The sequence below is a fragment of the Plectropomus leopardus genome, chromosome 13 (genome assembly GCF_026936395.1).
Source record: "Plectropomus leopardus strain MGB_pleo_1.0 chromosome 13, ASM2693639v1, whole genome shotgun sequence".
Taxonomy (NCBI): domain Eukaryota; kingdom Metazoa; phylum Chordata; class Actinopteri; order Perciformes; family Serranidae; genus Plectropomus; species Plectropomus leopardus.
The window spans coordinates 10,916,292-11,060,470 of NC_142188.1; the positions used below are offsets into that span (position 1 = coordinate 10,916,292).

A 144,179-nucleotide genomic window follows, 5' to 3' on the forward strand; every position below is an offset into this window, starting at 1 on the left:
TATGTCGAAAAAGTCAGATTTTGACATGTCATGAAAATGGTTTGAAACAACATATTAAAGCTTATATAGATGCCTCATGTTATACAAAGTGGAAATAATGGCTAAGAAAGGCTAAAAAACTTCCGAATTTAGCATGTCCAAAAAATGGACAAAACGCCATAGTATAGTATGTCGAAAAAGTCAGATTTTGACATGTCATGAAAATGGTTTGAAACAACATATTAAAGCTTATATAGATGCCTCATGTTATACAAAGTGGAAATAATGGCTAAGAAAGGCTAAAAACTTCCAATTTAGCATGTCCAAAAATGGACAAAAAGCATATAGTATAGTATGTCGAAAAAAGTCAGATTTTGACATGTCATGAAAATGGTTTAAAACAACATATTAAAGCTTATATAGATGCCTCATGTTATACAAAGTGGAAATAATGGCTAAGAAAGGCTAAAAAACTTCCGAATTTAGCATGTCCAAAAAATGGACAAAAACGCCATAGTATAGTATGTCGAAAAAAAGTCAGATTTTGACATGTCATGAAAATGGTTTGAAACAACATATTAAAGCTTATATAGATGCCTCACGTTATACAAAGTGGAAATAATGGCTAAGAAAGGCTAAAAACTTCCAATTTAGCATGTCCAAAAATGGACAAAAACGCCATAGTATAGTATGTCGAAAAAAGTCAGATTTTGACATGTCATGAAAATGGTTTGAAACAACATATTAAAGCTTATATAGATGCCTCACGTTATACAAAGTGGAAATAATGGCTAAGAAAGGCTAAAAAACTTCCAAATTTAGCATGTCCAAAAAATGGACAAAAACGCCATAGTATAGTATGTCGAAAAAAGTCAGATTTTGACATGTCATGAAAATGGTTTGAAACAACATATTAAAGCTTATATAGATGCCTCATGTTATACAAAGTGGAAATAATGGCTAAGAAAGGCTAAAAACTTCCAATTTAGCATGTCCAAAAATGGACAAAAAGCATATAGTATAGTATGTCGAAAAAGTCAGATTTTGACATGTCATGAAAATGGTTTGAAACAACATATTAAAGCTTATATAGATGCCTCATGTTATACAAAGTGGAAATAATGGCTAAGAAAGGCTAAAAAACTTCCGAATTTAGCATGTCCAAAATGGACAAAACGCCATAGTATAGTATGTCGAAAAAGTCAGATTTTGACATGTCATGAAAATGGTTTGAAACAACATATTAAAGCTTATATAGATGCCTCATGTTATACAAAGTGGAAATAATGGCTAAGAAAGGCTAAAAACTTCCGAATTTAGCATGTCCAAAAAATGGACAAAAACGCCATAGTATAGTATGTCGAAAAAAGTCAGATTTTGACATGTCATGAAAATGGTTTGAAACAACATATTAAAGCTTATATAGATGCCTCACGTTATACAAAGTGGAAATAATGGCTAAGAAAGGCTAAAAAACTTCCGAATTTAGCATGTCCAAAAAATGGACAAAAACGCCATAGTATAGTATGTCGAAAAAAGTCAGATTTTGACATGTCATGAAAATGGTTTGAAACAACATATTAAAGCTTATATAGATGCCTCACGTTATACAAAGTGGAAATAATGGCTAAGAAAGGCTAAAAAACTTCCGAATTTAGCATGTCCAAAAAATGGACAAAAACGCCATAGTATAGTATGTCGAAAAAAGTCAGATTTTGACATGTCATGAAAATGGTTTGAAACAACATATTAAAGCTTATATAGATGCCTCATGTTATACAAAGTGGAAATAATGGCTAAGAAAGGCTAAAAACTTCCAATTTAGCATGTCCAAAAATGGACAAAAAGCATACATAGTATAGTATGTCGAAAAAAGTCAGATTTTGACATGTCATGAAAATGGTTTGAAACAACATATTAAAGCTTATATAGATGCCTCATGTTATACAAAGTGGAAATAATGGCTAAGAAAGGCTAAAAACTTCCGAATTTAGCATGTCCAAAAAATGGACAAAAACGCCATAGTATAGTATGTCGAAAAAAGTCAGATTTTGACATGTCATGAAAATGGTTTGAAACAACATATTAAAGCTTATATAGATGCCTCATGTTATACAAAGTGGAAATAATGGCTAAGAAAGGCTAAAAAACTTCCGAATTTAGCATGTCCAAAAATGGACAAAAGCATACATAGTATAGTATGTCGAAAAAAGTCAGATTTTGACATGTCATGAAAATGACTTAAAACAACATATTAAAGCTTATATAGATGCCTCATGTTATACAAAGTGGAAATAATGGCTAAGAAAGGCTAAAAAACTTCCGAATTTAGCATGTCCAAAAAATGGACAAAAACGCCATAGTATGTCGAAAAAAGTCAGATTTTGACATGTCATGAAAATGGTTTGAAACAACATATTAAAGCTTATATAGATGCCTCATGTTATACAAAGTGGAAATAATGGCTAAGAAAGGCTAAAAACTTCCGAATTTAGCATGTCCAAAAATGGACAAAACGCCATAGTATAGTATGTCGAAAAAAGTCAGATTTTGACATGTCATGAAAATGGTTTGAAACAACATATTAAAGCTTATATAGATGCCTCATGTTATACAAAGTGGAAATAATGGCTAAGAAAGGCTAAAAACTTCCAATTTAGCATGTCCAAAAATGGAAAAAAACGCCATAGTATAGTATGTCGAAAAAGTCAGATTTTGACATGTCATGAAAATGACTTAAAACAACATATTATAGCTTGTAGAGATGCCTTATGTTATACAAAGTGAAAACAGCGTCCAAAAAGGCCCAAAACTTCATAATTTCACATGTTAAAAAATGGACAAAAAGCCATAGTATAGTATGTCGAAAAAGTCAGATTTTGACATGTCATGAAAATGGTTTGAAACAACATATTAAAGCTTATATAGATGCCTCATGTTATACAAAGTGGAAATAATGGCTAAGAAAGGCTAAAAACTTCCGAATTTAGCATGTCCAAAAATGGACAAAACGCCATAGTATAGTATGTCGAAAAAGTCAGATTTTGACATGTCATGAAAATGGTTTGAAACAACATATTAAAGCTTATATAGATGCCTCATGTTATACAAAGTGGAAATAATGGCTAAGAAAGGCTAAAAAACTTCCGAATTTAGCATGTCCAAAAAATGGACAAAAACGCCATAGTATAGTATGTCGAAAAAAGTCAGATTTTGACATGTCATGAAAATGACTTAAAACAACATATTAAAGCTTATATAGATGCCTCATGTTATACAAAGTGGAAATAATGGCTAAGAAAGGCTAAAAAACTTCCGAATTTAGCATGTCCAAAAAATGGACAAAAAGCCATAGTATAGTATGTCGAAAAAAGTCAGATTTTGACATGTCATGAAAATGGTTTGAAACAACATATTAAAGCTTATATAGATGCCTCATGTTATACAAAGTGGAAATAATGGCTAAGAAAGGCTAAAAACTTCCGAATTTAGCATGTCCAAAAATGGACAAAACGCCATAGTATAGTATGTCGAAAAAAGTCAGATTTTGATATGTCATGAAAATGGTTTGAAACAACATATTAAAGCTTATATAGATGCCTCATGTTATACAAAGTGGAAATAATGGCTAAGAAAGGCTAAAAACTTCCGAATTTAGCATGTCCAAAAATGGAAAAAACGCCATAGTATAGTATGTCGAAAAAAGTCAGATTTTGACATGTCATGAAAATGACTTAAAACAACATATTATAGCTTGTAGAGATGCCTTATGTTATACAAAGTGAAAACAGCGTCCAAAAAAGGCCCAAAACTTCATAATTTCACATGTTAAAAAAATGGACAAAAACGCCATAGTATAGTATGTCGAAAAAAGTCAGATTTTGACATGTCATGAAAATGGTTTGAAACAACATATTAAAGCTTATATAGATGCCTCATGTTATACAAAGTGGAAATAATGGCTAAGAAAGGCTAAAAAACTTCCGAATTTAGCATGTCCAAAATGGACAAAAAGCCATAGTATAGTATGTCGAAAAAAGTCAGATTTTGACATGTCATGAAAATGGTTTGAAACAACATATTAAAGCTTATATAGATGCCTCATGTTATACAAAGTGGAAATAATGGCTAAGAAAGGCTAAAAAACTTCATAATTTAGCATGTCCAAAAATGGACAAAACGCCATAGTATAGTATGTCGAAAAAAGTCAGATTTTGACATGTCATGAAAATGGTTTGAAACAACATATTAAAGCTTATATAGATGCCTCATGTTATACAAAGTGGAAATAATGGCTAAGAAAGGCTAAAAACTTCGAATTTAGCATGTCCAAAAATGGACAAAACGCCATAGTATAGTATGTCGAAAAAAGTCAGATTTTGACATGTCATGAAAATGGTTTGAAACAACATATTAAAGCTTATATAGATGCCTCATGTTATACAAAGTGGAAATAATGGCTAAGAAAGGCTAAAAAACTTCCGAATTTAGCATGTCCAAAAAATGGACAAAAACGCCATAGTATAGTATGTCTATAATAGTCAGATTTTGACATGTCATGAAAATGGTTTGAAACAACATATTAAAGCTTATATAGATGCCTCATGTTATACAAAGTGGAAATAATGGCTAAGAAAGGCTAAAAACTTCCAATTTAGCATGTCCAAAAATGGACAAAAGCATATAGTATAGTATGTCGAAAAAGTCAGATTTTGACATGTCATGAAAATGGTTTGAAACAACATATTAAAGCTTATATAGATGCCTCACGTTATACAAAGTGGAAATAATGGCTAAGAAAGGCTAAAAACTTCCGAATTTAGCATGTCCAAAAATGGACAAAAAACGCCATAGTATAGTATGTCGAAAAAAGTCAGATTTTGACATGTCATGAAAATGGTTTGAAACAACATATTAAAGCTTATATAGATGCCTCATGTTATACAAAGTGGAAATAATGGCTAAGAAAGGCTAAAAACTTCCGAATTTAGCATGTCCAAAAATGGACAAAAAACGCCATAGTATAGTATGTCGAAAAAGTCAGATTTTGACATGTCATGAAAATGGTTTGAAACAACATATTAAAGCTTATATAGATGCCTCATGTTATACAAAGTGGAAATAATGGCTAAGAAAGGCTAAAAAACTTCCGAATTTAGCATGTCCAAAAATGGACAAAAACGCATATAGTATAGTATGTCGAAAAAAGTCAGATTTTGACATGTCATGAAAATGGTTTGAAACAACATATTAAAGCTTATATAGATGCCTCACGTTATACAAAGTGGAAATAATGGCTAAGAAAGGCTAAAAACTTCAATTTAGCATGTCCAAAAATGGACAAAAACGCCATACATAGTATGTCGAAAAAAGTCAGATTTTGACATGTCATGAAAATGGTTTGAAACAACATATTAAAGCTTATATAGATGCCTCACGTTATACAAAGTGGAAATAATGGCTAAGAAAGGCTAAAAACTTCCGAATTTAGCATGTCCAAAAATGGACAAAACGCCATAGTATAGTATGTCGAAAAAAGTCAGATTTTGACATGTCATGAAAATGGTTTGAAACAACATATTAAAGCTTATATAGATGCCTCATGTTATACAAAGTGGAAATAATGGCTAAGAAAGGCTAAAAACTTCCGAATTTAGCATGTCCAAAAATGGACAAAACGCCATAGTATAGTATGTCGAAAAAGTCAGATTTTGACATGTCATGAAAATGGTTTGAAACAACATAGTAAAGCTTATATAGATGCCTCATGTTATACAAAGTGGAAATAATGGCTAAGAAAGGCTAAAAAACTTCCGAATTTAGCATGTCCAAAATGGACAAAACGCCATAGTATAGTATGTCGAAAAAAGTCAGATTTTGACATGTCATGAAAATGGTTTGAAACAACATATTAAAGCTTATATAGATGCCTCACGTTATACAAAGTGGAAATAATGGCTAAGAAAGGCTAAAAACTTCCAATTTAGCATGTCCAAAAATGGACAAAACGCCATAGTATAGTATGTCGAAAAAAGTCAGATTTTGACATGTCATGAAAATGGTTTGAAACAACATATTAAAGCTTATATAGATGCCTCATGTTATACAAAGTGGAAATAATGGCTAAGAAAGGCTAAAAACTTCCGAATTTAGCATGTCCAAAAATGGACAAAACGCCATAGTATAGTATGTCGAAAAAAGTCAGATTTTGACATGTCATGAAAATGGTTTGAAACAACATATTAAAGCTTATATAGATGCCTCATGTTATACAAAGTGGAAATAATGGCTAAGAAAGGCTAAAAACTTCCAATTTAGCATGTCCAAAAATGGACAAAAACGCCATAGTATAGTATGTCGAAAAAAGTCAGATTTTGACATGTTATGAAAATGGTTTGAAACAACATATTATAGCTTGTAGAAATGCCTTATGTTATACAAAGTGAAAACAGCGTCCAAAAAAGGCCCAAAACTTCATAATTTCACGTCTTAAAATGGACAAAAAGCATACATAGTATAGTATGTCGAAAAAAGTCAGATTTTGACATGTCATGAAAATGGTTTGAACAACATATTAAAGCTTATATAGATGCCTCATGTTATACAAAGTGGAAATAATGGCTAAGAAAGGCTAAAAACTTCCGAATTTAGCGTGTCCAAAAATGGACAAAACGCCATAGTATAGTATGTCGAAAAAAGTCAGATTTTGACATGTCATGAAAATGGTTTGAAACAACATATTAAAGCTTATATAGATGCCTCACGTTATACAAAGTGGAAATAATGGCTAAGAAAGGCTAAAAAACTTCCGAATTTAGCATGTCCAAAAAATGGACAAAACGCCATAGTATAGTATGTCGAAAAAAGTCAGATTTTGACATGTCATGAAAATGGTTTGAAACAACATATTAAAGCTTATATAGATGCCTCATGTTATACAAAGTGGAAATAATGGCTAAGAAAGGCTAAAAAACTTCAGAATTTAGCATGTCCAAAAAATGGACAAAAAACGCCATAGTATAGTATGTCGAAAAAGTCAGATTTTGACATGTCATGAAAATGGTTTGAAACAACATATTAAAGCTTATATAGATGCCTCATGTTATACAAAGTGGAAATAATGGCTAAGAAAGGCTAAAAACTTCCGAATTTAGCATGTCCAAAATGGACAAAAAGCATATAGTATAGTATGTCGAAAAAAGTCAGATTTTGACATGTTATGAAAATGGTTTGAAACAACATATTATAGCTTGTAGAAATGCCTTATGTTATACAAAGTGAAAACAGCGTCCAAAAAGGCCCAAAACTTCATAATTTCACATGTCTTAAAAATGGACAAAAACGCCATAGTATAGTATGTCGAAAAAAGTCAGATTTTGACATGTTATGAAAATGGTTTGAAACAACATATTATAGCTTGTAGAAATGCCTTATGTTATACAAAGTGAAAACAGCGTCCAAAAAAGGCCCAAAACTTCAGTAATTTCACATGTCTTAAAATGGACAAAAAGCATACATAGTATAGTATGTCGAAAAAAGTCAGATTTTGACATGTCATGAAAATGGTTTGAAACAACATATTAAAGCTTATATAGATGCCTCATGTTATACAAAGTGGAAATAATGGCTAAGAAAGGCTAAAAACTTCCGAATTTAGCATGTCCAAAAAATGGACAAAAACGCCATAGTATAGTATGTCGAAAAAAGTCAGATTTTGACATGTCATGAAAATAGTTTGAAACAACATATTAAAGCTTATATAGATGCCTCACGTTATACAAAGTGGAATAATGGCTAAGAAAGGCTAAAAAACTTCCGAATTTAGCATGTCCAAAAAATGGACAAAAACGCCATAGTATAGTATGTCGAAAAAAGTCAGATTTTGACATGTCATGAAAATGGTTTGAAACAACATATTAAAGCTTATATAGATGCCTCATGTTATACAAAGTGGAAATAATGGCTAAGAAAGGCTAAAAAAACTTCATAATTTAGCATGTCCAAAAAATGGACAAAAAGCATACATAGTATAGTATGTCGAAAAAGTCAGATTTTGACATGTCATGAAAATGGTTTGAAACAACATATTAAAAGCTTATATAGATGCCTCATGTTATACAAAGTGGAAATAATGGCTAAGAAAGGCTAAAAACTTCCAATTTAGCATGTCCAAAAATGGACAAAAACGCCATAGTATAGTATGTCGAAAAAAGTCAGATTTTGACATGTCATGAAAATGGTTTGAAACAACATATTAAAGCTTATATAGATGCCTCATGTTATACAAAGTGGAAATAATGGCTAAGAAAGGCTAAAAAACTTCCGAATTTAGCATGTCCAAAAAATGGACAAAAACGCCATAGTATAGTATGTCGAAAAAAGTCAGATTTTGACATGTCATGAAAATGGTTTGAAACAACATATTAAAGCTTATATAGATGCCTCATGTTATACAAAGTGGAAATAATGGCTAAGAAAGGCTAAAAAACTTCAGAATTTAGCATGTCCAAAAAATGGACAAAAAGCATCATAGTATAGTATGTCGAAAAAAGTCAGATTTTGACATGTCATGAAAATGGTTTGAAACAACATATTAAAGCTTATATAGATGCCTCACGTTATACAAAGTGGAAATAATGGCTAAGAAAGGCTAAAAAACTTCCGAATTTAGCATGTCCAAAAAATGGACAAAAAGCATATAGTATAGTATGTCGAAAAAAGTCAGATTTTGACATGTCATGAAAATGGTTTGAAACAACATATTAAAGCTTATATAGATGCCTCATGTTATACAAAGTGGAAATAATGGCTAAGAAAGGCTAAAAACTTCCAATTTAGCATGTCCAAAAAATGGACAAAAACGCCATAGTATAGTATGTCGAAAAAAGTCAGATTTTGACATGTCATGAAAATGGTTTGAAACAACATATTAAAGCTTATATAGATGCCTCATGTTATACAAAGTGGAAATAATGGCTAAGAAAGGCTAAAAACTTCCGAATTTAGCATGTCCAAAAATGGACAAAACGCCATAGTATAGTATGTCGAAAAAGTCAGATTTTGACATGTCATGAAAATGGTTTGAAACAACATATTAAAGCTTATATAGATGCCTCACGTTATACAAAGTGGAAATAATGGCTAAGAAAGGCTAAAAAACTTCCGAATTTAGCATGTCCAAAAAATGGACAAAAACGCCATAGTATGTCGAAAAAAGTCAGATTTTGACATGTCATGAAAATGGTTTGAAACAACATATTAAAGCTTATATAGATGCCTCACGTTATACAAAGTGGAAATAATGGCTAAGAAAGGCTAAAAAACTTCCGAATTTAGCATGTCCAAAAATGGACAAAAACGCCATAGTATAGTATGTCGAAAAAGTCAGATTTTGACATGTCATGAAAATGGTTTGAAACAACATATTAAAGCTTATATAGATGCCTCATGTTATACAAAGTGGAAATAATGGCTAAGAAAGGCTAAAAACTTCCAATTTAGCATGTCCAAAAAATGGACAAAAACGCCATAGTATAGTATGTCGAAAAAAGTCAGATTTTGACATGTCATGAAAATGGTTTGAAACAACATATTAAAGCTTATATAGATGCCTCATGTTATACAAAGTGGAAATAATGGCTAAGAAAGGCTAAAAAACTTCCGAATTTAGCATGTCCAAAAAATGGACAAAAACGCCATAGTATAGTATGTCGAAAAAGTCAGATTTTGACATGTCATGAAAATGGTTTGAAACAACATATTAAAGCTTATATAGATGCCTCACGTTATACAAAGTGGAAATAATGGCTAAGAAAGGCTAAAAAACTTCCAAATTTAGCATGTCCAAAAATGGACAAAAAGCATACATAGTATAGTATGTCGAAAAAAGTCAGATTTTGACATGTCATGAAAATGGTTTGAAACAACATATTAAAGCTTATATAGATGCCTCATGTTATACAAAGTGGAAATAATGGCTAAGAAAGGCTAAAAACTTCCAATTTAGCATGTCCAAAAATGGACAAAACGCCATAGTATAGTATGTCGAAAAAGTCAGATTTTGACATGTCATGAAAATGGTTTGAAACAACATATTAAAGCTTATATAGATGCCTCATGTTATACAAAGTGGAAATAATGGCTAAGAAAGGCTAAAAAACTTCCGAATTTAGCATGTCCAAAAAATGGACAAAAACGCCATAGTATAGTATGTCGAAAAAAGTCAGATTTTGACATGTTATGAAAATGGTTTGAAACAACATATTATAGCTTGTAGAAATGCCTTATGTTATACAAAGTGAAAACAGCGTCCAAAAAAGGCCCAAAACTTCATAATTTCACGTCTTAAAATGGACAAAACGCATACATAGTATAGTATGTCGAAAAAGTCAGATTTTGACATGTCATGAAAATGGTTTGAAACAACATATTAAAGCTTATATAGATGCCTCATGTTATACAAAGTGGAAATAATGGCTAAGAAAGGCTAAAAAACTTCCGAATTTAGCGTGTCCAAAAAATGGACAAAAACGCCATAGTATAGTATGTCGAAAAAAGTCAGATTTTGACATGTCATGAAAATGGTTTGAAACAACATATTAAAGCTTATATAGATGCCTCACGTTATACAAAGTGGAAATAATGGCTAAGAAAGGCTAAAAAACTTCCGAATTTAGCATGTCCAAAAATGGACAAAAAGCATACATAGTATAGTATGTCGAAAAAAGTCAGATTTTGACATGTCATGAAAATGGTTTGAAACAACATATTAAAGCTTATATAGATGCCTCATGTTATACAAAGTGGAAATAATGGCTAAGAAAGGCTAAAAAACTTCATAATTTAGCATGTCCAAAAAATGGACAAAAACGCCATAGTATAGTATGTCGAAAAAAGTCAGATTTTGACATGTCATGAAAATGGTTTGAAACAACATATTAAAGCTTATATAGATGCCTCATGTTATACAAAGTGGAAATAATGGCTAAGAAAGGCTAAAAAACTTCCGAATTTAGCATGTCCAAAAAATGGACAAAAACGCCATAGTATAGTATGTCGAAAAAAGTCAGATTTTGACATGTTATGAAAATGGTTTGAAACAACATATTATAGCTTGTAGAAATGCCTTATGTTATACAAAGTGAAAACAGCGTCCAAAAAAGGCCCAAAACTTCATAATTTCACATGTCTTAAAAATGGACAAAAACGCCATAGTATAGTATGTCGAAAAAAGTCAGATTTTGACATGTTATGAAAATGGTTTGAAACAACATATTATAGCTTGTAGAAATGCCTTATGTTATACAAAGTGAAAACAGCGTCCAAAAAAGGCCCAAAACTTCGTAATTTCACATGTCTTAAAATGGACAAAACGCCATAGTATAGTATGTCGAAAAAGTCAGATTTTGACATGTCATGAAAATGGTTTGAAACAACATATTAAAGCTTATATAGATGCCTCATGTTATACAAAGTGGAAATAATGGCTAAGAAAGGCTAAAAAACTTCCGAATTTAGCATGTCCAAAAAATGGACAAAAACGCCATAGTATAGTATGTCGAAAAAAGTCAGATTTTGACATGTCATGAAAATAGTTTGAAACAACATATTAAAGCTTATATAGATGCCTCACGTTATACAAAGTGGAAATAATGGCTAAGAAAGGCTAAAAAACTTCCGAATTTAGCATGTCCAAAAAATGGACAAAAAGCATACATAGTATAGTATGTCGAAAAAAGTCAGATTTTGACATGTCATGAAAATGGTTTGAAACAACATATTAAAGCTTATATAGATGCCTCATGTTATACAAAGTGGAAATAATGGCTAAGAAAGGCTAAAAAAACTTCATAATTTAGCATGTCCAAAAAATGGACAAAAACGCCATAGTATAGTATGTCGAAAAAAGTCAGATTTTGACATGTCATGAAAATGGTTTGAAACAACATATTAAAGCTTATATAGATGCCTCATGTTATACAAAGTGGAAATAATGGCTAAGAAAGGCTAAAAACTTCCGAATTTAGCATGTCCAAAAAATGGACAAAAACGCCATAGTATAGTATGTCGAAAAAAGTCAGATTTTGACATGTTATGAAAATGGTTTGAAACAACATATTATAGCTTGTAGAAATGCCTTATGTTATACAAAGTGAAAACAGCGTCCAAAAAAGGCCCAAAACTTCATAATTTCACATGTCTTAAAAATGGACAAAAACGCCATAGTATAGTATGTCGAAAAAAGTCAGATTTTGACATGTTATGAAAATGGTTTGAAACAACATATTATAGCTTGTAGAAATGCCTTATGTTATACAAAGTGAAAACAGCGTCCAAAAAAGGCCCAAAACTTCGTAATTTCACATGTCTTAAAAATGGACAAAAACGCCATAGTATAGTATGTCGAAAAAAGTCAGATTTTGACATGTCATGAAAATGGTTTGAAACAACATATTAAAGCTTATATAGATGCCTCATGTTATACAAAGTGGAAATAATGGCTAAGAAAGGCTAAAAAACTTCCGAATTTAGCATGTCCAAAAAATGGACAAAAACGCCATAGTATAGTATGTAAAGTAAGATTTTGACATGTCATGAAATTAGTTTGAAACAACATATTAAAGCTTATATAGATGCCTCACGTTATACAAAGTGGAAATAATGGCTAAGAAAGGCTAAAAACTTCCGAATTTAGCATGTCCAAAAATGGACAAAAACGCATATAGTATAGTATGTCGAAAAAAGTCAGATTTTGACATGTCATGAAAATGGTTTGAAACAACATATTAAAGCTTATATAGATGCCTCATGTTATACAAAGTGGAAATAATGGCTAAGAAAGGCTAAAAAACTTCCGAATTTAGCATGTCCAAAAAATGGACAAAAACGCCATAGTATAGTATGTCGAAAAAAGTCAGATTTTGACATGTCATGAAAATGGTTTGAAACAACATATTAAAGCTTATATAGATGCCTCATGTTATACAAAGTGGAAATAATGGCTAAGAAAGGCTAAAAAACTTCCGAATTTAGCATGTCCAAAAAATGGACAAAAAGCATACATAGTATAGTATGTCGAAAAAAGTCAGATTTTGACATGTCATGAAAATGGTTTGAAACAACATATTAAAGCTTATATAGATGCCTCACGTTATACAAAGTGGAAATAATGGCTAAGAAAGGCTAAAAAACTTCCGAATTTAGCATGTCCAAAAAATGGACAAAAACGCCATAGTATAGTGTAAAGAATCAGATTATGACATGTCATGAAAATGGTTTGAAACAACATATTAAAGCTTATATAGATGCCTCATGTTATACAAAGTGGAAATAATGGCTAAGAAAGGCTAAAAAACTTCATAATTTAGCATGTCCAAAAATGGACAAAACGCCATAGTATAGTATGTCGAAAAAAGTCAGATTTTGACATGTCATGAAAATGGTTTGAAACAACATATTAAAGCTTATATAGATGCCTCATGTTATACAAAGTGGAAATAATGGCTAAGAAAGGCTAAAAAACTTCCGAATTTAGCATGTCCAAAAAATGGACAAAAACGCCATAGTATAGTATGTCGAAAAAAGTCAGATTTTGACATGTCATGAAAATAGTTTGAAACAACATATTAAAGCTTATATAGATGCCTCACGTTATACAAAGTGGAAATAATGGCTAAGAAAGGCTAAAAAACTTCCGAATTTAGCATGTCCAAAAAATGGACAAAAACGCCATAGTATAGTATGTCGAAAAAAGTCAGATTTTGACATGTCATGAAAATGGTTTGAAACAACATATTAAAGCTTATATAGATGCCTCATGTTATACAAAGTGGAAATAATGGCTAAGAAAGGCTAAAAAACTTCCGAATTTAGCATGTCCAAAAAATGGACAAAAACGCCATAGTATGTCGAAAAAAGTCAGATTTTGACATGTCATGAAAATGGTTTGAAACAACATATTAAAGCTTATATAGATGCCTCATGTTATACAAAGTGGAAATAATGGCTAAGAAAGGCTAAAAAACTTCCGAATTTAGCATGTCCAAAAAATGGACAAAAACGCCATAGTATAGTATGTCGAAAAAAGTCAGATTTTGACATGTCATGAAAATGGTTTGAAACAACATATTAAAGCTTATATAGATGCCTCACGTTATACAAAGTGGAAATAATGGCTAAGAAAGGCTAAAAAACTTCCGAATTTAGCATGTCCAAAAAATGGACAAAAACGCCATAGTATAGTATGTCAAAAAAAGTCAGATTTTGACATGTCATGAAAATGGTTTGAAACAACATATTAAAGCTTATATAGATGCCTCACGTTATACAAAGTGGAAATAATGGACAAGAAAGGCTAAAAAACTTCCAAATTTAGCATGTCCAAAAAATGGACAAAAACGCCATAGTATAGTATGTCGAAAAAAGTCAGATTTTGACATGTCATGAAAATGGTTTGAAACAACATATTAAAGCTTATATAGATGCCTCGCGTTATACAAAGTGGAAATAATGGCTAAGAAAGGCTAAAAAACTTCTGAATTTAGCATGTCCAAAAAATGGACAAAAACGCCATAGTGTAGTATGTCGAAAAAAGTCAGATTTTGACATGTCATGAAAATAGTTTGAAACAACATATTAAAGCTTATATAGATGCCTCACGTTATACAAAGTGGAAATAATGGCTAAGAAAGGCTAAAAAACTTCCGAATTTAGCATGTCCAAAAAATGGACAAAAACGCCATAGTATAGTATGTCGAAAAAAGTCAGATTTTGACATGCTATGAAAATGGCTTAAAACAGCATATTATAGCTTATATAGATGCCTCATGTTATACAAAGTGGAAATAATGGCTAAGAAAGGCTAAAAAACTTCCGAATTTAGCATGTCCAAAAAATGGACAAAACGCCATAGTATAGTATGTCGAAAAAAGTCAGATTTTGACATGTCATGAAAATGGTTTGAAACAACATATTAAAGCTTATATAGATGCCTCATGTTATACAAAGTGGAAATAATGGCTAAGAAAGGCTAAAAAACTTCCGAATTTAGCATGTCCAAAAAATGGACAAAAACGCCATAGTATAGTATGTCGAAAAAAGTCAGATTTTGACATGTCATGAAAATGGTTTGAAACAACATATTAAAGCTTATATAGATGCCTCATGTTATACAAAGTGGAAATAATGGCTAAGAAAGGCTAAAAAACTTCCGAATTTAGCATGTCCAAAAAATGGACAAAAACGCCATAGTATAGTATGTCGAAAAAAGTCAGATTTTGACATGTTATGAAAATGGTTTGAAACAACATATTATAGCTTGTAGAAATGCCTTATGTTATACAAAGTGAAAACAGCGTCCAAAAAAGGCCCAAAACTTCATAATTTCACATGTCTTAAAAATGGACAAAAACGCCATAGTATAGTATGTCGAAAAAAGTCAGATTTTGACATGTCATGAAAATGGTTTGAAACAACATATTAAAGCTTATATAGATGCCTCATGTTATACAAAGTGGAAATAATGGCTAAGAAAGGCTAAAAAACTTCCGAATTTAGCATGTCCAAAAAATGGACAAAAACGCCATAGTATAGTATGTCGAAAAAGTCAGATTTTGACATGTCATGAAAATAGTTTGAATCAACATATTACAGCTTATATAGATGCCTCATGTTATACAAAGTGGAAATAATGGCAAAGAAAGGCTAAAAACTTCCGAATTTAGCATGTCCAAAAAATGGACAAAAACGCCATAGTATAGTATGTCGAAAAAAGTCAGATTTTGACATGTCATGAAAATGGTTTGAAACAACATATTAAAGCTTATATAGATGCCTCACGTTATACAAAGTGGAAATAATGGCTAAGAAAGGCTAAAAACTTCCGAATTTAGCATGTCCAAAAAATGGACAAAAACGCCATAGTATAGTATGTCGAAAAAAGTCAGATTTTGACATGTCATGAAAATGGTTTGAAACAACATATTAAAGCTTATATAGATGCCTCATGTTATACAAAGTGGAAATAATGGCTAAGAAAGGCTAAAAAACTTCCGAATTTAGCATGTCCAAAAAATGGACAAAAGCATACATAGTATAGTATGTCGAAAAAAGTCAGATTTTGACATGTCATGAAAATGGTTTGAAACAACATATTAAAGCTTATATAGATGCCTCATGTTATACAAAGTGGAAATAATGGCTAAGAAAGGCTAAAAAACTTCCGAATTTAGCATGTCCAAAAAATGGACAAAAACGCCATAGTATAGTATGTCGAAAAAAGTCAGATTTTGACATGTCATGAAAATGGTTTGAAACAACATATTAAAGCTTATATAGATGCCTCATGTTATACAAAGTGGAAATAATGGCTAAGAAAGGCTAAAAAACTTCCGAATTTAGCATGTCCAAAAAATGGACAAAAACGCCATAGTATAGTATGTCGAAAAAAGTCAGATTTTGACATGTCATGAAAATGGTTTGAAACAACATATTAAAGCTTATATAGATGCCTCATGTTATACAAAGTGGAAATAATGGCTAAGAAAGGCTAAAAAACTTCCGAATTTAGCATGTCCAAAAAATGGACAAAAACGCCATAGTATAGTATGTCGAAAAAAGTCAGATTTTGACATGTCATGAAAATGACTTAAAACAACATATTATAGCTTGTAGAGATGCCTTATGTTATACAAAGTGGAAACAGCGTCCAAAAAAGGCCCAAAACTTCATAATTTCACATGTCTTAAAAATGGACAAAAACGCCATAGTATAGTATGTCGAAAAAAGTCAGATTTTGACATGTCATGAAAATGGTTTGAAACAACATATTAAAGCTTATATAGATGTCTCATCTCATACAAAGTGGAAATAGTGTCCAAAAAAGTCCAAAAACGTAATAATTTTGCATTTCGAAAAAATGGACAAAAACGCCATAGTATAGTATGTCAAAAAAAAAAATTCAGATTTTGACATGTCACGAAAATGGTTCAAAACAACATATTATAGCTTATATAGATGTCTCGTGTCATACAAAGTGGAAATAATGGCTAAGAAAGGCCAAAAACCTTCCTAATTTAGCATGTCGAAAAAGTGGACAAAAACGCCATAGTATAGTATGTCGAACAAAGTCAAATTTTGACATATCATGAAAATGGCTTGAAACAACATATTAAAGCTTAAAGAGATGCCTCATGTTATACAAAGTGGAAATAGTGTCCAAAAAAGTCCAAAAACGTCCTAATTTAGCATGTCAAAAAAATGGCCAAAAACGCCATAGTATAGTATGTCGAAAAAAGTCAAATTTTGACATGTCATGAAAATGACTTAAAACAACATATTATAGCTTGTACAGATGCCTCACGTTATACAAAGTGGAAACAGCGTCCAAAAAAGGCCCAAAACTTCAGAATTTCACATGTCCAAAAAATGGACAAAAACGCCATACTATAGTATGTCGAAAAAAGTCAGATTTTGACATGTCATGAAAATGGCTTGAAACAACATATTAAAGCTTAAAGAGATGCCTCATGTTATACAAAGTGGAAATAGTGCCCAAAAAAGTCCAAAAACTTAATAATTTTGCATGTCGAAAAAATGGACAAAAACGCCATAGTATAGTATGTCGAAAAAAAGTCAGATTTTGACATGTCATGAAAATGGCTTGAAACAACATATTAAAGCTTATATAGATGCCTCATCTCATACAAAGTGGAAATAATGGCTAAGAAAGGCCAAAAACTTCCTAATTTAGCATGTCAAAAAAATGGCCAATAACACCATCGTATAGTATGTCGAAAAAAGTCAGATTTTGATATGTTGTGAAAATGGGTCAAAACAACGACCAACTATACCTTGTAGAAATGTGTGACATTAAACAAAGTGGACATAATATCCAAATAAGGCCCAAAACTTCATAATTTTGTACGTCATAAAAATGTACAATGTCTTGAAAAATGTAATGAAAATGGCTGAAATCGACCTATTATAGCTTTTAGAGATGCCTCATTTTAAACAAAGTGGAAAACAAGGCAAAAAAAGGCCATAATCTTCATAATTTAGCATGTTAGAAAAAATGGCCAAAAATGATATATCATAGTATAGGAATCTCAAATATTGATATCGAAAAAATGATTGAAAACTGCATTTTAAAGCTTGTAGAGACACCTCATAGTATAGCATGTCAAAAAAAAGAACAAAAATGTCATTATACATGTTTACGAAAGGTAGATCATTATTTTCAGGTGTTTAAACACCAACGAAAAAGTGCTTTTTTTAAAATTATACTTCAGGTTTCGCCAATAAATTCCCCTTACACATAAGACCTTAAGAAAACGGCAAATATTTGTTTTAATTATTCATCAAAGAAACAAACAAAAAAGTAACATTAGTCTCGATTTAGACTTTATTCAAAATGTTGATAAACTTGATACTCTTGATCAATAAGGCGTGAAATAACCAATACTGTAATGATAACAAAAAAAAGATCCGCTGAAACAGATAAACTCAAGATAAAACTGACACATTCAGTGTGACAGAGATGCTCGCTGACTTTAAGGAAGTATTGCATTTCGGAAGTCTCGTTAATTGATCCGAAGGTGATGGGTCTTTCAGCAACAGCAATAAGCCTCATAAGTTTTTTGTTAAGTTTTCGTACCGAGTAGTTTTGTTTCCAAGAACTCCTCACTAGCAGCTAATCATTTAGTGGTTTTGGTCCTGAAGACAGAGAAGCCTTTAGTGCTGGTAGAGTTGAATTTGGTCCCTTAGCCAGAAGCCTTAATGCACCTTTTTGATAACCGGTATCACAAATATTCGTGTTGCAGGTTGTCAAATGTAGTGGAATGTTTAAATGTAGAGTCAACCTCAATAACCTTTTCATTAACCACTGTGTCTGTGGACAACAAACTGCAGCTTCAAACTCAAATACAATATTTTAAGGGGAACGTACAGCACCAGTGCATTATATTATTTACAGATAACCCTTAATTCATTTAAAAAAAAAGGGAAAAAAACAGGTAAATTCAGTGATATCTTGGCTTGTAAACTGCGCCTTTACCAGCTCGGTGATTAGTAAGGCCTTTACAGTGTTGATTTGACAGTCAGTGGTCACAAAATACAGAACATGGGATACTTCACATTCTAAATCATAAGATGCTGCAGTGATATACACATCAGGGATCACAATTATATTTACACCATTTGGGAATTCATATCGGTATATCTGGAATTCATACGTAAGTGAGCCCTTGTTTTGCCCTTCAAACGTGGGGCACAATGAACTTCTCAATAACAGACTTAAATTGGGGGAAGTACAATTAGTCAACAGAGGAGCGGATTTGTTTCAGTCTTTAGACAGAGGGCCCGGGAGTGACCACAGGACTATAATAGTATTCATCCACCATACTATCGTGCTTACAGAGGTCCGAAGAAAAAACAGTAAAACAAATTAAGACAACAAACCGTTTGTTAATCCCGAGAGACCCATTCAACTGGCTGTTACAGTATGATAATAAAACTGTCTTCACTCTCTTTAGCCGAAATCTGTCCAAAATGTCCCAAGACATTCTGGAGCTTGATGAGATGGAAACCTGGCTGAAACCGTCACATAAAACATGTACAAATTAAAAATAAGCAAAACTATAAAACATGACTCAACTAAACAGATCAAACTTAGTGCAATTAGGTATATGAAACTAATAATGGCAATGGGGTAAAATCCACGATGCAGATGAACGATGTCAGGGAGAGAAAAAGAATTTCAGGGCTACAATGCCTTCTTACCAATACATTTTCAAAACTTTTAGATCGTTTTTTCCAAAATATTTGACTGCATTTCAATAACTTTAAGTAGTTTAAAATAGGTAAGCCTATATAGCGACCATGCAGCGCGATAATGAGGCTCTTCCTCCAGTGTGCTATGCCCTCAGCATGGCTTTATGGTGAAAGTGTTGCATGGATTATGGAATGCCTTTGTGTTCACACATACAGTGGACACATGCGGTAATGTTTGGTTGTCTGGATGCTTTGTCACTTAAACGAGACTAACCAGAGAAGCTTCCCCAATGCAGACATCAAACATTTTGGTGCAGAGTCTACACACAGCGTGGCTGGGGTCCGCCTCTCTTTTTAGCCATGTATTATAAATTTGTTGTTTGAAAATCGTACACTTTTGGAGATAAGAAAACTGGTACCGATTGCCAACATCACTCGCTTGTTGGACCTTGCAGCCACCAACTGGCTGTATAGAAGGGCTGCACAATATATATATATTTTTTTGTCATTATCGTGATGTCAACTTGAGTGCTAAACACACTGCAAAAGCCTGGGATATTGCACTCAGGGTTTTTTTGAGTTAGTTAAAAGATAGGATCAGTCAAAAACTAAACTTTTAACTTCTACATTTTTTTTTGATGGTTAAAATGTAACAATTATTCTTTTTTACTGTTGTCTTTTGTGTTCGGTTTAATTTTGGAAATAATTTCCCTTAATTATTATTTAAGTAATTAACTTATTAATTCAACAAGAAATTTGTTGTATTCAGGCAGTATATTAATCGCCATGTACACGTGGCGGGGGGGGTTTGCGTGTCCCTGTGATCCTGGGAGCTGTGTTGTCGGGAACGTTAGCTCCTGGTAGGGTTATCCAAGGCAAAGAGGTCCCAGGGGAGGGGCCAGACTAAAAGCGATTCACAAAGACCCTGATGACACGGCCGGCTCGAGATGAGCGTACCTCGGCCGGTACGGAGGACACCACCCGCAGGATTGGAAATCAGGGCCGGGTGCATTGTGTGCCGGGCAGCAGGCAGGAGCGGGGCCCCGGGTGTGCTGACCCTTGGCTTCGTAGACTCGCTCTGGGGACGTGGAACGTCACCTTTCAGGCAGGGAGGGTGATACTAGTGAGGTTTCAACGGTTGTACAGCACAGCACTAGATTTTATATGAATAATACAAGAAACATTAAGACATGTTCAGGATTTTTCTGCTTTTAACTGTTTTTTTCTTAAATAGCAAAATCAATGTCAATTCATGACTTTTCCAAAACATTCTGTAAATTACACACCACTTCCAGGTCTGGAAAACTGTTTTTTTTAATGTCATAACATTTTTTTAGGAATCTCATGATCATGGGAACTCGTCATTTGTTTATCAAATTGTGCTCACATGATAATACTTTCATTAAAACTTAAGTACCTCAGAAGGCACAGGGTATGGCTGGTTTACAGTATGTATTACAGTACAGTCTGGTTACAGTATTGCCATTTTGTGCACTCAGTGTTCTAAACTAAATTATCCCGTGTGGTCACTCCCGGGCTGTGTTGTAATCCTTGCACGACTTAAATCTAAAATTATGCTGTGTCATTACAGTTCAAGCCAATCAGCTGTCATCGGGGGGATTAGAATATAAATTCATTAATTTGGGGCAGGTTTTCCTGACATGAACATTCATGACTGAAGTGTTCCCCCTCTCTGCTTCAGTGTGCTGAGTACAGGAAATATTAACCCAAAAAAGTTTCTATAAATACTTAGAAAAATCCATATTAGCAACATGTGACCACAATGGCCTTTTAAAAATGTATCCAACTTTTATGTGAAAAGATTTCATGTTTGCTTTGTAGGACTTCCAGTGTTTTTCTACCTGCATCTCTAAAATCTTCAGGGCATTCTGGGAGGAAACATAACTTGCATCCCTGCTGCGATCCAGTATGTAACCTTTCCCCAGAACACGAACGGTACTGCAGCATTGCTGACTTTTAAAACAGTCATAAAACAGCATATACGCAATACAAAACAACCGCCAGCATTAGGCTGATAATGGGATAAAAAGAGATATTTACAAACGAGGCATAACGATTTTTTTGTTCAACATCTTAAGGGTACACGCATGCATGATTCTCAAGTCAAAAAAAAAAACTATAAGCGCGATCGCACAACTTTGAAACTGACATGGAATGTATGTCCTGCTGGTTGCTAAGGTAAGGTCAAGTCTCTTCATATTAAATTACCTATAAAAATATATATATAAATAAAAAGGTGAGGGTATTGTGTTGCAAAAGCTGCAGCAGCGGTCAACGTTGAGCTGCACCGACAGAACGAGAAAGGAAGAAGATAACAAAAAAGACAGAGAGAGATGAGCGAACAAAGGCGGCAGTCGAGCACCGAGGGATCAGAGGAAGAGCTGCTGATCCAGAATGTTCTGCTCAAAATTCAGAACCGTGTGTGTTCTAGAATGAGACAAGGCAGTGTGTAAGCATTAGACTTTTTCCAACGTGTTCTGCCTAGTCCCGCTCGATGGTGCTTAGCTAGTACTCATCACCTCATCGCATCCTTGTGATTGTATGCTAAACTCGCAGTGAGCGATTTTATTACAAGGATTTCCCTCCTGAAGACAAGACTTTTTTTCCATTCCTTGCTTGCAGGTACTGGTCCTGCTTCATAAGGTGCCTCAATTCTTCATATGCACATAAAAGTGCACAGGGCCTGTTAGAAAACTCCTAACAACAGTGATTTTTAAACAGAGAGGGACTCTGCTGACAGACGGGCGAGCTCAGCCAAGAGAATGCACCTATGTCCACTCTGCTTTTTTCTTGCTTTTTTTGCACAGTAAGAAGCCTCATCTACAGGTCAGCAGACTGTACAGTTTTTCTGTCCTTGTTCTTTGTTAGACTGACACCTCAACTTGGAGTGAAGGACCTGGACGAGAACCACTAAATGCAGGGCTCACACTAACTTCAAAAGAAATTTAGATTATTTCCTCCAAAAGTTATGATCAACAGGCCTTTAATATAGAAAACCTACATATAATCTTATTTTTTTTCCAGTGACCTCACATTTCTTTCTTTGTAGGCTGCTTGTTTCCCTTTGAGAGTATGATCATCTGTTCACAAAGTTGACAATGGTGAATAATTAGCCACCTGTTCATTTCTATTCAGTGATGGCGCAAATTAAACATTTGATTCAGATGACAAAGCAAAATCACATTTTCACATTGTGTTGAGTTTAACTTTGGTGGGTTTTACCCTCAAAGTTGCAGCCTCGACCAATGAACTGATTGCTGCTGTGTTTAAGCAGTCGATATTCCATGATATTGGCCATGGAAAATAAAACTGCCCCCGTTGGGAAATGCTGCCCGACTGGCAGTGAATCAAAAGACATGGAACATAAGAAAATGGAAAATGTACCAATAATATCATATCTCTCAATATTAATTAGCTAGCTAGTGTTAGCTAGTTTGCTAGCTAACACTAGCTAGACTTTTTTGCTAGCTAACATTAGCTAGCAATCTAGCTTTCTGTGTACATTACATCCAGCACTACCCCCATTCTTTATTCCCTAAAGTGTGATTGTGCGATAATAAGATTACGTCTTGTTTGGCACTAACACCAAATTACCATGTCCTGATTAGCTACCGTTTGTGATCAATAACAAGACTTAAATAAAGTCTGATTTCTAACAATTGTTTAGCACAAAATACTGCCTCATTTCTATTTCACATGTTGATTGCTCCCTGGGAAACTAATGATAATGATATATTCCTACTGTCCAGTTTGATTAAATCTGTTATTTGGTATTAAATGACATGCTTTTCTTATGATATAACATAAAAAATGGCCTATATTTCAACTGATGTGGGGCAGTAAAGGATCTGGATAAATGATAAGGGGGCAATGGCCTAAAAAAAGTCCAGAACCACTGTCTTATACAGTTCCCTAACCCTCTGTTTTTCTTAATTTCGATTTAAGATGACACAGATTTTTAGCTATTTGTACCAAAAAAGCCAGCTTTTACAGCAAGGCAAATGTACACAATCAAACCTTAAGAGGAAAACTGGCTTCCACTACAGCGTCCACTCACACGGATGTGTCACGGTAATGAGTACGAGCCAATCACAGCGCAGCAGGGCGGAACCAGGTGGAACATGGGGAAAAAAGATAACGCAGTGTGTAAGACGAGGGTGCACGCTCTAAAACCGCTGTGACACGGATGTCTTTGAGAAGTCTCAGACTTGACTACGCTCTAGAACACTGACACTATGTTCTAGAACTAAGACAAAGCTGGGTTCTATGTTATAGAACTTTTAAAAAAATGGAAGAAAAAAAGGCAGCCTGGTTCTAAACCCTCCAGGAGTTTTAGGCCAAAAAATTCTGTCTGTATGTTCTGAAACACTCTAGATTGTATCGGATGAGCTACGACCACAGCAGATCACTTTTCAAGGCTCCTAAGAAAGGAACTCTTTCTCCAGCTCGAAGACGGAGGGCCGTCCCGGGGAGCTCTGAATGCGGCAGAGCGGCACAGTGCAGTCTCGTTTCTGGCCCTCTGTGTCCAAGTCCAGCAGGGAGCAGCCCTCTGAGGACAGCACCACACTTAGGTTTTGTGCCGTCTTCTCTCCAGAGTAATGGCCCAGGGAGTAGCTCTTGTTGCGTCCTCGCAGCAAGGCCCAGGCGTGCGGTTTGGCCCGGAATGACACTGGCCGCGGTCTGGAGAAGGGCTCCCCGCCAGAGGGCTTCTCTGACGCCCCATCCTTCTCTTTCTCCTGCTTCTTCTGTGTGACTGGAGGAGGCAGAGTGGGTGGGCCATTGGCTGGAAACAGACAGTGAAGATACACACACACACATAGGGTTACTGCAAATATTTAATTACACACAACGCAATTCCAAGAAATTTCAAAACAAACTTTCAATGACTCTTAAGCTTCTGTTTTTTTGCTGCATTCGCAATCCTTTCACTAACATCTTTAGCACTAGGCAAATTGGTTTGATTTTTAGCATTTGTTTTTTTACTTTCAATTTTTTGCTCATCTTCAGGTAATTTTTTTTTGCACTTTTTACTTATTTCTTGCTTGTAATTTCGGTTCAAATGAGTTGCTCATTGCCTTCTTACTATTTTGAAAGAAATCAAGCCAATTTTCTCTGGTTTCAAAAGGGTAATAATTTAATGACTTTTTCAAAACTTGAAATGTTTTTCACATATTCCATTACTTTAACAGGCTTGGAAAGCATGATTGTAAAATTCCAGGACTTTTCCAGGTTTTCCATGATCATGGGGACCATGTACACATGCTTACCTCCCTTGCCCCCTGTTTCATGTTACTCACTATTGTGGTTGGTAGTGTATTTCTTTCTGCGTAGACGTGTTCCTGTGTTGTGGTTGCTCTGCTCTGGTGGCTGGCTTTGGGTTTGCACTGGCGTCTGTGTGTTCGCTGCAGTCCTGTTACTCTGGCCTTCTGTAGGAGCTGCTGGGCCGGGTCGTGAAGACTCTGTGTGATGATTGGCAGCCACGAGCTCAGCCTTCCCCGGGCTAGACTGTGACACCTCTGCCTCCGACTGTAAGAGGCACTTGGTGGAGTTGCACTCCATGATGGCAGACATGGAGATGAGATTGACAGGCTGGGTGGCGGTGTGGTTTGACGACGCCTCGTCTTTGCGGGGGCGACCACTTGGTGGTGAGGTGCTGCGACGGAACCGGGTCGCACGCTGAAACAGGCCCTCCTTCTTTTTCTTCTCTTTCTCCTCACGCTGGGGCTCACAATCTTCTCCAGAGTTTTTTAGAGCCTCCCTGATGTCATAACCGAGAACAACTGAAGCCAGCAGCGAGCCGCAGCCGTACAGCACGGAGTCTGTCTTACGGCGAGCTGACGTCCGCTTCAGGCTGTTAGTGGGGGTGAGCTGTGGGGTGGTGGAGGTGGACGAGGTGGATGTGGTGGTGTAAGGGTCATCTGGGGTCTCTGGCGGGCCACCTTGACCCGCTGCCCCGACCCCAGCATCTCCTGACCCACAATGCCCAGCAGGGCTCTGAGGCTGCTGCTCGTCCCTCCACAGAGGTAGATCGATGTACACCTGGTTGGGGAACTTGAGCTGCTTTGGCTTGGAGTTGCTGTCCAGACATTCCTGGGGGAATGCCTCATCTTTACCGGCCCCTGCTGAAAACGTACAAGTGAAGTCAGACAAATGAAACACTCGCCAAACAGGCGAAGGGCACACGTGTCCATGTGCACAGGTTTATTGTAGGGATGGCAATGAGTACTTGAGTACTCAGGTAATCAATATGGAGTATTCCAAGTATTCATTCAACGTATAGAGAAATTACCACCCAACCTCCCTCACGTGAACACAAACTGGTTCCTGTCCGATGTTGAACTGACAGCGTGGAGAGCGGCCCCACAGATATCATGTGTAACACAAAGTTTGCTGGTTTTTTTTTTCATGTTAACTTTGAATTTATTCTTGATTAGGCTGACTGAGGCCTTGTTGTTCAATAAATTAATTTCAAATTGCACTTGTTTTGCACTGTTGGCCAATTCACATTTCTATTTTTATGTTAGACTTTTTCGTGAGTACTCAAATATGTAAATTACCTGGAAAGCCTCTGCCTAGTATACTGCATGCATTGCATCAATCTGTATGTGTTTCATGTGGCACATGTTCAGGCTGTGAAAACAAAAACTTCTCTGGGACAATAAAACTATCACTGTTTAAGAAAACCTAATCGTTGTTTTTTGTAATTATGTAGACAGAGCACCTGCAACATGACAACAAATAAAATGTGTTTGAAAGGAGCAACAAAAAGGACATTAAACCCATACTTCTTGTCGTTCTTTGTATTAACTTAATTTTGTGTCCTTTTTATGTTTTATATTGCTTGTTTTTTTGTTTTTGTTCTATGTTGTCCGTCTGTAGCTTATGTTGCTGCCTGTCTTGGCCAGGACACTCTTGAAAGAGAGATTTTTAATCTGAAGAGGTTTTTCTGGTTAAAAATAAAAATAAAAAACTTTTTAAAAAATCTTACAAGTAAGCAAGCAGTCAAAAAACTAAGATTTCCTGTTCATCAAAAGGACAGTTATTAGTCACTTTAGACAAAATGTCAACGGGAAAATCAGAGTAAAATCCAACAATAATTACTAATATATTAAACAAATACAAAAGTCTTCATGTATATTCAAACTGAAAAATGCACAGCATCACACTGGACTTTCAGCTCACCCTGTTCAGCAAACAGGGCAGCGAGGGGGACAGACTTCTGGGACTTGACCAGACTGGTGGACCAGGGGTTACTGCCGTCTGACAGAGGACGCACTCTGAAAAGAAAGAGATGCCACAGACAGGAAAACATTAAAGAGAAAATATTTTAATGCTTAGTATAAAGTGTATAGTACTTTTGTAGGCACTTTGACCTAATGTTTGAATATTGCTGTAATATTAATAGAAAATGGGTTGAAAATAACATCAGCAATTGAGGATGTGGTTATGTTATTTAAGATCAGGAACCGGAGGTCCCCACCCTGATATTGTGACAGACAAAATACTGGCCTGCTTTTTTTCTATGAATGTGTATGTATTTGTGCGTGTGTATACACTCTACCTCTCGGCAGCAGCAGGCCTTTCTTTGCTCTGGACTGAACTGGGGCCCCAGGTTCTTCCTTTCTTCTTGATTCCCTTTTTAACATCATCGAACTCCTCTGGCCTGAAGAGGGTGCTGCGGCCCCATGTTCGGTTGCTCTCATCTTGAGTAACTGCAACACAGAGACAATATAAGTTAACCACAGACTCAAACAATTGTAAGAACGTTTTGTTAGAAAAACCACAGCCCTGACAGAGAATCAGATGTAGACATGTTAGTTATTAAAAAAGGCATTATGCAATCTGTAAAATCCCAGGAGGCATCTTTCTCTAGAAATGTTCTTTAGTGTCTCTCCAACTGTCAAAGAGCACTTAAAAAGTCTAAATAACCACATACCTCATGAGTGTGTGATATAAGCCTTTAATTGTTTTAATAACTGCATTTGATTTGCGAAGATTTATAGTGCCTGTTTAACTTTTTTAAAACCAAAAAAAAAAATCACCAATGTTTATTTATTTCTGAAAATGTCAAATTAAGAAGCCATAAAGCAAAGACCAAACCCAAAAAGCTGTTTTAAAAAAAAAGGTTCTTATAACCATGGGTTAGTATTTGTGAAGTTATGAGGGAGGATCAACCGAAGATGTTAGGGCGACAGACTGGGGCCAAAACTCCTAAAACTAGGAAAATGTGTTGAACTGCACTATCATGTTTTTTTTAAATCTCAGATTATTTAATTCAAACATATATGGACAGCAGACTGGCCCGAGTCTGTGGCAGAACACCTCATCATTGTCATTAGAGTACCTGTAAAACAATTTCAAGCAGCAGCAAACACCAGAGTCTTGTTACAATCCACACTTCAGGAAAAAACCTTGTCAATCAGCACAAAAGTCCCCTCTGATGGGAAGCTGTAAGGCGTCAAACCCATTCAGCTGTCAGTTAGCCAAACATCGCAAACCCAAGCCAAACCCACGTTAAATGTGGGTAGCCAATAGCTTGCCTTTCCTCCTGAGCCCATATGAGGCCGTGTGCTCGCTGGTCAGATCAACATCCTGTTGGTAAACATACAAACTGTCCCTCCGCATGTTGGACGTCACTGAGGAGGAAAACATACATGTTACCTCTGACTAACAAGAGGGTAATGACACAAGCGTTAGCTCTATGATACTAATAAGCTAAGTTGTTAAATGTGCTGTGAATCAGGATGTTAAATGCATTAAGTCCCATAAGGCAAAGATACTGTGATTGTAATTTTAGAATTTTGCGGTGCTAGGAAAATTAGAATTGTATTTGATTTCAAAACAGAGCACTACAAGGTGATTATAAAACAATTATCAATGCATTTGAATTTTATTTCAATACATGATTTTTCTTGCTACTTTTAAAACATAACACATTTGCAATTATCCATAATTATCCTGCATGTGTGCAAAATATCCTGAAAATGTACAATAATATCATGACTATGTGCAATATGTCCATCATACTTATTCTGCTTTAATACCCCATTTTTAGACTTATTTATTGTGTTTATATTTATATATATAGTCTTTAATGTTTGTGCCTGTCTGTGAAGTTCTGTATACTGTATGTACCACTGGAGACAACAAGTCTGTTTTACAGCTGAGCAATGACAATGAAGGCATTTAATTGAATTGAACAAAATAAACAGATGAATTTACTTCCATTTCCGTAAACACAACATGTTTATGTCCTTTATGTTTCAATATCCACTTGGTTCAGCCTTAAGGATTGTAAAGCTTAGTCCTCCAAAATTGCTGCAGGTAATAATGTCTAAAACTGGGTTTTAAATGTTTCTACAATGAAACATATTTCAAGAGAGAATCACAATGCATCTAAAAACAGATTTATTTCCCCCCCACCCCCTGGGTATATGTAGGGCATGAGCATATATGTACATTATGTGTGCATGTTCACACTTATATTGCATGTATCCATTTGTTTTTTGAGTTTTGAGACTTTTCTTAGATTTGCAGGCTGTGGGAACAAAATCTCTCCTGGTACAATCTGAAATTCTGACTACTTTTTTTGACATTATTTATGTCATTTATTATTTATTTATTTATTTGACATTGACATTTCTCTACATGAAGTCAATCCATAGTGAAAAAAATAATTATAATCAAGTGAATATCCCATGTTTCGGGCATATCTGTATGTGTCTGTATGCAATACATAGTGGTTGTGAAATTAGCCTCTTAAACAATTAACACCATCTATCTGATCTAGTTACTCAAAGCAGGACAAAGCCAGTTGGATCCATATAAAATAGACCATTTTGCAAAATAGAGAATCATCTCTATCAAGGCTAATGACAACAAATACATCTGCACCCGCTGTCTGAATACCAGCAACTACCATAAACGCTCAAGAGGAATGCGTTCCAGTTATTGCAAGGGCATTGGTGCGCGACTAACAACATCATCAAACTGTTCAAACAACTGGCTGACTGCTTATGGCTCTGGAGCTTTTGTTCACACGGCTCTGGTCACTACGACGCTGCTCTCATGTTCCCATGAAAGTCTCAGAGAGCTGATTTTTCCTCAGATTTGTATCTTTAAAATATGCAGATTTGACTTAACCCAGGCCAAGAAATACAACACACAACCACAAGAATACTGAAACAATGCAACACAACCAGACCTCACACTGATGACAACTTTAATCTGAAAAAACTGAACTTACGCTGAATGGCTCGTAGCCGAGGGATGAGTGTGGGACTGCTGGGAGGAGAAGAGCTGGTGCTATGAAGGCTTCGCCTTTTGTCCATAGAAGGTGACGCCTGCACGGTGATCTTATGTTGGAAATCTGCAAAATGCAACATTCACATGAAGACAGGCACAATCTCAGAATAGTTACAGTTAGAGATATCACACACCCACATCTTCAGCCAAATGCAAAACAACGGCACACAAACACAAAACACTTTTGTGCAAACTGATGATGATTTGACTCAACAAATCTTTGAATCTTCTGGTGTACAAATGACAAAACAACATGATTGTTTCATTTTGATGTGTTATTTATGTTTTGTTGATGTGATTTTTCATGTTTTGTCAGATTTTTTTTAATGTTGTATAAATGTCAGGAAATTGTTTGAATTGGTAGCAGTATACACAGTATACAGTATACAGTATACACAGTACAGTGGATATGTATTGTTTATTTTTATTTACACTGTGGTAACATATTGTAGTATGATGCATATATTTTAACATGTTGCTTAAATTTTTTTGTTTTTATTTTCTCTCAGTATATGGTGCTATGTATTGAAGCACTTATTTTCCAAACTTCTTATCTTTCTAATTTTTTAAAAATTTCTCTTTGCTAATATAGACGAGCAACTGTTTAACCCAATTGCCCCCTAGGGATCAATTAATCATTTCTAAATCTAAATATGAATTACTACTCAAAATACAGCCCAAATATTATTCAATGTAAGATGTATAAAGAAAAAATAATGGGACATTATGAACTTTTTGAGTAACAGTAGAGTTCAGAGGACTGTAATTGACTCTTTCTGTTCTTATTGCTAAATTTAATATGATTTGTGAAAATGAATGGTTAATATCGAAAGGCTGGCCATTCGTCCCTGTATTTACAGCAGCTTCTGTGATGAGTAAGAAAGGGGCAGGTATTAGATTATGAGATTCTTTTTTCCGCTCCTGTTTGTTAATGGAATGTGTGTGTTATGAGAAAAAAAGTGTATGATGGGTTTTTGTTATTGTTTTGGAAATTATACACTGACATGAGCAATTAAACCAAATATGAATCAATTAATGAATAAATGAATGAATAAGATAACTGTACAGCATGCCATAAAATATAATAAAAATGTCATAGTATAGTATGCCATTGAAAAACACTAAAAATGTCAGTGAAAAATGTCATAAAAATCATTCACTGCTCACACTAGAAGATCACCGATTTAAATATGACCCAAGTTCAGTGCGTCCTCTCACCTGACGGCAGGCTGATGCGGTTTCCATCCTTCAGTTTGAGGCGGGAACGTTTAAATTTGCCTTTCCTCTTCTTCACGTTGGGTTTGTCTTTGTTGAGTTGGAAAATGAGGATGTTGAGCTCTCTCTCCAGCACGTTGATCTCCCGCTCTGCCAGCTGCTGCTCCCGACGCTTTAGCAGCTCCTCCTGAGACTTCTGCTGGAGGGCGGCCCGCGTCAGCTCCTCTTCTCTGGAACGTAGCTCCTAGAAGAACCAGGTACCAACATTATCTCTCAGCTTTTTGGTTTGTAAACAAAACAGTAACTCAGACTAAAATTCTGATTTTGTATAAGATGTAAATAATACAACAGGCAGCTGTACCCAAGTTAGTCTTACGTAATATTCAATGAATAAAAAGCCTGAACTGTATCTGTATCTGTATCTATCAGCCAGAGACTGGTGCAATTTCTTGCATTTGTTTCACAAATTGCAAGAAATTAGTAGGTTCAGACAATTATCTTTAAAAATCTAGGGAAAAACATCTTGGTAAAAAGGGGAAACTATATTTCTACTTATCATAATTACATATTCAAAATTATTTTGCAGAACTGTTATAACTTTTAAGCATATTTGTTTTTGTTCTACTTTCTTTCTCTTTCTTTTTTTTATAATTTTCAGGTAATTTTCTCTTATGTTACATTAATTTCACATTAATTTTGGGTAATTTCTTCTTTCATTGCTCATTGCCTTTTTCCCATGTTTTTGACTGAAATCAAATTACATTGTTCAGGTTTTAAAAGGTTTCAAGTGGCCGACATGCAGGAAACAAGAGACAAGCCCGAGTAGAAATGAGGAAATGTAGGTGATTGTAAAAAAAACATTGTAAAACACCGACGTATTTCTGAGCTACAATAATGGCTACATAGCGATAATTTGCCATTTTGTTATATTACGTCAAAGGTTATCCATGGAAGATTATTGTCACAATATCATTACACACAAGAAAATTCCATGACTTTTCCAAAACTTTCAATGATTTTGACTAATTGGATGACTTTTCAAGGCCTGAAAATTGTGATTGTGAAATTCTTTTCCAGGTTTTTCATGACTGCAGAAACCCTGAATATAGGCCTATGTAAAATTCCCTTGTAAGCGAAGGGAAAATGCATTGCCGAGAGTCAAACAGGTAGAAACACATCTCATAATTCATATGTAACTCGAGAAAAGCTCTCGCAGACAGACATCTATAAGACGGGTGTGAGTGTGAGCCGTCTTTTAGATAACTCCTTCTATAACACGTTGGTTTCAGGAGATTACTGCCTGCTGTTTCAGGCCATATTACAAAGCTAACCAGTCTTGTCTCCTCCCATGGCTTACTCTTTCTTCAGTCCCTCTATTTTCTCTTTAATTGCTCTCAGCTGAGTAATAATAATCCTTACTGGATGACTTCCATAAAGCAGCTTTACAGTCAAGCCACTTCAGCCACCCACCTAGACACAGATTACTGTGGGACGTTTACAGGAAATCTGCTGATGTAGTGGTTAATTCTACATGAAATCTTCTAAAATTTGCAATGGGAAAATGTTAGATAATGCTTAAAGCCGTGTATTTCTCTTAGTTTATGAAAGCTTTACATACTGAGAAAGCTTTGTAGGGTTTTGTCATGGTGAGATGGTGCAGGTTAAGAGATTAATTTGAATGACTGGAAGTTTCATAACACACAACTACATGTTGAAAGGCGGTTAAGCATTCCCGAAAGACTAGAACCCCGTAGAATACATACATTTATAATTCAGAAAGTTAAATTATTATATATAATGCAAAAGTTCATTATTTTAAAATATAAAAAAAACACCTGTGAAGATTTTAGTATCCCTGTCATTCAGTTCACTCGCTCTGTGTGCTGATCCTGCTGTTTCTACAAACACTAATTAACCCCCCTCTTTAAGCCAGCGATGGGAGACTCATACAGGAAGCAGATTAAGGTCTTAACAAGGGGAAGTACGCTAAAGCACCTCGGCATTAATGACTCGTTTTGTTAAACGTGCGATTAGCTTTTCCACTGAAAGTAACCAATTAAACCTTTTAGCCCGTAAAAAGCTGTCCCAAGCCATTCAGTAGGGTTCGACCAAATCTTAATAGATTATTCAACATGTATCATCACTAAAAAAATATAAAAGCAGAGAATAGTACAAGAAGGACAGAAGGTCTGTTACATATACTGTATGTCTAGTTTCCAATTCTCCACACTGTGTGAGACAAGAGGCGAGAAAGGAGAAAATAAAGCCCTGATATTGTGTGTATGGTGTAGTAATGTCAGGGACGCCACATTTGAACGTTAGTGTTTCAGCACTCAGTACTACCTTCTCTTTGGTCCTGAGCTCATCAAACATCTCCTGGATCTCCACACGCCAGTCGTCCTGCATGCTGTGGAAGGAGTCCTGGGGCATTGTGGCCATCACCGCCTCCTCGATGGCTGACAGCTGCTCCAGGATGCAGGAGAAGGAGGGACGCACGTGGGGGTCCTGGTCCCAGCACTCTGAACACATCACAAAGTTAGATCGAGACATTAATAAACAAATGTATTGTTCCTGTAATCACACATATTCCCAAACAATATTCTTGACAACAGGCCTAGAGGCGAAAAGTCGAAGATCCCTGTGTATAGAAATTCGGTGATTGTTCTATGTTACTAAGGTGTGCCTGAAGACAAAGTCAATTTTATGTTTAATTGTTAATTAAATCCGGGCTCAACACTAACTTTTAACAATAGTAGGAAGGCTGGGACCAGAATCAGGTTTTGATTTCCAAAACTGAAAAAATGCATGACTTCACTACAAGACTTCAACGTGACCTAAACTGTTTCCGATTAACATCAAGGTTACTCTCGGTCACTATTGTCTCCGACACGACTATACCCGACTAGTTTAACAATATGAGCAAGTCAGTGAGAAAAAAAAGCACTTTTGATGGACGAAACTTTGCCATATGCAATTGCTACACAGGATTACGTTAGAACTGTTGAAAAATGTGTCGCAGCTCCCGGCTCAGCTGATGCATTGGAGTGATTTTAAGACCCGTGGTAAGTACGAATCATTCACACATCCAAACATGTAAACATAGGGCCCAGGCTGAAAAATACCGGAATTCCCCTTTAAGGCACTACCATATGTAGCTATATGCCAGGTATACAATGAAAATGTGAGACACAAGAGTATTAATCTCATCTTATCTGTTTGTTCAGGTTCATCTGGTTCCTGTCAGTTGAATCTACTTACAGATTTGTTTGTGATGTTGATGCGTTAGGCAAACTTTTCTCACCACAATCAAATAACTTAGCTTTGAAACTGTCTCTAAAACACACATCTGTATGCACGTAAATCATCAACTCACATACAGCACTGACTGGTTCCAGTTCTGACTGTAACAGCAATTCTAAAATATCATTAATGCAAAAATACTAAAATTTTGTTTATTTTAGGGTGTTCATTTTGCTGTGTTTACCCAGTCTATTTTTTATTTGTTAAAAATGGTTGCAACTGATGGTAACCAAAGGTCAAAGATTAGTTGCCAATTTCTCAAAATTCTCCTTGTTATGTGCAGAACTTTTTTTTTTTTTTAAATTATCAATCATCAGTAACTTCATTTCTGAGTTATTCTCAATGAAACATTATGAACTTTACTTTGGTGATACACTGCAGTTACTGGTGATAATAATAACTTTGGTCTGATACTATGATAAAGAGTTCTGGGGGTAGCAAAAGAAACTACAGTCCCAATTCCTTTCATCATGAAACAACAAAATTAAGTTTGCTACTAAATGTTAAAGAAGTCACAGTGAAAAGAGCTGGTTATTTCACTATCGCCTGTAGCTTTTTATCTATCGACCCACTGCCGCTGCTGCTTTTTGCTCTATTACTGCATGCAATAGTTTAAACTGATTCGCTCTCAACAATTTCAAAATATGACCTTTGTCTTGTTTTGTAGAAATGTTTTTGATTAATGGTCATGGTAAAAGCTAAGCTCAATGAAAAACACACTGCATTTCCTGTGACCCCTTCATGATAAAAGTCGCCTCATGTTTTGCCACTTAAATGTTTTAATGTGAAGCTGCAGCAGTAGGAAAGTTTGCATTAGAAGTAAGTTAATACAGCATTTTTAAGCAAATGTTACCCTCAACACCTGGGTCATAATACTGCAAATATATAAATACTGCAATACTTTCACCAGTAGGCTACCGGCTCAATCACCATTGGATTATTTTATTCACAAAAAGATAATGACTGACGAGGCATTTCTTAAAATGTAAATTTTCAAGATTATTATAACTTTAGGGAAGAGAACCTCTTTTGTGGTTTATTTTATTGTCGAGTTTGCAATGTTATGTCACGTTATGTTCTCATCTGACACTTATTACACCACTGCAGCAGGTTTTTCTTCCTCTGTTAATTTACCTTCCATGAGCTTGGCAAAGGGTTCGGGGCAAGTGGAGGGGATTGGCAGAGTTAACTTATTGACTGCCACACCGTACGCAACAGCCAGGCCATCTATCCCGCGGTATGGCACCTCCCCTGTTAACAGCTCCCACAGCAAGACACCATAGCTGGTGGATGACGCACACACAAAGGCAATAAAAAGAAAGTAAAAGAGAGAGGGAGGAATATTTAACAAGGGAATGAGTAATAATGTCAAAAATGTTGGGGTCCGTGTGTGGTGTGTTATTTGTCATACCTCCAGACGTCACTGCCTTTGGAGAAAAGAGATGACTTGATGACCTCGGGGGCCATCCAAGAGTAGGTGCCTGCAGCTGACATTTTTGTGGTTTTGTGCCACTCCCTGGCCAGGCCGAAATCTGTGATCTTCAAGGTCTTCCTCCCGATGTCGTCATTCTCAATCTTTTCAAGTAATAAAACTGAAATAAAGAGTGATACATTAGAGTGGGATGAAGGCAAAAAAGGAATCTAAATAAATATACTCAAGGGAAAGGGCACAACAAGCACTGAGTGATTGAGAGAAAGTGAAAAGTGGAAAGACAGGATATGGATGAAAGTGACAGGTGTGTAGGGGGTAATAGAAAGAGGAGAAAGAATAGTGACAGAGAAAGGGAGATACAAAGAGTGGGGGACAGAGAGGAAGACTGCTGTGCAGGTGAGGAGATGATAGTCGATATTCAGCAGGGCCAACAGAGGTATGCAGGTCATTTATTACTGTAGTAACAGAAGGTTGACAGCGCCACAAAGCGCCTGTCCTCAGGTCCTAAAACTGTTTAACACATTAAAGACAGCCGGAACCCTCCAAACCCGCCTGTAACACTAAACCTCGCCTGAGAGCCTGCAACAGTGAAGCCACAATCCTCTGACGTGCGCAGTCAGGTCAAGTTTTACTCACCCATTTTATATTAGTGAGTCCTGTTATTGTGACTTATCTCTATATGTTCCTATATAAATGGATAAAGTGCGCCGTGTTTCGCGTGGATGATTTTTACTGTCACTCAGCGTGCTTACACTTTGGACAGGTGACATGATTTGATGGCACATAATTGCAAAATGGAGGAAGAGAGAGAAAACAGCAAAGGGCCAAAAGAAGAGACGGGCCAGAGAAAACAACCGAAAGGGTCAAAAGTTTGGGATGACTTCAAGCTTAAACGAAGCTAAAACTCTGCACAGTGCATCTATTGTAAAATTGAAGTCGCCCAACACAATAGCACAACTAAAATGTATAACTGCTTTAATACAAAGTGAATCTTCAAAATTGGGAAGTTGAAACTAGATGATATTGGTCATTTTTGCTTAATAAAAATTAACAATTTATTTAATTTTAAAATAGTTGCAGATTAAAATACAATCGATTGTTTCAGCTCTAATATGGAAAATACAGAAATGTAACCAAGCATTTAAAGTTAAATAAGCTATGATGTAAAATGCACACAAATAGCATTAAACAAAAAAAAAATAAGCACTTGTAAACACTTGTGTCATTTGTTCTAATATCACTGATAAACACAGGAGTCAGCAAGACATAAAGAGCATTTCAGGTTTTTAATCCTGTGCCACCCACGAACAGGTGACGACTGGGCAGTAATGATATTTTTCTACAGTCCAATGTTTCTCTTTCAGCAGGAATGAACCTTCTCTGTATGCTGATACGCTAACTGCCAAATAGTCTTGTTATCTCTTTGACAACTAGTCGCAGCCTTTTCCATGGAGCGGCGCATCAACAGCCAAAACAGACTCTTTGATCCTTTGGATGCTCTTGGTATTATTTTCAACATTTGTTTTTACCTCTGCCAAAATCTCCTCACATTACAAACTGTCCCATTTCATCATTTACATGTCGTCTTAACACTGCAGGTCAATTTGGACATGTCCTATCAGCTGTGTTGATTCTAAAGAAAGCCAAACCCAGCAAAAAAAAAAAAAAAACTAAAACTTGAGTCAAAATGTCCTTTAAGGCACTTAGGTGTTAAAACAAACACTTGAGTGTAATTCCGACACAAACAATCTGTGGTAATATTCCCATGGGAAAAAAGGGTGTAATGATAAAGACGCATAGTGGACGTGTTGAAAAACACATTAAGGCATTTTGAGTTTCTTCACCTGCTGTATCAAAATGAACACTTGAAAAGTTACTCTGTTTTGTTAACAGCTTATACAAAAGCTCTGATGCGTGTGCAAGAATTAGTTGAATGAAGTAGCTGCACTTTGTGCTGCATTATCACTCACTGACCTTGGACTTCCTCCCTCACAGCAATACCAAACTAAAACCTGCCAAAACTCCCGCACACATGAACCTTTTCCGCATTTCTCAGTAGCACTCGTGCACAAACATGAACTACACTTTTTTACTTCTTTTATAACCACCTGACACCCAGATGGCATGGTTTACCTATAATAATGATACTGTTCTTCAATCCTAGTAAGGAATACAATGTGATTATTACACAACAAATGTGTCAAGACTGAACAGATCTACTGAGAGGTGTAGGAGGGGTTGAAGGAGGATAGCTGTTGACTTCAAGAACAGATAGTGTGGTCAGAAATTGGCTTAGAGACTTTGAGACAGATGGATGAATCTCAACGGACTCCTCAGTGAAAATCTGTGTATTTGAAAAAAAAAATTGAAACAAACATATTTATTTCTTATGTTGCTCTATGCCTGTTGACACACAGAGACAGAGCCGGCAGAAAAATACTTGGTACAACGATAAAAGTCATTTTTCAAGTGAAAACACCAGGATTTCCCACACATTCATTTATTTGTAGCAGCCTGCCACAATTAAAACATCTGCCGTCATGAATAGATTTTCTATATTTGGAGCTGGACCTTTCGTTAGGAGTGATTTCTTAGTATTAATATACCATTGGAGTTATTTAGACCACCACACTGTCAGAGCGCAGAGTGCACTCTGGGCAGAGATGGAGCAGCAGAGAGTCAGGTGCCATGAAAGTGAAACTGTTCCTGTATATCGACGGATGAGTCATCCCATGTGTATGTGCATTTCTTAATCATATTTTTAAATTCTGCTGTCCTCTAGTCTGTGTTCATCAAGTCTGCATGAATGTATGCATCATTTATACATGGCACTTTGGCTAAAACCACCAAGGACATACAGCTTGCGTACTGCAAACACATCTGCACAACAGAAAAGTTACCATTTTATCCCAATGAACAAATACATGAACAGACAATTCCTGCTTATTAACTAGGTCTATCAAAAACAAACTGTTGCTAGGCACTTACTTAGACACACTGAAAACACAATTTCAGAGGGTGAAGTGATTTCAAGCAGTATTTTAACTGTAGTGTGACTCCTATGGGTCTCCACTAATAACGGGGGTTTTGGTGCCATTACTAGCCTCGGGCACAGAGGGGATCCTCTACCCAGGCTGCAACAAAAGGAATTCCATTACAAACAGGTTTCACTAGACCAAAGATATACTCCCACTTCCTGTTGTCAAGTCCTCTCGCAGTGATTCCATAGATTCCTCCCAGCCGACTCTGAAGGCTTATAATGACTTATGATGGGTTAGTTACACAACCCAGAAGAACAGTGGTTTTGGGATAACCCCTGTCTGCGTTGACTGGACTATAGAATATCATGCCAAGCACTCTCTTTGTAGCTCCATGATACTTCAGTGTCAGCCCTCTAGAAATTTCTGATAAAAGACCTAGCTCCTGTCTACATGACTCCATGCTGACGTGATGCTAAAAAGACACCTTTAAACCCCAGCCAGCCATTTTGTTTGGCTACTGAAGTCTATTAGCAGCAAAGCTAACAGCTCAAACACTACAGGCACTTTCAAGAAAGGATGAACTGTGAAATACATGCATGCCAAATAAAATATCTTCTCACTAAATTAAAAAAAGACAAATATAAATAAGCAAGTGAGGCTGCAACTAACAGTTAAACTTATCAATCAATCTGCCAGTTATTTTCTTGATAATTGTGATCTTTAAAAGGTCTGAAAACTTTAAAAAGGAATTGCATGTTGCGTTTTATGCATGAATTACGCTACATGAAATGGTTTTTATTATTATGTTTCAGTGACTCTCACAATCGATGCTGTGATGTATGCATCTAAGCTTATGTTTTTTGAAAGCAGATAGCACAGGAATTGTCAGTTACTATTTGTAAACAGAGTCGCAGATGAAAATGAAAGCCAATCCCAGATTCACTCTCCTTTTTGCATTTGCCTCACTATATTTGTACTTTTTGATGCCGTATTCACATCTCCGGAACACAGCAAAATATAAACATTTAATTACACCCTGTTTAAAGGTGTATTTCATGTAAACATGTTCTTTCTTGAGAAAATTTTGTAAAACTGAGAAATTTGCAACTTAGCAATGAGCTAAATTAGGTCTCACAGTCTCCTCTTCACCGACTAAAGGCTCACCTGCAGCCACCACCCCATCTTTGAAGTCCACCTCCCATGACCTCCTCACCCCATTCCAGTTTTCCCAAAAAGGATAATCTCAGCAGCTTTTCAACAAGAAGCTCCACATCAAGTTATTTTGTCAAAAATAGCCTGCCCACCTGGGAAAAGCTACACACTAAAAAGAACATCTTGTTTTATTGATATTATGTATTCTTTAAAATGTCTCACTGCTCTTAGACAATTTTTACCTTTTACTTCCTTAACATAAACATTTTAAACTCTGCACATGCCAAAATTATATTAAGTATATTAAAAGTGCAATATCTCAAATGAATTTGAAACAATAACAGCAATACACTCCTGTTACAAAGCATGGAATTTCACCAAAAAATGTATTCAAAAAGCAGAATATGCTTTGGTTGACTTCTGTTAGGGACATCCTAAAAGTCAAGCCCCAGGCTAAACCACACCCTATACTGGATCTAGTGCCTGTTTACAGGCTCAGTTTAAAGTTAGCACATGTAAACTTTAAAGCACGTACAGCTGAGCTAATGAACAAAATCAGATTAGTCAGTCTTGAGTATTGTTTTGCTGCTACAGACAATTTCAGGCCTGTTTGGATATGCTAAGTAGGGGTGGGGCAATTGTAACCCAATTATTACTTGTGCATGACTTTAATCCTGTCTAAATATGGACTATGTCACCACATTTTAAGAACTGCACACTCACACACTGTTACATGCCAGTAAAAATAGCTCAAGGTTATTGCATCTGCATGACTGCACTTACATCCTAACATTTGCTGGTATACTGGAGTCATTACTAACTCGTCTATTCTTCAGTTTTCTTCATCAACATAAAGGCACAAACAACACCGCACTTTAGATTAATAAAAGCAGCTGCATGTAAATAACAATTATGTTATCATCACAGTTAAATTATTAGTTTGGTCAGCTCCATTAGTTACAGGCTATTTGTAAAACCTGTTTGGTTTAAATAAACCATATGCTGTAAACTACTGATTACTTTCATACTGATTTACAATCTATTAATCCATTGTGAATTCTAATTACAAATGTCTTGCGATACTTTGCAAAAACTGTCCTTTAAACCTGTCGTGTCTGTAAAGTTTATGACTCAGACGCTATGTTGTTTTCCGTGCTTTTTCTTACTCTCTCTCTCTGAAAAGAAGATGTTTTGAAGCAGACACCAGTGTAGCGCAATTGGAGATGGATATGCCTCCGAGGCAGACCCCACCCTCAGTCCAACCCCCATTTAATTCCCCTTTCCAACAGTGGATCTTCAGGCAGACCCATCTTTCATGGTGGAACAGTGGGAAGATCAGAAGCAGAGCTACAGCCTTCAAAGCAGGTCCCACGCTTCTTACCATTGCTTTCTCCCCCTCAAGGTAAAAAAGAAAGAAGAAAACACTTTTTGGGAAAAACATGACTGTTTCTTCACTTCTTAAGAAACTCAAAGTTCCTCAAGTTTAACTCCCTGCAACTCTGCAGCAGCTGAGACTCCATAAACCATTATTCAAATAAAAAGTTTAGGTTGATTTGCCGGACAGCACACACAGTACCCCCATTCAGTCAGCATCAATGCTCACAATTTCTAAACATGAATGCATTCAACACCTAAAAATCCCAAGACACTGCTGACATTTTTTTTTTTAGCTTTTGCTGTTAAAACAGCAGAATTATTACGATTCAAAAAAGTTCAAAATATCTCATATAAACCTTTAAGTTTCCGTATACAGCATTCAAAGCCTTAATATACTATAGGCAAACAACAATTTGCTTTCTAAATATTCAGTGCTGTAGAAAAATACATATTTGAGGGAAAACATGACTGACTTCTCTCTTTGACAAACTCAAAATAATAATGCATAAGCTGAGACAATAAACTAGTGATAAATGAAATTAAGTCAGATTTAGAAAGTTAAAAAAAAGTAACAGCGCATGTGCAGTAGTACCCCCATTCAACAGAAATTAATTAATTGATTTTCCCTGTAGCAAAGACAAATAACTACATCCTTAGCTATAGTATTTGTTGCGTATGATGCATATGTTGAATACGCACAGCCAAGAAGAGCAACAGTGGGTCTTACTGAGTAAAGAATTTGCAAACAACCACAAAGCCAGTCTCATGTTTTCATCTTGTTGTCTTTCTAGTAACAGTACTGTTGGAAACTGTACTCATTATGACTCAACTTCTAAAAAATGTGGTTGCAACTAACAATTACTTTTCTTGTCATTAAATGATTAGTTGTTTGGTCAAAGCCAAAATCCAAGACCACGTCCTCAAATGTATTATTTTGTCCACAACACAGAAGAGTAAAGAAACCACAATACATTTGCATTCTTAAAAAGTTACTCAAACCTATCAGTTGTCAAATTAGTTGGCAATTAATTTAACTGTTGAAAACTAATCAATGAATAGTTGAAGCTCTTTTTAAAAAATAAAAATTGAAATGGTATACTACTACTAGAGAGATATGGATAATCCCGAGGCTTCTTTTATTTTCTTTGTGGCATAACTGAGCGTTGATGCAACACGGTTGCTGTAAAAATCCTGAGTGCAGCCTCCTAACTTGACGTGGCAGTATTTTCGTAACTGTGCCAACAGACTAAGCATGAGAGTAAGAGGGCTTCCTGTAGTAAGCAGAAACAAGGCTGCTAAACATTCCCCGACTGGTCTGTCTCTCCCAGTTGAAACGAGAGTGCCCCCAGGCATTCTGGTTGATGGGAAAAGGATCAGGGCTAATGGCTGGCTAAATCCATCTATCATGGTCACGTCTCTCCGGGCCACTTGCTCTTTGTCTGTCCTCTTCCTCTCCTAGTTTGTGTCTTTTTAAGCTTGAATTAACCCAAAACTAAGCTAATTAAAACATAAATGTTTAAAGGTGCACTGCTAGTACCTTTTGCTGTATTAGCATCTATCAAAGTGCAAGGGAGCTATGGAGGGGATTGGTTGATTCGGAAGGCAGCTCTTCTCAGCTGTGGGTCCTTTTCCTTTTCACCCTGCCCTGCAACAATAGGTGCAGTCAGGGAGAGGTCATAAAAAACACAGTGAAAGCATCTCCACTCCTCCTCTCTCCCCTCTGCCCATTCTCTCGTCAGAGAAAAGACAGGCAGTAGCTGTCTGTGTGTCACCGGGGTAATTGTGGGAAGCCTGAGAAAAGTTGCCCTGCGACACCTAGTCAAGCTTTGGTAACTTTTCCTCTTCGATTCTACTTGTTGCCAAAGTAGAGCAAGACAACAGAAAAATTACAGGAGAAAAGGGATTCTCTTGAGGGACACTTTTTCTAAGCTACATGAAGCCTGTCAAACTGTTTTCTTTCCTGTCGTGAGCTTGTTAAGATACAGTTATGAAAAAAACATGGTTTAAAAGGTTGCTTTTGCAATGCTGTTTCCACAAAAGTGAGATGGTTCGCAGGGCAAACCATCAAATTTATATGAGAACTAAAGAGAAACTGAGAACTGTGTGGTATTTTCATACCTGACGATGCAGCAGCAGGAGGACAGGCAAAATTTATTGGAAAATGCATGCAAATTAACTTACATTGGTATTGAATTGGTAGTCAATGCCAGTCTATTCTCTTAATTTTCGTTATCAGGACAAAAATGTCTAGAAGGTGCATCTTAAATTCCAATGCATATTTTTGATTGCAATAGAGTGCTGCAGGAATGAGTCCTGAAATGCAAAAAGGAGTTAGCAATTTTGCACTTCCAGTTCCCTTGTCTCTAAGTCGGGCTTTTTGAAATCGTTTTTGGTCAGATGCCTGAAATGAGGTCTGTGGTTAACAGTAGTTATAGAGACTTTCATGTTTTGCTCTGTGACATGAAATATGTCAGTTAATACCATCCTCGTACGTGACCTAAAAAAGGGAGTTGCTAAATGAGACCACAGACTGTCATCACTGCAAACAAAACTTAACATCAGCATAGTCGTGGTGATAATGAGGTCATGCTACCATAGTGTAGCTTGTTTATAAAGCAATGTTAGCTTTTTACTTTGGATATATGCATATATTTGCATATATGTAAAAAAAAAAAAAAATCTTAAAAATAGTGTTCTTTTGTGGAGAATATTTTGCTGAACAAAACGTGTAAGTATTAAACTTGGGCTTGCTTTCTAACAGATCTTATACTCTAAGTACTCTAAAAGAGCAGAGTTATGGCTGTGTTTTAATTCATCAAATGAAAATCCATTCCAGTGGACAATTGAGTAACCAGGATTATCATAAGGATATAATTATGACATAATATTAATCTGGCAGACACTTTGTGAAAAGCCACTTATAGTAAATGCATCACGTGCCACAGCAATATTATTTAGCTGCTTAAAAATAACAGGTGGATTTGTCATGTGCACATGCTCTTGCACTTTGCCCTAATTGCTGAAACCACTTAGTCAAAACAGGGTCCTTTAATGGTGTGATGCGTATCACTCTAAACTCTGAATGCAGCACATGTTCTCTTCATCTTTACTAAATTCAGTGCATTAACACAAAAAAGAAATCCTCTCTATGCTTCTAAGACTTTTGTCAGGTCTTCACAAATCTGCAGAATGACAGGTGAGTGAATAAAGCTAAGGGGAAGAGGGAGGGGAACACAGATACAGCGTGATGAAGTCTAACAATAGCTTAAGATTAATGGGAGAATGCTGTTGCACACGCTCCACACTGAACTCCATCAGTTTCAGTGGCAATTGAGCACACATTCCTGGCATACTATGGCTTGCAAAACTCCAAAGTCAATGTAGGTTATGTGTGCTGGCTCAGGGCCAGGTTTCAGTATGATTTCTTGCTCTTATCTATTGCTTTATAAAAACTTCCACTCCTTGCCTGAGGAGGAAAGTTAAAATCAAAGTTGTGAGATAAAAATTAAATAAGGGTCAATGAAAAGATGTAATGAATAAGACTAGGTTAAATAATAATTTCCACAAAAGCCTGATTGGAAGATTAAAATTACAAATAAATGTATCCTACTAACAAGTATTGTTTGTATTACCAGAGCCTTTTACAACATATGCATCCATTCCAAGATTTTGCTGACATGTTATTGCATTTAGGGGACATTACAATGAAGCTTGCAAATGTGTAATTTATTCCTGTCAGCTTGCCAAATTAGCAAAGTCTTGTAAACATACACTCTGAGCATGCACAGTGACGACTGCCTGCATGGAGCCACTCTCCAGAAATGCAAATGCAGTTGTTTCGGAACAAACTACTGTGCCCATATTTATTTTAATGAAATATTTCATTATTAATACATCAAGAATATATATATATATATATATATATATATATATATATATATATATATATAAATATAAAAGTTGAAGGTAGGCAATAAATAAGGGTCAAAAATGGATGCACTGAAAAAAACTAGAATAAACACCAAATTCCTTGAAAAGCATGTTCAGCAGATAAAAAGTGAAAATGTATCCTCCTTACAAGTAATGTCTGCATTGCCTGAAGTGAATATAACTAATGCATCCACGCCATTGAAATCTGTGTACTTAATTCCTGCCAGTTTGTCAGATTAGCAAAGTGTTGAAAACATAAACTGTGAGCCTGCACAATGACATCGGCCTTCATGGAGCCACTCTCCAGAAATTGCAAATGCAGTTGCTTCAGAACAAACTATAGTGGCCATATTTATTTTAATAAAATAATATGTCATTACACCAATACAACAGCATTTGTTAACACTTGTTTTTCATTGACAATGGAGCTCTATGGCACACAGGCATAGCTGGCTGCAACTACACAGACACTACTTGTACACAAGATCAATTCTATGTTGATTTTGATGTGTTAAGAAAGTTTCTCGATTCAAACTGGAAATGAAAACTGCAGCATTCATAGTTTTACAATTTACAAAAAAAGTAAGCATGAAAAATAACAAGGAGCAAAAGGGAGCAGAAAGGAACAAGGGAAGGTGGGTAAGTAAGGAGAAAAATAACGAAGTAAGAAGGGAAACCCCCTCAGTTTGTGGCAATAAAAGAGTACCGCTGCTCTCTGGGAGATTAAATATGAACTGAACAAAACAAAACGAGGGCTTTGAGACCCTCCGAGTCCTAGCCATTCTTCTGGCCACAGTAGCCTAGCAACCACTGCTTGACCAGTCCATTGTGCAAACGTATGTTAAGCTTTTATCCCTCATTAGCAACATTCCTCCCTGCAGGCTGGGATTTTACAGATTAGGTTGAAAAACACAAAAGAGATTGGACAAATCTTGCTGACTTCCAACATATTACTTTACAGGCTAATCATTGATCAAATAGCTGTATGTTTGTCTGCGTGGAGCATGTGTACACTGCAAGTTGATAAATGACAGGCCAAGTAACTGAGTGAAGGTGGAGAAGTTTAGTTGTGTATATGTACCTGTCTGTGTACTGGTTTAAGAAAAATACTGGAATGAAACAGCGTGACAACATAAACCAGAGATAGAAAAGACACACATCTACACTAACAGACATATTGCTCATTAATTATTTAAAAAGTGACAGATTGCCGATTAACAGTCACTCATTGCAATGTATCCATTTTCTTTTTACCCCCTGTGTAGATAATTCTCACTCCTTTTATCCTTTTAAATCAACCGACGCACACTCAACGCCAAGACAAACAGACAACAGGCCCTCACCAGCAGATGCAACAACTTCTCTAAGCTACATTATTCTAGTTTTTTACTGGGAAAACAACCCAACACACCACAGGGTGCCATTTGTGTGTTTGTGTGTAGGAAAGAGTCTTTTGTGAACTCACTGCCCTGGTTCAAAGCAAACACATACAGCTTCTTTCATTCAGTCTTTATTAAGATAAGGCTGTATATTGACAACAGATGTTCAGACTTCTGACCTCAGGATGAGCAGCTACCTGCAACTAGTAACATTACTGGTAATTTGATGTCTTTCTTGGTCTTGTTTTGTGGTAAACAGTTTTGCAGTGGACTGTGGTGCAGCGGAAATCAAGACTGAATTAAGAAAAATGTATATTTATTCCACTAGCTTGCAATCATCAGGTAAAAAGTTGAATTTTCAGGTTTCACTACAGCTCAGTCTCTTAAAGGCTTAATTTTTAAACCTCCCCCTTTACTTTAAGCTTATGCTGTCTCTGGGTCACAGTGAAGTGGCAGGATAAACACACTGACTTGTGTTTGCAGCACTGTGCCTGTTCGGGGGAGTTTGTCTGTGTATGTTCACCAAACATCCGATTAGCTGAAACAGTCTAAACAGCAGTTAAATCCTTTCTCTCCATCTGCCCTATAATTAGCACAAATCTTCCATCTTAAATAAGGCTACTTTTACAGTTGGGCTCCTCTACACTGTACACCACATGGCATCAGGGACATCATATGCACATAAAACACAATATTTCAAAGTTTGGTTTAACATTGATTGATAAATCAACATCTCTGAACACATTGACAGATTTTTTGTTTGTTTCTTTACACCTCTATGACAGTAAACTGAGTATCTTTGAGTTTTGGGACAAAACAAGACATTTGAGTACCTGATCTTCATCTTTGGGAAAAACCGATAAGCATTTTTCAACTATTTTTGGCATTTTATAGAAACTGACTGATTAGTCAGGAAAATGATTAGTCTGGTGTTAGTATGGTGTTCTTAATCTGGTGGTAAGGAAGTTCTGGTCTGTGTACATTTTACATGTTTTTTCTCTTCGTTCACACACTGACTCCAGCCAAAAACACCAAAAAATGGAGATAAACAGACACCAGAGCTGCTCCCCATATGGCCCCAGGTTGATAAGTCTCTGATCACAAAGGGCAAAATAGTGTTTGGGGTCATGTTACACACATAAACACACCTGAGTTGAAGTGGGTAGCCTGTGTCAGTGGGTATATGACTCAGACTCTTTTTCTCATCGAGACTTGTGCATTCATTATTCAGTCCTGGGAAACCAAAGTTTGCTGGCTTGTTGTCAATTGCCGGCCCATGGAGGAACTAGAACAGTTGTTGGCCTATTACATGGGACCAAGCTCCATTAACATGACCTTACTCAACAAATACGACCCCCAAATACTAATTCTTGTTTATTTTTCCAAATGTGAACACCCTCAGCAATTGTGAAACTATGCAGGCATTCCCTGCTGAATAAGCAGTCATTCTTGTATTACATAAAACACTTAAGTGAGTGGTTTTCCCTATTATTATACCTAGAAGGTTCTCTGTCTGACTTGTTTTTACCCTGTGACCTCTGGTATTAGCTCTGGTTGGTCAAGCACATGGCCTGACAGTGTAGACCGAGTGTGTCTGGTTATGTGTTTGGTAAATCAGTGACTTTATTTGAACAAGATTTCAGCTTGGATTGGAGAGGGGGCTGTGTCTGTGTGTGTGTCTGTGTGTGTGTGTGTTTTAAAGGGTGGGGGTGTGTGTGTGCGTGTGTGGGGGGGGCAACCCAGCTGAGCAAACTCTGACTTTATTTCACATCCTCTCGATGGTACCCCCACACCACCACCACCACTTCATACACCCACAGACCTTTCACACCTCTCTAAATCCATCCTGAGTAAAGGGCAGCACTGCACCAGTGATGTTGTGAAATATAGGTGCATAATGAGTTTCCAGCAACCTTAATTTAGACTGTATGGCAAAACTATGTTTTCCTAATAACATATAAGCAGGAGGTGAACATACCCCAATGCCCTGTCAGGGATACTCAACTTGCTTTGCTTGGGCCACTTTTGCAAACTGACAGGGGACCAGGGACCAGTCACAAAAGCCCCATACATGTTTCCAGGACCTTAGGATGTTACTAGGAATTTAGGACTTTTCTAGGATTTAAGGACATTTTTAGGACATTTCTGGGATTTCAGGATGCCTCTAGAATTTTGGAACATTTCTAGGATTTTAGCACATTTCTCGGATTTTGGGATTTTTCTAGAATTTTAAAGCATTTAGGGCTTAGCTAGAACCTCTGCTGGGGGGTGTGGGGAATCCACCACCAGCATTTTTTGATCAAACTCTATTTTGATGTTGTTTTATAAAGTCTGATGCCTTATGTACACTAAAAAGCACAAAAACACTCCAGGTGTGAATCACTTTTTGTAAATAAGAAAATGGTTGGGGGCCACATGGCTCCCTATCAGGGGGGGGCAAAATTGAGTATCAGTGCTTTAGAGGAAGCTATAGAGCTAGTTAACATGAACACATCTACTTAAGCAGACCTAAACCAATAGCTTAAGGGTGAATAGCTGCATGTGCAACAGGTGGATGGTTCCCACATGAGGATTTTCTGCTAAAGCTATTTCATTCATTTTAATTTCTCTATTTCACTCACACACACACACACACACACACACACACACACACACACACACACACACACACACACACACACACACACACACACACACCACGCACACACATTTCAATCTTTACTTACTGTTGCTGGACTTCAGGTCACGGTGGATAATGGGTACCACGGCCTCCTCGTGTAGGTAGAGCATCCCGCGTGCAATCTGCACGGCCCAGTTGACCAGGATGTGTGGAGGGATGCGCCTTCCGGTCAACGCCCGGTTCAGTGTCCCGCCTCGGGCATACTCCATGACCAGGCACAGGTTGGGCTCCTTCAAACACACTCCCTCCAGTTTAATAATGTTGGGATGCTGCAGCATGGAGAAAAGTTTCGCTTCTTGTTTAACACTGCTGGCGGTGGCTGTTATGTCCTCGTCTGGGTCTTGCCGAGCCGCCTTCACGGCGACCTCCTGATCTCTCCATGTGCCTCGGTAAACTTTGCCAAATCCACCCACGCCGATTATCTCCTCCAGCACCAGCTCACTGAAGGGGATCTGCACGGGCGAGCTCGGGACCTGCTCTCGTGCCCCCACAGCCCCACTCGTGGCAGGGAGACGGTAAATAGCAGGCTGGTAGGTGACATAGTTGGAGGGGAAAATCCCGACTCGGTGGTTGATTTTACCCGTCCACCACCCCTCATCCCCGGAGATCGCTGCGTCTTTGGACAGCACCTCCACCACGTCCCCTCGCCTAAGGCTGAGCTCGTCCTCGCCGCTTGCCTCGTAGTCATACGCGGCTGTCCACAGGGACCGAGTCGGGCACAGCGGGGCGGAGTGAGCCCACGCCCGGACTGTGGGGGTATCTGTCCAGGCATGCTCCGCTGTCCCACCGCCGCCCGGCCGCCCTTCACCGTTTGGGAAAGCGGCCTGCGAGACATCCATTTCTCGGTGGCCGTAGCGGCACCATAGGGTGCAGAGCTTTTGGGACAAAATTAAAACTTTAAAACAAGAAAATGTGACTTTTTGAAAACCGCATGTTGTCACATCTAAGAAACTAGCTGCCGATAACAGAGAGGCTATCCCTGCGGAGTCCAAGGCAGGAAGAAACTGTGTCCAAAGTCCTGTGGGAGAGAGAGCGTCCTGTATCCACGTCGCCACTCCGGTAAAAGAGGGTCAACAACTTGCTAGCTAGCCGAAGTACCCTTAAGCCAATGTCACCACTTTAACGGTTAAACAGCAAAATAAAGTTTGAAACCAACATTTCATATCTTGAATCTCAAATAAACTCTGCAACGAGAGTACAAACTAGTCCAAAACATAGTCCCTGCTTCTGCATAATGCTAATGCGAACAAGCTAAAGTTAGCTGATGGAGCTAAGTTACCAAGTTTTCGCAGGTGTCGCAAAAGGTGCACCTGCACCGTCCACACCGACCGGTTATAGTGAGTCTTCGAGCGGCAAGTTTTCCTCAGAAACTCACCAGTAAATATCATCTAGTCACCATATCCCGAAACACAAACTTCGTTTGCTGGTTTGTGGACTTTTAACAGGAGTTTCCACAGCGTTGGCTAGCGGGGTTAGCTTAGCATAGGTCAGCCCGTTGGAAAAGTTGCTCCTCTCAGCTTCAACATCGGTTATTCCCAAGTTTGTTTCTCCCTCGGGGACGTGACGAAAAGACGACAGGTGAACACTCAGGCAGCACATCAAATCATCGCGTATTTCGACGTAACAATGTTGGGATAAAAACGTGAAAAAATCCGTCAACTTTAATCAAAACAACCCCCCTGGTGCCGTTGTCGCCAGACGGAGTCGGATCCAGCAGTGGCTGTGCGGAGGATCATGGGGACGCTGGTGCTTCTCTGGCTGCTGGCTGTGGTGGCCTCTGATTGGTGGATTGGGTGACATGTGACCGCCGCAGCAGTCGGGGGGAGGAGGGAGGAGCTACTATAGGAATGTGTGAGGAGAGCGCGCCTTCAGGGAAATTATGGGAATAGTGGACCATATAAAGTGACACACACACACACACACACACACACACACACACACACACACACACACACTTCAAAGCCATCCGAACTAGAAAGTAATGTAAAAATATAACTACCTACTATGTCAGCTACTACAAGGCACCTTTTTTGGGCTCAAGTACTCACACCAGGAATTTAACTGCAGTGAAAAGAAATGTATGGAAGTTACACATATATAGATAGATAGATAGATGCATAACATATTTTTTTTTTATTTTACTTTCACAGGCGGACTTCTCATTTATGCTTTCTATTATTCTCTATATGTTTTACATCAAGCAACTGTAACATCATTTCCACCTGGGGATCAATAAAGTACTCTGATTCTGGGGAATCATCCACTCTTGAATGCATATTTCAGATATAATGCACACGTGTTTTATAAATCTTACTCTGAGTTCTACTCATGTACATACTGTGTTGTACATTGTAGCATAATGCACACACACACACACACACATATATTTCTGAACCTATACATTCTAGTTTGTACATTGAAATGTAACAAAAAGCATATTTTGATACATATTTGATATTTTTTAAATATTTTATATATTTGGTGAAATAGAAGCATAATGAACATATATATAATTTACACACTTTACATTCTAAGCATATGCCTATGATAAAAATGTTATATTTTTAAATATTTTGCATATGGTGTGAAATCAAAGAATCATAATGCATTTATTTATTTTTTTCTACTTTCTACAATTCTTTATGGTTTACATCAGAGCGACTTTATTGACTTATAATCAATCGGGGAATTATTAAAGTATATTGATTCTGAAATATCCTTAAGTAGGCTGCTATAGAGCAAAACCTACATATGCATGTAGCTACACATGCCTTAGCCTACGTCTAAGCCTACATCACCTATACATACGTGCACAGAAAGGCAGGCTTGCATATAGTTAACACATTACGTACAATGGCTTCAGTGCATGTCTGGTTTTGCCTGAAAACCGCGCGTCTGCGTGTGTGCGCAAATAAACACTGAAGGTGCGAATCTTATAATGGGAATGGATTGAAAGGGAGGGAGGAGTGGGGAGGGAGGGGAGGCGGTCAGAGCTGCGCATCTGTACAGGCAGCCAGAGAGAGGAGAGGGTGAAGGAGAGAGACGACCAGGACAAGATGAGGACCGCGGCAGCAGCAATGGGCGAATCGACATTGGGACGGGAAAAGGCAGCCGAGAGGACAACACCGAGGACGACCGATGAGGCATGAAAAGAGGAGGCTCAGGAGACGTGCTGTATCGCCCCAACATGGAGGCGTAGCGACAGTAGCATGCATTAGAGGAGATCATTTCATTGTAGCCTAGCAGCAGCAGCAGCATCATCCTTCCGTCCAACCTGAGCGGAGAGGAGGAGACAGGAGGAGAGATGGGCTCCCAGGTTGTGCAGACCCTGCGTCAGGGAGTATGGGCATCTGTGACCGGGGGCTGGTACCACGACCCGGACCAGAACAAATTCAACAACTCGTGCCATCTCTATCTGTGGATATTTCTCCTGATGTTGCCCCTGTCTCTCCATCTGGTGAGTTTGGGTGAGGGAACATGACGTTCAAGGCCGCGGAGGGGGTGTGAGGTCCTCACGGTGCCATAGGTGATTTTATCTTTTTCATGCGCGCTTATATCCGCTCAGGGATGAACGGGCTATGGCTCTGCGAGAATCTAACACCCTTCATTGTGTGGCTGAGGTAAATACTAGGCTAGAGCAAGAAGCACTGTCGCAGTATTTTTCCCTGCATGCAGTGACGGGACGCATGGCTGCTCCTGGTTTTGCAGGAGGCGTGAAACTGTGGTTCACTGGTATTTTCATGTCATGGCCTTTGAATTAGATGCAACACAGGCTGCAGTATTCCCAGTGATAAAATCATGACTGCCGAGCTCCCATGTCGGATTTGTTACAGGCGTTTACTTTGTTGCAATGTGGCGATATAGAAGATGATATGGGCATAGTCACACAGCAGGATGGTGGTATTAATGAAAGAAGAGTTGCTGCCATAGGTCAAACATCTTGACCTCAGCTGTGATGAGGTTTGATGGGAACAGCAGACACATACAGCACTTAAAATATGGCAACTTGATGATCTGATCAGGCACACTATGGTACAATGACAGCTACTCTATTACTGTATGAGACAAGATCACTTAAAAGGGATAGTTCAGATTTTTTTGGAGAGGTGCTGTATGAGCCGTGTTGGGGAGTAACTAGTTATATGTTACTAATTACAGTAATTAACTAATTTTTTTTCCAGAAACATGTGGGGAAACAACTCAATGAGCAAATTAGTAGGAAATGCTCCATAATTTGTAAGAAATTAATAGATTTAGATTTTTTTTTAAATTGGGAAAAATGTCCAGAGAAGTATTATTACAACTGTCATAATTAGATATTTAAAAGCAGTTAATTTCATGTGTTTAATTATCTTACTTATTTACTTATTTACTTATTTGCTTTCCCATTTTGTTTGTTTGTTTTTGCTTATTTTATTTAATATTATTGTTTATTTTTTAAAATTTATTTTCAGGAAATTTCTTGTACTTTTTTCTAATTCCTTGCTAATTTTTGGGTGGCTGTTCCTCCTGAAGCTGCTCAGTGCCTTCCTCCCATGTTTTTGAAAAAAATCAAGCCAATAGTAATTTTACCTCGCTGAACACAGAAGCTACCAGTCCACCACTACCTCAATCAGTTAGTTTATTTGTGTTTTTTTGTGACTTTGGTGAGTCGGGACTAACCACTTGAAATGCCAAAGTCACACAATAACACAAAAAAGTAACTGTAAGGCGGCTGTAGACGAGCAGCTCCTGTTTTCAGCTATGTTAAATCACTGTTTTTCTCAGTGGAGTCTGGCTTTGAAGAAAGCAATACAACGGCTTCAGTTTCCTGTCGGAAATCATTGTCTGACTTTGACTTAAAGCAGTGAAATACTCTCAGTATGGTGTATGCTGATATTGATTGTTTTAGATGGGACTTCTTTTAGGCGGCTGAAATACTTTTTTTATTGCTGAAGCCATCCACAGCAGTAAGTTGCTGAGCTACTCAGTCAATACTCATGCCTGCTTCTCCAAACTGGGGGGCGTGCTGACTGCCACCTACTGTAGGTAATAGTATATTGACTATAAATAATACCACATGCAACCCCACAAAATCCAAACTGTCCCTATACCCCATGTCTCAATTTATCAGTAACATTTTTATAGAACAGAGATCAGTAAGCAGTTTTATCCAGATTCGATAGAATACAAAGCAGATTATGTGATGTGATTGCTCCCCACATCCCTGCATTTCAGTCTCAATGCAATAAACAAGGGCTAATTTGTAGGTACTATGTGCTCAGATGATCTCAAAATAGCCACCTATGATAATAAGTAAAGTAACAGATGTGAGTGACGGCTCAAGAGCATTGCCACCACAGCTTCATCAAAGTGTTGTCGACAGTTTTCCCAGTCTGTTTGGAAACACCCACTGCTTCCCCTGCAAAAACTACAAGTGCTTTCTGGGAGAGATGTTTCAAATTTCAAGTTTACTAGCAGTTTTATCTGAAGGTCGCACACAACACCACCAACAACCCCATCAGATAAATAGCAGAATGTTTAGGAACAATCAAATGTAAGCACTAAACGACACAGGACTACAAATTTGTACCTGCTGACATTAAGAAGTTGCCATACTAACACAGCAAAATCTCTCCAGCCCAGTATGAGTCATGTATCAGCATGATGCAGATGCTTTGTCTTTTAATTTTCCTGTTCTGTACAACCCGGGGATCAATAAACTTCATTAATGCACAAGTTAATCAAATAAGATTGTGTGGTTCACTGAGCCTGTAATGCACCCGGGGAAGTGTGTGGCTGCAAATAAGCTCAGGCTTTTGCAGAATTTTACCTAATTACAATAAAATGAGAGGAGACGGTTGGTTTCTACAGCATTAAATCCAACACTGATCTACAGGACACTCTGGAAATGTTGATTTAAATATGATGAAACTCCTCTCCTCTCTCCACAGGCCCTGCCCCCTACCACCATGGCTTTGAGCATCTACTGCACCTCCATCACCGTTTTCTTCATTCTCATCAAGCTGGCCAACTATCGGCTGCACCTGATGTTTGACGAGGGTGAGGCAGTGGTCCGCAGCAGCCTCTCTGACCTCAGCAAGGCTCCAGAGAAGAAGAGTAATGCCTCGGACTCCTGCCTGCCAGCCAGTATCAGGTGAACCCTCATAGACACTAAATAACCCTGAAATAGTCAGTGGGATCAATCTGAAGTAGCTAAAAAAAATCCTGAAGTGGTCTCACCTTTATGCATGCTTTGGAAGCAATTCATAGCAGAGACACGTTCAACAAACTAGCGTTTTTGCTCTTTGTGCCTCAAGCTGCTCCCCTGCATGTTAGTCATGATGAAATCTGGGCCAGAGGGCTAAAATCCCTAATGATACAACTTAATTATTAACATGAAATCGACATTTAGGCCTGAGACCTCCTTTTGGAATAATGTCACTCATACTAAGTATAACTTACAATTCTTCTACATCCTCTTTTTGCCAGTTTTCGTCTCCATTTATCTCTCTGTTTGAGTTTATTTTTCTCAGCTTTCTTTGAGATGAGATTGATTTCATGATCAAGTGTCTCAGAGTGGGATATAGACTCTTTCCACTTCATTTCAAAGACTCGGTACAGCTTTGGTGAATGAGCGAGCTAATGAGGGGAGGTCAGTGATCTTCAGATCTGCGCAGAGACTAATAAAAGAAAATCCATCACTTCCTGTTCCATGTGCGACTCAATTTCTTTTCATTTCTGAGCCTGTGGAGAGACAAAACAGCAGTTCCAAACCCAAGTATTTTTTACTGCTTCCTCATCCCCATAAATGATTTTAGTATTCAAAACATGCTGGGAATGAAGGTCAGACGATTTCATCTGAAAGTGACGTATTGATGTATGGACTTCCATACACCCGCTCTGTCTCTTCCGCTTCATCATTTAATTGCTCCCCCCCTTTCTCTTGTCTTTGTCTCATAGGAAGAGCAGCACAGTTCCCGACAGTGTTGCCATGACGATGTTGGCTCGGAAACGTACCAGTCCGGTGATCCAGGTGACAGTGAAACAGACTGAAACTGACCCGGGACTGATTGGGGTGGTGAGTGACGATTAAAAGATAGACACCTGAGAACATGAACGCACAGTACAAAAAAAACATTGTGCTCACCTACATCATGTCTGAATGTTCAGTCGTGTGTTTCTTTTCAAACAGGACTGTTCGAAGTCAGACGAGGGGAAGACTGCAGGAGGTGATGCTGATATTTCTCGGGGTTTGACTGAGATACAGATGGGTAACTATTACAGGAAAAATCTGAAATCAGTAAAGAGCCACAGAGTCGCTACAGTCATGAAATTCCTAAAAACCTTATGAAATCAGTAAGATGTTATAAAGCTAAGAAGTGCGCATTAAACTCTTTAACACCTGGCTCGACATCAGCTTACTTGTGCTGCTTTCAGACGCCTTTTATTAGCATTTTAACCTCTGAAACCAGAGAAAATTTGTTTGATTTCTTTCATGGGAAAACTTTGCCAAGAAATGTCTTGCAAAATGAAAAAAAAAAATCAAAAGGTGACAAGGAAATGATCTGAATATTAGCTGAGAGGGATTATTAAAAATAAGGAAAAAAGGCCAGAAAACAACGTTAATAATTCTCTTTATATATATATATATATATATATATATATATATATATATATATATAAAGGGGTGATATCTTTGGTTGCTGTTTTGCCGAGGTCGAGCAGTACAGGATATGACTCCAGATAAGAGGTTATGAATTCAGAAATAAACACAGAAGTGTCAAACCAAGAGAGCTTACGTTTAGACATGTACATGTAAAAAATAGATCTGACTGTGGGAGACACATCTGGATACATTTTGTGTAGTTTTATTTTAGAATAGTGGAGTCTCCAAAAATATGGAAAGAAGTTCTTTTCTGCATTACATGCTACTTATGCTGAATGTCATTTGTTAAGTCAGTGTGACTATAGACATTTCTAGTAGCTTGCAGAAATATTGCCATCATAAAAAAAAATATTGGTACATGAAGTTTTTCTTCTCGGTTTATAGAAAGATCCTAATCAGGTGTCTTTGGTATGCTAAAAATGACACAAACAATACAGTGAAGAGATCATTACACACTTATAGAGGACAGGATGGAGAAAGACAGCTTGCTGCAGTGCAACATTTAACCTCAGACCATCATCCGTTAGTCCGTAGCTATTGTAGCTGTTGAGGCCCTTGTGAATCATTGCTGCTCTGTGTGTATCGTCACATTCAATCTGTCCTGTTCCTCTTCCCTAATGCACTCAATGGCTCCTTAGACAACGGAGATTGACAGCTTCCTTCTCTGTAAATGCATCATTGTTGTGAATATGCTCAGACAAGCACAGAAGTAGCAGTGAGCCAACAAGATCAGCTGACTGCTTCCAGTAAATGTATGACCTAATGCACTGGTGATTGGTCAGAACAAAGTCAGCTTATTGGGGAAAAAAGAGGATTGCAAATTTATAAGAACATGTATCTGTTTTTAATAGGAGTATGACTAGTCACTCTTCTGCATTTCATTTTATTGTAATGGGAAGATATCCGTCACTAATGCTGCAGACAATAGTGATGATTTTGTGTGTCATCACTGCAGCTGAAGAAAAGACAGTTCTGTAATGATTGAAATGATGAGAGTTTCATGATTATTATGCCTCAAATAAAACAATCTGAATTTGCATTTTAATCCAGGACAGGGTGAGAGCGCTGCAGAAGAGAGGCCTGTGGAGGGAAGCCTGCACCCGAGCCCTTCTCCAGATGACCTCTCCAGCCCCAATCCTGACCAGGCCGCCCCCCTGCTGCAGGCCCAGCAGAGGCCCCCATCCCGAGCTGAAAGAGAAGAGATGCGGCCTGGATCAGCGAGTGGGTCAGGGAAAATGGACGCGGAAATAACTGAAACTGTGGCTGCGAAAGAAGGAATCGACGTTCAGAGCTCATTGACGGGGACAGACAGAGAGAAATTGGAACAGGAGAGAAAAACAGAGAAAGACTCAGAGCAGGACAGAATAGAGGACTGTGAGGATAAAGAGACAGCGGACAGGGAAACAGCTGATGAAGGTCTGCCTCCATCCAAGGGAAGTGAGGATGAAAGTGAGGAGGAGAGCGAAGAGCAGAAAGAGCCCTCTGATGCCAACAATAACACACTGGAGACTCCCCAGGATGATTTCATCGACATCCCAGAATCCCCTGCACAGGTAGGCCTCACAGAAGTAAGTTGTGTTTGGGAGGTTTGAGTCTGAAGGGTGTTGTAATAGAAAACAATAAAACAATCGCTTTGTTGTGATTATTTTGTACATCACGGGGTAGAACCTCTTCCCTCTCGTGTCTCAGGCTGAGCCAGTGGAGGAGACATTCTGTTCTGATGAGATTGAAGTAGTCCTGGTAGATAACTCTGGCCCCGGACCAGTGTCAACTCACCTGGACGACAGCGACACGGTTAAGATCATCATCACCATGAGCTGTGACCCTCAGACTGCTGCTCAGCTGGAGGAGAGCGTCAAGCAGAGCCTCCTGGAGAACGCACAGGTAGGAATCATTTTGAACGTTAATGTTGAAAACACCTTTGAACCCCCTCAAATGGACAGTTTGACCCCACATACTTATTTGTACTTTTACATATTTTTCTTCTTGTAGTTCTGTTTATCAGTCTAGTTTGTTTTGGTGTGAGTTGCAGATTGTTGGAGATATTGGCCATAGAGATGTCTGCCTCCTCTTAAATACTATGGGACTAGATGATGCTCAAAGTTCCCAAAAATACATTTGAAAAACTCAACAGCAATGTCTCTTTACAGAAATTATGACTCGGTCACTTAAGATAATCCATAGACATTGTTAGCAGTTTCATGTAGGAACTATTTTCTTTCTACCGAACTACACCCACCAACCACATCACTGCGCAGAAGGAAGCGTGCATCTACTGCTAGCTCACCTTGCACCACTGAGCTAGCTAACATCAGGAAGAAAGAAAATATTTCCTACATGAAACGGCTCACAAAAAGGTTTGTGGATTTTCTCGAGTAATCAGGTTATTATTTCTGGAAAGAGACATTGCTGTCTCTCAAATGTATTTTTTGGTGCTTTGAGCACCACAAACCAAGTGCCATTTAGTTCCATTATTTTAGAGAGAAGGCAGACATCTCTATGGTCCATATCCCCAACACTCAGCAACTCACACAAAAATAATTTAGACTGATAAATAGCACTAAAGGTAAGAGTAAAAATATGCATTTTTGATTTCGGGGTGAACTGTCCCTTTAACATCAAGTTACTTCTATTTATTTTCCCTTTAGGGCTGTTAAATCATCTGTAAAGTGTCGTAGTATCACATATGTCTTCTGTATCGGACTGTTCCAGCTCTTTATTAACACTTTATGAAGTTCATTGGGTCAGTTATTTAAACCCAATACTCAGAGTTTTTATGGGTGAATCGGCTCATCGAATGTAAATGTTGCAGATGTCTTTCCCTTTACTTTTATACATATGTTTTTTCAAACAATTCCAGGATGTATCAGGTATCTTTGGGAACTTTAGGATCTTCACTACACTATAAAATACAATTTTGTGTGTTTGAACATTGTCTGTCAGCACAGCATGAGTTTGTAATGACTGACCCTCCAGCAGGTCATGTAATATACTGACTCTCGCCCAGCCTTTATCAGTAATATCTATGCAGCTTCAGGCTAATGTATCTAAATGACTAGTTCTGAGATAAGCAAAATCGCTGGTCCAAAATGTAAGATCATGTGACAATGGAAATTGATGACACAGATTTTACTATATCTCTGATTTTATTTAAAGATTTCAGAATAAACTTCCTGAAGTAAAACAATATGAAAAGGTTCATGTGTGGGGTGTTACATTGTGAGAATACATATATGTGTGTGACATGTTTTTGTGTGTCTTAAAAGGCTCAGAAGGATGCAGGGGAGTGTCACATCAAGATCCCCGTCATCACCTTCGACTCCCCCGAGGAGGAGAAGCAGGAGATGGAAGAGGGAGAGGAGGGAATCAGCTCAGAAGACGAACTCACCCCAAAACAGCAGCCAACTAGTCAAAGTGAAGAGTTTCACCTGTGTAGAGAAACAACCACCTCTGAGTCCACCACGCTGGAGTGTCCAGATCCAGACCAGGGACATGTTGGTCTGCAGACGACTGACGACAGCACGCCAAGCCCGCAACTGACAAATGATAACAGCTCATCAGGTATCGATGTCCACTCCCACCACGATGACACGGATCCTCTGGACCCCAATGTGGATTCACAAGGTTTCCTGCGTCTGCCGCCGGCTTTGGCCCGCTACGGGCCTGGAGGAAGGACTCACATCCGCGGGCTGAGCATGGACAGTGGGAAAGACGCTGTCCTGCTTTCAGACCGCTCACATAACACAGTATGTTGGCAGTTTAGCTCTGTCTCTAATTCTAGTCTTATCTCCATCCATCTGTCCATTCATACAAACATTTGTCTCCTTATCAGACCACCATGACCAGTTCCAAGTCCGATCTGGAAGCAAAGGAGGGACAGATCCCCAACGAATCCAACTTCTTGGAGTTTGTGTCCTTGTTGGGGTCCCTCAGTACCAGAGGGGGAGGAGCCAGCAGCACACAGGAAGACGAGCGGCCAGAACGCAAAGAGGAGGTGGCAGCCGCAGAGGAAGGTGAAGCTCAGCAAGAGGGTTTGTTCCTTTACTTCCACCTCCTTTATCTGCATGTTTTATAGGGTCACAGTTAATGCAGATGTTTATGCGTACTATAAGCGAATGCCTGAGTGCAGTGTTTTATGAGCTGCAATAAATTCCTGTCGTTGCTCCTACAGTGTGATGAGGTTAAAGTTCCACACTAATACTCTACTGATCCAGATATTTTATTATAATGCATTAATCTGACCAACATGTTCGGTTCAGTTCAAATTTTTAGCCCCCTCCCTTTTTTTTTAGACAAAAAAAAAAAAAAAAATCCATTTGATCTATTTGCAGAGAATCTGAGTTCGTCTTCCAGACAAGATGAGACAATAACAGAGACCACCACGGACAAAAAACCTGAGAGACCCAAACCTCCCACCAGTCTGCCTACCGACACACTACAGGCTATTCCACCCCCGCAAATCCCAATAGTCTCTCCTGACAGGTACACATGCCTACACATGCTTCAATAACAAAAAAAAAATGCACACAGACGATTCCCTCATCCATCCACGACCTCCAGTTTATTGTGTTTCCTGTCTGCAGTCCACAGACAGACAGAGAGAAAGATCCCGACTATGACTCCCTGCCCTCACAAACCTCTCAGTCAGAGAGCTCCATGCTGCAGGTCATCTGCAGACCAGAAGCCACCAACAAAGAAGAGGCCTACACCTTCCACACTGTGCACAGTAAGCAGCCGCTCTCGAAAAACGAAAAGTTAAAATGTTATGTTTTTTGTGCTGGAGATGAGTCACATCCACCAGTTCCCTTATCACTTTGAGTAGTCTATTTGTGCTGGGACTGTCTGATAATATTTTGATCTTTTGTGCAAATGCACAGTGTGTGTGGAAGGCTCAGCCAGCAGCCGATGGCTTCACTTTGCTCAAAAAGCTGCTAGATTAAATGACATTTTTCTGGAATGGCTCCAAGATAATCAGCTGTGCAGCTATCAGACTCTGATGTCTGTCTGTAGTGCAAAAAAATCCCACATAATAGATTTAGCTGCTCATCAACTGGGTATCAGTTATTACTCATTCAAAAAACAGTAGTCTGACAAGTTTTGTGTGTGTGTTTGTCTCACCAGGAGACAGGCCTCGTAAGCTGTATGCGGAGAGAGCTCTCAACCTGCCACTGGGAGCCGAGCTCATCACTGGCAACATGTGGTACTGCTGTCCAAGCTTTTGCTCCCACTCTTTATCATCACTTCCTTTACCTGCATGTTTTTCTACTAATTTTCGTGTCCACAGCTTACATGTGTTTCTCTAAACTTTTTCCATCTAGTCCTAAACTTTCATCATTGCCTTTGGAAAATCAGATTTATTTCACATATTAACATCAGCCTGTTTCATGTTGTGCATTTTTAGTGACCTGCTGTCAACTTCTTCCAACTCGGAGTGTCAGGACGGCCTGGTGGGCGGTCATGCTGACTGCCCTTTCCAGCGACGCATCATCCCTGCACACAGGCTTCGGCCACGGCGGACACACCCTGAGATATTCCAGGTGCTTTCACTTTTTCTTTCTTTTTCTGCATACCAGTGATTTGCTAAAGACAGGATATGTTTACAAAAACGTATCAAATGCATGGGAGAATGGTGTTGGGGTTGTTGTTCTTTAAAGGTGACGTGTGTTTTTTACCACTACTAGTCCATAGAAGTACTGTACGAAACAGTGAAATTGTTTTTTTACAAATCTAAAAAACTCCACAAGATACGTTCAACTTCTTAATAAATCATTAATGAATGAAAGATTTAAACAAAGAAAGATCAGAACAAATGAATCCATTAAAATAGCACCTTAAAAAAAATCTTAAAATTTAAGAAGTATTCATAAACAGCAACTTTAAACCAGGATTCTCGTGGATCCTTAAAATTTCTTCAAGCCACTGAAGTCATTAAGTCAAACCTAAAGCAAATGGAGCAATTGGTCTAAATGTCTTGAATCAATCTTTCAAGTCTTAAAAATGCTAAGACATGGGAAAATATGGTTACATTTATCTTTTTGTTTTTCATTCAATTGTATAATCGTAAAATAATTGGTAACATCTATTTTTTTTGACAATAATTGGCCTTAAATTTAACTCAGAATGGCATTAAAGCTGTCTTAGAACGTCTTAAATCTAAATTACCTTAAGCTCCAGGAACCCTATAAACAATTATCAATTGAAAATTGACAAATATAGAGATATATTATAGAGATATAAATATAGAATATAAAGGAATTTATACATGAACCACAACATTGTCAATATAGTTAAAATAATGGAATTAACACACACAACAAACAGGTTTTAAACAAGGTGATTAAAATGCTGCTTTCTTTTTCGGTTTGCATTTCTACTTGTTAACATCACAGTGTTGATTGGCGACGTCCCCAAACAGAAAGAGAGAGAGAGAGAGAGAGAGAGAGACATAAATAATAATCAACCAACTGGTAAATCGGATTAGTGTTTCCTGTCTGACAAACTGTTGGACAGAAAATATATGAGTCATTGCTGCTGTTTGAAACTGAAGCCAAATAATCAGCCCTGAATTAGTCTTCATCACTGCTGGATGCGGAGCAGCAGGGGGACATACGCTGCCGGGATCATTTGTTGAAGCTGAAACAACACAGACTCTCTGCTGAATCATTAATGCACCACTCTGTGTGTGTTACACATCATGAAAAATCTGATTGTCGGTCTACTTCTAATGATCCTGTGTGTGTTTTAAATGATCCTACATGGGGAATCCTGCAGATAGAAAACATTTGTTTCATTTATTATTCTGGTAGAATTCATGTGAGTATAAATTATTTGTGTGCATGTGTGTGTCAGGAGGAGGACTCTCTGGACGAGTCGTCAGAGACGTCCACTCAAGAGAAACCGACCAGAAAGATTTATTACAAACTCCAGCTGTTTCCTGGGAAGTGGATTAACATTTTATACGACAGACTCACCCTGCTGGCCCTTTTGGACAGGTAATAACAAACAAACCTGTCTGCAAACTAAGTCCCAAGTCTAGAAATCAAACATAGTACATGTTATTCAGCTTGAAAATTTGCACCTTAAAAAAAATTATATTAAATGCAAACATTTTTAAAATATTGGTCTATTTTTTGATGTTTTCTTTCATTTTTGTTTAAAATTTTACATCATGTTTGCGCTGTTTCTCGCACAAGAATACTAGTTTGACCACTTAATCTTACAGCACAAGCCTTACCATCAGTATCACTTAATGTTTTGTCAGTTTTGTTGCCTGTCATCAATTTTGTGTTGGAATGATACTCTTCATGAGCAAAGATAAACTGTAACCTGTGTATGCCTTTGTGTGTGCTGTTTTTGTACAGAAACCAGGAAGTTCTTGAGAATCTAGTTGCAGTCTTCATGGCCTTCCTTGTGTCCTTCCTGGGTTTTGTGCTCCTCAATCACGGCTGCTTCAAAGACTTCTGGGTCTTCCAGTTTTGCCTGGTCATCGCCAGCTGCCAGTATTCCTTACTGAAGGTGACAATCTGTAGAATGATCCTAAACCTTACCTTAACTATCATCCATGTCATTAAACCATATCTGTGTAGTTCACCTGAATCTTTACTGTTGGACCAAACTGTTTGATGCAACACTTTAAGAAAAAACAGGCACAATGATGTGTGAGCTCAATATGTATACCCTGATGACGTAATATAATTAAAGTTAAACTGACCTCAGACATGCCAGTTTCTGTTTGCTCCCACTCACTTCCTCCCTTTTTAATTGTTTTTATGTTTTTAATAATGTTGACTGAATATTTTCTTCTGTATTTTCTTCAGAGTGTTCAACCAGATGCAGCTTCACCAACACATGTGAGTGTAATGTTACTTTGTTTCTGTGAGTCTCTGAGGAAATATTATGAGAGAAAGGACAAAACAAACTTCTAGAAAAATATCCTCTTTGGTTGCATGACTGACACGACTATTTAACTAACTTTCACGCATTCATGCATTATGTCCCTGTTGGTTGGTTTAAACTTGTGACTGCTGTTCCTCTTCACTGATGCAAACAGTTCCCTTTTCTGTATTAATAACTTTGCTGTGTTTTAACTGATAAAGCGATGTGGCTGCAGAGGATATGACCTCATCTGGAGCTCTCTCTTTGTTGTGTTATCTTACTGTGAAAACACCTTAAAGTGCAGGACATACAGGCATTCAATTTAATAATGACCCGGCTTTGTATGAAATGAGTGTTTATAGATGTGATTCAATCAGAGGTTTGTATTATCTTGCAGTATCAAGGAGTTAAGAGCATCCTAATCCTGTGTGTGTTCATGTGTGTGTCTCCAGGGTCACAACCAGCTGGTGGCCTACAGCCGAGCGGCCTACTTCTGCATCTTCTGTGCTCTGATCTGGCTGCTGGAGCAGCTGCTGCGGCGGAAAGACCTGCCCGTCTCCACCCTGTATGGAGTCACCATCGTCTGCCATGACGCCTTGGGCTTCTTAAGGGACCTGCTAGTGGGTACGGATAAATACACCATGACGTACACAAAATTATCTGTTTTATTTCCTGTTCAAAACAATAATTTTTCCTTCGCAGATACTAAGAGGTGTCTGTTGTTTATTGCACGAAACAGGTTTTACCTACTGCTTCCCAATTACCTTCCTGGTGGGCCTTTTCCCACAGATCAACACCTTTACCATCTACCTGCTGGAGCAGATTGATATGCACCTTTTTGGAGGGACAGGTTGGTGACAATGTTGTTGGATTTTAGTAAAAACTTTGTGTTTATGAAGCCAGATCTGAGACTAATGTTAATGTCTGTTTTTACTGTAATTTCTGGATGCACCTGTCAAGTTATGGCTCTGTTATATGCATGTATTTTTAAATCCCCCGAACACAAAAATCTTAAGTGTTTCTCTTTAACATTGAATATTCACGAATAAACATCTGTTAAGCCTTTAGCTATATTTTCTAAGTTTTACATTCAAAAACTCACTTGTCTGCTTCATCAGGGCCATGTGAATTGATCAGATTGTGATTTAAATGTTGCAAAATCCTGAAAAATGCACAGAAATATGTGATATTGCCTTTCTCCAGTGAGGGGAGCTTAAGGAAAAAAGAAATAGCGAAATCTCTCAGGTGAAATGTTCAGACATTTTTTTAAGTACTTGGAACAAAAGTGTGTGTTTACATGAAACCATAATCCCTTGTTAAAAGCTGATTAAATAATAAAATACATTTTCAGGGCATTTAAGTAAAAGTGAATCTTCTCTGTGATTTCAAACCATAAAACAAAAACTACAGTACATGTTAGCTTTTTTTCTCATTGTTTAATAGTAATGCATATATTTTTATTCTTACTCTAATTTATGTGTTTCAGCTGCTACGAGTCTCATCTCTGCAGTCTACAGCATCCTACGCAGTCTGATCGCTCTGTCTCTGCTCTACGGATTCTGCTTCGGAGCTCTCAAGGTACAAATTAACTGGATGTTAAACAAAACAGGGCATAGTTACAGTAAGAGATGTGAACACAGCCTTTTTTATCTTCTCCTCTCCTTGTTTTCCCCCAGAGTTTGTGTTCATAGTCATTCTCTTGGTTATAGGAATAAAAGAAGACGGGGAGTTCAGTTATAAATAGCGTGCAGCCAGGCAGTTTCACTCAATTCAAAGTGAAGAAGCTTTTTTAAGTGTGAAGATCTAAAAGCAGCAGATTCTGGTGTTCGAGGTACATGATGGTATGATTCACATCGCTGTGTGTGTGTGTGTGTGTGTTTGTTCGCGATTACAGGAGCCGTGGGATGAGCAGCACACCCCGGCTCTGTTCTCTAGTTTCTGTGGCCTTTTGGTGGTTTTCTCCTACCATCTCAGCCGGCAGAGCAGCGACCCTTCTGTACTGCTGTGAGTATCTGCTTGTGTGTGTGTGTGTGTGTGTGTGTGTGTGTGTGTGTGTGTGTGTGTGCGTGCGTGCACACACCGGACCTGGATGCATTTAATGCTCATTTATATTTATATTAAAGATCAGAGAGGTGCATCAAAAAAAGAGAGCTGAATCCATAGAGGAAATGAAGGTGGATATTGTTTGTTTTGTTTGTTTTTTAAGTTTCTTTTATTATCATTTTTATCAGTTCTTGAGGGTTTGGTCCATGGCATACACACAGTATATTGTTGCTCTCAGGGTACTGGAACATCTGGCATATTTTTTAGATTATAAAGGCAGACTCCAGTACATTAATCAAGTCAATATAAACAAATAAATGGATAAATCCAGAAGAAAAAGACAAAAAACGCTCAAGTACTTTTATTTCAAGATATTAAAAGCCAAATAAAAATGGTGTTTGATATATGAAAGGTCAAACTTTAAAAAACAGCACTTGTTAATTTAGTTACATGAATTGTGTTAAATGTAAATATTTATGAAAACATAAATTTCACGTCATTGTTGTAAGAAAAGAGTTAACTATGTTAAAATATTAACATTTTTCCTTGTTTTTGCTTTTAGTCTCCTCACGGTTTGTGATAAAAAAAAATATGTTATTAAACAAGTAAGATCCTGCGCCTCATTCGAAAACTTTTATTTTCAGATCTCTGGTCAAGTCAAAGATAATGCCCGCTTTGGTGGAGAGTGAGGAAGAGGAGGAGCAAGACATTGACAGTAAAGACCCACTGCCAGAGAAACTGCAGAACTCCATGGTAACTAAAGATGATTATGTGGAAATAAACTACATTGTAGTTTTGTTAGTTATTTTGTTAGTAGAGGATAATGAGTGGCAGTTCAGGTTGTTATTAGCCTTCGCTGTGAATGCACAAACCCATTTTCCAGACTTAATGTAACTCCTCTGAGCTTTAATTGAGCAGTTTTTATTGTTGAATTGCAGCAGCCCGAAGCCATATTTAGCTCACAGTAATTATCACCAGAAAATCAATACTCATTAACACTGTGAACCTGAGCTGTAAAATTCATACATGCTGTGTGTGAGAGGGCGGACGGTCTTAAACTCGGCGTCACAGGCGAGATAATAAAACAATGTTTGCTGTCGATCATTGTGTGTGATTACAGGGAATTATGCATCAGAGAAAACAAGCCTCCCGCTGCCTTTTACAGTATTAATGGGGATTGTGGAGCTCTTAATTCTCCTCCAGCTGCTGCGTCTTTGATCTTGCAAAAATTGAAGGCTCAAAACGATTCGACAGAAATAATCTCACACCTAAATGAGTCTCATAAAGGAATGCAGTTTTCATTCACTGTGGATTATTAATGATTGCGACTCTTTTTTTTCCTCTCTGTGCTCTGCAGAAGGAGATTCTGCTGTCGGATGTAGTCGTGTGCTCTGTTGCGTACATCCTGACCTTCGCCATCACTGCGAGTACTGTGTTTCTGTCTCTCAAGGTGAGATTTCAGCTTTCTATCTTGCTGCCTTTTACATTTGGTCACATTTTACAGGAAAACTAACTAAACTGTTCTATTTATTCATTGTTATAATGTTTCTTTTATTATTATATCCAGCCTTTCGTGACCATTGTACTGTACGCTCTGGCGGCGACGGTGGGGTTTGTAACCCACTACCTGATCCCACAGCTGAGGAAGCATCACCCATGGTTGTGGATCTCCCATCCGGTTCTAAAGACCAAGGAGTACCACCAGTTTGAACCCAGAGGTCAGCACGCCTGCTGTCATTGTTGTGCATGCTCACTCTTCACAAGAGCTACTGTATCTTAAAACTCAGTTTACACAGATTCAAAGAACTAGTTCTTCACAGTCCCAAAAAATGAACTAGATTATGTCATCCCTTTTTTAAAAATGACATAAAATCTTGTGATCATCATTTATTTGCAGATATTTCCCAAGACTGGTTGGATGCTTTGACTCAATTTCTCATTTTTCAATTTGTTGCTGATAATTTGCATAAAAATGTGCAATTTATTCCATTGGAATCTGGACTGATTATTTCATAAAAGTTCTTATCGAGGCAGGGTTATGATTTTTGGCACAACTATACCTACTTTCAATAGGGCATGGAAAAGGGAAAGAAGTCCAAAGAGACTGAAGTTCCTAGTAAGACTTGTAGTGTATAGACGGGGAGCCTTAGGGACCCTTATACGTGCCACAAGCCAAAATGCAATAAATTTGTTCTGTGTACTACAGTTGTTGCTAGAGTTTTGACCTCTTCATGAAAGTTCTTGAAAGATCTATACGAAGTGGCTACATCAGCTCTGAAGCACAATTAGCACTAGCCAACAAAAAGGAACAACATATAAACAGGGGCGCAGACTTTGATGCAACACTGGTGTTACGCTGCGTGTTGTAAACAATGCTCATGTTCAAGTTCACACGCATTTTTGCACATTCTTGCTTAACACTGCCTGCCTCTTAAAGTTCAGAGCTGTCTGATAATAATGAAGTATGTAAACACCATGGATCAACCTGAAAACAGTCAGAGGAGACACACAAAATCACAAGAACATACAGTTTACCAGATGCATTATTTGTATGATAAATGTTTAGAAAATGCATCAACTCAAGATTGATCATATTGCTGCTGCATCAGCAACAGAAAAAAGGCATCACATTTGTACGGCTAAAAACATGACCTGCTTGCAGAATGAGGCTTGTCTTGTCAAAATGGCCATCCTGTTATGAAGATAATGACATTTTAGTTTGACTTCTCTTACTGATTAGCAATGAACTGAGTCACTCTGTGCTCTAAAAAGCTGTGATTCTGATCTGCTTGTGTTTCAGAGGACGCTGTGCTGATGTGGTTTGAGCGACTCTACGTGGGGCTCCTGTGCTTTGAGAAGTACGTGGTGTACCCGGCCATCATTCTGAGCGCACTCACCAATGACGGCTTCGCCCTGAGTCACCGCAAGAAGCTGGGAATCCAGTGAGTTGGGACACAAACACACAGCATCACATTGTGCACATACTGTAGCCAACTAGTCGACAGACTGTGCGTGGTGCTAAACCACCTGCTGAATCTGTTTCCTAAACTCTTGTGCCACCTCCAGCTGTGACGTTCTCCTGACCACAGTCGCTGGACTGAAACTCCTGCGTTCATCCTTCTGCGACCCCAGCTTCCAGTTCCTCACTCTGCTCTTCACACTGGTCTTTTTCCACTTTGACTGTCCGCACGCATCCGAGAGCTTCCTGCTGGACTTCTTCCTCATGTCTATTGTTTTTCACAAGGTGAGAAAACAGAGTTTTATCATATCTGAGGACTCTGTGTGTGTGTGTGTGTGTGTGTGTGTGTGTGTGTGTGTGTGTGTGTGTGTGTGTGTGCATGGAAATACACTGGGGTGCATCCTGATAGAGAGATTGTCTCAAAGATAGAAACACACACACACACACACACACACACACACAATGATAAATGCATACAGAGACCCACAGAAATAGAAACAGATTCATAAACAGAGAAAGAAGACGACACAACGGCAAACATGGTAACACTCAGATGCAAACACAAACAGGAAGTGAGATGTTACTGGACTGATCTCATGTTTTCCTGTGCCTTGATGTAAAGCTTTCTTCCTGAACTTTGACATTATTTAAAGTCTTTTACTAAAAGGGGAATTCCCTCAGTGTTTCGCACAAAGGTCAGTTTACTCATCATGGACAGTCCGACTCATCCTCTAAAAACAGCTAATAATAAACCTGATGATGTCATAGTGATGATGTCAAGGTCACGTCGGCTCTGGCACAAGACTATTCATTTAAATAAAAAGTCTATATCTCAAACTAGAGGTGCGGAGTTTCAAAAACATTTACCAGTCAGGGAGGGACAAAAAGATGTATCAAGTTGCATTGTGGGATTTTCAGGATCCAGCTGTTTTGGAGTTTGTCTCCTGCTAAGGACTAAAAGTCTCCACTCTGTCTGCTTCAGTTTTGATTTGTTTTGGGGTTTTTTGTTTTTAATTTGTTTTTATTCTGTCTCTGTTGAATAACTCAACTTCTTTGAAGTGCAACACCAAATCACTGTGGAGGACTCTTTTTAGAGGGAATTGTAATTAAAACTGTCGTTGTGAGCAACAGAGACATATTTTCTTTGTACTCTGAATGTTTTGTTGTTGCAGATAGACACAAAATCTTTTTTTCCTCGAAGATCTTGACTCTAAGAAAAATTAAGTATGACATTTTCAGTTAGAGATTTATAATATATGCCGGCATTTAACCACAGAGGGCTTATCAGCCGTTACAGTGTAGAGGAATATAGCAGATATCACTTTATTTCACTGTGTGACAAAAGCTGTTTGAGTTAAATAACAGAATGTTTTGTTGAGGTTTGTTTATATGGGACTGACTGTGTATTTCTGTTTCTGTCCAGATGCGTGAGCTGTTGCTGAAGCTCCATTTCATCCTGGTTTACATCGCTCCCTGGCAGATCGCCTGGGGCAGCGCTTTCCATGCCTTCGCTCAGCCGTTTGCTGTGCCTCGTATCCTTTCGCCAAGACCTGCGTGTGTGTCTTGAGTGCATCGATACCTGCTTTTTTTCCTTTACTGGTGTGTTTGTGTCCAGACTCAGCCATGCTGCTGCTCCAGACGCTCCTCACCACCATCTTCTACACCCCGCTGGCTCCCTTCCTGGGCAGCGCCATCTTCATTTCCTCTTATCCACGGCCCATCAGGTTCTGGGAGCGAAACTACAAGTAAGGCCCTGACGAAGTGAGTTAGCGAGTGTGGAGTGAGTTTCCAGCTTGGAGGTGTCAGACCTCCATTGTTGTCCAAAAGTAGAAACACACACACACACACACACACACACACACACACACTCACACACACTCACATCAGTGTCACTGTTGCACTGTGTAACGTATTCCTTCATCACCATGAACATGGACAATTGAGTTTATTTTGTCTCAATTCCAAATTTCCCTTCCTGCTGCTGTAAATACTCACTAGCGGACCAAATAGTCCTGTAAAAATATTCCTGAACAAGCACACAATTTTATCCTGTTGAGTTGTCACTACCTTTGAATTATAAGGTTCTGTCTACATTTAGAGCAGTTTTGAGATACTGAGCTTTAAAGTCTCGAATTCCAAATAGCAAAAAATATATGAACCTTTTTGTTCTCAAATTAAAATTTCCAAAAAATGCATTTAACATCAGTGACCTGTCTTTAAAGATTTGCAGCTTCAGTAGAAATGTGTTTAGCACATAGCACCTACGGACACGTGGTGGAAATCACAAGAATGGAAAAATGTATATTTCACATAATTTATCAATTTCAGCAATAACGTTTAACATTTTATTTGCTGAAATCAATCTCTTCCTCTTAAGCCGACCTTGGCAAATAAGCAGATACACGCCCTCCTCCTGTCTCGCTTGCACTTACGCAACGTAACCCCTCTGTTCCCTCTTACTTATTGATGTGAGAGACTGTTTATACTTCAGCTCGCTGAAAGCACTCCAAAAATACTCCTGCAGCTTTGTTGTGCCTGTGATTATATTTAGACGCTGTTGTCTGAAACTCATGACATTAAACCCACTGATAGCATCGGCTCTGCTGGAGTCAGATCTTTGTGTTTTAGGCAGGAGTTGTGCAGGTTTGTCAACGTGAGCCTCAGCCAAACACAGAGACAAAAAGACAACAACAAAAAATATAAAAAAACACATGCACAACAACTGAGACAACAGAGAAGTCTTAAAATATTTAGTTTGAGAGCCTGTGGAGGTTTTACGGTGCGAGTGAGAGATACAGTTTAAGATCTTCAAGAGGATCATTTCTTGATAAGTGCTCTCTTTCTGAGAAACTTTAAAATGATTATCAAATCCATGAAGGGATTCAATAAGATATGTTGTCTATATCAGTGGTTTCCCACCTTTTTTTAGGAATGGCATTTTGAAATAAGTATTGATTTGGCATTGTGTTCACATTATCTTACATGATACTTTGTTATTGTAGCAGAAATTATACCTTTTGATTCCTTTTTGGGCTCACAGTCCACATGGTGTCGTGGAAAACTGTTCTGTAAAGCAGTCAGTCACATAATCAATAAACACACAAAACACCAAAAGAGTCAAGGTAAAATTATTGTAATGCAAACACGCATCTTCTCACACAGAAATTCTCACAATATTTCAAAGAGTGTTTTCAACATCACATTTTATAGCATTTCAAATGCAAAAATGAAACAACTTCACTGCAACCCCAAAAAGCCATTAAAAATCACCAACCATAGTCCATCGTTACGGTCATCATATTTTGAACACCTGTTTTAACTTTAAGTTTTGGGACTCTTAGCTGAATCTGAGGCCTTTCACTTTCGAAAGAGGCTAACTCACCCCAAACTTCATGTGGGCAGCAGGAAAAGTCATTCAAAGATGATAAACCTTTATGTTTCATACTAATATGATTTCTCATTATAATGCTAAACCTATTCATTTATTCCTCATCTTACTTTCACAATGGTTTGTACAGTTTTTTGTCTTTTGTCCCTTGCAGCACAAAGCGAATTGACAACTCTAACAGCAGACTGGTGTCCCAAGTGGATAAAGAGACAGGTGAGTTCTTACTGCACATATATCAGTTACAGGCGGCATCTTTTTTGAAAGTTTTATGTCCTCACTAAATCAAGCAATCATATCTGAAAGATTACTTGTGAAGCTCTGGAATAAATTAGGATTTGTTTGACTGGTATGTTAGATACTTTTAATGTGTAAATATTGTGAAGATATGACAGCTATTTTTCCATTTCCACTCAGCACAAAAGGTGCAAACAAACTTCATATGCTCTAATTTCGAATCAGCCAAACTTTATCTGCTTTTTTTTTACGCTGTCTATGTCTTTTATTGACACCCATCCATCCGTCTGACTGCACACTTTCCTGCCTCCCCTCTCTGTCAGGATGTGATGATAGCAACCTAAACTCCATCTTCTACGAGTACCTGACCCGCTCGCTGCAGCACTCACTTTGTGGCGACCTCATGCTGGGCCGATGGGGCAACTACAGCGCCGGGGACTGTTTCATCCTGGCCTCTGACTACCTCAACGCCCTGGTCCATCTCATCGAGATCGGCAACGGGTTGGTCACTTTCCAGCTGAGGGGTCTGGAGTTCAGAGGTACAGTTTGCCCACCTCAATCATCCCTCTTTCTGAATAAACGGCAAACTATCTCACCTCCATGTCTCTCCATGTCAGGTACGTACTGCCAGCAGCGAGAGGTGGAGGCCATCACAGAGGGGGTGGAGGAAGACGATGCGTGCTGCTGCTGCGAGCCGGGTCACTTGCCCCACATGCTGTCGTGCAATGCGGCCTTTAACCTGCGCTGGCTGGCCTGGGAGGTGATGGCCACCAAGTACCTGCTGGAGGGTTACAGCATCAGTGAGAACAACGCCGCCACAATGCTGCAGGTGTACGACCTCCGAAAGCTGCTCATCACCTACTACCTGAAGGTACCTCTGTTTCATTTCTGTGTATCTGTCCATGTTTGTGCATTTTGCAGAAGTAGATGTTCAAAATATGACTGTGGTTTTAGTAAATGGTATGCAAAGTAACATTTTTTTTATAATTATTGGACCTTTTTGGTTGTTATGAAACTTGGTACATAGTTTTGTTGTTGAAATGAACACTGCAAGGTAGTTACTTGCTCAGATTTCTCTTAGAAAAGTTTCAGGTACTGGGGAATAGAGTTCGAGCGATATTGGCAAGCAGCGAGTTATCAGCCCAGATAAACCTGGAATCAGTGTTACTGCTACGAATCTCTTATTTCTTCAGTTTCAGAAAAGGCTGAGATATCTATTTTTATGTATATTTGCTGATATTTTGCTATACTATTTTAATATAAGAGTCACTGATATGGAAAGCTGCAGCTTTAATTAGGCATCAACTTTTGACAAATCTAATCAGCCTCTCTTCAGAGGCAAATTGAAAATTGAATATCCCTCTTGTCCCAACAGGCTCTTAAAGATTTGCCTGCCAAAAGGTTAAACAGTTAATGTGATAAACTAGTATCTTATGCATTAAACATTATTACAAATGGCAGCTTGCCAATAGTAACTCCAGATGTGCTCAGCAGCTACAACACACAGCCTTTTCTCCTCTTTTGCTTTTGTCTTATGGCTTTCCCTCTTTCTTCCTCTCTCCTCTCAGAGCATCATCTACTACCTGGTCCACTCTCCCAAACTGTCCACCTGGCTCAAAGATGTCTCCATCCAGGAGGCGCTGCAGTCGTACACCAAGTGGCACCACATCGAGCGCGACCCTCAGGTCTTTAGCGTCAAGATCGATGAAGACTACGTGCACTGCCTGCAGGGCGTGACGCGTGCCAGCTTCTGCAATGTCTACCTGGAGTGGATCCAGTACTGCGCCGGGAAGATGGAGACGGTACATCACTTAAAGATTTTTCTGTCAACCTTCATTATGGGTTTAAGCAGCTAACGGGAGCTTTTTCTCTGACTTAAAGGATTCATTGTTTAGTTTTTAAAATGTCAGAAACTAGTAAAAAATGCCCATCAAATTTTCCCAAAGCCGAGGTTGACGTATTTAAATCATTTTTTTTTTCTTATTACTGTCCAACACCTGAAATACTCAATTAACTGTCACAGAAAACCAGCAAATAAATCACATTTGAGATGATGAAACCAGGAAATTTATGACTTTAATGCTCAATCAATTACATAAACATTGCTGATTTATTTTCTGATAATTGACTTATTGTTTAAGTGCTACTCTTTTTATTTACTCAGTTATGTGAAATGCATAAAAGAACAGTAAAAGTTGCATTAGAGAGAACATGTAACTCCAGTTGAAGCTGCTAATTGTCACAACTCTTAGAATCATTTTCTCATTTCAAATGTAACATAAATAATAATAATAATAATAAGAAGAAGAATGTACTTATTTTTACATTTGTCCCATATTCAAGTATTTTCATGTTTGTCCTGTCTTTGTGTTTGTGTCCAGCCTGTGGACAGTGATGAGGACTCTCCTTTGGTGACTCTGTCCTACGCTCTCTCCGTCCTGGGGAGGAGATCCCTCGGCACGGCATCACACAACATGTCCAACAGGTAAAACTCATTCAAGCCAAAAAGTAACACAAATAGATAAATAATGGGGGTCCCACTGTGTCTTAAAATTTGCAATGTTGCACATGTTCTGAAAAATGATTAGTACTATTATCAGTAGCAATAGATATTTGCCTGCACTGTGACAGTTATACCAGAGGGGGGCAATAGCAGATCTTTTTTTTACCATACACATAATTCACAGATTTCTGTCTCTGCAGGCAATGTTTTTTGTCTTTGTGTGGTTAGTATTCTCAAAATATTTCATACTTTCATAATCCAACCTTCTTTTTTTCTTGTTTTTTTCTCTTTAATTTCTATTTCCCCCCCACTAATCTTCCACCTCAAAGTCTGGAGTCATTTCTGTACGGATTTAACACCCTGTTTAAAGGCGACTTCCGCATAGCCACCAAAGACGAGTGGGTTTTTGCTGATCTCGACCTCCTGCAGAAGGTGGTGGCTCCTGCAGTCAGAATGAGCCTCAAACTGCATCAGGTAGAGTGAAGTGTGTCTTTAAATGGCTGCTGCTGTTACTCTGGAATCATATTTTACTCTTTTTGTAAATGCACAAACATTTGTGCATTGTATAAAGCTTCTAAAAACACATTCATAATGGCTGTTTCTCAACCTTGGTGTTGACATTTTTGTAATATCTGATCAAAACTCTGCAGTGCTCCATCATGCCTTCCCTGCCCTTTTTCAGGATCACTTCACCTGCCTGGAGGAGACCGAGGAGTCATCAATCTTGTACGAAGCCATCACAAACTACCGCAGCAGCCTGGTCATCTGCCACGAGAGTGACCCCGCATGGCGTAAGGCGGTGCTATCCAGCCGCGACACGCTGCTCACACTGAGACACATGATCGATGACGGCACGGACGAGTATAAGATCATCATGCTGTACAAACGCCACCTCAGCTTCAAGGTCATCAAGGTAAAAAAAAGATTTTCAGGTTGCAGCTACAGCAAAGAGTCAGACAATCTATACAAAAGGAAATTCGTGAGATGGAGATCATCATGTGAGATGGAGAGAAAAGCTTTGTAGTGTGTTAAAAACATGACAAACCTCCCACCTATACCAACCAGTAGAAGGTTTGAAAGTTAATCTCGGAGATGTGGTGCCAGACAACCATCACAATCACTTTGAGACAACATTCAGAAGCTTTCCGATTTGAAATTGCAGCCCGTCTCAACTGAATATATCAAGATAGAGTATAGCAGGTCTGAGCGGTGCCTGAGTCTCTGGACAAATTAAATCTGTATGACGTGAAGCCGACTGTCTCCTGTAAAGTGCAGACTTGCAAATTTTAACTTCTTGACATTGAAAGTAAAGTTTTTCAGCCCATTGCACAAAATGACCACAACAGTGATTAATCAATATGTTTTGACGCTGCAGTGCAAAGTGCTTAACTCTCAGCAATTAAAATTTAAACTGCTCAACGTTAGAGGATGATGTTAAAGGAATAGTCCCACATTTTGAGAAATCTATACCACTCTAATGTCTCACTACATGTGAAGGTACTGCCAGCAGCCAGCTGACTGCATGCCCACTATATGCAATGATACATGACCAGAAATTTGCTCCCATTCATTGTATATTGGAAGTGACTGAATGGCTGCCAAAGCATACTGGTATACCTGTGATGCGAGTGTGGCAATTTGAAAAATTGAAGACAGCCAATCAAGCTACAGCCACAGGCGACTGCGTATTTAGGCGAATTGGTTGCATATCGTGTCCATGCTCTGTTAGGTTAGCACAGAGACTGGAAACAGAAAGCCTGGCTTTGTGAACAAAATTCACTGTCAAACAAATAAGATATTATGTGTTGATTAGATGTTAGACAGAGCCTGGATACCTGTTTCCAGACTTTGTGCAGAGCCAAAGTGAATTATGGTATTTTCACAAAATTCCTTTAAATCCTGTGAATATGCAGCTAAAGACAGGATTCAGTTTGCTTTTGTTTGCATAAAGATTAGGGGAGATAAGTGAGCCTGGCTCTATCCAAAAGTTTAAAAAAAATCCACCTATGAGCAGCTCTAAAGCTCACTAAATATCATGCCACAACACAACTTATTAGTGTAACACATAACTTTTTGTTAAGATTAAACATACATAATAGAATATGTTGATAAACAGCTTTAAAGAAACAGGCCAGTTTTGTTTTTCCAGTCTTTATGCTCAGTTAACCACCTGCTAGCCGCAGCTTCCTATATATCGTGCCAATGCAAACATGACAGTGGTGTCCATCTTCTCATCTAATTCTCGGCAAGAGAACGAATAAGCGAATTTCCCAAACTCTTTAGCAGTTCTTTTAAGTAAGGATTTTATCCGTGTGGGTTTTAATAGGGCTGTTCATCAATCTGTCTGACTCTGCAGTTACTTTGTTAAGTGCCTTCATTTCCGTCTAATCTTCTCCCACATTAAGTTTTAGCTGCTCAGTGATGGAAGGACGAAAATAAAACATCTCCTGGATAGAGCTGAAAAAGCAGACAATATTATCTAAAGCATATAACCTCTTTATCTGAAACTCTGTTGTAATTAGGTACATTTATTAGAACCAGGTAATGAAATTGCAAGTATTTTTAGCCAATGAAGGAACATGATTTACTCAGTAGTCCTTTTATAAACAATTATATTTATATATATTATTGTATATTCTCGTCCCTTTTCTCTCTGCAGATCAATAAGGAGTGTGTGCGCGGTCTGTGGGCAGGCCAGCAGCAGGAGTTGGTGTTTTTACGGAACCGAAACCCAGAACGAGGCAGCATCCAGAACTCGAAGCAGGCGCTGAGGAACATGGTGAACTCGTCGTGCGACCAGCCGCTGGGCTACCCCATGTATGTGTCACTCTCACAGCTGTACTCAGACCAGATGTGTCGAGCATGAAACTAACATGAAAAAGTTTTAGGACTAAATTTAAATGTTAGTTTTTACTCATTTCACCTTTGCAGCATGGATGTTTCTGAAAAATATTTTACATACTGTTTTGGTTGAGATTTTAAACTTCTTGCTGATTGAATGACATTTATTTAATTATCTTATAGGTATGTGTCACCGCTAACAACATCATACGCAGGAACACACCGCACACTCCGCAGCATCGGAGGAGGAGCTTTAAGCCTGGATGTCATTCGATCGTGGCTTTGCTCTAAATGGTTACGGTCAGTTGAGAATAAATACTTTTCTGCATATTTAAAAACATGCATTTTATTCCCACCTGAGTCAAGAGTGCAGTTTTTTTCACCTCGACTCTTCTGGCTTAACCTCCTTCAAAAAACCTCTGTGACTGTGCTCTCAAATCAACACTCTTCACTTGTAAAAGTCCCTCATTATTTACTTCAGTGTGGTGGGTAACTGAGGCTTCATGGAACAGCCATCAGTCTCTGAGGGTCCTTGAATAAGACACTCTGGATAAGAGTTTCATTTCATCCCCATTATTTAGAGTGCCCACTTCAGTAAAAACATACACATTTCTTGCAGTCTCAGAGATAAGATGTAATCACTTGATGAGTGTTATTGCTCAGAACGTCCTCCATCTTTTGCAGCTAATTAGGGTTGACAAACTATTTCACAAAAGACAGTTTTAATTTTGGGGTCATTAAATAACAACACTACTGCTGTAGTCAGCTGTATTAGGTTGCTTACATGCACTGAACCAATGACTTGATCCCCAAAGTGACTCTGACAAGGCAGTTAAAGTTCAATCAATTAGTCCTCTTAATGAAAACTAGGCAGGTACACAGGAGATCAGTCAGTGAGGCACAGGTACAACGTCAGCTGGGTCAAAAAAAAAAAAGCAAAAACTGGTCAAAACACTCAGACTCATGCATGGATGTTGTCACAGAGGAGCAAGAAGAGCTGGCACAAAGAGAGGAGACTAAATACTCTCCAGAAAGAGAGATAACAAGACACAGGTGCAACACATAAGGGCGGGGCAGGTAATCACACAGGAGGGAAACACACAGGGGAGGACATGGAAGACCTGAAACAAGACAAGAGGTGAATATCAAAGTAAAGCAGGAAGCACAAGTCAATGAAACACGAGGACAACAAAAAGAGAAACTGAACTGTCCTGAATGAGACGTGGCACACAATGAAATGTATCATAAGTTCAAAATCATGTTTATGAGCAATTCTTGTAAAATTATGAAAAGTCATGTATCTGATCTGTATAACAGATATCTATATGGAGAATCTGTGGCAATGGGACAAGATTTTGGCATCGTAAGGGTTCCCTGTAATAAGTCCTAAAACCTGTAAATAGATTAGCTTTATATCACCTCCAGTTTCTCGTCTCAAAGTCAATGGGTTTTTGGTTAGAAGCCTGAAATAAGGTCTGTGGTTAACACAAGCTTAAGAGACTTTCACATTTTGTTCTTCAACATAAAATATATCAGTAAATACCCCACAGAACATAGTCAAGTCGAGCCACGCCACGCACAGCTTGACAGCCTTGTTGCAGCGACAATGTAACCGAAGTGTAGTTTGTTTAAAACCTAGAAATAACTTTTTACTTCTGGCATTTGCAATTGGGTTTCAAAAATCCTGAAAGTGTTTTTCATTTGTCAAAATGATTTTTTCGAGCAAAATGTTTCAGTATCATAAATGTCTGTTTACCACAGGTCTTATTTTCTGCAATGATCCACATTCAATGGACAAATCCCACTGGCTTTTTGACAAGGTATTCAGGGCAACACTAGTGCAATGGGACAAAATTGGCCTACAGAAAAACATCATCCGTGGGCACTCTATTTGTAGTCCAAGTAGTAATAACCAATCACATGAAACGTAAATTAGCCGAAATCCAATCCAGGAACCCATTGAATGATTCAGCTTTATATTAGCTTTTTTTAATTAATCAGCCTTTACATGCAGATTAGAGATCAGTCCAAATGATCGCCTCATGTAAGAGGAAGTCTTGGCCCACTTATCTGCTCGCTACTCCGGATCTCCTGAAATACTGTGCATTGTCCCCAGAGGCTGATTATCATCAAATGAAAGCTGATGGGCTCCAAGATAATGTAGTATCAAGCAGATAAAAATATTTAATGAGATTTTAGAGCTGTTAAAGAGTTCTCCAGGATACTAAACACAACACTGGAGTTACAAGAATCATAAAGCTGTGATGACACAGGAGATAATTGTAACTTTAAAATGTTCACTTATTCAGCTAGTTGGTGTAAATCACTCTGTATAAGGAGCCATCAGCGGCGTAATGCTCCAGCTGCCTGCTGAGCGAGCGCTTCTCTGTGGATTTACAGATATTGACTTGGTGGAAGTCAGTGCTGCGGAGAGACTTCCCCGCCAACTTAATGTAGTTTTAAACACATGCACGGGGACAGTGGGAGTGCACACTGGAGAGAAAGAGAGGATCGCAGGGTGGGACGGCTGCCAAAAGCTTTGACTCTAGTTGCTCCTGCCTCTGGCTCCACATCCTTCCCCTCACTCTTCGTCTGTCCTCTCTTTTATTCATCAATCCCTCTTTTACACATTACCTTCAGCTTTATGTAAAGGCTCTGCATTAACCCCTGAAGGTCGGCTAATGTGTGTGTGTGTGTGTGTGTGTGTGTGTGTGTGTGTGTCTGTCTTTGTGGCTCTCTTAAGCTTCTTAGAGGCTGAGTTTTCCTTTCAGATTAGATTACTTTGTTAATCCTGTTTCATCGACATCCAGTTAGGTGTCGTCTTAATTTCAATAAGTAGCCGAGGAGCTAGGAGATGAGCCATTCCTCGTCACTTAAAACACATTTAACTAATTTAAGAGGCGAGCTGCACCAGTGTGTGTCACACATGCTTGCACATTTACGTAACATCTCTCTCTCTGAGTCAAAGTTTACGTGTGTGTGCAGCTAACAAGCCAGAATAGTCGAGGCTTGCTAAATTTTTGATGGCCCTTTGCCAGTTTGTGTCCTTTGCACCGATGTGGATGTGAATAAATAAATCAGAGCTCTGTGTGTGCGTGTGTGTGTGTGTGTTCTGCAGGGTGCGTAAGGACAACCTGACCAGCTGCAACAGTGGTGTGAACATGGAGGATGTTGACTGCGGTGCCGGTGGTTCATCCTCGCTGAGCCACAACCGCCCGTCCTCCGTCACGTCCAACAGCCTGAGCCTCTACCAGCACAGAGCCAGGACGACGCACAGCCACAGACACCACAACGCAGGTATACACTGATACGCACACGCAAATGTGTTGCACTGTTCTTGTGGAAATATTTATTGATTACATTGATTCTTGAGTATCTCACTGAATCTTTAAAGAAGTATTTGACCAATTTTGACCAGAGAGTCGTCACATAAAACTTAAAGACACAAATACTAGAATTATGCAACTCAATAACAGAATCTTGGTTTATATTCGATCAGTGCTGCTTTGTTTTATCGTTTGATCTGTTTTCACCCTGCAGGAAGCAGTATGATTCCCACTTTGTGTACACAAACTCTCACCATTACAGCAAAACGGGGCATTAAATTACATTTCTGAAAACATTTTAGGACAGAAATAGGGAGTGCAGTAACATTATCTTGATTTATTTTCAAACAGCACTTCCTAGGTTCACTGTTCATTGGATTTTGGTCTGAGTTTGAGAGATGGAGAGAGAGGCGGTTTGTCTTTTGATCAGCTGTATACTCCAAAAACTACAAAAGTACATCCTGAAGTTCAAGCAACAGCCCCAAGAGCCGGTGAAACACTGCCAAATGACATCACTGGTTAGATGGAGGGAAGTTTACAACAATTCATCTACACATACTTCCCATGTTGTTTTGATACAAAGTGTCCCTTTTGACTAATTCAAATTGTAAAATAAAGACAGAAAAAAGCTGTTCAAACAACTTTGTGCAGCTTTTGGTCCCCACACTGCAACTGTGAGTGAGCTGCCAGGTTTGGAAATAAACAAGCACCTATACACACACAAACACACACTCCACACAATGCAGACACATGGGCAGGTTCCATAACACAAGCAGGATTATTTTAGTTTTGGGTGTTTTTATTTGGTTTTAATAGTTAATACCCTCCACCCATTGGCAGCCCTTTTGGGCAAACAATACTCCACCACTGAGCCAAAATAACCACCTTTAAAAAGGATAATATCCGTGGGATTTATCAACAAACAACAGGCAGCAAAACCAGCAGTCCCCACACCAGCAGCCTCTCGTCTGCTGCTGGAACAGGAGCTTTAAGCTTCTCTTTCCCCGCTGCAGCTCGTTAGGCCTCGTTAGGCAGCTCGTTAAGCCTCGTTAGGCAGCACACCTGACGGAGCTGCAGGAGAGAGACAGAAAAGGGACAACAGCACACTAACATACAGCCATCACAACTGTTCCATTTTTATTTACCTGTAAAATGAGACAATGTAACATTTAAAAGACAAATTGATTTGTGTGTCCTCTTACAGGTAAAACGCTGAATTAATTAGCATAAAGAGTAACTGACTTTATGACTCTTCTTGTGCTAGTGTTCAGTAAAAAACTACATACAGTAGGTGAGCTTAAATGTTGTTTTTTACTGTAAGTTTAATAATTCTTTCCTTTTACTTTTACATTTTATCAAAGGATTAGTCAGCTGATATTCTTTATGTTTCTGGCAGAGAAGTTGGAAAATTATGAGAAACAGACTATTAGATTGGTTTGATCTTTTCATAGGAATTACAGACAGGAAGAAAAATATAGTATAACTTATCCTTCGTGTTACGGTTCTTGTTGTCAGGTATTTTAGCGAGTGGTATTTTTAAGGCAGTTTGGTACTGAATTATTTATTATATTATTATATATTTATTTATATTTAAAATACTTCGTGCCTTAAACTCAGGTTAAACAGTAATCTGATTTCAAGTCATTTAATTTTTTAAGTACACAATTATTATGATATCATTCCACATTTTATTGTTTAGTTGTATATATTTCAAAACCATGTGCTTGTTCAGTCAGGATTTTTTTTTTTACCTCAAAGTTCATCTTCCTTTTTTATTACCATATCTTTACATGTGTTTGTGTGTGTGTGTGTGTGTGTATGTGTGTGCAGCCAGGAGAGAGTACCGCAGTCGGTCAGTTCAGCCTCAGAGTCAGCGTCCTCCCGTCAGCAGCCAATCAGGGCCCATCCTGGACTCAGGCTCCACCCATGGGCTTGTCCAGCGTCTTTCCAACAGTCAGCTCTCCTTTAACACTTCCATAGCCTCAATATTCTCCCAGGTATTAACACACACACACACACACACACATTGCTTTAGTGTGCCTGTAGTAGGAGATAAAAGACGTGTGTCTCTCTTCAGGTCCCTCGGCTCTCAGGAGCAGGTGGGATCAGCTCGCAGCTCCAGGCAGCGCAGCATCAGCAGCGCTCCAGCCAGGTACGAAACGTTACACTTGTTTACATCCACACTTGTTAGCCAACAAACACCAACACATGGTTAACAGATGAAAATTCAGCACTTCATCTCTGTCATTATCATAAAAAACAATCAGCTGATGGCCAAAGCTTACTACTTGTCATCCTTGCCTGCTATCTCTTGTAAGTGTTTGTGCATGAGCATATTTGTGTTTTGTGCTCCCATCTTAGCATTTGTGGTACACTGATGTCTTTCTCTAGGTCTCCTCGTCTTCGTCCACTCTCAGCCTGCTCTTTGGGAAGCGTAGTTTCTCCAGCGGCCTGGTTATCTCTGGGCTGTCTGCTGCTGAAGGGGGAAACACCACCGACACACAATCCTCATCCAGTGTCAACATCGCCATGGGGCCCTCGCACAGGTCCAGCAGCAGAGCCACACAGGTAGGGAACAGATCACCAGGTCGACATGCAAAATTTGTCTTCATACACAGGCTGTACCTTCCTCATGCAGAACCTGGTCCCCTGTATTTTTATTTTTGCTTTTTTATAACCGTAAAAGGCTCACTAACATTGTAAATATCTTTTTTTAAGTGTCCTAGCCAAGACAGACAGAAACACAAATAACACAGTTGCAGACATATAACACATTTATTTTTATTTTTGCAATTTCTGGGATATTTCATGCCAAGTTGCCAATTGCCTCTTTATCATGCTTTTGAAACCAATTTGGTCACATTTCAAAGTGTAAATGCTTGTGAAAGACATCTGAATACAACACAAGAAATCTAATGTTGATCCAGGTTTTCAAAGGGTTAATAGTTAGGATATTTGTTTACGTTGGAAAAAAAAAAAACTACTCGCTGCTCTTTTAATTTGACTAGGGATGCAAAATGTTGCGTAGTCCATGCTATAATTTCCTCCTCTCTTTCTTCTTTCTCAGTGGACATCAGAGCCATATGAGAGTATAGACGCGTCCTACTCCAACGCAGCGATCACAGTGAAAGACGGCGTGCAGTCAGGTGACCGAGGATGCAGCCAGGGATTAGACGAGACCCAGGAGGATTCAGCATCTGTCTCAACAGCTCCAGAGGTGACGGATCAAAAGACTGTGTGAGAGAGAGAAAACACACACACACGATGAGAGTGCCCATACTTGTGCTCGTGTGCAGAGAGGACTGTATGAAAAGTTACACATACACACAAACATACAGAGGATTGTATAAGAGAGCACCCATGCACACGAACCTGCCTCCTCTCCCGTCCTCAGCATGTGGTCTCACCTTGTTGTCTGAATGTAAACAAGTCTGAAAACGTGATCTCGGATCTGGTTGATGAAATAAAGACGTTTTTAAAAGAGGCTGCCTTTTTTTTTCTACCACTAGTCATGTCACCTGTTGTTTAAATGTGTGTTGTTATGATGGGAGGTTAACCTTATTACTACTCATTTCTCAACGCACCATAGAAGAGTTACTTGCATGGTTTTACTTTTATCCACATTTCTTAGTTTGTTTTGAAGTTTTTAGATTTCACACTAAATCATCCTGTTTCATTTCATAGAATACAAAGCAAAAACCCTCAAGTGCAGTTTCTGGAAATGTTAAATAAACAATGCTGTATATTTTTTTGCTGTCCATGAACTTTCCAGGATAATCCATATGTTGTTTGAGAGCAGCATGTGATCCCTGAGACCTTTTGGCCTCCAGTCAGCAATCTAAGCTCCTCACTTCCTCTAAATACTTCTCCCCAAGGAAACACTGTTTGACACCATAAACCTAGTATGAACAGTTTTACACTGTGGCTGACTGAATCCAAGAAAAAAAATGATATTGTCTTGTATATCGTATCATAACATTTTGTATCAACTTTATATCAACATTTTATATCAACTTATATCAACTGAACATTTTTTGGCGAACAAAATCATATATGAATATAGATTACTCCCCGAACATTATAATGTAGATAAAGCCCTGAAACACCATTTAGACCTTCATATTGGGAAATAAATGTACAAAAGCAACTGAATAAATGAAATATGAAAAATCGAAATACTTACCTTTATCTTAAGCTTATCCTGTAAATATATATTTTTGGCCTATGTGGAAATCCTTTTTTATAAGAATTGCAAGTGTCTGAAATTCAAATTATGCATCCTCACACTACAATGTTAACCAAACTGCATATAGGCTGTATCTGCTGGTTATTTCCCATACCTCCATACAAAGAATGACACGCTCACATTTGGCAAAAATCTATTAAGTATTTATTGTAAGTTGTTACATTTAGATTTCTTTCTCTAGCAGCACTATTTAAATTACAGATATTCAAGGGCAGTTACCATAGATTGGAGTTTTCTCTTAATGCAAGATGTCATTGTGTAAACAAAGACAGAGACTGAACCGTAGATTAAAATGTACCACAACTGAACACGCTAACATGTGAAGTTAAAAACTGAGGAACAATTTGTGTGTCTTTTGAGAGACAAGAAAAAAAAAACAATGACTGAAATAAACCTGCTGTTAAAATAAATTAAAACAATACAAAACAAAATAGTGAACAGCTTTTTTTTCATGTGACACAGTTACAATTTCAGTTGGATCCGATATGGTTGCTTGTAATCCACATCAGTCACGCTTCAAACTGCCTGCCTGTTAACAAAGTCATCAGGTCTGTTGGTTATGTGTCGATGAAGAACATGTAGGTGATTCAGAGAGATGACACAAAAACCCACAACAGCAACGCGAAAATACAAATAACAAAATGTGTTTCGTAGTTAGAAACGTTTGAGTCCAACAGAACATGTGATGTTATATTCCGACAATTCATTTGATCCCTTCACATTGAAACATAGTGTGTGTTATAATTTTGGCACATTATCCACCACACACACACTGTTGTACTTTCTTGGGCAGTTGCATTGAGCAGAGAGAGGTCCCTCCCCTTCCAATGGACCACAATGGAAGTTTATTTCAGAAAAAAACATTTAGGGTATTTAAATGGCAAGAAGCAAATCATATTTTGATCTTGTTTGAATTGTGTCATGAATTACATGATGTTTATCAATTTTAAAAATAATTTTGCAAGTTAAGATAGTCAAAGTACGTTGTAAAACTGCAACTGTCCTACAACTGAAAATGCATTATTAGAAGGAATTTGAAGTCATGCTGAAGCTGTCGTGCTTGTGTTTTGCATACTTGGATGCTATCACACAAGCAGCAGGTCTTGCTTGTGAGCCGATTAAAAAGACCAGAAGTCATTGGATAAAACACATCAAGTAAAATAACGTCACAATTGTGCGGGAAACATCGCTACGTTGGTGATGGTGACGCCAGTCTGCTCTCACTGAAAAAAAGACCTCATGGCAGCTGCTGATGTGCAAGCAGCTTATTATGACTCAAACTTACACTCATTGTAAAGTGGCACCCTCTAGTGGCTATAGTAATTATTACCAGAGCAGAGGAGGAAGTAAAGTGACGTAATACAAAAAGCGAGTATAAAAAGTCTGCACATTGTTGTACAAATATGGAAGAAACGCCCATAGGGTGGATGTAAGTTGAGGTGGGTTGGTCAAACAAATGCAAGACTATCACCCAAGACACCAGTGTTTGTGTCTGGAAGTCAACATTCATGTAGTTTAGCATGCTACACTAGTGAGTTATGTGATGTGTCATACATAATGTACGTCACATAATCTTCGCAAAATTACATTAGTGACAAAAGTATTTACTTAATACCGAACCAAACCAATAATGTTTTTCCTAAACCTAACCTGGTGTTTTTATAGTGGAACTGCGACTGTTTCATGACATTTTGTGGCTGGTTATACAACATGTTTTGGAATTCAGTGGAAATTAACCTTTTTTGTAGTTTAGATATGAGAAAGTGTTGATTGTGCAAGATGAGACGTAGATCACTGAGAGGTTTCAGATAAAACTAAATGGAACTACAACTCTGTGACTTTCTTGACCTGCAAAATTATCTTTTAAATTGACATCATATGTGTAATTCATGGCACAATTCAAATAAGATCAAGAACTTTTTGTCCCTTTTTGTTCCCAATACTTATTTTTACAAAAACAAAATCCCATAGGGACACCAAAAGGGGACGGACTTTGCCTCTCTGGTTTTTCTTCTTTCTAAAAATTTTGGCTCAACTATTTTTTTTTAAAGAATAGTTGTACATTTGGGAAACACGCTTATTCACTTTACTCTCCTAGAGTTAAATGAGAAGATATGACCGCTATAAATCAATAAAAGTTTGTTACATTTGGCTGTAGCTTCTTAGTTAACACACAGATATGGGATAGGTATTGATCTTCACATCTAACTCTGAGCAAGAAAGTTAATAAGAGTATTTTTCAAATATGTCAAACTATTTCTCAAACAACACATTTCCATCACATTTTAACCAGTTTTACATAGCTACTTGTACTTATGTAATTTTTTCTTTAATTTTGATACTTCTGTTGGTGAAAACTAGTCACATCTGTATTGTACTATCATGCAAGAATTGCCATTACCAATATAATTAAATGTTTCTCACAATGTACATATCCCATAATGCACAGAGCTCCTAACTCCTTTGTCATGAAGTACAGATTCACATCCCTGTAGGACGAGACAATCCCCTCTTGTAATATTCTACAACAGAGGATGTGTTTCATCAAGGTCGGACCGATAATATAGAAACGTCTTTAAATGCTACATCTCAGGGCGCTTTAGGCAGCGACTGCTGATCAAGGATTGATGATCGGTTTCCTTTGAAAAAAAATTCAAAGTCACGATGAAAAATCAGATCCTTGGGCAGCATGACCCTGAAGGTTGGGGACACAGTGCTCTAAGATGTTTGAGGAAGTTGCACAATCTGTTGGACTCTTGAGCTTTCTGGCTGCTGTTTGAAGCTCCACTCTCATTTTCTTATGCCATTATTTTACATTATTTTATAAGTCACTTTTTGCTTGTGTGGCAACATAATAAATAATAAATTTGACTCCACACGGCATTGCTGACCAAAACTGAGCACAAGGATAAGATTTAACCTATGCTGATGTCAATAAAACAGTCAGGATCTCAGTCGTCATCAAAAGTTTTCAAGCAGCCATTGAAAAATAGTGAAAAGTTCTGCTTGACTAACAAAACTCTGCACCAGCACTGTTTGGGTGAAATTGCTCTGCAAGTCATGCATGTGGAAATAACCAACCATAGTTTATATTTGTTAATACAAAGAGGGTCATTTAGTAATTTTGGCAATTCATGAGACACTCGAAACAAAAACCCATAACCGTCAATATTAGTGAAACATACTAGAAGAAAAATATGAACCTCTCAAAAGAGTTTCTGATATTTTTAATTGTCTGCATACTGCAGTACTTGAATACATACTCATACAGTATCGTTTATAGCAAATAACTGAATTATTTCATTATTTAGCAAAAAGCATGCTGAATAGAAAAAATGTCACTTTTGTTTGAATCGCCCAAAGTGACTGTAAAATTCTTTTTTATTTTCACCTGCGGATCATCTCTCCACGGCTGTGATCTATCTACAAAGGCATGACAAAAACCAAGAGGCTTAGGCATCTAAATCAATAAAGAGAAAAGTGATTGCCTAAAACTGTTGAACTTCAACCAGGTACCTGCACAAATATAATCTCCTTCCTTAAGTAGCACAAACACCTCCGGGAGAGGTACGAAAGAGACGATATGAGGGTGTCAGTAGGAGGAAAAACATTAATGTGATTTGTTTTTTGCTGTAAAATGGGACCGTCTCTGCTCTTACTGCCGTTTACAGCGTTGAATGTGTGATGTTACAGAGAGAGGAAGTGAGAGAGACAGAGAGACAGAAAGAGATCTTGAGGTCTGTTGTGAAGCATAAAGAGGCACCAAATCCAACTGAGGGAACAAACAAAGCAGGTTGAGTTTCAAACCAACATCAGTAGATAAATCTTTCTCTAACCACAATGCACTGTGAGGAATTGTGTAAAATAATCTATACATCAACCCCCTATTCTCATGTCCATCTTGCTTTAGAGGCAACATCTCCTGTACAAATAAAGATTTAAAAAATAAATTATTAGACCGAAATCAACCCTCAACTCGAAGCTAAAAGCGGCTCACAAGAGCTGAGTGAATGGTCTTGTAAAGTAACGTACCATTGACTTTTCCTACATCTTGCATTGGTGACGTATTAAAAAAAAACAAAACAAACAGAAAACCCACTTCTGCTGATGTGCTCACATCAACGCTACCGTACTAGCACAGTGATGGTCTGACTGGATGTGGCTACAAAAAGAACGAAGAATAGAAAAATAAGTTGCTGCTGTTTGCTGATGACACTGTGCTGCACATATTTAATTACAAATTCACACTAACAGCTGTGCAGTGTCCACTGATAAACAACAAAAAATCATCATGATAAAATGTTAATTATTTCATGGCATATTTTTTGTTTAACTAATGGATTACTGGTTATAAAACACGACATACGTATGGACAATGCACATGCTCCAACTTCACCCTTCAAAGTGAGACTATGTAACTTTTGAATAACAAAATAACAGGCTGATTCTTCCACATAAAAAGATGCAATAATACACACCTTTTCTCAGTCTAATTATTCAAAGGTTTTGCAACCTTGCTTGATCTGGTGTGACCATAGACTGTATAAAAGAAGATGACGTAGCCTCTGGGTCTGAAAATTGAAGCCAGTCTTTCTAATGGTTGCAAAAAGAAATCTGATTGTGTTAAAGACTATGAGAAAATAACGTTTTACTTGATTTATTACCTCAGTAAATATTTTCCCTCATGAGATTATGGTATCATTATTTTCAAGTCTTTTTCAATGCAGAATGACCTCCAGGTGACCTTGAAAAGTGGTGTCAGCCAAGACATCCCAACAATGTCCAGATCTTATCTGGTTGCAAAACTTTGTCCAGAGGGGACCTTATTTAGAATAAATCTGAGTGGTGCAGGGATGACGTTTTTTTGGAAGTCATCCCAGAAGTTAACATTGCCCCACTTTCCTCCACCAAAAACGATGGGATTTTTCCAGTGGATTTTGGGTAATTGCAGAAAGTACGCTTTGTGGCAAACAAGTTCAATTCATGGAGATATTCTTTACAAATGAACACCACTTTTATTAGTTTTGATCACCAGAAATAAAAAGCATTAGACTATAAACAAACTACACTATAGTTACAAGACTACAGTTACAAGGCTGTAAAGCCATGTTTGGCATGATGACTATCTGTGATTTTATTAACCCTCTTGTTAACAACCACCTTTTGTACGGATAAGTAAGGCGGACAGATTTGTAAGGCTACAATTGGCCTTTTCACTGACATATTTTATGTTGTAGAGGAAAACATTAAAGTCTTTTCAGCTTGTTTTAACCACAGGCCTTATGTCAGCCATCTAACAAAAAAAAACAATAAAAAAGCCCATTGACTTCAAGGCGAGGGAAGGAGAAGTACAAAAATGCTAACTTTGTTTACGGGTATGCTTCAGGGCATGGCTGTCATGCGACTGACAAGTCGCTACCACTGTGACCTGTCAATCAGGACAGAAGCACCGAGTCAGATCCTTCACAGCTCCAACTTCTCACCCAAAACACGGTCACTTCTGATTAAAAAACAGAACCCAAATATGGGGATGGCAAAAATGCCAAACTTGATGCCTCATATCTGTAGTCCACAAACCAATTTGTGATGTCAGAGTGGTTAAGTCCACTTCTTTTATACACTCTATGGGTGTGACCAATTGCTAATGCAAGTAAACTTTACAAAGCCCTTATTGTTGAATTGTCATGACTGAGTCAGTTTGTTGACTTTATGATTTCAGTCTTCTTGTGCTCCTTTTACACATAGTTTTATCATTTACCCTGATCACTTTACTTTCACCTGTGGCAAAACCAGTCTTTATTAACCAAAAATTACATAGTCTTGCTTTAGAAATGACCCAGTCTTTCAGTAAAACATGAAAAGGACAAGTCCTGGGTGGCCCAAATACCTTAAAAACCTCACAGGATGGGGCTTGATAACAATATTTGTCACAGAAAGTCATGATGTGGTCTCTCCTTAAATAAATAAAGTGTTTTCCCCTCAGTTAGGAAATACTGCACAGGGTCAGCTACTAGTGATGTAGCCTGAGTAATGAGCGTCTCTCCTGTCAGTCAACTTTTCAGACCGTCAGTTGAGCTCCAGTCGTCTATATAATCTCACCAAGACTCCAGCACACAGCCACATAATGTCAGACAACAACACATTTATTTGTTTTCAGCAAGGTTTCTTTTTTATCATCACGAAGGCATATACTATTTTCTCTGTATATTACTTGTTATATATATATCTATATATATCTATAGATATATATGTATAATATTTATATAGAAACAAAAATAAGCGTACATTTTTGCTGAATAAGATTGAAGAATATCAGCAAAGGGCAATGTAAACCATGGTCCATCTAAAACTGGTGAAAGATGCGGCAGGTTGCTCTTTCCCAACTCACCCACAGTAACAGATTTGCATAGGCAAAAATGGGATTAGCCCTTAGACAGTGGATTCCTGAATTCTTTATAGAGATGCAAAATCTAGTTCAGCTCAACACAATTAAAAACAAACATACATACAAACAAAAAATAATAATAATGTCGACTAGGCCAAGCTCTCTTTAACCCCTCTGGTCATATACATAGTCATTTTTCTGTGCACATTTTTGTTTACAGTGTTAGGCTTCAAGTAGATCTAAAAATAACTTGTACATTGACAACTAGATGTGAAATAAATTAACCAACATGAGAGGTAGTGAAAAGCCTACGGAGACGTTTGTTGTTGTTGTTGTTTTTTTTTTGTTTTTTTTTTATTCAAAGGAAAAAAATAAAACATGTCAGTAAGGCCAAAGCTTCGCAAACCTCCTCCACCCCATCAGGACACTTCAGCTCTCAAACTGTTTTCAATAAAACCACAGCCAAAAAAACCCCACTCACTTGGAACTCATGGAGATTTAAAGACGAAAATCTAAACTCAGCAATGACACGTCACTTCACATCATCATCATTGCTTGTAAAATCTACATTGGAAATGCAGCTATTAAAAAATAAACAACCGTGTACTTTTCCCCTACCATGTAAAAGTCACAATAAATTAAGAGGAAAGGACGTGAGCAGACAACGCGAGCTTCTGCTGTGTCCGTCCTCCCTGTAAAACACCGTTACCTGGGGTTTCTGCTTTGTCTGTCCTCCCCTGTAAACCCTGTAAAGTGCTAAAGGACTTAGCACTGCGCAGAGACCTGCTGGCTCCTCTGCTCACACCAGGGACAGTTAGCTCCCCATGGTTACGACTATTTAATAAGGTACACACATCTCACGATTTATAAATGTAAACTTGGTTTTAATTGCACCATGATTTCATTATCTGGTTGTTGGTGAAACATTCTTGTGTTAATTACCGTGTAGACTCAGCAACAAGGAAACAGAGCTGTATGGTGCAGAAGAGGTCTGCAGGAAAGCTTCGTGAGCGTTCATCTACTGAGTCAAAGAGTTACAAAGTTGTCCAAATACAACATCTAAAATGTTTCCTGGAAAAGGACTACGTGTGACAACTGATCGTCCAGTATCAGAATTGGTTAACTGCTCTGTATTCTTCTGCTTCTGATCAACTGAGCGCATGCATGCACAGCTCTTCATTACAGCAGCTAAGCAACATCAATCAAGTCCCTATCGGTATTAATGTGGTCTGCATGTGAGTACTGTATTGCCAAAGGTTAAATATTGTATATTTTCTGTTATAAAAAGAATCACTGCAAAACTGTTTGGCGATTATTGGTTTAGACTTGCCTTCTTGACCAAAGCTTTACAACAGTAGTAATATGACAGCTTGGTTTTGACCTGGCAGCTTCATCTAGTGAGCATTTCTAACACTGCAAGTCAAATTAAGTCTGCAGGAAAACACGAAATCCCATCATTCAATAGACGCTTTTTTCCATTTCAGTTCAATCAGAAGACCCGCTTTTTTGTTTTAAAGTCTGGGTAAAGCAATCAGGAACCACTGATTTCTTTCTCAACACATTATAAATATTATAAAACTCTTGTTAAAACGTGAGAAGACTGAATTGTGCAGAACGACAGTGGAGTTAGACCGGTAAACCGTTAAAGGCATGCTGGATGATGCACTAGAGCCAACATTAACATAATCCACCCCACTTCATAAAAACGAACAAGTCCCAGCAAAACGACAGACTCTTGTTAGCAGCTAACTTGGTAGCACAAAACACACGTCTTTCTTGGGCTGCTGTGATATAACGGTTTCAGGGTGTACTGTGGTATGTATCATACAGTGTACATTTGCTAATCCAAGGTAAAAAATATTCAACTGGATGGAGAATCTCACCTTTATGCACGTACTTTCATTCAATAAAAAATGGCTTCAAGTTTCAATTACAGTAATAAAAAGTTTGTTGAACAAAAAGCTCTTCTGTTTTCATTCCTTTAAGAGTAAGTGTAATTGGTAATAGTAACTCTGAAGTACCGTGATTTTGTGATTTTTTGTGAGACATTATCGTACCATAAAAATCTCACACTGTTGCAACCCGAGTCCTCTGCGCTGAAGGTCGAGCCTACATGCAGCTACAGACTCTTGTTAGACGCTTAAACAGTATCATAGGAACACACACGCTCCAAGCCAAAGAACGAGAAAGCTGCTGCGTGCAGCTAACATTAGCACAAAGCACACATCCAAAGCACTAAGCAGGAACTGGCGTCGGGCCGACTCATGCAAAAAAAGACCGAAAGGTACGTTAGTGACGGATAATCTGCTTGTGTTTATGATCGTGGCATTTAAGAGAGTTGTTTATTTATGTCATCATTAGACTGTAAAAGCTGAGAGAGCTTGTGAACATCGCAAACTCGCTGCTCGCATCAAGCATGTAGTTTGACAATCCCCCAACGACTTAGAGCAGATAATACTGCTCATTTTTCAAAACCTATTTTCAGGGCTGTCGGTGTTAACAGTGATATTTGAATATTTTTGCAAATTTTGGGCTAGAAATTGCTACAATCTTCAAGCTGAGCATACAGATGCAGCTAACCAGACTAATGTCAGAGGGCAACTGCATCACCAAAGAGGGAAAAGCCCTGTTCTGGAGTGTGTGAATCGCCACAGACCTGTGGATAAAACTAAAGCTGTCAACCAGACATGGCTAGATGTGTGGCAACTGACTGCAGACCAGCCAACATCAGTCGACAAATGCTGTCATTTGATCAATCAAGACAATATGGACAAACTTGCATTTAATATGGACTTCAAAATGGTTTTGAAATGTAAAATAATGGAACTGTAAACATGCAAAAAATAATGTGGTTAATAACGGTTAACTACTGAAGTTCAGCAATTATCATGATAAAAATCTTAATCCTTTGACAGCCTTTCTGTTTTTACATTCTTGGCATTTTTTCTTAGAGTCAAATTTGGCTGAGTGTAAGTGGCACATTTTTCTGTGTTATGACTCAATACACATATTTATTTTTGCTTTACCCAGACTTTAAAGATGAATTGAATGACCTGTTTCCTTATTTAAGTCCTCTAGTAAAACGTGCAAATGCACACTACACGCAGACAGTTTCTTGAATCATCCAACTGTACCATTAAAACATTTCGAGTGTCCTAAAAAGTGTCGTGTTTAGTGATTAACAAGCTAAACTTCTGACAACTCAACAGCAATCTAACATAATGGGACACTGCTTCAAACAGACTCCAATCTATAATCACTAACTACATCCAATTGCACTTCAATAGTCTGCTATACATCCTGCGCCGGCTACTCTTAAATTTAATCTAGACCAAACTTGGCACGTGAACTTCAGGTAGTTTAAAGGAGGTGGCAATACGGATGCCTACATTTATCAGTGAGGAGTGGCACTGTTTCGTTGACACTTTTTAGACTAACCAAGAGGTCAGCGCTCCGTCATGTGACACAAAAAATACTTGTAGGCCAAGTTAATTGAACAAAATAGCATATACTGCACTCATGCACTTTCTACTGCACATCCACAGGCCGGGAACGAATGTTCACATCATTAAAAAATAACAAAAAAATGTCCTTTTATATACTTAAAGTGTTAATGGGACATTTGGCAAGACCCCCTTAATTTTTTATTTTTTTTTCTAAATTTTTATGTTAAGTGTGTAACTGCACCATACACACACACATAACCATTATCAACGCATGCTGTCAAAGTCAGATTAGAAAAACAAACCAGAGTGTGTGAGGGCTGGCAGTGGGGTGGGGGTTAGCATGGCTAGCACAAGCATGCTCACTGCTCGCCTACAGCATGCCGAAACCTAGTTAGCAGCGTTGAGAAGGCTAGCGTGTAGCAACGTCTTTGCTAGCATGTTAGCATTATTACACCAACCCTCCTCACTAGCTCTGGTACAAAAATGAGTGTCTTGAATGGGCAGTAGCTAACTGAAGGACTACACTCTTCCAGCTCCAGACATGCACCAGAGTGGCCGAGACTCAGCAGCCGGTCACATCTGATATCTCTTCACAGCATCTTTGACATCATGTTTGGCACCCGGGTCACGAATCTGCAGCTGGATGTCCAACTCCAGGGACTACAGCAGCTAGAGCTAGAGCCTTAAAGACAAAGGCCAGGGCTTAATAACCCTCCCAATAACATCTGCTAAATCTGGTTCTCCACACAGAACCAGCTTTCCCTAATGCTCATAAACCCCCTTTTTTCTGCACAACAATTTCAAAATGTAGATGACTATTTAGGAGTTTTTTTCTTTCCCCACACTGGGCACCTGTGCTTGTCAGGCTGTGATGGTCTGAGTTGGAGGGAGGAGGAGGAGGAGGAGGAAAAAGATGGGAGGTAGGGAATTGTTGGACAAACTGTGGTTGCTTTCCAGGACAAAAAAAAACCAAAACTGCAGCGCTTGTGCTGCCTTTTCTTACATGTAAAGGCATTGTGATTTTCTCAGTGGAGAAATTTTTTGTCTAAAGTTCATGAGTAGTAATAATAATACATGTAGCTGCCCAACCACAATTCTAGCCCTTACTTCTCCCAGTTAAAGAATCCTAAAGAAGGAAAGTGCTTGGACAGACGGACGGATGGATGGATGGATGGATGGATGGGTAAAGGCTGCTGCTGCCTTTGCTGCAGAAGCCGTCAAATCTCAATTAGAAAAAAAACTGCAGTAAGCTTAAAATTGGCAGAAGTGTACTTTTTCCCTTCACTGAATACAGACATCCAGACAGAGACAGACAGGTCCCCTGTCTTAACTCAATATTCAAAAACGGTTGCAGTCCGCGGCTTACATCGTCAAGCTACTGTAGAGAGAGAGAGTCACATGCAGAGCCGGTGCTTCCGCCGGTTAAACGGGCCGAGACGCCCCAACTCCCACCAACAACTAGGTATCATGTTTGGACAGCAAAGGAATAAAACTTAACACATCTGAGGAATGAGACAGAATTAGAAAAACATATGAAAGAATGAGCAAAGAGAGAGAGTTTTAAAGTGAGCGTGAAAGCATGAGGTCTAAATATTACAGTACACGAACAGTTGGCCTGTCTTTTCTCTCTCTCTCTCTCTCTCTCTGTCCTCACCGCCTGAGGAGTTCGTGTCCACAGTTAACCAGCAGCTGGCCATCGGGTTGGCCGTCTTTACCGACAGCTGACAAGCGGGTTGGCCGGTCAACCGTTAACAAACAGCACAAATTTGCTAGCAAAACAATCACTGGCCAGCATTAATTAATGGTCTTAAATCGACCAATAACCAACCAGCAAAGGCCGACCTGGCTCCAGTGGAGAACTGGATATAAATTGCTTAAAAAATATAAATAAAAAAACAACCAGCTATCTCAGATGTCACTCAGTCGTTTCAATCAAAAAAGAGGGAGAGATTTTCCAAACCCGACTTCTGGCACCATAGTAGTATTTGAAGTTTAAGTAGTAGTCTCGTTGGCGTACGATGGCGATGAGGGAGGGTGGAGGGGTCTAGGTGTCGAGGCAGGTGCGCCTCCTGTTGGCCAGGAGGTCTCTGTAAACGGAGGAGTTGAGGAAACGGGGGTAGGAGTCGCGGTGCATGAGGGTGTAGATCTGAAACTGGGCCTCCTCATACATCATGTTGCTGGGCTCCGCCAGGCTCAGGTTTATTCCTTCTCTGACCCGCGAGTCCAGACTCACCTGGGGGGAGGAAAACAAATTTGATTTATGAGCCATGGCGTTTATTTCAGTGATCTAAGTAGCAGTGGCTTTATTAACACGTTACACAGACTGCAAAACAAGACGCACTTAATAAAGTTACATACAGTGTCCCGTTTCCTGTTGGAATGGGACACACTGAAATGGCTACTTGGCCCTCCAAATGGACGTTTTTCAGAGGCAAAAACTCAAACTGGATGTTATGAGAAATTATCGGCCGGACAAGTAACAAAAGAAGCCAACATATGTATATTTACTTTAATGAACATTGAAAAATTCAGATAACCATCGTATTAACTCAGGATGGGGATCGAAACCCAGTTCTATTGAGGACCAAAACCTGAAAATCAATAACATTTGAGCTTATAGATACTGCTGTCAAGTCTCATGGGTCCTATAATATAACGTTACACTCGAGTCGAGTCACGTCGTTAAAATCCAAGCACACCCAAACTTTGTCCCAACAGTAATAAATAGTAATTTAATGTTAAAATCGACAGGATTGGCCAAATAAACGAGGTTTCACTGTGATGCGTTTAAAGTAAAATGACTATTAGACAAAGGTTAATAAAATGTCATCATGATGTGTTCAAGTGTAACATCAAGAAAATGATCATTTAGTTTTTGGCAAGAAAATTAAATTAATTCAGTTGTTTGGGTGAGAAATTTGTTTTCCCAGTGATATGAAATGGATAGTAAAGATGTAAAAAAAATGTTTTTCAGTTAGTGCTGATATATTTTTGCTGTTGTAAGTTTTAGATTATATTAAAGTGGTCCCGTTACATCAGCCATGTTTAGTGAAGGCTAGAAATGTTTTGTTATGTTCAGAAACATCACTTGTTAAGCAATGAAAGCAAAACCAGTTCTGTTAAAAACGTAGTCACCTCGTCTTTCCACTAAATAATAGAAAAATATCGATAGAGACTCGGACCATTAAGGAATTTGATAATGGTATCAATATCAACAGTCCCCATCCGCAGTATTAATTTAGCGTAATGTTTTTAATGTATTAAGATCCTTTTCTTCTGTTAAGTATAACAACAGATGCATATTTTTGCTCTCTTTCTGCTAAATAAACATAAATATAACTGGTACCTCTTTGGGTGATAATATGGACACGTAGTCTTCATAGATGATCCTGGACTTCTCCTCCACCACCGAGGGAGTCGTCTCCTTCTTCAGCTCTTCACAGGCCAACCAGAAAAGCAGGTTGTCCTCGCTGTACTCCGAGCGCAGGAACTCCCGGAAGACCTCCCGGCCCTCAAGCGAGCGCAGCATCATTTCAAAGCTCCGTGCCCACGACAGCGCCTCGTCTAGACTGGGATGTCTGAAGTCAGACAAGAAAAAAACCAACACATGCATATGTGTGAGGGCGACAAAATATAAAGGGCTGGGGGGATGAAGGCTACACTTACTGTTCTTCCGTAGCTTCAATACTGTCCATCTTGGTGCAGGTCTGTCGTTCACTCCGCTCCATCCTGTCTTCATTCCTGGATTGGAGACGAGAGATGAGTAGTCTCAAACTCAAGTCTGAACATGTTTCTGGTAGTTTAACTTGTAGACAGGGAATCTTCATTATCTCAAAAGTCATTTTCGTCCACTTTTAGTTACACATCAGGTTATTTTCTATAATAATGCACTGCAATAATGCATTAACTGCAACAAAACATCATTTAGAAAGGAAGTGGCTATTTATTCTAACATTTAACATCCTTTGTTACAATCCAGGAAAAAACTACACTATATCCAAAAAAATCTATTTCTCCTCTTACTGCGGACGTCCTGGGCCACTTAACAACATCAGTATCAGGGCTTATCGAGTTTGTCTGTTGTTCCACATTGGCTGTCAAATTATTCAAATGCACTCTGTTAAAAACCTGGAATCACTTTATAATGCACAGCGTCGTTAGCAAGTGAACCGCAGGGCTGAACGAGTAAATAAACAGCAGCCAGGAGTTTCAATTAATTATATCCAAACTGACAGAATGCATCAGTGGCTGTCAGCAAGCGTAGCTGCTTTGGGTTAATAAACACTTTAAATATTCCAGCGTTCCAACATTTTACTCTGTCTAAACCTTCCTACCACTGAGATAAATCTGCACTGTGCAGCTGCACAACGTAAAAAAGTATTGATGAGTGAGCTGTGTGATATAAATAACGGATCAGGACTCAGCGTCAGCAGATTCTCCTGATATGGACCACGATTCAGAGAGGGACAGAAAAGCTGTGACACAAAAAAGATATTCCCTTTAAAATGAAAGTAAAGAAAGAAGTTCTTTATGTGAACATCATTTCAGTGCCTTATTATATTGAGTATCGCAATACAAGTAATGGTGGGGGTCCAAATCTCAAACATCTATCTTGTGTAAGAGAGGCATTATTATTCTAGTTATTATTTTCATTAACTACTTCAGGCTCATTGTTCTTATACAGTCCACTTTTTCATGAATACTTAGAAATGGAACCCTGCACTGCAAACTGGGGAAATGTTGAGTTTGGAAGGGGAGGGTCTAAGTTGTTGAGGTGCATTATGGGAAATGTAGGATTGAACGCCTTTGGATACTTGTGTGAGACATAAGGCCTGCAAATTTTTCAAATCAAAAGTATTTACAACGGCAGCGATGCAGAGTTGCAACAGCTACCAGAATCTTATTGTGCCAGAGCAGCGTCTGAAAGGCTGAGTAAGTTGCTGTGGGTTTGGTATGCAATGCTTTTGCTAAATTTAAAAAGAATAATAAAGTTTGCTGTCTTTGGACTACGAACATATACTTTGTACATGGGGTGCTCGCTCCACCAGGTGAGCTACAGGTCCCCACAGAAAATTGAACTTTACTGACAAAAATGTGCTTTTTTGCTGCGTATTATTAACGTTCTACGTGAAGGTACTCATAACAAAAGTAACAGTTCAAATCAATAAACTGACGTGCAAATAAATCACATGAAACAAAACACCCGTAGTGTGTAAAGGTTTCAAAAGTGAATATATCTCCGCCTGCTTAAATTATGACCATACTCTTTAAAATTGGTAAATTGGAAGTAACCAGATTTTGCGCAATTTGGATACTAAGTTGTAGGAGTACCCCTTGACATTTTTTTACCATCACATGCAGCCTGTCATGAGGTGCATGTCAGCGATACTTAACAGGGGATAAAAGGTTTGATTCACAGCCCCTTGTGCACTAAAAAAACTTTTTCTTGGTGCAGAAAATGTTTTCAAGCAAACATTCAAAAATCTAGTCACAGCATCTCACTTCTCCGGATTTATTGCCCAATTTTGTTTGAATTTGCAGACACTATCTTGGACTTTGGGATATTATGATGATCACTCCTGACATTTTACAGCCCAAACAATTAATCAATTGATCGAGAATGTGATGGGCTGATAAATCAATAATGAGGTGCAGGTGCAGCTCTGCTCAGCTCATCTCTTCCAGCTGTGAAGCGCACGGTGAAGCATCGGCGTGAGCTTCAGACGACGCATGTTCAAAGTCCATGTAACAATAAATCTACAATTAAACCTTTATGTAAACACTCGAAACACACATGGTAGCCGCTCTGTCTGTCGTAGCTCAGTCACACTTGCTGAGTCCACAATGCAACACACACTGTGCTGTCTATTTTTGCCCCACCACGGAGGATCTTTCCTTCCTCTTGCTGTCTCTTGTCAAAGTCCCCATTGTGCGGCAGTAATGGGCGCAGCTCGCCACAGCCCCCGGGCGCCCTCACAATACAGCTAAATATACAGGCTGTTCTTCACAGCTGTTTTGCATGTGATGTGTGGATGGAAATAGAAGGCACCCCAACGAGATAAGGGCCTTGTGTGAGGGTGGGTGAGCAGGGATTAGAAGTGGAGAAAGAGTGGGTAAGAAACAAACAAAATGCAGACCTGAGTGACTCACATGGATCTCTACCACTTGACTCAGCATGATAGTAAAAAAAAAAACCACACAAAACACGTGACACACAGAGCATTCAGTGTCTTGTGTATTCACACAAACCTACACTGAAAAAGTCAAAGTATCCCTCCGAGCCTTAACACTAAAAAAAATAAACATACAGGGAGCTGAGTGAAAATGTGCAGGCTCGTTCTGGAGATGTGACAGCAGCGTTTGATTGAGAAACACACAGCGGAGTCACAGAGCACTCACTACAGGCCCAGTCCACAAGCTGCCACCACTTCAGATGAAGTGGTGTGAAAGAAGCAGCACATTCACCATTCACTGCCTGAAAACAATGTCTCATTCACTCCTCTCTCCCAGTGAGAGTGCAGCCACAGTGAGGCAGCAGCAGGAGCTGCACAGCTCTTTCTGGTTCTGCTGCCTTGCTCAGGGGCATTGAGGTGCAGTAAGCGTTTGTGCAAGTTTGTAATCTTGGCGTGTTGGCTGTGTAGTCTTTTTCTTGCTAATTTGAAAATGTAAGCCAGGAATTAAAGCCTCAACTAATGATTTATATCAAGTAATCTGTCATTTTCTTGATGAATTACACATCGGTTAATTCATAAAATGTTACAAAAATGATACAGAAGCCCAAGTTAACATCTTTAAATTGCTTTTTTTGTTTCGCAAAGCCAAAGTTAATGAGTTTACAATTGCAGAGGATTAGGAAAAACAGCACATTTTGAGTGTAAAAATTTAAGTTGTCAATGAATATGGGGTCAATGAAAATAGCACTTGGTACCTGGGACACTTCTGAACAGTAGAAAACTAAGATAAACTAACTGAAATTGTTTTAAACTATGCGATCCACCACAGCCAAGCTGTATTTGACAGAACTCGACTTTAACTTCTGGCTTTTTTAATTGTTCAGCTGTGAAAACTGTTAAAATACAGGTTTGTTTGTTGTCGTTGTTTTACTTGCTCCCAGGCTTCCCTGCACTGGATCAGGCAGCAGAACTGTGACACAATAAAGTCTGTTTCTATGGAGCCCAACATCAGCAAAACATCACACATGAAGTTCCAGGATTAAAGGTAGGACTAACTGTTTGCTGTTTCATGCACAGCAGCTATTTTTTATTTCCTAGTACAACTAACAATGTTTGAAAACATAAAGCTGTAAAGTAAAATGTCATAAGATCCAGTTTGTTTTTTTAAGTTTTTCTATCAGCGGCACATGGACCGAGGTGTTGGATGATGCTGTGAGAGACAGAGAGTTTTATTGTGATTTAAATGAAGAAAATTTTAAAACATCCAGTTAGTGATGATGGCCAGACACTCATGCAGAGCAGATAAATATGAGGTTGCCGGGGTAACGGACAAGTAAAGTTGTGTTTCATCTGCATAGCACTGATAAAACACACAGCAAAACGGATGAATTAATTGCCCTAAAGCTGGCAAATATAATTAAAATAAAATGGGGCCAAAATTGACCCCTGTGGCACATCACAGGTTAAGGGAGCGTTAATTAATGTAAATTTATAAAAATAATGATTGTAGCAGCTTTAATTATGGAATTGTTATTCTGAGTTAATGGGTAGTGCAGTTACAGTATTGTCTTACCAGAGACACTTGCAGCAGCCGCACCAGCAGAGGCAGCAGGTGTTGGGTCGGGGCTGTCCAGGGGCCTGGGGTGGGGCCTCGATGTGCGCCGCCTGCCTTTTTCTCATCTCCACTCCACTCACACTCCGGGGCTTCGCAATGAAAACACAGAAAATAAACACAGTTTGATACACATCAAATAAATAATTTGGTCCCCACGTTTTACTTTTGGCTCACTAGCAATGTGGGGGCGAAATAAAATATATTGTGTGTGTGTGAAAGAAATTAAGTGAGAGACAGAGCGCGAGAGAGAGAGAGCACTCAGGCAGGACGGAGAGGATTCCCTTCCTTGTACGGTGTGAAGGTTTCTGACATTAAGCCAAGTCTTTCACTTGGCTTTGACAGACGCTACACACACATTTCGACGAGTGCAGACAGAGAAACAAGCTCTACATATCACACACGCAGACAGGCACACGTGCAATTAATACACAATTTCATGCACACTCTCACATTAACCTGTTGCTGCCTCACAGTGTGCACGATCCTTTGCAGAGGCAGGAGATGAGGCTTTAAGCAGACACACACCTTAAATAATGAGGTGCTTCTTTTGTATAGTGAGAAGTACTAATGTTTGTCTAATTGCATCATTTTTCTGCAGACACAGTATTTATGCTGTGATGTTCCTGTCTCTGAAATGCACTGTTTGATATATAAAACATGTGACGGGAATGTACAGTTTGTGGTAACACCAGCATTTAGTACGGCTGTGCGGCTGCACTACACAGCAGTGCTTTGCACTAAATGCTGTGTCAGCGTCCTCACAATGACTTTGCTGACATGCTGATTGTAATAACTCTGGTTATCATCTCAAGAAGAACATTAATGTCTGCACGACGTTATATGACAAACCACCCAATCACTGTTTCACTCAAAACTTCTCACATTGGCTTCAGACTGAAAGTCACTGAAATCGTTATGACTCATCAGCTGAGGACCTTGAGTCTCCAAAAGACCAAATCTTATGCCAATCTTTCCAGATGCTATGGTATGTCTTCAATTTGCTTGTTTTGCCTTATAGTCTATAACCTTATATATTCAATTAAGTGCTGATGAAAAATCAAAAATTTGAATGACCAGTCTGGGGTGCCTCAGTCATCTGAGGTTTTTCTAGGTTGAGCTGTCATTTTTTGATTTTGTCAGACATGTGCAGTGTACTTCTGTGGACATTCGGACCCAAGATGTAGCTGCAGAGTAAGGGCTCATTGGTGCTCCCCAATGCAGGCAGCTGCAGACCCAGACCCAGGGTGAGTCTGACTGGGAGAGTCGGCTGCCACGAGGAAGACAGGCTTTGCCTGGTCAGGCTCCGAGATCTATCTGCTTACAAGTGGTAAATTACAGTTGGTGTACAGCTTACACCAACTTAATATGATATATAGTCTCAAGTTTTTGTTGAATATCAAGTGTCAGCAAAACATGTTGCAGCACATTTTTGATGCATCATTAGCATAGTTAGCAGGCATTAGCTCCAAGGGCTAACTTGGCTTGTTTTGCATGAATGTAGAGATGCCACCAAAATGTTGGAATGAATGGCTATACTGCACGCCGATCCATGCACATTAATAATATCGAATGAGATGCTCTGTGGTTGTCCATACCACTTAAGGGCATTGGTATTGATACTAGTATTAATACTCAGCCCAACGATGAATGTACTGCAGAATCCCGCTCAAAATCTCAAATTATGAAAAAAAGGGAACGAGCAGTCGAATATTCCTAATGGATGATTCTACTTTGTGTACAGGCCTAATTTACTGTCATGTTACCAGGAAATGTTTGACATTTTTGCTTAAAAAATGACTGACATGACATGACTGAGTGAAATCTTCCCGATTAAAACCAAATTCAGCTTTGAGATTGGCATTTTGTGCAGTGGAGGAGGTGCATGAACAATTACTGCAAAAAGTTCTTTAATGTTATTGACTACAGGGGTCAGAGAACAGGACCAGTTTTGTTCTTCAAAATGTGCGTGGGGGAATTGTTGTAATTTAATAAAACACTTCTGGCTGCTCCTAAAATTCAATAAAAACTTGAGGATGGACTATGCAGTGTTCTCCAAAACTTTAGCAAGACTTTTATGAGCTCTTCCTCTGCCACTGCTGCTATACTTAGACATCATTTTACCTATCAGCCCCAAGTAAAAAAAGTGTGCATCTAAAAACTACTGTACATACTCTGCTCCCTCTGAAAGTGCCGGTGATTGCCCAGGGTTTCCTCTGGCCTTTAGAGGGGCTGCGAAGGTGAACGTGCCTTCGGCTTTGCGGGGAGAAGGAGAGTGAAGAGCCACTTTAACATCACACAACAGCCCTGAGAGGCAAACACAGCACCTTTCAACCCCTTAGGCTCCTTAAAATAAAAAACACTACTCTCTAACAACTCACTGTAATATCTGAGATTATAACATATGGTATAGTCTGGCAATGCTTTTTTCTGTCTTCCTCCAAGCAGAAGATAATAACACTTGGCTAGCTTTTTATGCACTAAATTATCCTAAATTACCCTTATCCTGCTTTAAATATAATAGGTATCTAACATAAAGTCCGACAGCCAGAATCTAGAAATGCAACAAAGATCAGCAAAGAAGAGAGTGCCACAACAAATTCTTCCTCTGTCACCAGACTGAGGAGATAATAATGAGCACACACTAATTAATTGCAGTCTTGTTGTCTTTGAACCAAACGTGCTTTTAATGAAACAAAACTCTTACCTGCAAAGTCATGGTTCAAATTAAACTCCTCATTAAACACTCAAAAATCCAAATAAAATAAAGTGTGCTCGGGGCTTCTTTTCCGTCCCCTCTACTCTGCACACACATGCAGTTTTCTACAATGATGATACAGTACATGGCAGGTTAAGGCTGAGACGACCTGCCTGATATGCAAATGTTGATGCGTGACCAGCTGAGTGGCCATCAGTTATTCAGCGACCAGGTAGCAGCCGTGGAAAAACACGCTGCTGGATGCAAAACATGGTGAGGGTACGGCTTTGTTCTAAACCGGGAGAGGCCGCATTGACAGAACATGCAAATATGGAGTGAAAATACAAATACACCTGGATGAAAGGCAACAAAAAATAGGGATGATGAAAAAGAGAGCTACAAGATTGGTCATAAATGCAGTGGTTTTATAAAGAATTCAGATGACCAGTCCACGTTTAATTGGATCCGTGTGAACCCTGCAATTATCACAAATCATCCAAGCCCCAAAAATCAAAAGTTGCCAGATTGGGTTAGGCAAACACTGTGTAATAGTCACATATTGTGGTCTTTTACTGAAGCTATAAATCGAACATTTATTCTTCCATTCATGGACAGTCATTCATACTCAAAGTGAGCACTTCAGAAGTGTAAGGGACTTGCAATAGAGGTTGACTGTATTTAGCAATAACTTTGCAACGAGGTGAATCATGCTTTTGTGGAAATGTAATAATGATTTGCTGCTTTTCTACTCAAATCTGCCTCCTCTCATGTATTACCAGTAAAACACTGATTTCATCTCAGTTTCCTCCAACAGAAGGGAAGTAAAAGTTTAAAAGACTGTCTCCCTACCAAAGAACATAAAGGACCAGGTGGGTTTCTTTATATACTATTATATATTTTGTTCATATTTTTTGCTGTTGTTGTTGTGTTACACTTGAGGCCACATTTCTGAGTATCTAAACAATAACTAAACTAATACTGTAACTAAATGATAACTATTTTAATTATTATCTCATACTTTTTCAGCCAGCTTGTTTGGTTTATCAGCCACATTTCATATCAACTTGATCACAAAAAAGGATTCGCTTGAGATCACTTATATAAAGTTAGAAAGTTGAACTATAAACTAAATAACTGCGACATCAGTGAGTGGCAGAGTTGTATAAATAGTCACCCTTTGTTGCAAAGGCAACGTGTGGGGGGCTGATTCTGATCGTACATGATCTGATAAGTTTGGCTATATGTGGAAGCTGTGTTTTGGGGAAACCGTGTGAATGTTGTTTGCTCTGCAGAAACCTTGATCACAAAATGGTCATACTGAATTAAGATATTAATTTTCACTTTGTTGGTTTATCTGCATGTTGGAGACATTTTACACCTCACTGAGGAAAACCAACCCTTTATCGAACTTTGTTTTTTCATCTTGATTTGAAGATTTGGAGATACTATTTAGATACTACTAATAACAATCATATTGCACAGAAGTCAAACTTACCATGAATTAGTGAGTTCCTAAAAACAGGTCAGACAGAGCAGTCATGGCGTGAGGTAATAGGTTGCTGGATGATAGCAGGCTGGTTGACGGAGTGACTGACTGGTGGACTGTCTGGGCGTCTGTTTGGCTATCGTACTGGCTGTTTGGCTTGTTGGAGGGGAGCTTCTTTTCACCGCAGGGAACAGAGGTTACTGGTCTCACCATCCCTGACCGACTGGCACAGAAGGGGACAAAAGCGCTGAGGTGAAATGTAGCCACTTCCTCTCCTTGTTTCCTTATTTCGCTTGCTCCTCTTCTTGTTTCATTCGCCGTCGCCTCCTAGGCTTCCTGGGATCTCGGTGAAAGGGTCATTTATGGACTGGAGAGTGCAGGGAGCGGTGAAAGTACAGCATCTGGAAAAAAACACGCAGCAAAACAGTCACAACTGTCTCAGATATGTCTTTGGCATTAATGTGCTGCAGTTCCTTATCAGTAATTATGGTTCACACCAATACATCCATGTTAAACTACCAGATGCGGCCAAAACACGATGAAACCAGAGGGATATCCAGAGGCTGCAGATGTCCGCCATGGGCAAATGCCCAATCTCACATTGTTGACAGAGGTGAAACATAATTTGTGTATCTGCCCCGTGTTTCCGATCTTTAAAATTTAAGGGGCTCTTTCTTGGCCCATGTTACACCATTCCACCAAGTTTCATGAAAATCCACCCCTGAGATGGTCCATAATACTGCTGACAGCCAAACACACACTGAAAAACAAAACCTCCTTAGCAGAGACAACAAACCAAATCAAGAAATGACAGACGATGCTGTCATCATTAAGTTTAAACACTTATCATGGAAAAGACTGAGTCCATTGTTGGTGCCACGACCCGACACTCACTCACAGTCAGAAGCTTTTTGCCAGATTTTGTCCCTGATCCTGCATGTTTTCATACAGGAATTACTGTTGAAACAACTTGCTTCCTCACAAGAGCACATGTTGACCTGAACACTGGAGACTCTTTATCTTCTGAACTATCTCCAGTCTGTTGCAACTTAGTGACTAAAATTAGCAAGTAGATGACACTGAAGAGCAACGGGACAGAGATCAGCCAATCTCCACATGAATCACTAATACGACTGTGTGATATTTGCAATTATATACCAGAGAAACTACTTAAACTATTCTTAGTAGGTTTGCAGCCTATTAATGTTTCTGTGACACCTTACTTAGATTTCACATATTTTCACCTTCAGTTTTTTTGCCTAAACACAGCTCATTTTCACTTTGTAGCACAAATCAAAAGTTAGAATTCACTTGAAGCCATCGTCCCTCCCATATGACACAGCATGCCATCTCAATACTGTTGAGCTGCTAAACCATCAAGAAGTTTGAAAACAAAAGTTTCCCTTGTGTAATAAAAGTCTATGAAGAGTGCAAAGATAAGGCTTTTGTGTTGCACTTGTGAGCGTGGAACCAGGAAGAAGATGGCCAGAGTCCCTTAAGTAACATATGCCTCCTAAAAAGGCAAGATTTACCAAAGTGCCGGGATGTCTCTAAAGCCTGTCAGTAATATGTCTGGAGCTAGAGCTGATAAAAAAAAAGATTAAGCGATTGGTTTTCCTTTAGGGACAAGATTTTGGTTGAAAAAAGGTAATAAATCCCAAAATATATTATCACAATACTCAGTAGGGTTGCAGTAATACACCAGTTTTAAGGTGTACTGTGGTATGAAAGTTGACAATTATTATACTGTGTATATTTACTTCTTAACGATATTGCAAAACAATGCAACAGGATGGCAAATCTCACCCGTTTTAGTTATTTTCAAAAGGGTGACTTTTTACAGATACTTTAATAAAAATGGTTTCAAGTCTTAATGATAGTAACAAAACATGTGTTCAACCAAAACAAGCCCTTCTTCTTGTTTCAGTGATTTTTCCAATAAAATGCCAAAAATCCACTGTTATAGCTTCTCAATTGTGCATAGTTACACTTTTCTCTGCTTTGTATCACTGTAAACTGATATACTTGGTTTGTACTGTTGATCAGACAAAACATTACATTTAAAGCCACCATCTTGGATCTTGGGATTGAAATTTTTCAGTATTGACCGATGTTCTATAGCTAAACTGTATCGAGACAATGATTAGCTGATTACTGGATAATGAAAGTTATTTGCAGACTGAACGAGAAACACAAATGAGTTATGACTATACATATATGACCAATGAGAGATTAAGTCATGTTAATGACGATTATAACAAATGCAGCAGCGAGTCTACCTCACATCACAGCTATCTGTCAAAGAAATAAGCACTCCAGCCGTATTAACTCTATAAGAACAAGCAGGATATCACTCAGGGATCTTAACTCCACATCTAGAGAAACTGCAGTTTCAATGTTATGAGTTATGCATCTTCAATAAAAATATCTCCACCCTAAAAGCCCACATAAGACAGCTGCTGTTGGATGTAACCTCTGTGACTGAAGAGTAAAATGAATTAATCAGGAAGTCTCCTATCACTAAAGAGGTTAAAACTCCAGCAACAACTGCACTATAAAGACAACTTTTTTGTCAGATGAAGGTGTTTGGGGCCTTCATCAGGGTCATCCTCCTCTGACTCAACACACCCATGGGAGACTGCAGTGTGGGTGCTCCCTCAGCTGTGCACGACATGAGCAGTGCATGGCAGTAAAGAGGAAGAAAAGGTTAAATTGGGTGTCAAAATGAAGTTGAAGGAGAAGCAGACAGTTTGTGTTGGGTGCATGGAGTGAGCTGTCGCAGCACTGGATCTGTTGCATCTGCCTGAAGGCCTGTGCATATCTTCAGATAAGAAGTGGGCAGGCTCATCGGACCCTGCTCTTTCCCTCTGTGCACTAGCGGTGCTGGCTAGCTGCTGGTCTGGGTGTTTTGCATGGTTTCTCCTGCAGCTGTCCGGTCCGGACCATCTGAGCCCCGCCGCTGCAGGTCTGAGCAGCCGGGGAGAGGAGATCCCCTCCCAGCGGAGTCATAACGCGACCACAGAGAGGGCTGCACGGCGCTGACTGTCGCACCGATCATTTTTCACAAATCAAACACCACCCACTTTCTAATGCTAGCTTTAGCCGACAGCCTGAGATCCGCTATCTCTCGCAGCGAGAGGAGGAGGTGGCAGCTGAGCAGCAGCAGCAGCAGCTAGCGCCGTGCTAACGTCAGCTAGCCAGCCCGTGTGGAGCATTAGCGCAGAATAATCAGCATCTTACCCCCTTTGCGTTGGGCTGTCAGTGTCCTACGGTGATGGGTGTGAAAGCGCGATGTCCCGATGCTTATTTAACGACATCATAAATGGGAATCCTGCGGTGTAATGTCCATCGCCGCTGTTTTTCTGCCATCCGCCCCACTTCAGCACCGAACGCCGCCGAGCCCCTGGATGCACTGCGCAGGCGCGCTGCCACCGCTGCTCTGTGGCTGCAGTCGGTGAGAAGATGCACTGCTGAGGCTCCACACTGCACACACATCACATCTCTGCTGCACAGGAACTCCAAAACTCGAGATATTATTTAAAAACGCTGCTTTATTGAGTTTCATTATTTTATTTTCTTCATTTAGCCTTTATTTAACCAAGTTTGTCCCATGGCCAAAATAACAGCAACATAGAGTTTCACAGATAGCCTAAATTTGAGTTGTTAAATATTAAACGATCTGATAAAACAGTTGCACATACACATCCTGCACTCAATAGATTTCACCATAGTTTTAAACTAGGGATGCATAATATTGGATTTTTTGCAGATATCCGATATGCCTATATATAACATTAAACAACTATTTTTTAAAATCGTGGTTAATTGCAGAATTTCAATACTTTCTCCCATTTTAATCACATGTTTTCAATTCCATTAGTATGCTTAAACAGTTATGAAATCCATATTGACAAGGTGGTTGTCCTGGGGAAAAAAAATGCATGGGGCTAGCATATCATGGGCATGTCTGTAAAAGGGAGACACATGGGTACCCAGAGAACCCATTTTCACTCAGATATCTTGAGGTCAGAGGTCAAGAGATCCCTGCGATATCACCATTGCCAAAATTTTGACTAACCTTGGACCATTATTCAGCCCCTTACTGAGTAGCTAGCATGACATGATTGGTACCACTGGATTCCTTTCCTTCTAGTTTAACACGATATCAGTATCTTCACTCTCACTCGATATGACTGTTGCGTTAATGCTAACCAATATCGATATATTCGTGCTTTTCCCGCCTAATTTTAGTGATCATCAGGTCTCTTCTGTTGTGGAATTAACATCATATTATGCATACTCTTATCATGATTGCCCAGCAGAGGACATAAAATACAATGCTTTTGAGTGTATGTAACAGTTATTCATTGGACAAAATAAGAAAAATACTTTAACTTGATGTTTTATATATGTTCACTTTGTCAATTTAAAGATACCAATGACATGTCACTATAATCACGTATCCCTATTTTAAACCCAGTCAAGGTCACCCTGTGTAGAAGCTTATGATAATTCTGCAGATTGTTACACGCTGTAGGTGCAGAGAAACTACCTACCTCGTTTTTCTCAAATGCAGTTCTGTCTTTGGACACAGCAAGATTTGAAAAGTCCTGCAAACAGAGATTACAATTAAAATATGTCATATTCAAAAGTGTAGATAAGTAAGTAGGAATTTTACCAACACATACCAGAGACTGAGGCAGTGCGTACATAGAGTAGGCCAATTCACTTTTTAAATTTTTTGACTGCATTTAATATTAGACATTTCCAAGAAACACATCAGTAAAAACATCTTCAAATAACTTCTGTCTGAAAGAAAAGAGAACCAACACAAGTTGGTAATAAAGTTCAGAAGGCCACTATTCAGGAGGAAGTGTATCCTCAAGTCATAAACAAAAAAGCTTTTATAAACTCATCACACAACCTCCTGTAGTGTAACGTCAAAGCCATTTTTTGTAAGAAATTCAGTCATGCACATTTATTTTTGTTATAGCATTTGATTTGGCATCACTTTCATCTTATTTTAGAAATGCCCTCCCCAAATAGTGAAATGTAGTTATGACTCTGAATACATAGCCTTCTATTGCTGGAGTGCCTGTTGAGGGTGTTTATAATGAACATATCATTTTATAAGTGTATATTTGGTATTTTAGAACATCAGTATAATGATCCTATAGTATATTATATAGACATTTGGTTATTTTGTGGTAGTTTAATTGGTAATTGGTGGACATTTATATTCAGTGAATAATAGAATGTAAACGTTTCTCAAATGAAGGCTTAATAAAGGACTTATTTTTCCTCCTCATCTTCTCCTTTTTCTTCATACTCTTCCTCCTCTTCTTTTTGATCAGATGAACACAGAAGTACAGAACCTACATGACCTCATATAGATCTGCTCTTATAAAACAGTGGAAATAACATGCACAGGGCATGCATGACTACGACAAGTCACTTGAACTCAGTTTGAGACTGTGCCGGTGTTTTGGGCAGTATGAAATGTCAAAATGTAACATAAAGATTATACAGAGGTTGAATAAATTCTGTAATCAGTTTTAAATTCACAGTAACTTTATCTAAGGTCAAGCAGCAAGGCCTGTAAATGGGTGTTTGATTTTTCACAGCTGCAGGAATTCATACTCTAGAAGTCAGACAGCTAAAGGTAGTTTACATCTTTCCCCCAAAAAATCTTTAACGGGGAAGAAATTGGAAGAAACCATAGGGGGAGCAACTAAGGAGTAATCCCTCTGCTCGGAGAAGCAGATATGCAGTAGATGTTGTACACGATGAACAGATTAACATAATAAAATCACAGAAATCCATGCAACAATATTATACATAGTCATGTGTCATCCATTCAGTTTAAGTCACATTTTCAAGATTAAATCATTATTGCTGAACTTTTGAATAAGTGCCTCTCAGTTTTGTGTGTGGATGTTTCTCTCAGTCAGCATGCACCGCGTGAGTCTCCTCCAGTGAGCCTCAGCAGTGATATCTAAACTATATTTTCCTACTGTTAACACAGGGGGGCACCAAAACTCTGCTCTCTCTCTCCCCCTCACACACACACACACACACACGCACACACACACACACACACTGATGCAGCAGTGACAAATCTTAATGCGTGCAGTAAATCCACTTGTTCACATTGCATGAAAAGAAAATGACAAGAACATTATCAACGCTACAGTAGCAATTAGAGGATTTTATCTGTCAGATAACACATTTGGTTTCAGGGGTGCGTAAAGACAATCATCTCCTGGTTTGGTGCTTTTCAAATCATTTCAGGAGGCAGAGCTGTTTCCAAAAACTAGACTGAGGTGAGCACTGCATGAAAATAATATGTATTTAATTTATTTATTTAGAGCCTGGTAGTCCTCCATCTTCATGCATCTGACACATTAAATATTCAAGTATGGGCAACTGCGACTCTCTAGAGGGAGGATGGTGAAAAGGTCCTGAGAGGGAAGCCCTGATGGAACATGTGTATGTTTCCTTGACACCGCTGGCTCATTAATAGGGATCTGAAGTGGCTCGGATCAACACCTGTTTTCTTCAAGCGCTGAGGAGTGTAGCACTGATTTGCATGTGAAAAGGTCAAAAGCAGGACTCTGCTTCATCATGGCTCTCAAACATGCAGCAGCGAGTTCTCTGGCAGCGAGGGATGCATGTAATGAACAAGACAACTGTGTGTGTGTGTGTGTGTGTGTGTGTGTGTTTGAGGGATGAACATTTAAGTCACACAGAATTCAAATACTGCATGTGCAAGGGGTTGTGATTAAGCAAATAAAATAAATAAAATGGAAATTAGTCTGCAAGCATTAGTGTTTGTGAAGGAATCAGTATCTGCGGAGGTACTTGTGGGTGTTTTTTGTGAGATAGATGGAAGGGAATAAAATTAAGGGGGGCAGAGAGTTTTGGAAACATGGCAATCAATTCAACACTTTTTTCGACAATACAGTCTGGACCAAAGTGTTGGATCAACACACAGACCAACATTCCCTTGAGCCACACTGCTGTGTGTCCCCTCAATCACACCTTAACCTGCTGACCATAATACCATCTCTGCTCCAAGACTGTGTCTGTGGAGTTATCTTTCACCCTGTGGTCATTGTGTTTGCGTGATTTATTGAGCCGAGCTCAGACAGCCTTCTGGGGCTTTTTCCGGTGGTAATGCCTTTGACTGTAGTTACACCATCGATTCCAAAAAAGTGTGGATGCAGTGTAAAACATGAATAAAACCAAAATGCAATCATTTGAAAAGCTTGTTTGACATTGGTAATAATTCAATAAAACGTCACTGGTAAAGAAAATGGAACATTTCAATCTATAAAAATAATCTAAAATGAAGAATAGAGACACAGGAGAAAAGCATTGAACATGCTAACTGAAATTTAATTCTCAGAGAAGCCTCTGTTTGCAATGCCAGCTTTAAGACACTTCTTGTATGAAGAAACTAATCTGGCATAGTGTTCAGATGTGATTTTGGCTCATTTCATCACACTATATCTTGAAGATTTTGAGGGGGGTGTTTATGTATTTTGAGAAAGGATTTTCACTTTTTAAAACTTGAACAATCAAATGCTTACTGGATGCTGTTCAAAGAAAACATGATGTATCGTGGTAAGTCTTTGTACTGCATGCAACTCAATACATTTCGAAATGGCTTTGCAAATAATTATATTCTGTTTTTATTTAGGTTTATACAGCATGCCAACTATTTTAAGGTTGTATAAATGTGTTAAGGTCAATGAGATAACCACACAATCTTACAGAAATATGTGAAAGGATCATCAGTTCTTAACAATACAGTATGTGATGGTGGGCACAAAATGTGTTAAAAAGAAAAGAAAAGAAAACATTTAGAGAATGAAAAAATACTTTGTAACGTTCAGGAAAAGACCATGGCTTCAGTTAAAATAACTTTGTGCTGTTACATTAAATGTCTCATCTCGTAACTACTTTGACTTTTGATTTCACATGGGACACAAACAGCGGTCTCCTGGTTGAAAGTCCAGATTGGTTTGACCCTTCCTGCCCAACCTACGGGGACTTTCTTGCTCTTTACACTTGATTTGTGTGTGCAACATGACAAAGGTCCTCATTGACTTTGCATTGGCTTTCGTTTTATGTTTCCAGTATGTAATTTAACAAATTTCTTGCCCACTTACACTTATTGTGTTGTTAAGACTTTGAGGCCACTTTTCGTATTTCAGACCGGACTGGAGGTAAGAGAGGGAAAGGAAGAAAGGTGGGTGGACAGACAGGTATGCTGGTTGGAGCCTGTGGTTGTACTCTATGGAAGTCTCACAGAGAAGTCATGAGGACTGAACGCACATCTACAGGAACATAACAGGTCGGGCAAATCAATAACTCATAAGGACAGCAAGTGTCTGAATCACCTAAGTGTGTGTGTGTGCACTTCAGTACAAATGATTTTATCTGGTTGAGTCCAAGTGGATAAATAAAATCAAAGGGTAACTGAGTTCAATCTAGATGACAAAGAGTCAAAGCAGGAAGGGTGTAATACTTCCCTTGTGTCCACTTAATACAGATTTAATGAACACTAACACAGTATCACAGCTTTTCTACATCTTTCCTCCCTTCAGCAGCTCAGCATGAAGATGTGAGCTTATTCTTAATATTAACTTTTAAAATTACACTGAGAAAAACACCTTATGAAAAAAAAATTAGATGGCCGTTAAAAATGCAAGAGCTGCCTCTCACCAAATCTGTCATATTCGAAGGTTGCTGTTCAGAAATGCATTCAGTAGTCACTATAGCCCTTTCCCACGGTGATGGATTTGAAGCCTGCCCAGGCGAGTGTGAAGACTTTATACTTTTTTCATGAGAAGGGCAGATGATAGAAGGCTTTAAAGTCCTCCGCCTGTCTGTCGCCTAGCTTTAAAACAGCAGTTTTTCTTATTCACTCTGATTTGCAGTATTACTTGAAGCAGCTCAATATAATCTTGAACAATCTTCTCCTTTTCTATGCTGTCTGAGTGGTTACTTACCATTAACTTAAGAATCAGACTGTCGTGAAGTGGTTCGGGGAATTGTAATGTCATTCAGTCAACCACTTTGGGCCAGACAGAAAAATATCCACAACCACAAGATGGATTGCCCTAAAATTTTCTTCTGACATTTACGTTTTCCAGACAATGTGTCATAATGACTTTGGTGATCCCTTGACTTCTCCTATAACACCACTATAAGTTTGACATTTGTAGCTTGAGTGAAATGTCTCGACAAATATTGGATGAATGACATTTAATACAGACATATGTGTCCCTCTCAGGATGAACTGTAATAACTTTGGTGATCCCTTAACTTTTTTATCCATCGACACATCCACTACCTCCTCTGCCCATCCTCTCGTTCCGTATATTATGTCTTTACCAGCAGCGGTTCAACCTGATGCTGTTCTATGCCATATCATGCGGACGCTACAGCTCCGCCATGCCGCACATTCAAGTGACACCACCTGGCCATGTGTCAGGCTGCTGTGGCAGGTGCTGTCCAGCTGTCCGGTGGGGTATAGACCCACCGTAACCGCATTCTCAGGTGATGCCATCCAAAGGTGTATCATGCAGATATGAAAGGTGGTGTTTGGTGTCCAGATTGTATGCCGAAAGCACTCATTCAAAGTGGCAATAAAGCTGCACTAATGTTTAGTGCTAATTAGCAAATGTTTGCATGCTAACACACGAAACTAAAATGCTGAACACGGTTAACATTATATTTGCTGAACATCAGCATGTTGTCATTGTGAGCATACTAGCATTTAGATCAAAGTGCAGCCTCAGAGCTAACAAGACTCTTGGGGTCGGATTTACTCAATTTTCTTCATTAAATTACAGCAGCAATATACAGCAATGCAGTCAGTTTCTGAACTGTTTACTGCCCTTCAGAAATCTCATCTTTACAAAATGTCATTTTGGTGAAATAACATACAAATTCTGTGGCACTACAGTAGTCTACCACATGTTCTTGCAGTAAATTAATTTAAAAGTGTTTGTGTTCCTGTGATATTTTCTTGTGGTACTGTGGTACACGCTGCCCTCTTCTTGATTTCTTCTCTTGCTCTGCTCTTTTTTCTTGCTCTGTTGCAGGTGCTCCTGTTCAGTGATTCGTGGTGCCAGCCCACATTTAAATGAGGCTGTAGAATTGGTTGTCTTTTCCACACAAAGCAGCATCCCCTCTACTGATTTAGTGTGTCTTTCTTTTGATCCTTAGTTTGTCTTTTATTTCTTGTGAGTATGGAGGTCTGATGTTCCAGTTTTTGGGGTTTTGTTTGTTGGTCCCTACACTGTTTTTCATTTTTTATTTTAGAGGGGGAGCTCTGGGTTCGATGGCCCATGTTGGCTGGCAGAGACTTCCCCTATCTCCTTCTTCTTTTCGTCCAGACTCCCGTAGTTTTTGTGAATTCATGGCATTATCATTTGTAAAATACAATAATTTTGCTTTGAAACATACTCAGGTTTGGCTTCCCCCTTGTGTTTTTTTTCTTATGTCGTGTCCATAACATACTCATGAGACATAAGAGGTATTTTGGCACTGTTACCCCATGCACATGAGGTAAGGTCCTGTGTTACTTAGAGACTTGTGTTTTGGACATTAACCACAGGTTCTATAGTATTTATGCAAAACTGACTGGACTTCAGTACATTCAGCAAAATACAACCTCTGTTAACATGTATCAGACTATTATATGTGGATCTTCCACATATACAATAAGGGGATAGAGAAAGATGTCATGCAAACACTGCAAAAATACATCAAATGTGTTTGGAGCAGAATGCTTATCAAAATTACAGGGACTCAAGCTCCCTTTGAACAATCCTCTATAACACTTATCGTTTCTGAATTTATTGTATTTGAGGTCAAAGTGGTTCCAACTGAACTCATATATTTAATAATTCAGAATGCTTCCTCTTGAATGTCATGTCAGTTTTTACAGACTTCATAAATCATGTGTCAGAGAGGCACAATTTGCCCCGCTCATTTCTGTGAGTATTATAAGGACTGGCAAATTTCCAAAGGGAAATGGAAAAATAATTTACTGTCCTTTTTTTAAGAGGGTTTCCATGGTGTTTCTGCTGTATTCATCACAAAAACACAGTAGTGGGAAGGAGCAACAATGGTTCCAGGCTGGGTACAAACTGAGAGTTGTTGCAGTTACCTGGTAGGGATCTTATTTCAGCAAGACAACATGACAGCTCTGCAACTGCCCTTTCATATTTCACCAGTGCCTCCCACAGAGCGTGCACGCTGCTGTCCTCAGGCCTGATGTTAGACCTGCTGTCAATAATAGCAAGCTACAGGTGCAGTATCACTGGTATTTTATATTTCTATGTGATATCAGATGGATGAGGTATGATATTGCTTCAGATATAAATGAGGAAATGGGCATCATTGTTCACTGTCTATTTTTTTTTTTGCAGTATAAAAGTTGTGGCAGTCGGATTTCAAGCTGGTTGGAAAGAAGCGTGAAAATCAGCTCCCAGCCACACGAAAAACAATATTCAGTTGTAGAAATAAATCTCACTAGGGCCTTCACAATAAAAAAAATGCCTCTTTAATGATAACAACAAATGCCTCCTCAATAATAAAGAAATGTCTCTTCAATAACAAATGAATGCTTCCTCAATAATAAAATGCCTCAATGATGCTTTCAATAATGAATAAAAAAATCTCATCCCAACTCATCAAATATCACTGCTTGGTTAGAGCCGTTCACGTACACATATGATGTGCTTGGTATCTTCCTGTGTCGATGTCGCAGGAGGGCGTTTCAGTCTACACCAAATATGTAATATACCAAATATATTGTTTTTTTTTAAATACACTTCTGTTTTCACAGACAATGTACAGTTCTTGCTCGTTAGATGCATACAGTCTTTTTCAAAATAAACTTAAATAAGTAAAACACCACATATTTACATTTCTTTTCTTGTGCATGTGAACATGTTGGAACAAATGACTCTGATAATAAACAAACATGCTTGTTGATAGGGCTAGGGGTTATATTGGGTCTCGGTCAGTGTGTTTACATTGACATGGATACACAAAGACCAATCGGGGTTTTGGAGTATCCTGTTTATGTATCTGAGCATGAAAACACCATATTTTGTTCCTGAGAAGCCAGATATGCTAGCAGGAATAATGGGAAGAAACTGGGATGTATACGGGAAATATAAATAACCCATACTGTGAATATGATCATAACCAGGATAAACCTCATAAACAGGTTATTCATATCTACAGTATGTAACCACTCTCTAATATATAAACCAATAAAGAAAATCACTATATACAGCTTGTGGGCATTGGGTGATCATTAGGCAAGCAAAACTCCTGCACAAAAACACTAAAAAGTGCCTAGATGCAGGACACCTAGTATTAAGATGGTCTTTAATATCCCCTCTTCGTAGGTTTCAGACTGCACAAAATCACCCTCAAACAGAACAGCAAAAGACAGCATAAAAAAAAATCAAAGGATCTACAGACCAGAGTTTCTGTTTGCTATTGTGCATTGGATTGAAAAGGATCAGAGTGTCTTCAGTGTGAGTTTCCTCACCTCTCTTAAACTCTCAGAAAGGGCGTCTTCACACCCTGATTGGCCCAGAGAGGAAATGCACCAAGCTGCTCTTCATTGTTCATCAGGAGTCAGTGCCAGCACCCTTTGCTACAGGTGATCTGAATAACCCTCCAATCAACTCAGGGGTATTATGACTAGCAAAATGAAATGAGAAAAAGTAAAATAACAGCAAATACCAAAGAAATGTATATTGCTGTTTTGGCTTGCTTATCATGTTCACACCTTGCTGCTGTAAGAACGCATATTTCCACATTGTGGCACTAATAAAGGATTATCTTGTCCTGATTTACCGTGACTCTTTTGCAACAAAATTACCAGAAATGTTGCAAGTTCACAGCATAGCTGCCCATCCATTAACTGTCTTCTATAGCAAGAATGATGATCTTAATTATAGGGAAAGCACTAGACAAGGTTATTTTTACAGCCTATATAGCTGCTGTGAATATGCCTTACAACAAAGAGGGAGTATGAGAGGATCATTAATGGATGTAAAGCTTGTAAAGAGGCACATTCTCATTTGCTCCTTTGATTACTTTTAGCAGGAGGCTTAAATGAATGATACACTGTATCATGTGTGCTTCTGAGATACATTAAAACAGAGAGACATTAAGGACAGTCTTGCACAACAAAAGAATTAATCACTGAAGGTTTTTTCAAGTAGTAACAGAAAAACATTTTCTTACTGCTCATACCCTGCAGTCCTGCTCCAGTTAATTTCTTTTTCAAAAAAAAAAGAAGAAAAAAGCGTCTGTATTGTAAAAGTAGGTGTAAAATACGAAGCAGTAGCAAGGAGAAAAGTTTGTGTTTTTGGTGGAGATACCTCAGCCACCTCAGTGGGAACAAAGCCTGTTTTTCTCTGACAAACACACACTATTATACTTTGTTCTGATAATAAATCTGAAGTATATTGTGATGCGGATATTCAACCTACACAGCTGAACAGATGGTATATTGATATAATCAGCAAAGAACTTCCAGTTACATGCAGCTTTACTGGCTGGAACCCTTGAGTATAAAGATTAACGGGTCTCCAAATGATATATTATGTTTTAATGCCGCAGCCTTGTCAGAAAGCAAAGTAGGAAAGGTGATATGAAGGTGTGTGGAGCCAGCAGGTGCATGGTCACAGTCTTGCCCACATGTGGATAAGTTTTAGTCCAAGAGGTATCGAGGCGGAATACATTTTTCACCCAGCTTGTATCTGCAGCACAGGGAGCTGAATATACAATGCAGTTAGAAATTTAAACGAGTTTCTCTGGAGGCTGCCACAGAAACTTTTAAAGTTATAGCCTGACTTCTGTTTGTTTGGAAATAAATCCTTTTGTGAGTGTGCACAGTGTTTCTCATTTAATTGGACACATTTCTCGACAGGTTCATGCTCTCAGTCACCACATCCATGAAAAACAGATGCTTTGTTGGGCCCATCTAGCCTGAAATTCAGTGCTGCTTTCAACTCCGAACAGCCAGGTACGTGTTTTGTATCTGATCTGAAACTATCCATTCAGAGACACTCAAAGGACTGCTGGTGTTAATGATGCCCTGCAGAAAAATTTACACTTGAATGCTTTTGAAGTATCGACCTGCTGCATATTATCAAACGCGTTATCTATTTTTGGTGATGTATGTCAAATCAATTAAATAGTATGTCTGATTGAATTAAGTGGCTGATCTGATATCAAGCACTGCCCCTGCATCAAAACCTTGATATAGCTAATTTCTCATCATGGACCTCAAGTGATGTTCAAAAGCTGTTGAAAAATGCATAAGTGAGCCACACTGTGACAAATTTCTTTGCAGCCTGTTCTTCTGAAGTTCTCAAATAAGGCCACTTTTGCAGTAATTTTGGCATGAGATCCTGATACCACAAGCTACCTTTCGTGGCTGTATGATACGCCGCTGGATGTTGTCAGCTGAGAAGGCACCTGCTGCGGTAGCATGAAACCATTCTATCATCTCTTTTTTGACAAAGGCAAAACCCATCTCAAGCAAGCCTAAAATATTTTCTGCACAATTGAAAAAAAAAAATCTAATTTTGCTTTTCCATACAAGTTTACTTATGCAAAACTTTAAAATGTGCATTTTTTCTGGAGATATGGCTATTGTTGGTATTATGTTTTTTACTTGATTTTTTGAAAGATGAGAAAAAACATTTATTAGCTTTTATTAACTCAAATTTTTACCTGGAGACTGTTCTTCAGTGCAGTAAAACTGTCAAAATGTAAACATATTTTTAAGTCATAGGGTTGCTGTGTTAACTGTAAAATATGCAATAAACTCCAGTTTCATATTACAACATGACATGAACATCCTATTCAGTTAAAGAGTGAACAACGGTCCAACTCAATTGGATCTAAAGAATTTTGTTGAGGTTTAAACTTTCTAGTGATGCTTGTGTTTTTCAAAAATGTTTTTTTTTGGTGAAAAGTTGACATTTTGAAGTTGGGAGATTTTTCATTTTCATTTTTTGACATCACTGATATACAGCTACGCCGGAGAACTGCAGGATTTCAGAGACGTCCTGAAGTTCAGTTCAGGAAAGTGGGACAAGTCGGTGCTCTGGAGCTTTCATCTGTCATCTCTCATCACGTATCAGTAAAATGTCAAAGTATCTACAAACCTGTCTACTGCAGACCACACACACACATACACACACACGCATACACACACACACACACACACACACGCATACACACACACACACACACACACACACACACACACAGAGACAGACAGACATTTATATATACTTCCTCTGTTCTGACCCTCGCTCTCTGAGGCACTCTGTCAAACCTCCTTAAAGCTACATTAAATTATTCATCTTCATCTTTGTGAAGCCGTGTTTAAAATTCATTATTGAGTCTACCGAGAAACACTTGAAGATATTCACCAGCAGTTTTCCAAGTCAATGAGGCTTTCCATCTGCACATGGCTGATTACCAAATTTGGAAGATGAACCATCAGAGATAAATGTTTTAGTTTAGTTTTCTTCATTAAACTTTCCTGATGCAAAATATCAAATGGTAATTTCTGTAAAATTCATCTTTAGTCATGGAAACTTGATTTTCCTCCAGAGTGCCCTCAAACTCTATTAAAACATGCAAATGTACACACAGACACCCCAGGATGGGCTGCCTTAGGTTAGTTTTCATCAGCATTTCCCAGAAGTTTCTCATTCAGTCCTACGACAAAAATACAGTACACTTTCCCTAAATCATCTTTTCATCCACATCTGTGCATGAAATGTTTGCTATCTCTGGAAACTTCGACATCTCGACACAAATTTTAAGCAGTAGTTAGACATTTTGAGAAATACACTTCCTTTTTTAAAAAAAACCAAATTCTTAAATGAAAACATTGGCGAGAAATCTCATATCTGTCAGTTAAATACTGGATGAAGCTAGCTTTGGATGGAGAAACTGAATCTGAGTATTTACAAAAACGTCAGACTATTGCTTAAAGAAAGATCTCTCTGCATCGTTTGATAACACAACACGAGTTTGAAAACTGCTAAAGGTTTGTGGGATTTAAGGGATAAAAAAATGCTTTCTGACAAGGCTGCTGCATTAAAACAAAATACTTCTATTTTCACTCCCATTTTTCACAGGTTTAAGATAAAGATCTACGTCTATTTTTATGCACTCAATAAATATGTTTATCTCAAATTTTACTCACAAATTTGTTTTTGCACCATATGAATTAAATTAATTTGACTTGAGTTATGACCTTAAGAATCTGAGAAGGCTGGTTTAGTCAGTGCGGCACTTTTGCAGTCCCTTGATTCCTGAAATATGCTAAAAACTGCAAACACTTTTAGTTTTAACTGTGATATTTTGGTTATGTTAATAAGGCAATTCATCTTGTGCTCTCTCTGCAGCTGTCCTGTGTGAACTAATCATACTATATATCATTTTCAGGGGTAAATTATCTTGGAGGAAACTAGACACACAGAGGTCATTTGAGTATCTGTTTTTTTCAGTCAACTCTATTTCTGTATAGACACAAAACTTTAGAGTTAAGCTTCCTTGAAAACAAATTCATAAATGAAACTGTTTGTAGAGAAAATTTATAAGTGTAGTCTTGTTGTGTGTTAGCGACAGAAACAACGTGTACAGTGCAAAAACAGTAAATACGCTTCATGTGTCTGTGCATGTGTGTTGTTGTGAATCCATCTGTGTTTTAAATTGCAGTTTCTGTCACATTTCTCAGATGTCAGCTACAGTAAATGTCAACTCAGTCCTCAGCAGGTGTGTGCCACATCCTGCACCAAAAACCAATTAAAATAATGATGATCAGTTTTAGTATTTACTACACTCCCCTGCTGTGTCAGTTAACTAGTGTGTAGATTTCATGTCTATATATTTAACATCAAGTATGTTCTTCAGCCTCTCTAGTATGAATCCAGTCTTTACAAGTGTTTCATTTAAATAGAAATGATATTCTATTGTATGTTACATTTCAATATATTATTAATCCTTAAGCAAGTAAAATATCTCCTTTACTTTTCATTTAGAGTGATGTCAATGGTAAATGTACTTTTTAACAAATAGCACATCTGGCCTGTCATTCACACTTTAACTCTAACACTGATGGTGATAGAGCCGGCCCACTCACCAGGAGCAACTTAAGCTTCAGTGTCCTCAACATGAGGACAGAAGGGATCAACCTGCTGACTCACGGCTGTGACTGGCAGCAGTTCCCTGCCATGAATGTAATGAAACAAAGAAAAGAAAAAGAAAACCTTTATCATTATCAGCTGGCCCCTTATATGACCCTGTAGTGCACATATCCTCAAGTGAAGTAAAGTGCGTTAAAGTTTAATGTCATAGTTGCTCAGAATTCCCTATACAATTGAAGATCTCAAACTTACCAGTAAGTTTTGAATACTCTGTTGTTTAGGGTCCAACAGACCCTGTTGCTGTATGTATTAAAACAATAATAATATAACTGCAAATCAACAAATTGATCCAAATGAACAAGCCCACATTGTCACAGTAACAAAATGAATAAACTTATAAGCACTTCATGGATGCAAACATACAACAACAATGTTAGAAATTATCTTAGAGGTCTACTGTGCAGGATTTAATGACATTTATGGTCAATGCATAAACGTAAATGGCCCTATATGAGCTATTATGGAAACAAATTTGCAAATAATCGGATAGCAAAGGAATAACCTGCTGCTCCTCATACGAGTGGGTGGATCTCTTTGCCTTCATTAGTTGGACTGATTAGGTTTAGGCAAGAGGGAGGTTAAGACAAGAATGTCACAGCAAGCCAAACAGAGGCAGAGTGCGGCAGAGTAAGGTGGGCCATTTCTTCGCTATCCAAGAAATGCAAATTTTGGGAGAAGACATTTTCCATATGTAAATATAAACAGCTCATTCTGAAGTAACGAAAACGCAACAATTCTTATTTTCAGATGATTATGCACTGAAGAAAACATAACTTTTTGCCAGTATATCCCCCTAAATCCTACACACTGGATCTTTAAAGTAAACAAAATAAATAAAGTCTCCAGGCTCTTAATACAAAACAGAATATTGACTTGAGAACAATATGGAAAGAGACAAGAATAACTATATGATCATTATGTCTGTGAAAGTGCTGAAAACAAGGACTCCAGAGCTGTCAGTGTTTTTCGGTAGAAGATTGTTTCATACCTAAAAGCAGATTTGTATGAGTGAGTGGGAACGGGGAGCTTGCCAGCACATTATCAGCGTTCGGTGGCAGCTGTGACACCTGCTAGAAAAGTTTCTTACTGCCAAGTTGAGGTTTTAGAGAGGAATTATTGTTCAGAATAAGTCTTTTGGGGCCATATGGTTTGATTTTGAGAATGCCAGTCAAAATTGAGGACGTAAAGAAAGCTTTCACATTTTGATAAAGGTGTTATTACACAAAAATAAAGGAAATATTTCATGCTTTATATTATATACAGACGATGCAGGAGCAAATATTCCTTTTGTTTTCTAGCTGACATGAGATGTACAGAATGTTACTGAACATTATGATGTTATATCCCGTCGGTTAGACCTCAGAGAGGTCATATACATGCACATACACACGTATACAAAAGACAGAAAAAGAAAACTAAAAAGTTTAAACAATGCACAGGAGACGTTAGGAGCCAACAATGACATATGGCGATAATTCCCCTATTAAATAACTATAATCATTCATAAAAAAATTAAAGAAAACATTGCATAATTGATTAAATTTTCAAGACTAATCAGTAATGATTCAGTTTGTATTTACAAAGTGAAATGAAATAAAAATTGATCCGTTTTTGCAAATTTGAGTCCTTTTCAGATATTTTTTTTAAAAATAATGATTACGTAGATGATGATTGTAGTGGTGGAAGGAGGCTGTTCCAAAGACATAGTCCTCTGTATTTCAATGAATATTGATTAAGGGAAGTCCAACTATAGAGAATCCAAAGTCCAATTGGGGAATTTGGGAGGGGCAATACTGTAAAAGAGTGATGCAAAAGTTTGTCTAAACCAGGCAAAGCAACAGAGTGTCTGAATCATCCATTATTTTTAACCAAACAGAAGCAATGCCTAATTTTATGCACCAGGCTTTGGAAATGTGGCATCAGTTCAAAATCACATTTATAAGCCATTCTTATAAATTCGGGGAAAAAAGAGACCTGCTGTTGATGAGCTTTTCTCTCTAAAATTGATTAAATCCATCCTGTCAGACCAGTTTGCAGCTTTTGAACCAACAACATTAATTCAGCAGGGTTTAGTCGAATTCCTGCTGTTTTTATCTGTTAGAAAACCCATTTGAAGGAACCTTACATTCTTTAATTCACTCAACTCAATTTTTGACTAACACATTTATCTGTCAAATAAGATGAAAAAACAAAAGACTTAATTGGAGCCACAGCTGGGAATATTTGATAACAGAATCAAAAGACACTTGAACACATGAACATGAACATTTGGAAAATAAATCCTGTGATGGTGATGCAAACCACAATAATTTCCCTCTGACTTGTTTAATATTCCCCATGGTAATAATTTGAGCCTCATTCAATCTCTTCCCACCCTTCGTCCTAATGTCGCAACCCATGGCTCATTCACTTGTTGGTTTCCATGGCTACCCCTGTGTCTATCTCACCAACTGGAGGGGGTATCGATAAAGAAATGATTTCCTCCTTTCCTGTCATCTCCATCCTCTCTTCCTGCACATTACCTTCACTTCCTCTCACATTCTGGTCTTTCATTCTTCCTGTCATTATCTCCCCATTTCTGTCCTCAGGTCCTTTTATGAAACATCTGACGCTAATGGTTTGCTCTGGAAATGAATTTTGGCTGCTTATGAAAAAAAGGTCAAATTAAAAAAGAGAGCTGGAGGTGCTGGTTGGCTACTTATTTTTGCAGATGAAATTAGCTGAACAATGTTGTTTGAAGATACGGTCACTGTAAAGTTATCATCTTAAAGATGTTCATTAAATATAATCTGTAATTTAGTTTTCCCTGCAAGCAGTGGAGTTCATTGTTTCTATGCTGGATTCAAATTGCCTTAACACATCTGAGGGATTCACAGAAAATGAGATATGTGTGATCCAGAGCAACTGTTTTCAATGTTATCTCACTGATTAAAACCTCACTGTGTACTGCTCACTCTTCAAAAGTGCTGTAATAAGTTACTGCTGCTAATTCACACCAAAAGCACGAGGTGACTTCTTTTGCGAAGCAGCCCCAGGACACCAACCCGTTCTCATTCCGAACCCGTAAAATAGCACTGCTCTGTCAGTGCTTTTGGCATATAACTGTGACGCCAACAGCCACCTTTCATGTCCACATGCAATGCACACGTCACATGATAACGCAGTCACACAGAGCCAATGGCATTGTTTTTGTACACTGGCGCATGGCCACAAGGCACCGGGTCCCTCCACATGCAACGTGCACGCAAGCGTCAGGTAATAACACTGTACCCACGTAATATAAGGAGCACGAATTTGCGTACAGGGTGGGCAGGTGGATGTGTCTCACAAACAACGACTTTCGTGCAGGAGTTACCTTCACGTGTGGATGTGCTTGTATGTTTTTCTTTCTACACTTTACCATGTGCCTCTTTTGCCTAAACCCAACTATCCATGACTTCAGTGCCTAATCCCAACCATCGTGAGAGTTTGTGCTGTTGTGTGAACACAGATGACAGACCGTGATGCGCCATCCCACCCCACATGCATTCGTAGACATCTTGGTAACGGGCTGCGGGCCCACACTGATGTCATCCTACCATGTGCATTTGTTGACATCACCGTGGTGATCACCGTCACAGGTTGATACTGCAAGGATACCAAAACGTCACAGGTTGATGTGGAAGGTCACTGACCAACCACCACATGACGACTTTGGAGCGAGAACGTGTGAGAGAAGAAGCTGCCCCGCAGACATTTTCATATCATCCAATCTGGCCCACTTTCAAAAAAAGTTTGGACACCCCTGTCCGAAGGGCTCATAAATCTGAAGCCGCAATAGTCTGAAAAACCATTGAAACAATCCCAAATGGTCCAATAACACAGTATGCAGGAACCAAAAAGGCATTGATCCAATGAGCGTAGGGAAGAGTCTAAACCTTTCCCTAAACAGAAGCACACAGCTTATTGTTAAGCAGAATGATGTAATCAAACTTTCTAACATGACCCACTCTGCACTCCCTCTCTGATTGCCTTTCTTGGCTGGGTTGATTAGGTTGCGGCATGAGAAGTGAGATTGGTAAGACTGTCAGTGGAAAGTTAAAGACATCATTCTGAGAAAAAAAAAAAAAAGCTAGGGCTCGATGCCATCAAGAAATGGCACTATGGAGCAATGCACATTTGTTTTTTGGGATACCTGGACACGAGTTTGTCAGACAAATGTCCTTTTAGTCCTTTTTTGGTAGGACTGTTGGGATTATGAAAATATGAGCTGTCGGAAAAATGGTACAGTAATTGTGTACATACACACCTTCGACTCAGATTTAGTGTGACCACAGAGAAGAAGAATGTGAAAAGAGTTTTCTAGTGTCAAACTTTTTATTTTGCAGCCAAGACATACTTTTTGTTATCATTATTCCTTGACTGCAGCCTTTGTTGTTGCTGAGTCTGGAGTTTCTTTCAGTGTTATTTGTTCTTTTTCAGAAATGTGGTTTCCACTTTAATCATCATGTGCAGTAGTGTAGAGAACAAATGCACATGTAATACAAAGACTCAGTGGAGTTCGCATTTATATGTGACAATGAATTTTTCAGTAAAGTTTGTTGTTAGTGTAACTTCTAGCTCATCTCATTTCCTCTTTTGCCATTGCATCCATCACATACACTTCAATTTTTTTCGTCTTTTCTCCTTTTCTTTTCTGTCTTACAGATTCCCTTCTGCCTTTTCTGTGACCCTCTCCTCCTCCAGTTCCTTCATCCATTTCTTCACTCAGAGTAGCTTTTACAGCCTCCTTTCTTTGAAGATAACAATGTCTTCCTTTCACTCCTCTACATAAGCTCCATCTCATCAGCATCAATCCTGAGACCATTTCATGTCCTTCAACCCCAACATTAGTGTCCATTACATCTGACAAACCATCACCCCATGCATAACACACAGTGTGTGTATATCTATGCATTTCTCATCTCAACCTTTCAGCTCATCTGTTCTTTTTCACTTCCAGGAGGGGAAGTGGGGAGAGGTGAGAGTTGTAAATCTTGGTATGTGGTCTAAACACTTCAGAGTATCAGGACACATATATGTGTTTATTGCAGTGGATTTCAAACATCTAAAAAAATGAAAATCCAAATCTTTACTTGGCTGATCAAGGGTCATACAAGTGTGGGCACTCATCAAAGGCAGAAAAATCCATTTAGGGAAATCACACAAGAAACAAAGTCCAGAAATCCAAGCAGAATCAAAATCAGGTAAGCAAACACGAGGAGAAGGCTTGAGATCACGAACACTCTGGAGCGACAATGACAATCTGGCACTAAACTGAGGAAACATTGGGCTTTAATTACACAAGGGCTGATTACTAACTACACACAGGTGAGTGAACCAAGACACAGGTGAAACACATGAGGCAATCAAAAAAGGTGGGAAAACTCATGAAGTAAATGTTGCACTAAACACAATGAGAACACACACACACACACACACACACACACACACACAAAAAAAAAAAAAAAACAGGAATCGGACCAAAACATATGAACAGGAACTTGACAGAATATCACACCTGGAAGGTAAACTGCAGACACAGAAGGAGACCTAAAACCTAATATGTGAATGCAGAAGTTTTGTCCTACACTTCTCTCTGCTCCCCAGATGGCTCTCTGACCACCACCGTCTGCTTGCAGCAGACAAACAAGTCTCACAGCAGAGGACAAGAGACTGTGCCAGAGACTCCTGGTTGGCTACGTAAGGACTGCTCACAGAGAGAGTAGACAGCACCACCATGACACAAAACCTCCCAGATAACTTCACAAACAACCAGGACCAATAATTCTGAGTTGGCGCTGACCTGCTAACTCCTGTTCAGTACTGCTGGCACTGTGTTGTACCACTACAGGTATTTAGACACCAGCATTTTCCAGTTTCTCCTCCATCATGTCTTTCTTCCGTCTGTCCTCCACATTTATGTGGGTGGTAATTGCTTCTCAACCCCATCATGTTCTAAACCACTTCCACTCTGCTGCCTTCGCCCTCATTAAAATGAAACATGGCGGTGAGTCGTGGTGGACTCCATAGATCGGGCCTGCTTCCTATGTAGATATGAAGATCTCATCATAAGCTTTCGAAAAAACAACAATTCTTAGTTTCAGATAATTAAGCACTACAGACAACATATGTAACATTTCTGCCAATATTTCTCCCTAAATTGTACACACTGGACCTTTCAAAGAAGACTGAGCTGAAGTCAAACTAAGTGCAGGATTTCTTTTAGTCACAGAGCAATTTATGAAAATTGAGAATGTCAGTAATCCATCCATGAAAGGTAAGATGCATAATTGCTGCAATTTCTGATATGCATAGACAGAATTACTCAGACCATTTTAGCTGGAACGTACTGATTGTGATTAGAGCACCTTGTATGTACAGTTATGACTCATACATGATTAAAGGCCCATAACACTGCTAGTGTTGGCGGGGAAGGGGGCGAGTTAATTACTTTTGTGATCAAGCTCATTTTCATTCTGAAACGGGAAAAGTAGCCAGAATAACCACTGAACCTTTCAGTAACCTCGAAGGAACTATGACTCACCTAAAACTGCCGAGAAATATTTTTCTGCCTTTTAAAAAACCCAGAATGAAATCTTTTCCTCTTGCTGCATTACAAGCTTTATATTAGTTTAGGTGGAATTCAGCGTTGCAGATCTTGAACACCTGACACGGTTACACTCCGTTTCTCTCACCTCTCTGCAACTGTTACTTCAGTGCAAGTCTCCGTGAAAAGTGTCTCCACTCTGTAATTAAAAGGCTTAATTAAAACCAGAGGGATGATCATCCTCTGAGTCCTCTCTGCCCACTCTGGGCAGAGAGAGGAATGGGAGATGCTGCCGTGAGAAATATCTCAGGACGAGACAGCAGCTCAACAGACTGACGCTCCACCGGGAGTCTGAGCCGAGGAGAGACCGAGTCGATAGCTGGCTGCCTCTGTATTCACTGTAACAACCTCCTAACAAACTAATTAACTACTTCATGCAGGGAAACATCTCTTGCAAAGCAATGAGCAGAAACCAGCAGCAGCTCCTCGTCGCAGCAACCCCCAAAGGCCCAATCATTCAAAAATCACGTTCCCACATCAGACCTTCCACACTGCTGCAGTTTGTCCTCACACTTCACACACTTCACTGCTGCTTTCAAGAAGTGCTGAAAGAATATAGATTGGCCTGTAGAAACCTGCGTAAAACATGAAGTTGGATTTGTTTTTTTCTGTGACAGAAATCTGCAAGTTTAGTGAGAAACTCAAACCAAAGAGAGAATTGTTGGCATTGATGCAGCATGTTTTTGCTGTGAGGATATTAGCAACAGTTTATCCATCTGCACAGTCCACATGTGCAACTTTAGAAATGTTTATATCATACATATTAAATATACAAATGTAATACATCTGCCGTTTGCAGAAATGTTAAATGCCAACATTTTATTCTGCCCTACTGGGCTTATAATTAAAGACTGATCAGCTTCTTTAATTACAGATGACTCGTTTGCTGATGGCATGCTAATGTGAAAGTCTCAGGATCCTTAATTAATTACTTTATTAACATTTTTTATTGCACCGTTGATGCCATTTAAAAAATGAATGACTTATTTCTATACCATGAATGACTTTATAATGACACCCTAAGTAAGAGAGTGCTATCAAAATGCACTTTAAGCTGAATTTTCAGGGGTGCTTCCTGTCAACTTTACTGCGGATGATGAGGACTGTGAAGCATCCTCATTCACAGAGGGAGAGAATTTACAGGTGTATTTCTCTAATAACGTTACAACGTTTTTTTCCCATGGTGCACACACGCACACACACACACACACACACACACACACACACACACACACACACACACACACCAGTATATTCTTCTTGTTTGTCACTTTGTTTTATGAGCTTTTTTTTTTTTAAAGCATTTCAGCCGACATTTAGATTCTATGATAGTCTTGCCTGAATTTCTTTGTTCTGCTAAGAATTGTTTTTGAAGGCATTTGTTGTGTCTCTAAGGCTAAAACCAAATCTTTCCAGCCTCTGTCAGCTGCATGACAATAAATCAATGACAGATGTTCAGAAATCCTGGGCAGAAACTGAAAATCAAAACAATAAATCATTTTTGGATTTGTTGGTTTTAATGCTGTTTCCAGTAGCGAACAGTTGAGATCAGCTGTACATTATGAGGGAAGAAACAATGTGCATCTTGTTTCCCACAAGCAGAAAACGAGTTGACAAAATAATTACCTCCCTCCACAATGTATAATTAGGTAACAAAAGAAGCAGCACTTGAACAGCAGCAAACAAAGGGGGGAACCTCTGTGGCAAACAATGCTGTTGACAGATTCAATGTGCGTACCTGTTAGCTGCTCAGTCAATATCACATAATATTGGTAAAATTATTCAGGCTCTATGACTGCGTTATTTACGATCAAGTTAATATTCTGGATTTTATGCCCATGTGACCTGATGATCACACTAGATAAAAAGTTAAGTTACAACAATTCGAGGGGGACATGAATGTTTGTGCCAAAATGCACAATAAATCATCGAATAATTGACATGACATTTCGTCATCCTCTTGGTGGCATTACTTAATAAACTCCAGAGATTACCAACATTTTGTGCCAATCCATGAGGTACATGTTGGGGTATTTAATGAAAATGTTGACTAGCTGGTGGCCCCGGATAAAAAGTCAGGGGATTATGATAGATCATTTGGATTTATCCTCTGGAGACCATAAAAAAATTGCACCAAATTTCATGGCAATCCATCCAATAGTAGATATTTTATTCTGGACCAAAGTGGTCAACCAACTGGCATTTCCACACTGCCAGGGTGGATAAAAAGTTAAATGATAAACAAAAATATTATTCAGACCTCTTATTCTACATATAAAAAGGCCTTTGTAATCTCCTAAATGAAGATTAAACAGCTTTTTAAATGTCATGTTAAGCAGCAGATCTATTATATGGAATAACTAATAGGACAAAATAGTCCAACTGACATTCAATTATTGGTGCAGCAAATAAAACCACAGAGCACAACGCCAAGGGAATTAAGGAGGAGGAGTTTTGCCACTATTCATAATTATAATGAGACTTGAATTGATTTTGAAGTGGCGAAATCTACAATTAATTGAAGATTATGAAGGTGGGAACTGTGATGCTCCACCACTAACTGCACAGTCATGCTGTGACAAGGATTTTTAGTTCACATATTCTTTCTATGTGACAGTTAGAGACCATGAAGTAAAGGATCACTATTATTCTGTTTAAAACAGTTCAGCCGTAAAATGGGATTAGCCAACCTGCTATTCAGTAAAATATGTGTTCTGCATCTCCAATGTTGTCATAGAAAGTCTCCTAATTCCTTATCCTGCTATCGAAATGACTATTTTTAATGCAAGAATGCAAAAGAGATCAGAGAAGTGGATTGAATCCCCATAAATTATGTAAAAGCTTTATCTCACACAAAAAATGCACGTCATGGAGACGTCTCTCTGCAAAGACCGGTGACATTATCATACTGTTTCAATGGCACTGTCAGGTATAATCCTACAAAATCCTACATTTGCTAAAAAATCCCCTGTCATACCTGACTCTGAATTTAATTAAAAACTATTTTAAGAGACAATTCAAACTCTTTTCAAACATTTTTTTCAACATCTATCGTATTTATTTTCTGTCATTTTCAATTCACCCTACTCACATTTTTGTGTATGTCCCTCTAAAAAATATGATTACTGGTGCTGCAGAGACTTAAAGTAACAGATTTTGGTTTCAATCACCTCTTATTCTTTGAATTTAATTTAATTGAATTACCATGAAAGTCTGATCTGAATATTCTTAAATCCCCCCAAAAGCAGGTTACTGCCTGGATGAATTGCTGCTGTTTGTTTCAGGAATTATAGAGTTGTGTTGCTGAAAGTGTCACGTGTATCCACAATGTAATTCTGCAGAGACGTGTTGAAAATCTCCTGCAGTGGTACAGATGAGCAGGCAAAAACATTCTGATGAAAGATCAGCAGCAGCTGAGGCAAAGAAGAGTTTATAATTATTTGCCTACGTGTGTGCTTGTGTGTGTTTGTTTGGGTGAGTGTACACTCATCAATAAAATGAGTCAGCATCCTTTGGGGTTTATTACCCTCATCTCAGAGGCTTGGCTGTGTAGGTGATTAGGAGAGAGTCCCTGAAGCTACTTCCAGGAAAACATAGCCTGTGTGTTTTTGTGTGGACACAAACATATTATGAAGAGTTGTTGTTTATCCCTATATATATATATATATATATATATATATATATATATATATATATACAGAGGAAACTGGTTTTATATTTTTCAAAAAATATAATGAGCAACATGGCAAGCGATATTAAATAAACTGAAAAAAAGAAAATAGTTAAAGGTTAGGAGAAATATTCCATTAAAAAAATTCAGATAAAGAGGAACTTTGGCTCTTATTCTGAGTCCTGTTGTTATATTAAGTATAAGTATTTCAGATTTTACATCAGTTTCTGCCCAAATTTAGGAGAGTTCTGCAGCATGCAACTCATGGATGCAAACTGTCTCTCTCTCTCCTTAGTATCAGCAGCAGCAGTGCAATCATCATTTAAAACACTGGCCTTTGATGGCAAAACAATTAGTGAACTTTCAGTTTGCCAGCTGGTGGAAAAACAGCTATACAGCTATTTGCACAGATGGTCTGATTTTTACTAATATAGGCAAATAGGAGTCAGTGTGCTCTTATGCCTACAGACACATGCCCATTCATGCCACGTTTCCAAAAAAGGGTAATTTGCTTATTGACCTTGAAGTCACTAATGCAAAAATAATTTCCTGGAAACATGCCCAAAATATATACAGTTATTTTTATGAGAGTAACCCTCAACAGTTTTATCTTAATCTTAAAAGTAAAAAGAAAAAAAAAAATCTAAACACTGGAGCAGAAAGGAAGCAGACAGAGGTGAATTCAGTGCATGTATCAACCAAGCATGTAGCAAAAAGGCACTCAAAGGTTTGGGAACAGGACCATGCTTCTCTCTCCCACTAATTTCAAATCACCTGCACCTTGTGAAGTCAACCACCTGTGCCTCGTTAATTCGGTCATGTGTCATGTGCTGGGACTCTGTGGCTCTTTATAAGCTGTTCACTCTAAAATCTGACAAGTTGATTTCATTTCAAAAATCTAGGAATCCATTGCCCTGAAAAATGTCAGTAAATACAAATATTAACCTTAATTTATGTTTACTTTATCTGTAACGGTTGGGTTTACTTAAAAATACTTACACTGGTCTAGAGAGGACAAAGCACGAGGCTCACCACAACCCCATTTGACCTCATCCATCCCCACACACTTGATGCCTCTTTATCAATCTCCTCAACCCCGAACCGCATCATCTCATCATACATGACCCTGACCAACCTTCAGGTCCTGTGCATCCCCCTGCAAATAACCCTCTTTTCTATCCCATCTCTCGACCCCTATCATCCCATTAAACCTGACCCTTTCTCCATCATCCCTGATTCTCCAGTCATCCAAATAAAACTACTTTTACACCATACATATGCTGTGGTCTTTGTAGTGAAATTGCTGTGCTGAATGTCATGATCAGTACATGAAGAAGCATATTGCTAAAAAATGACTTCTATTAGAATTCTATCTTGAGAATCTCAAATGTGTTTTGTGAAAAACAAAAGACATTTGACACAAAAGAAAAGCTGCATAAACCCTACAACAGTACTTTTATATATATATATATATATATATATATATATATATATAGTACTAATACTACTGTAATACTGCAGCATCTGAAATAAACCAAAATCAGAAAAGTAAACAAATTCATTTTTTTAGAGGGTAGTCCTTTTTGTCCTTAAAGACAGTCCTTTTTGTTGTATTACATCTTTTTTCTACTGTAGCATTGAAAATTCGACCTACAAATTATGTTAATATGCAGCTAGGTTGAAGCAGCAAATAACTTTTGAAGCAAATGCAATGCCAAACAAATTTACTGTTTAACATCATGAGGAAATTTATTATATTATATAACATATACAGAATGTATTATATTAGTAAAAAATTTCCTGGCTTTTTTATCTTGCAATGCAATATCTGCTTAAAGTGACTACAGCGTTATATGATGTTATTATGGTTAGGTGAGTCACCAACAGTGCTTGATTGAAGTTAACGAGAAATGGTGGCCTTGGTTTGTAGTAATACAGTTTCTGTGTTACCATGGACACTCCTTCAGGATAGATCATGCAATTAGGGGCTGTATTAAAGCAATATGTCACTTTATGATGTTTGACTATGTCTTGAGAAAGGTCCTTGTTATAGTAACATCAACACCTCTTTAATAAATCAATGCAGAATTGATTCATGTGTGTGAATTTGCATTTTTCTTTGATATTTCATCTTTGGGAGATTAGATTACCTGCACCACAGAGGAAGCAAAGTGAGTTGTTGCCTTCCACTAATCTTGATTTACAGTAATACAGAACAAAGTCTGCAGTGACTTAAGACAAAACATGCTTTTCATCGTTTAACATCCCAACCAACTATTGCTTGCACATTCTTCCTGTAGGAGACAGGACAATATAAGTGTATCACAGGTTGAGATCCTTTTCACTGAATTTGAAGCCTGCAGAAGTGCTTGCAAAAGTGCAGTGTGGATTATAACAAAATAACATGAGACCATCTTTATTAGGTCCAAACAGCAAGAAAAACTCGTTTCATAAAGTGAGGGAAAATGATAAAGTGACAATAACAGTAACTTTAAACTGAAATTGACATTGCTACCTGGTGGAAATATGACCAGGCTTTCCATCAGGCTCTCTGTCAGCTCTAATAACCCACAGGAGACAGTGACATGTTGACAGATCTGTCAAAACGAGAGGAGGTTGGCAGCGCTTTCTTTCAGCTTCGGAGGACAATTCTGTCTGGGAATGGGGTGTGAGGAATCTGCTTGTGCTGCCACTGTGTAGCATGCATGTACAAGACACAAAGGAGGCCAAAAATGACTTCATATTAGTCAAAGAAGAAGGCAGAGGCTTGGGAGATATCTGAGTGCTGTTTCCATGGATATAAAAGTCCAAGGGATGTTGCTGGAGCAGATGACCCATGGTGGTATGTCTCATTATACAACACTAAGGGATACTGAGTCAGAGCCAGGAGCTGCTGGGAATGTAATATTAAATAAAACTGTATACAGAGGAGAAGAGTTGTATCTCTGTTGGACTCCAGTCAAACTACATGGAGCCAAGCCAGCCATTTAAATTAGGCTTATTAAATCTGAAAACTCTGCTCAAATCACTCTAACTGTATTTGTGTGGATGTAAATACAAGTGCGGTAACTTTAGTGCACAGTCTGCAGACGAGCAGTCATGTATATGATCAGATTTGTCGTCATATGCACATTTAGTTTTGCTTTGGTCCAGCAAATGCAGATGTGTAATCTAGCCCACTGTAAGCCTACACGCAGCCGTGTTTACAACATTTAGCCCTGTGGATTGTGTTACTTACTCCAATTCTCTGCCAGTGGTTCATTTTAAAAGTAGTCTTCAGATCCTTTACTTAAAGCAGCTATACTGCATATCAAGCAACAAAGTGAAAACAATAGGCAGGTTTCCATTAACCCTCAAACTGCCCGATTTGAATTTGTGAATATAAAATATACCTAATGGAAGTACGTCAAAAAACAAAAAACAAAACAACTTTTATTTATCGCAAAACCGTTTTGACGCTCGCATGAGGTGGTATTTCCAGTGATTTGAAAAAGCCATATTTTGCAAAACTGCAATGAAAACACTTTTTTGTGCTTTTATAGGTCACATGATAGGAATAATAGGAACTGGCTCCCTTGGGCATGATGCTGTAGGCGCCACAAGAGGTGTTCCTGCATTGCATAACTAGTCAAAAGTCGAGCAAATCATCCAGAAGTTTTTAATCCACCATTCCACTGTGAAATTGTGAACTATCACCTCCAAGGAATCCCTCAAGATCCCCCAAGAAGCTATGTCCACATGTAAGGGGCTTGCTTTTCCATGATTGCTCACAGAACATTCCTACATCTCCTTCGACTGGAAATAATGACCACTAGTGCAGTCGCTGCAATAGAAATAAACCATCCAATGATTTGAACATCCGTCGCCATGCTTCTTGGAATGTTATCGTAAGAGGAGAAGGCGCATAACATCACTCATGTTACGACATCTATTGCTTTACGACATCTATTGCTCGTCTGTCCGTCCTGGAAGAGGGATCCCTCACTATCCTCTACCGCTCTTCCTGAGGTTTCTTCCTCTTTTTTTTTCCCCGTTACAGGGGTTCTTTTTGGGGAGTTTTTCCTTGGGTGATGTGAGGGTCTAAGGGCAGAGGGATGTCGTACACTGTAAAGCCCTCTGAGGCAAACCATGTTTTGTGATAATGGGCTATATAAATAAAACTGACTTGACTTGAAAACTGACTCAATGTAAACGCAAACATCTCGGACTTGTGTTTTATCGACATTTCAAAAATATCCCTTCAGTTTTGTGCAAATCTGTAATGGAAACCCACCTAATAGGACAATGAGAAGGGAGTTGCTTGTAGTGAAAAATCACTCACCTGTATCATTACCTGTATCTAGCCCCCCCACGGCTTTATGGAACTTTCTAATGAGTTTCAACTCGTTTCTCAGCTGTTTACCAGTTGCAACACACTCTCATACAAACTTGTCGAATACAGCTGCTTTTTTAGTGGACTTACATGTCTAAACAAACAAGCTAGGTACCCCTCTTCATCCGTTTTGGTCATTCAGGGATGGCATGTCCTTGCTTGCATGCTTTTTGCAGGTATTGTATGTTTTCAAAATTCTTATGGTAAATGTACATTTTCTGCTTGCTCCATGGATACAGTCTTTTCCAAAACAAACTCACAAGTTAGGTTTTAGGATTACCTATGGTTTAGGCATCAAAAGTCCATGGTTCGGTTTAGGCAACAAAAAGCATGTGGTTAGGTTTTGAAAAAAACCCATGATTTGGCTTAAAATTAAAATGAACAGTGTCAGTGTCTGATGCCAACATGTTCTCATCCCAAGTTGCTTTAAATTTGAAAACTTAGCTATAGCTGTATAGTAGTGGAGAAAAAAGTACAATATTCCCCTATCAAAAGGTGAAGTACAGAACAAGAACAGCACTCATGTACCTTTCTTTTCATCACTGCCCTCCACGCTGTGACAAACTGCATGAACACAGATGAAATATGTACAAAATGTGAGTTTCTTTTCAGGCAAATTAATGGTTTGTGTTTTTTCACTCTGCAGCAGCATTGACTCAGGCAGTCATTATCTGAAAATGTTTTTTCTAATGCCTTAGATAAGAGCACTTTGTGAGTTTAATAGTCTAGAAAAACAAAACAAAACAACAAAAAAAACCCCCAAAAAAACAGATTTTTGGCACAGCTAAACATTTGCCAATGGAACCTTATTTAAAGGGTGCCCTGAGAAAAAGGGAAACAGCCCAGTCTGCTTCTCTCTTTGCTTAACTGAAATTATTGTGGAAATACTCTTTGATTCCCTGGAAAATAAAGCATTCTCCACTGAACTAAACTGAGACAGCTGAGATAAGGTATTTAAATACTTCAATACTTGCAGTTCTCAGTTCAGTCTGTCTTAACTCTTGTTTGCTGTTGCATAAGAATTATGTTGCTTAAGCACCAACTTGTCATCTAATCTGTTCTGCTCTGTAAGAGTGTGTTTCAGCAGTGTATCATCTGTATATGTGACACACCTTGCAGAATTCACTTTATATTTTTCTTTATGTGTAAAATACTGTGGAAGCTCGTGGAACTCAGTCACTATAATTGGCCTTTAAGACTAAAATTCACAAGCACTTATACACACTGTACGCTATAACACCTTCCTACACACACAAAAGTGATGACATAAGGCATGTCATTTTTACACTGACAAATCGCATTGCCGAGGTGAGAATAATCATTTGCACTTTTTCTCAAGATTTATACTTTATGTATTTACCTCCATTTTTCATTTTATTTACATGCAATGACTGTCAGAGGAGGCTGGAATCCGCATTCAAGTTGATTAAATGAAGGTTACTTAATCAACACACTACATTGCTGAGCCAGGCCATACTGCAGCAAACAGCAGAGTACCTATGTTTATTTTCTGCCCCATGGGTTCATGCTGTGTTCCCCCTGATAGGTGCGTGGGACTCCGAGATAGCTGAGTTTTATAACCAAACATTGTGCTTCATAAAGTTTTACTAGTGGAAAACACAAAAACATAACCTAAAAATATCCTGACTGCCTACTGATGTATAGAACAACAACCTGAAAACATGCATTATCTGTTGTCACTTCTCCTTCACAGGAAGTCCTTGGACTGTGAGAGAAAGTCAGAGAGTACAAAGAAAACCCACAGAGAGGACATGAAAACTATACACGGAGGGAATACAGGAAAATAAAAAACCTCTCTATGATCAGTCAGTAAACTTCGGAATTGCAAACAGTTTTCCATCAAACTCAACTGCTGATTCATTTGTTTTCTCTTGTGGTTTAGAGAGCAGCTATTTACAATGTGTTTGAGAGGCAGAAGTTTCTGGAGCTCCCGTAATGTGAAGGGAAGCCCTAAACCCTCTTGCTGTGTGGCGACAGCATGCCGCCTCAACCTGAAAACATGCTGATTCTTATTATTATTTGTTCACATCATGCTGAAAGCTGACAGGAAGCAGTTTATATGCACAAAGTGTGCATGAGCACTGTACATTTGTAGGTGCAGCTAGCCCACAGAATATAAATTCATGCAGGAGTTCTTTCTGTCTGGATTATTCCAGCATAATTGGTGACAATATATGTCTATGAAGGGAACAAAAAGGCAGAGGCCTCATTACAACCTCTTCAGAGGATTGCAAAATAAATTTGAAGCACACAGGACACCAACCAGTCTCAATTAACTGAAAGAGAAGCTTGTCATACCAGTGAAAATACCCTTGCACAATGCAAGAGAAATTCTTTTATCTGTACCTCAAGGCTGTGTCAAAACCAAATTGAGCTCTCTGTGAGAAACACAGAGTGCTTCTCAAACTGGACCTCCTGGATTTTATGTCTCACTGGTACCTTAAAGCTCTCCGCACTGTTTCAGTGCAGGGCTGTTTGGGGTCTTTGTCCCTGCTAGATGCACTAACAACAATTCCACATTCAAATTGCATCCATCAGACCACCAATGAAGTTTTTAAATTGTTACAAGGTAGATGCTGCATTAAAAGGCAATATATTGCACAAGTGTTTTATTATTGTGTCCTTTTTCCTGTAGGTTTTTTTTTTTCGGTCGGTGGACGCAATTATTAAGTCCAGAAACACACAATAACTTTGATCCAGTGACTCATCCCCAGCCTTTTTCCATTTTCCATCAAGCACAATCTGGAGAAGGACTCACACAGCAGACCCACACCACAAAAGTTCAGGGTCTTTATCAGGCTCTGGTCAGTAAACAAGTTATCAGTCACGCAGGCAAAAGCATCCCAATCAACAGACAAACACACACACGAAACATTAGAAAAACACTGGAACTCTCACTTAAAGGCAACAATGATCTGACAAAGAGAAGACAATGACTTATTCTAATGCCTCCTACAGACTGTGAGATTTTAGCTGTTGTATAAGTTAAGTGCAGCTACTGTGTGACATGGATCTAATATACTTGGTTACGACATCATTTTCTATAGTTGAATGTGAACAGACTGTACAATGACAATGGTGACTGAATCACAAGCTGTGACGTACGTCCATTGACGTCAATACCCAAGAACAAAACATCATTAGCGTTCTCCTGCTATAGTGGCATTTATGTGTGTCAAAAAAGTCAGAAGGAGAAGAGGAGGAGAATGAGGACAGAGTCCAGGCTGGGGAAAAGAGGCCAACTTGGCACACTAATTTTGCAGTGACAGCTCAAAGCATTTTTCTTTGTGTTTAGCTCCAGTGATCAGTGCATCATTTCATGCTGTAATTCTGTTAGTTGATTTGTAGACGTAGGTCATAATAGCAGACACACAATGAGATGGTCATCCCAAATTTCTGATACTGTCAGAATTTGATTGCAAGACCACAGACTGTATATAAAGATGGACGGTATGATAGCTTCCCCAGAGTGAGGTTTTTCAATCTCGATCGCCCCCTGGTGTCTGACTGCAGTATAGGTCCTAGACTCTGCCCGTCTATGCTAGTGAATGGACACAGGCCAAACTAAAAACTCAAAGTACACGCCAAATAAATTTTTCTCAAAAACGGTGTCTGTCACCGAACGTAGTTCTCATTACCACAATGTTTGTCCAAGTGTTTTTTTTTCTGATAAGTTCTATTTTGATTCAGTGGGGCAAGCATGAAAAAAAACGAGGGAAACTTGACGGTACGTTTGATCTGAAATGAGATGAGACAGTTATTGCGAAAATAAAACAGGAAACACAGGAATGACAAATAAACATGAACTCAAAGAAATTGATGAGTCAT

At 38.6% G+C, this 144,179-nt stretch overlaps 3 protein-coding genes across 8 annotated transcripts; 1 reads left to right on the plus strand and 2 right to left on the minus strand.

The window, feature by feature from the left end:
* Positions 1-18,356: 18,356 nt before the first annotated feature.
* Positions 18,357-51,278, minus strand: map3k21 (mitogen-activated protein kinase kinase kinase 21). 3 transcript variants are annotated; one of them, XM_088086767.1, is made up of 11 exons: positions 49,565-51,278; positions 35,999-36,179; positions 35,722-35,870; positions 33,631-33,806; positions 31,291-31,531; positions 30,014-30,136; positions 28,308-28,403; positions 27,329-27,479; positions 26,950-27,044; positions 25,065-25,886; positions 18,357-24,550 (listed from the first exon to the last, which is right to left on the minus strand). In XM_088086767.1, exons 1-11 carry the CDS (start codon positions 50,355-50,357, stop codon positions 24,189-24,191), a joined length of 3,189 nt encoding a protein of 1,062 aa, XP_087942893.1. In that variant the 5' UTR covers positions 50,358-51,278; the 3' UTR covers positions 18,357-24,188. The 3 variants fall into 3 exon arrangements, with proteins under 3 accessions (XP_087942893.1, XP_087942892.1, XP_042357724.1); XM_088086766.1 differs by having other exon boundaries at positions 25,065-25,889; positions 49,565-51,277; XM_042501790.2 differs by lacking the exon at positions 28,308-28,403 and having other exon boundaries at positions 25,065-25,889; positions 49,565-51,276.
* Positions 51,279-52,509: 1,231 nt separating this feature from the next.
* On the plus strand, positions 52,510-85,819 carry pcnx2 (pecanex 2). 4 transcript variants are annotated; one of them, XM_042502717.2, is made up of 40 exons: positions 52,510-52,975; positions 55,452-55,654; positions 56,461-56,578; positions 56,693-56,771; positions 58,217-58,719; positions 58,856-59,050; positions 60,433-60,912; positions 60,999-61,197; positions 61,498-61,648; positions 61,750-61,892; positions 62,288-62,366; positions 62,568-62,703; positions 64,016-64,158; positions 64,528-64,681; positions 64,984-65,016; positions 65,494-65,665; positions 65,781-65,891; positions 66,528-66,619; positions 66,936-67,045; positions 67,729-67,837; positions 68,442-68,534; positions 68,652-68,802; positions 69,885-70,026; positions 70,151-70,328; positions 71,467-71,575; positions 71,659-71,788; positions 73,586-73,644; positions 73,989-74,204; positions 74,283-74,536; positions 75,234-75,467; positions 76,047-76,150; positions 76,498-76,642; positions 76,851-77,081; positions 78,828-78,985; positions 79,193-79,309; positions 82,128-82,306; positions 84,166-84,332; positions 84,413-84,487; positions 84,727-84,903; positions 85,403-85,819. In XM_042502717.2, the coding sequence occupies exons 1-40, from the start codon at positions 52,823-52,825 to the stop codon at positions 85,574-85,576; spliced, it is 6,456 nt and encodes a 2,151-aa protein (XP_042358651.2). In that variant the 5' UTR covers positions 52,510-52,822; the 3' UTR covers positions 85,577-85,819. The 4 variants fall into 4 exon arrangements, with proteins under 4 accessions (XP_042358651.2, XP_087942888.1, XP_087942889.1 ...); XM_088086762.1 differs by having other exon boundaries at positions 60,999-61,179; XM_088086763.1 differs by having other exon boundaries at positions 56,693-56,729.
* Positions 85,820-86,708: 889 nt separating this feature from the next.
* rgs17 (regulator of G protein signaling 17) lies at positions 86,709-111,835 on the minus strand. The gene is made up of 6 exons (XM_042502140.2): positions 111,622-111,835; positions 108,391-108,782; positions 104,159-104,289; positions 100,079-100,153; positions 99,759-99,990; positions 86,709-98,645 (listed from the first exon to the last, which is right to left on the minus strand). Exons 2-6 carry the CDS (start codon positions 108,391-108,393, stop codon positions 98,457-98,459), a joined length of 630 nt encoding a protein of 209 aa, XP_042358074.1. The 5' UTR covers positions 108,394-108,782; positions 111,622-111,835; the 3' UTR covers positions 86,709-98,456.
* Between the last annotated feature and the right edge of the window lie 32,344 nt (positions 111,836-144,179).

Excerpts from the sequence above, each read along its gene's own strand:
- map3k21 (XM_088086766.1), bottom strand. The coding sequence starts at position 50,357 with ATGGATGTCTCGCAGGCCGCTTTCCCAAACGGTGAAGGGCGGCCGGGC. Across the intron at positions 36,180-49,564 it reads TGACCTGAAGTCCAGCAACA|TTTTATTACTTGAAAAGATT; the intron begins GTAAGTAAAGAT and ends TCTTTATTTCAG. Across the intron at positions 35,871-35,998 it reads AAAGGCAGTGACGTCTGGAG|CTATGGTGTCTTGCTGTGGG; the intron begins GTATGACAAATA and ends GTCATCCACCAG.
- pcnx2 (XM_042502717.2), top strand. The coding sequence starts at position 52,823 with ATGGGCTCCCAGGTTGTGCAGACCCTGCGTCAGGGAGTATGGGCATCT. Across the intron at positions 68,803-69,884 it reads CCACCAGTTTGAACCCAGAG|AGGACGCTGTGCTGATGTGG; the intron begins GTCAGCACGCCT and ends CTTGTGTTTCAG. Across the intron at positions 76,151-76,497 it reads TCACACAACATGTCCAACAG|TCTGGAGTCATTTCTGTACG; the intron begins GTAAAACTCATT and ends TCCACCTCAAAG.
- rgs17 (XM_042502140.2), bottom strand. Across the intron at positions 100,154-104,158 it reads GGCTGCTGCAAGTGTCTCTG|GAATGAAGACAGGATGGAGC; the intron begins GTAAGACAATAC and ends TCTCCAATCCAG. Across the intron at positions 98,646-99,758 it reads CCATATTATCACCCAAAGAG|GTGAGTCTGGACTCGCGGGT; the intron begins GTACCAGTTATA and ends TCCTCCCCCCAG.